This window comes from Muscardinus avellanarius (genome assembly GCF_963383645.1).
Source record: "Muscardinus avellanarius genome assembly, chromosome: 4".
Lineage (NCBI taxonomy): Eukaryota > Metazoa > Chordata > Mammalia > Rodentia > Gliridae > Muscardinus > Muscardinus avellanarius.
In genome coordinates this window covers 116285012-116386586 of record NC_137789.1, presented here as the reverse complement: position 1 = coordinate 116386586, position 101575 = coordinate 116285012, and the positions used below count along the sequence as shown (strand labels likewise).

Sequence of the window (101575 nt, the reverse complement as noted above, 5' to 3'; positions counted from 1 at the left end):
TGTATGTTCCCCGTTCCCACCACTTTCCCAGTTTGCACAATACTGTGCAGAAAATGCAATTTGATCCATGATTTTTTTTGGGGGGGGGTCACTGGAGATTGAATTCAGGGGGCATTCTACTTCTGAGCTACATCTCCAGCCCTATTTCATTTTTTTTTAATTTGGAAACAGAGTCTCACTAAATAGCTGAGAGTCTAAGTTACTAAGACTGGTCTCAAACCTGTGATCTTCCTGTCTCAGCCTCCCAAGTACCGACCCGGATTACAGGCCTGTGCCACCGTGCCCGGCCTCGATCAGTGCTCTTAAAGCAGCTCACAGCGATTGAAGACCGCTCCTTCTGCAGCCACTGCTCTTGTGTGAAGAGCCAACACTCTCCCATTTGCCTCCACGTTTGGGCCTATTTCTTCCTTATTCCCTCCTCTACCTGGAGACTGGGGGAGAGGCAGGGCACGTTGAGTGACATTTTATGGGCAAATGGTGATGACTCTTGTGTATTTTGCAAGTGGTGAAAGAAGCTAGTTTTTATTTATTTTGCGGTACTGGGGGTGGTACCAGGGGCATTCTACCTCCAAGCTCCTATTTTTTAGTCTTTATTTTTGAAACAGGGTCTCGCTAAGTTGCTGAGGCTGGCCGCAAACCGCGATCTCCCTGTCTCATCCTCCCAAGCGCGGGGATTACGAGCGTGCACCACCACGCCCGGCTTAAGCTAGCGGTTTTTAAAGTGATCCCGCAGAAGATCTTTTTCCTGATTGGTTTAACAAGCCTCTAGGTCTAGAGTCTAGAGATACATAAAGTGAGAAAGAAAGATTAAGAAAAAAAACCAGTTAGCATCCAAAAGAAAATGGCACAGACCAGCCGAGGGGGTCCTGTTTGGGCCACAGAGTAAGTGCACCGCGCCACGCCTGGTGTTCGGGTGAGACTGAATGTTTGCTGCACGCTCTGCTGTCTTATTACGTGGCTCAGTATCCCTGGGATGTGCACGTCAAAAGTGTCTCACCACGTGTGTGCTGCACAGCACGATGCTAAGTGGAAACTGGTTTAATCAAGTCACCAAACTTCTGCTGTGGATGTCATCTATGAAAGGTGATGGTGACTTTCCCACTGATTTTCGTTTTTGGGTGGTGTGTGTGTGTGTGTATTTATATATATTCCTGTGTCTAAGATTAATTCATTCAACAAATCTTTATTGCATGTCTACCTTGTGCTGGGCATTCTGCTAAGCACTAGGGAGGTCACTGTGAACTCAAGTCTAACAATCCCTCTGAGCGGCAGGTTTTGAACAGGTAGATTAGATGGAGATGTTATGTTCCCCGTTTCCACCACTTTCCCAGTTTGCACACTACTGTGCAGAAAATGCAATTTGATCCATGATTTTTTGGGGGGTTCCTGGAGAAAATACATACATACATATATATATATATATATATATATATATATATATATATATATATATGTATGTATGTATGTATTATTTGTGGTGCTGGGGGTTGAACCCAGGGGAGTTCTACCTCTGAGCTATACCCCATCCCTATTTTTTTTTATTTTGAAACAGAGTCTCATGGAGTTGCTGAGGACCTCACTAAATTGCGGAGGCTGGCTCAAACCTGTAATCCTCCTGCCTCAGCCTCCCAAGTACTGGGATTACAGGTGTGCGCCACCACGCCTGGCTTGGGTAAGTTGGTTGTACCTAAGGTCACTGCTGTCTAACTTGTCCCAGGCATATGGCTGCTAACTGCTCCTAGTAAGGCCTTAACTTTCCTAACACGACAGGGCCGGGGCGGGGGCAGGGAGCATGCCTACTTTCTCCCAGGGTAGTAGATGGCAGCGGTGTGACTTCTTTGGTTCATCTGTTCTGTCTGCTCACATTTCTGTTGGAATCTTTAAGAGACACGGCCTTACGGCTGTCCCTCGGCCAAGACTGACAGAGTCCCCAGCCAGCTTATTCAAAGCGCCTCTTGCCACAGGTTCGGCGGCGTGGGAACTCACTCACATCCAGTTGCTGGGAAACTGCTGTGTCTGCCCCCCCCCCCACGGTCTGCCCCCGTACACAGCAGGCACCCAGGGCTCCTTAAAGTTCGTCACTTTCCACTACGCTCCGAGAGGCGCACGAATACACCATGGTGCTTTCCACAGAGGAGAAGGCAGAGAAGATGTCAAGTCCTTTACTGGTGAGAGACCCGTAGCGACTGCCGCTGGGCCGGATGGACATGGGCGGTGGGATCTGCTGGTGCCACTGAGCTGGAAGATGGACCAGAGTGTGTTACGGTCAAAGGGACAGTCTGGCGGGCACGCCGCCGGTGTCTACATATATGTTGGCCTGCAATACCTCATTTGTAAAAGGAAGCAAATCCTTCCCTGCCAAGGATGGGAAAGCCGGGCTAGTGATCTCTGCATGCGTGTGTGTGTGTGTGTGGGGTACTAGGAATTGAACCTAAGAGCGTTCTACCTCCAAGCTACGACCTCAGACCTACTTTTTTAAAAACAGGGACTCACTAGGTTGTTGAGGGTCTTGCTAAGTTGAGCAAGCTGAGCCGCTGAGACCAGCTGAGGCTGGTCCCAAATGTACTGTCTCCCTGTCTCAGCCTCCCAGGTACTGGGATTACAGGTGTATACCACCACACCCAGCTCGGGCTAGTGATCCTAATAAGCCCCTAATAAAAAATCTGTAATTATAACTCATAAAGAGAATCCTCCCCTCTCTTTTCTGGTGCTAGGGATCTAACCCAGGGGCATTGGACTTCCAAGCTACACCCTCAGCCCTATTTTATTCTTTTTATTTTGAAAGAATGTCTCAATAAGTTGCCGAGAGTCTCCCTAAGTTGCTGAGGCAAAGGAGAATTTGTTAAGTGTCCATGTTCACCAAGCACCGTTCAAAGGAGGCCTTGATGTCGGCAGACACGGTTCTTAGTTTTGAACACTTGTCTCCAATTCAGAGTTACCAAGCCATCTCCCGGCTCAGTTTCTGAGGATTCTGATGTGGAGAAGGAGGTGCACTGGGTGGGCTCTGGATTCTAGGAAGTTGGGTCCCTGTTTAGCATGCTTTCTGATTTATAAATTGGTCCCTTGTTGATTTTATTATCTTCAATCAGTATTTTTGGAGTCTAAATTCTTCTGAATGAATTTTTTAAAATTTGGGAAGCTAAGCTGGGCGTGGTGGCGCACACTTGTAATCCCCGCGCTTGGGAGGCTGAGACATGAGGATCGCACAGGTTCGAAGCCAGCCTCAGCTACTTAGTGAGGCTCTCAGCAACTTAGTGAGAGTCTGTTTCCAAATAAAATGTAAAAATAGGTCTGGGAGTATAGCCCGGAGGTAGAAAGCCTCTGGGTTCCACCCCCAGTACCACAAAAAAAAAAAAAAAAAAAAAAAAAAATTGGGAAGCTATAATGCATAAGGTAAAACTTCCACCTAAAAAAATGTAGCTTGGAGGTAGAATGTCCCTGGGTTCAATCAGTACCCCCCCAAAAAAGTATACTGAAACTGGGCATGGTGGCACACACTTGTAATCCCAGCATTTGGGAGGCTGAGACTGGAGGATCACAGGTTGAGGATAGCCTCAGCTACTTAGTGAGGGAGGCCCTCTGCAATTCAGTGAGACCCTGTTTCAAAATAAAGAATAAATAGAGATGGGGGTGTAGCTTGGAGGTAGAATGGCCCTGCATTTCAACCCTATTACCACACACACACACACACACACACACACACACACACACACACACACAAACAGAGAGAGAGAGAGAAAACCGCATCCTTTCTCTGCTCTCTCTGACATCTTTTTTAATTTTTATTTTTTGTGGTGCCGGGGATGGAACCCAGGAGCATTCTACCTCTGAGAAACACAGCCCCAGCCTTATATTTTTATTCTTTATTTTGAAACAGGGTCTCACTGAGTTGCAAAGGACCTCACTAAGTAGCTGAGGCTGTCCTCAAACCACGATCCTCCTGTCTCCGCCTCCCAAATTCTGGGATTACAAGCATGAGCCGCCACACCTGGCTACATCTTTTATTTATTTATTTATTTATTTATTTATTTATTTATTTATGGAACTGGGGATTTAACCCAGGAGTATTTTACCTCCAGGTTACACTCCTAGCTCTATTTTTTATCTGTATTTTGAAACAAGGTCTCACTAAGTGGCAGAGGACCTCACTAAGTAGCTGAGGCTGGCTGTGAACCTTCAATCCTCCTGTCTCAGCCTCCCAAGTACTGGGATTACAAGCATGTGCCATCATGCCTGTCTGAAATGACTTTAAAAACCCCCTCTTAAGCACTATAATATATTCAGTTCATTTATAGAAACATACTATGCTTAGGCTTGAAAAATAATTTCAGAGCTGCCTGTCACACACAGCTGTACCATGAAGGCCATTGCACTTACCATAAATATCCAGTCTAGCGGTGCACGATACGATGCCAGCTTCGTTCTTGGCTGACAACGTGTACCAGCCAGCATCTGATTTCTTGGCTGGCTGAATAAGGAGGCAGACATACCCCGTTGTGTCCTGGTGCATACTGGAGAAAAGAAAGAACATACCATTTTTAGATATGTAAAAAAAATTTTTTGTACCTCTGAGCAACATCTCCTCGGCCCTTTTATTTTTTGGTGGTACTGGGGATGGAACCCTTCTACCTCCGGGCTACACTCCCAGACCTATTTTATATTTTTTTATTTGAAAAAAGGGTCTCTTAGCCGGGTGTGGTGGCACACGCTTGTAATCCCAGTAGTAGAGAGGCTGAGACAGGAGGATCACGGTTCGTGGACAGCCTCAGCTACTTAGTGAGGCTTTCTGCAACTCAGTGAGACCCTGTTTCAAAATAAAAAATAAAAAAAAATTGGGCAGGAGGTGTAGCTCGGATGTCAAATGCCTCTGGGTCCCATCCCCAAACCTGTAAAATAAATAAATAAATAAATAAATAAATAAATAAATAAATAGAAAAAAGGGTCTCTTAAGCCAGTGAGGCTGGCTTTGAACCTGCGCGATCCTCCTGTCTCCGCCTCCCAAGCATGGGGATAACAAGCGTGTGCCACCATGCCCAGCAGAATATAATCATATTTTATCCAGGAGTGGGAGCACCTACGTCAAGCTTTGGGGAACTCTGAGAACTTTTTGGCTCTAAAGGGAAGAAAGGAGAGCTAATCAGACAAGGCAAACCCAAAGGTCAAAGAAGTCACAAAAGAGCAGCGAGTGAGCCACACTCCAGAAGGGCCGCCTTCACTCTTCTTGGTTCTGACCTAGCTACTTCTGAGCCTGCCACAGCTCGTGTGCTGGGTCGAGGAACAGCAAGAGCTCCTTGAACTCAAAGAATAAACCAGTGTTTCCCTTTTGTTGAAAGCTATTATCATATGTCCCAGAATTTATAAATAAGAGTAAATAAAGTAATATCAAGCATAACAAGAATAGAGTAAGAAAGCATCCCTCACAACCTTACCAACGAACACACTGGCTACCTTCGCTTTGTTAGGGGCAGGCCCTCGGCCCTTTTCTTCCTCTCTTTTGCTCGCTGGCAATGGCCCACCACTGCCATTCAGCACCCCCACCAGAGGTTAAGAGCAAGGGACCTCTGGTGAAACTGTGAGCCCGAATCAACCTTTTTACTTTATAAGTTGATTACCTCAGGTATTTATTAAAGTGATGGTAACGTGGCTTTTTACTCCAAAGAGCTTTTCTAGCTGGACGTGGTGGCGCACGCTTGTAATCTCAGCGCTTGGGAGGCTGAGACAGGAGGATCGCACGGGTTCAAAGCCAGCCTCAGATACTTAGTGAGGCTCTCAGCAACTTAGTGAGACCCTGTTTCCAAATAAAATATAAAATAGGTCTGGGAGTATAGCCCGGAGGTAGGAAGCCTCTAGGTTCCACCCCCAGTACCACCAAAAAACCCCCCAAAAAACAAAACAAAAAAAAACCCAAAGAGCTTTTCTGGGTAATAATATGACTGAAGACACATGACACAAACATGCAAGATTTTCATAAATTCTTTGTACATATATATATATATATATATATATATATATATATATATATATATATATATTGTGGTACTGGGGGTGGAACCCAGAGGCTTCCTACCTCCGGGCTATACTCCAGCCCTATTTATTTGGAAACAGCGTCTCACTAAGTTGCTGAGAGCCTCACTAAGTAGCTGAGGCTGGCTTCGAACCCGTGCGATCCTCCTGTCTCAGCCTCCCAAGCGTGGGGATTACAAGCGTGCGCCACCACGCCTGGCTCTCTTTGTATATTTTTAAGCTTTCATTTATTTATTTATTTATTTATTTATTTATTTATTTATTTATTATTATTATTTTTGGTGGTACTGGGAGTGGAACCCAGGGGCTTTCTACCTCCGGGTTATAGGGTTATAATCCCAGACCTATTTTATATTTTATTTGAAGGTGTTTTTTTTTTTGTGGGTCTGGGAATGGAACCCAGGGGCATTTGACTTCTGAGCTACATCCCCTGCCCTATTTTTTAATCTTTATTTTGAAACCGGGGCTCACTGAGTTGCAGAGGGCCTCACTAAGTAGCTGAGGCTGTCCGCAAACCGCGATTCTCCGGTCTCAGCCTCTTGAATGCTGGGATTACAAGTGTGTGCCACCATGCCTGGCTATTTTATATTTTATTTGGAAACAGGGTTTCACTAAGTTGTTGAGAGCCTCACTAAGTAGCTGAGGCTGGCTTTGAACCTGTGCAATCCTCTTGTCTTAGCCTCCCAAGCACGGGGATTACAAGCATGTGCCACCACGCCTGGCTTATTTATTTTTTATATTTATTTACATATTTATTTATGGTACTGGGGATGGAACCCAGGGACATTCTACATCCAAGCTATACCACCCATCCCTATTTTTTATTCTTTATTTTGAAACAGGGTCTCACTGAGTTGCAAAGGTCCTCACTAAGTAGCTGAGGCTGTCCTGGAACCACTATCTTCTTGTCTCAGCCTCCTAAATGCTGGGATTACAAGCATGCACCACCATGCCTGGCCCAGCTTTACTTTTAAGTTTTTAAAGTTTTAAAACTCTGAGACAGCCATTCAGTGGACTACCACTCAGCAACAGAAAGGAATACATTCTTGCCGGGTGTGGTGGCACACACTTATAATCCCCGCACTTGGGAGGCAGGGACAGGAAGATCGCACAGGTTCGAAGCCAGCCGCGCTGGTTTAAGAGACCCTGTTTCCAAATAAAAATATAAAATAGGTCTGGGAGCGTAGCCCGGAGGTAGAAGGGTTCCATCCCCAGCACCACAAAAAAAAAAAAAAAAAAAAGAAAAGAAAAGAAAAGAATAAATTCTTGATACACATATTAACACTAACACAGATGAAACTCGAGAGTTTTTCTTAGATGGGGGTGGGAGAACATACCTATAATTCCAGTACTTGGGTGGCTAAGACAGGAGGCTTGCAGATTTGAGGTCAACCTCACAATTTAGTGAGACTCTCACAACCTAGCAAGACTTTGTTTAAAACAAAAAAATGGCTGGGGGTGTAGCTCAGAGGTTGAATGTCCCTGGGTTAAATACCCAGTACAAAGCAAAAAAAGAAAGAAAGGAAGAAGAGCTTCAAGTTAAATAAAAGAAGCCAGACGTGAAATGCTGCAGAGTTCTTTGGGGTCCCCACCAAGCCCCACTAAGAATAAAGCCCCTCTGGCGGTGGGGCCGCGTACCTGACCCTCTCTCTGGTGAAAGGGATGGTCTCGTTGTCCTTCTTCCAGTAGAACACCGGCGGGGGCATGCCGATCACACGGCACTCCAGTCTCACCGGGTGGCCCTCGGGGACGCCGCTGTTCTGCAGTTTCTCCAGGATGACGGGCGCTTTCTTCACCTCTTTGGCTGAACAAGAGAAAGGACTTTCTCGTTAGAGTAGCAGCTGCCTGAGGTTCACGCCTCAAACCCACTCTGTTCTGGGGTTCTGGGATTGAACAGAGTAGACGCGCACCTGCCTCTTAAAGAGAACCTCTGCCCTGATGAAGGTCCGTGAAGAGTTAAAAAAGAAATGGGCCAGCCACCTCTGCACGGCCCAAGCGAGACAGCACTCCAAGACTGAGACCACACAGTGGGGTGGAAACGCTAGGAATGGCGGAATTAAAGGAATTTGTTTTATGGAGAAAGAATAAAATTGACTCTTGTATAATAAAATTGACTCTTTTGTGGTACTAGGGATTGAACTCAGGGGCATTCTACCTCTGCGCTACATCTCCAGCCCTTTTTAATTTTAATTTTTTGGTGTGGTATGGGGGGGGGTGGAACCCAGGGGCTTTTCTACATCTGGGCTATATTACCAGACCTATTTTATACTTTATCTGGAGACAGGGTCTCACTGAGTTGCTGAGAGGCTCACTCAGTAGCTGAGGCTGGCTTTGAACCTGCGCGATCCTCCTGTCTCAGTCGCCCAAGCGCTGGGATTACAAGTGCGCACCACCACACCTAGCTTCTTTTTAATTTTTTTTTTTAAATTTTGAAATAACGTCTTGCTAAGTTGCTGAAGGCCTCACTAAGTTGCTGAGGCTGTCCTGAAACCTGCGACCCTCCTATCTCAGCCCCCGAGTACTGGGATTAGACACATACCACCACACCTGTCTCTTTTTTCCTCTTGTGGAGGCATTTTATTCATAGCAGATATGTAGTTTGTTCTCCAACTTTTTTTGTATAATACTGGGGATGGAACCCAAGGGCATTCCACCTCCAAAATACACCCCCAGCCCTATTTTTGGTTCTTTATTTTGAAACAGGGTCTCACTGAGTTGCAGAGGGCCTCACCAAGTAGTTGAGGCTGTCCGCAAACATGCAATTCTCCTTTCTCAGCCTCCCACGCGCTGGGATTACAAGCGTGCGTAACCACGTCCAGCTAGCAATTATCTTCTGTGAACATCAGTTTCATAATTTCTAAAATGCTTTGTTCAGCTTCCAGTTCCGAGAAAATTAAATTAAATTAAAAAATTAAGAGGGCTGGGGAAAGCCAGGTGTGGTAGTGCATGCTTGTAATCCCAGCATTTGGGAGGCTGAGACGGGAGGATTGCGCAGGTTCGAAGCCAGCCCCAGCTACTTAGTGAGGCCCTTTGCAACTCAGTGAGACCCTGTTTCAAAATAAAGAAAAAAAATAGGGATGGGGTGTAGCTTGGAAGTTTCATACCCAGTATCGCTAAATAAATAAATAAATAAATAAATAAATAATTTTTTAAAAAGGGCTGGGATATAGCTCAGTACTACAATGCTCCTGGGTTCAATTCCCACTATCAAAACAAAACAGTGGGCCTGGGATGTAGCTCAGTGGTAGAGTATTATGCCTAGCACGCACAAAGCCCTAGGTTCAATTCCCAGTACTGCAAAAAAAAAAAAATTTTTATTTCAGCATTCGGGAGGCTGAGACCGGAGGATCGCGGTTCACGGACAGCCTCAGCTACTTAGTGAGGCCCTCTGCAACTCAGTGAGACCCAGTTTCAAAAAAAAGAATAAAAAATAGGGCAGGGGGTGTAGCTCAGAGGTCGAATGCCCCTGGGTTCCACCCCAGACCCACAAAACAAAACAAAACAAAAAACAGCTGGGCAGCTGGGCGTGGTGGCGCATGCTTGTAATCCCAGCGCTTGGGAGGCTGAGACAGGAGGATCGCACAGGTTCGAAGCCAGCCTCAGCTACTTAGTGAGGCTCTCAGCAACCTAGTGAGACCCTGTTTCCAAATAAAATATAAAATAGGTCTGGGCATATAGCCCGGAGGTAGAAAAGCCCCTGGGTTCCTAGAGAGAGCTGGATGCTGATGCCACCGTGACCTTGTTACGGGGCTGCACAGATAGCAAGGAAGGCCCTGGCCCAGCTCTGCGCTAACGTTTAATTGTGGTTGGCGTGCTGTCCCGCAGGCTTGGAACCTTGCAGGTGATGACTTCCTGCCGTCCTCCGCAGGCATCGCAGTGTTTGGTTTACATCACTTTTATGAGATAAGAATTTGTTTGTTCAGTTGCCAATTGGACACCTGTGCCGAGCACCTGCCATGCTCCAGGCACTGAGGTGGACGTCTGGCTGCGGAAACTCTTCACGGGGCAAAGAAGCAAAGTGGCCACAGGAGGCCAAGCGTGCCCACAAGCCCCTCGCTCCCGAGAGCGAGGACACGGGAGGGCAGCAAGGAGCGGCGGTGCCTGGGCGGTGGCGTCTGAGCTAGGCTTTAGAAAACGAACAGGTGGCTACTGGCAAAGGAAGACATTCTGGGCAGGCCGGGCATGGTGGCGCACGCTTGTAGTCCAGGCCTTGGGAGACTGAGACAGGAGGGTCAAAGGTTCACAGGCAGCCTCCGCTACTTTGAGGCCCTTCACAGCTTAGGGAGACCCCGTTTCAAAATAAGGAATAAAAGCGCACGCTTGTAATGCCCGCGCTTGGGAGGCTGAGACAGGAGGATCGCGCAGGTTCGAAGCCAGAAGCCAGCCTCCGCTGGCTTAAGAGACCCTGTTTCCAAATTTAAAAAACTAAATATAAAATAGGTCTGGGAGTGTAGCCCAGAGGTAGAAGGCCCCTGAGGTCCATCCCCAGAACCATCAAAAAAGAAAAAAGAAAAAAAGGAATAAAAAATAGGGCTAGGGTATAGCTCCAAGTAGAATGCCTCTGGTTTAAATCCCCACTACTGAAAGAGAGAGAGAGAGAGACAGACAGACAGACAGACAGCCAGACAGACAGACAGCCTAGGCAGAAGGGTCACTGGTACAAAGGCGTGCCACTTAGGGGTATGATCTGGACAAATGACTGCAATTTAGTGAGGGTCAATAAATCAATTACTTGATTGCCTAATAATCCATTACAATGGTTCTCATTTATTTATGTGTAATATGTACAAGATGCCACATTACATTTTTACATTAATACATGTTTTTGAAAGCGATGTATGTAGCCAGGCAAGGTGGGACATGTCTGTAATCCCAGTATTTGGGAGGCTGCAACAGGAGGATCATGGGTTGGAGGACAGCCTCAGCAACATAGTGAGACTCTTAGCAACCCAGTGACACCCTGTTTCCAGACCAAAAAAAAAAAAAAAAAGGGCTGGGAGGTGTAACGCTGAGGTAGAACACCCCTGGGCTCAGTCCCCAGTACCAACTAAAAAAGAAAAAAGAAAAGAAAAGAAAGAAAAGCAAGCAATGTAGGAAATATGGTCCTTACGACAGTGAAGGGGAAGCCAAGAATGTTGCCTCCAAGCATGAGGGCCTCCCGTCAGAGGCTCTGCGTGTTTGTGCGCTCATTGTGAAGGAGGCCGCGACGAGGGGCGTTAGCAGCAAAACTTACCTACTACAGTGAGCTCCAGACTAAAGGAATTCTGCCCGGTTTTGTTGGTGGCCACGCACGTGTAGGTCCCGGCATCGCGCTGGGTGAGCGGGTCAATGAGCAGAGAGTGGACTCCCGTCTCCCTCACCAGCATCTTGTGGGAGGCGTCTGGGAGCACAGGCCGGCCATTGAGCAGCCACGTCAGCTCAGGGGGCGGCAAGCCACTCACCTATTAGACAACAGGACAGATTGAAGACGGGCAGGCTTGCTGGGTGGCTGAATTCCCCATCGTCGTTTGGTACCAAATGACGCGAACCTCCCCACGGAGGCTTGGAGAAAAGAGGGGGCTGAATGAATGGCTGCAGGAGTTTAAACTGTATGGAATTTTGACCTCACTTTAGGGCATGATTAATTATTCCATTATATTCTAGATGAGAATAAATAAGAAGATAACACAGGCCAGCAACAACGATACCAGAAATGATATATTGTTGACGGACTTAATAATAAACACGAGTTACATAGGAGAAAGTAGGATAGTAAGCCAGCGTTCTCAAATTTTGCTGCATGTTATGGGCCATGTTTAAAAATCCCGATGATGGCCGGGCGTGGTGGCGCACGCTTGTAATCCCCGCGCTTGGGAGGCAGAGACAGGAGAATCGCGCAGGTTCGAAGCCAGTCGCGTGCGCTGGCTTAGGAGACCCTGTTTCCAAATAAAAATGTAAAAATAGGTCTGGGAGTGTAGCCCGGAGGGGTAGAAGGGCTTCCAGAAACCCCAGTACCACCAAAAAAAAAAAAAAAAAAAATCCCGATGATGTACTGGGTGTGGTGGCACATGCCTACCATCCCAGGACCTGAGAGGCTGAGACTTGAGGATTGCAGGCTTGAGGCCGGCCTCCACAACTTAGTGAGGTTCCTCAGCACTTAGTGAGACCCCATTTCCAGAATCACTAAGAGAGATGGAGGGTGAGTGTGAGAAACCACCTTCCGCTCTCGTATATTGCCTCAGCCATCTTTTCACAACTGTGATGTGGAAAGTGCTGTATTCAGAACAGGCGCTCGAAGGATACAAAAACCACACTTTTGGCTTCTTAGCAAGGTTTTTCCAGGCACTAGAGGAAAATGTCTGGATTGTATCATTTCATTGGTTGTCTTCTAAAAACGCAGAGTTAACTTGATATAATAGTAATGTAATTTTTTTTTTTTTTTTTTTGCGGGTCTGGGGATGGAACCCAGGACCTCTGAGCTACACCCCCTGCCCAATTTTTTATTCTTTATTTTGAAACAGGGTCTCACTGAGTTGCGAAGGGCCTCACTAAGTAGCTGAAATTGTCCACGAACCACCATCCTCTGGTGTTAGCCTCCGGAATGCTGCAATTACAAGTGTGCGCCACCACGCCCGGCTATGTAGTTATTATTAAAATATGACACTTTAACATTTTCATGAAGTCGCCGGGCATGGTGGCGCACGCTTGTAATCCCCGCGCTTGGGAGGCTGAGACAGGAGGATCACACAGGTTCGAAGCCAGCCTCAGCTACTTAGTGAGGCTCTCAGCAACTTAGTGAGACCCTGTTTCCAGATAAAATATAAAAAAAGTCTGGGAGTATAGCCTGGAGGTAGAAAGCCCCTGGGTTCTACCCCCAGTACTACCAAAAAAAAAAAAATTGTTATGAAGTCAAAAGCCAGGTGTGGTGGCGCACACTTGTAATCCCAGAGTTTAGGAGGCTGAGACAGGAGGATCACAGGTTCAAAGCCAGCCTCAGATACTTAGTGAGACCCTATTTCCAAATAAAGTATAAAATAGGTTTGGAGTATAGCCCAGAGGTAGAAAAGCCCCTGGTTCTACCCCCAGTAACCCCTCCCCCCCCACACACAAATTTCATGAAATCACTTGTGGCGGCACATGCTTGTAATCCCAGTACTTGGGAGTCTGAGACAGGAGAATTGCAGATTTGCAGGCAACCTCAGCTACTTAGTGAGACCCTCTGCAATTTAGTGAGACTGTTTCAAAATAAAGAAAAAATAGGACTGGGGGTGGAGCTCTGGATTCAATCTTTAGTACCACAAAATTTTTTTTTTTCATGAAATAGTTTTGTCTGCTATTAAATGCTCCAAAAGAGCATATGGGGCGGGGGGAGATATCTCCCTTCCCTAGGAAAAAATCCACAAAACAAATACAAACAAAAATAAATGCAGCTGGACCTGGTGGTGCACACTTATAATCCCAGCGTTCCGGAGGCTGAGACAGGAGGATCGCAGTTCACGGACAGCCTCAGCTACTTAGTGAGGCCTTTTGCAACTCAGTGAGACCCTGTTTCAAAATAAAAAATAAAAAATAGGGCTGGGGGTGTAGCTCAGAGGTAGAATGCCCCTGGGCTCCCTTCACAGTACCACAAAAAATAATAAATAAAAATAAAAAGTAAAAAGTAAATGCAAACAGACAACTCAAAACAAAATCTGAACCAATCTGGAACTGAGGATGGCGCTGAGTTTACCTTACAATCCAGCCGGCAGAGGCGCCCCTCATGCGCCACCATGTCCCCGGGAGCCTGCAGGAAATGTGGCCGGAAGAAGCGTTCCTGGAGGGGCTCTTTGTCTCTTTCTTGCGTTCGGGACCGTCCCCTATAATAAGCATGTTCAGGTGTCAAACACAGGAGCTGATTTACAACTTAAAACAACAGACATTGAGGCATGGCTACAGGGATACACAAGAAACAGATTTTTGGGGTGTGGGGAGAGGAGGAAGGCTTGCTGGACCAAAGCCCAAATAATAATGATGATGATGAAGAAGAAGAAGAAGAAGAAGAAGAAGAAGAAGAAGAAGAAGAAGAAGCAATAGTGTTGAGCTAATTTAAAAAAAAAAAAATTGAGCCGGGCGTGGTGGCGCACACTTGTAAGCCCCGCGCTAGAGAGGCTGAGACAGGAGGATCGCACGGGTTCGAAGCCAGCCTCAGCTGGCTTAAGAGACCCCGTTTCCAAATAAAGTATAAAATGGGTCTGGGAGTGTAGCCTGGAGGTAGAAGGGCCCCGGGTTCCATCCCCAGTACCACCAATAAATAAATAAATAAATATTAAAAAAATAGAGGCCAGGTCTGGTGGTGCACGCTTGTAATCCCAGCATTCAGGAGGCTGAGACAGGAGGATCACGGTTTGAAGACAGTCTCAGCTACTTAGTGAGGATCTTTGCAACTCAGTGAGACCCCGTTTCAAAATAAAGAATAAAAAAATAGGGCTGGGGGTATAGCTCGGAAGTAGAATGCCCCTGGGTTCCATCCCCAGTACTGAAAATAAAAAATAGAGTGGTAAATGTTTCATGCACTGTAGGATTATTGCATGAGCTCTCTAATCAAATAAAGACGCTTTAGTTTTTTTCTCTCTGGAGTCATTCTGGGTTAAGTGACTCTGTTCCCCTTGCTGTCGGCTTGGCCAGTTGTTCAAAAGTTATCAAAATAAATCAGTATTTAATCTGACCTTCAAATGAGAGCCAAAGGAAAAGTCCTGTTTATTATCCAGAACAGGGCAACTGCGATCACTGTGCTTTTTGAATAATAAAATTTAATCTGGCTATAAATGATGGCAGACTGTTAAAGACAACTAGGAACTTAGTTAAGACTGACCAACAGTAACAGCTGTGTTTAAGAGGGGAAAACATGAAGAAAATATAGTTGCAAGGGTGGTGAAATACTGTACCTGAAACACGGGAGACTATTTTTATTCCTTTGGTAAGTCACACTTAATTCACATGGGTCAGCAACTATGGAATGCTTGCTAAGACTTTGTGACACCATCGACTCAGGGGGAATTCAAGCTCTTTTAGTGATTGGGAAAATTAGAGAGGGGAAGAACAACCGAATTGTTTTAGTTGAGATAACAGAGATAACATGAAAACATTCATTCTATGTGCATATAATCATTACAGGTTTCTGTTTTACTATAGAAAAGATGGTGATTTGATTCCCAAAGCCTCATTTATATATTATAAGCACAGATGCTACTGATGGCTACAAAAATTTGAACCATTAATAGTATGCCAAGCCGGGCGTGGTGGCGCATGCTTGTAATCCCAGCATTTGGGAGGCTAAGACAGGAGGATCAGGGTTCACGGACAGCCTCAGCTACTTAGTGAGGCCCTTTGCAACCCAGTGAGATCCTGTTTCAAAGTAAAGAATAGCCGGGCGTGGTGGCCCAAGCTTGTAATCCCCATGCTTGGGAGGCTGAGATAGGAGGATCACACAAGTTAGAAGCCAGTCTCAGCTACTTAGTGAGGCTCTTAGCAACTTAGTGAGACCCTGTTTCCAAATAAAAATATAAAATAGGGCTGGGAGTATAGCCCGGAGGTAGAAAGCCTCTGGGTTCCACCCCCAGTACCACACACACACACAAAAAAAATAAAAAATAGGGCTGAGGGTGGAGCTTAAAGGTAGAATGCCCCTGGGGTCCATCCCAGTATATATATATATATATATATATATATATATATATATATATATATATATATATATATTATGCCAAAATCTTTCTCAACTGTTATCACTTGGGGATTTTGTCAAAATGCAGGTGCTGCTGGCGTGGTGCACCCCTGCCAAGCCCAGTACATGAGAACTTGAGACAGGAGGATCGCAGATTTGCAGCCAGCCTCAGCAACTCAGTGAGCCCATTTCAAACTAAAAAATGAAACAGGGCTCGGAGTGTAGCTCAGAGGTACAATGCCCCTGGGTTCAATCTCTAGTACCAAGAAAAACAAATGCAGGTTATGATTCAGTAGAACTGTGGTGGGCTGCAATTCTGCGTTTCCAACAAGTTTCCAGGTAATAGTGGTGCTGCAGGCAGAGAAATACTTTTTTTTTTTTTTTTTTGTACTGGGGATTGAACCCAGAGGCATTCCACCTCCAAGCTACACTCCCATCCCAGCCTGATTTTCCTTTTTTCAGTACTAGGGATGGAACCCAGGGGCGTTCTACCTCTGTGCTACATCTTCAGCCCTATTTTTTATTCTTTATTTTGAAACAGAGTCTCACTGAGTTGCAAAGGGCCTCACTAAGTAGTTGAGGCTGTCTGCAAACCATGATCCTCCTGTCTCAGCCTCCCAGATGTGTGTGCTACCACATCTGGCTTCTGATTTTATTTCTTATTTGGAAAAAGGGCCTCACTAAGTTGCTGAGAGCTTCACCAAATGGCCAAGGCTGGCTTTGAATCTGCAATCTTCCTATCTCAGCCTCCTAAGTACTGACCTTACAAATGTTCACCAGCACACCAGTCTGGAAGACTACCTTGAAACATCAGTTTGCATTGAAACAATTCTGGTGCTCACCAAGGTGGGCAAAAACCTGGTGGGCAGGCAAGTGGGATGGACGGGGAGAAGGTCTTTACCTGTGAGACTGGCCGGCAGGGGAGAGGCGATTGCGTAAGGGCAGACTCTGTACCATCAAGTGTCCTGAACAGCTGATTCTCCCCTGAGAAACAAAATAAACAAGATTAATGAAAGAATCCAGCTGGGCATGGAGACACAGGTTGAGGCAGGGGGCGCGCAAGTTCCAGGTCAGCTTGGGCAACTTAGCAAGGCACTGTCTCGACAATAAAGTGAAAAGGGATGAGGAAGCTGGGCGTGGTGGCGCACACCCGTAATCCCAGCATTCGGGAGGCTGAGACCAGAGGATCACGGTTCACAGACAGCCTCAGCTACTTCGTGAGGCCCTCTTCAACTCAGCGAGACCCTATTTCAAAATAAAGAATAAAAGGTAGGGCTGGGGGTGTAGCTTGGAGGTTGAATGTCCCTGGGTTCCATTCCCAGACCTACAAAATAAATAAATAAGTAAATGAAAAATAAAAAAGAGATGAGAGTGTAACTTAAAAGTAGGGTGCTCAAGTGTGAGGGCCTCGGTTCAATTCCAAGTATCAAAAGAAAAAGAAATCCACATTTTTCAATTTACATAACTGTTTTCTGTACCAGAACATTAGAACATGTTAGCTAGTAAACGTGTTTCTTTGGGGGAAAGGAATTAAAGCAATATAATATCATTTCTTTAATCATTGTTAATATTCCAGGGAGAGCTGAGAACTTTTTAAGAATATTATAATGAGTTTCATTTTTAACCTGACAAACAGAACAAATGTAAAAAAAAAAGGTTTTATTTTTATTTATTTATTTATTTATTTATTTATTTTTTTTATTTTTTTGGTGGTACTGGGGGTGGTACAGATGCTTTCTACCTCCGGGCTATACTCCCAGACCTTTTTTTTAATATTTTATTTGGAAACAGGGTCTCACTAAGTTTCTGGAAGCCTCACTGAGTAGCTGAGGCTGGCTTCAAACCCATGCGATCCTCCTGTCTCAGCCTCCCAAGCGCGGAGATTACAAACGTGCGCCACCACGCCCAGCAAAAAAAAGGTTTTAAAATTCTTGTGTGCCGCCGGGCGTGGTGGCGCACGCTTGTAATCCCTGCGCTTGGGAGGCAGAGACAGGAGGATCGCGCAGGTTCGAAGCCAGCCACGCGCGCTGGCTTAGGAGACCCTGTTTCCAAATGAAAATGTAAAATAGGTCTGGGAGTGTAGCCCGGAGGTAGAAGGGCTTCCAGGAACCCCAGTACCACCAAAAAAAAAAAAAAAAAAAAAAAAAAATTCTTGTGTGGTGGTAGCTCACACCTGTCATCCTACTACTTGGGAGGCTGAGACAGGAGGATCACAGGTTTGTGGCCAGCCTCAGCAATTTAGCCGAGGCCCTCGACAACTTAGTGAGACCCTGTTCCAAAATAAAGAATGAAAGGAGATGGGGACATATCTCAGAGGCAAGAATGCCCCAGGATTCAGTCCCCAGTACCACACACACACACACACACACACACACACACACACACACGAATGTAATGCTATTTATAGCCACAATGCAGAAAGCACAGCCAAATATTGTTATTTGTTATTACTTTTCTTCATCAAAATTGACATTTTGCAGGGCGCATTAGTGTCCACCTATAATCCCAGTACTTGGGAGGCTCAGACAGGCAGAATGTAGATTCAAGAACAGCCTAAGCAATGTAGTGCAGCCCTTAGCGATCTAGCAAGACCCTGTTTCAAAACAAAAATAAAAAGGGCCGGGGATGTAGACTGGAGATAGAATGCCCGTGGGTTCAATCCCCAAAACAGAAACAAAACAAAAAACTTGAAACTGACATTTCAATAAAAAGAGTGGAGGAGAGAAGAAATCATAGTTCTGTACTTTCTATTTGAATAGTAATTGAAGATATTTATTCTGCCCTATCCTTCAGGGGAATTTTAAGATTTGTGCTCATTCAAAAAAGGAAAGTGAAGCTGTGCATGGTGGTGCATGCTTGTAATTCCAGTGTTGGGAGGCTGAGACAAGAGGATGGCAGGTTTGCAGCCAGCCTCAGATACTTAGTAGGCCCTCCGCAATTTAGTGAGGCCGTGTTTCAAAATAAAGAACACAAGCCAGGTGTGGTGGTGAGCGCTTGTAATCCCAGCATTCGGGAGGCTAAAACAGGAGGATCTCGGTTTGTGGACAGCCTCAGCTAGTACTTAGTGAGGTCCTTTGCAACTCAGTGAGATCTGGTTTCAAAATAAAGACTAAAAAATAGGGGTGTGGGTGTGGCTTGGAGATAAAACACCCCTGGGTCCATCCCTAGTTCTGCAAAAAAAAAAAAAAAAAAAGGGTGGAGGTATAGCTCAGAGGTAGAATGCCTATGGGTTCAATCCCCGGTATCTCACACTGTACACACAACGGAAAGTAAAAAGATTATGACTTTCTAACTTTGGTTTTCTTTTGGTGGTACTGGGGGTGGAACCCAGGGGCTTTTCTACCTCTGGGCTGTACTCCCAGACCTATTTTACACTTTATTTTGAAACAGGATCTCACTAAGTTGCTGAGAGCCTCACTAAGTAGCTGAGGCTGGCTTCAAACCTGTGCGATCCTCCTGTCTCAGCCTCCCAAGTGCTGGGATTACAAGCGTGCGCCACCACGCCTGGCTAATTTTCTTTCTTTCTTTTTTTTTTTTTGGTGGTACTGGGGTTCCTGGAAGCCCTTCTATCTCCGGCCTACACTCCCAGACCTATTTTATATTTTATTTGGAAACAGGGTCTCTTAAGCCAGTGAGGCTGGCTTCGAACCTGCGCGATCCTCCTGTCTCCGCCTCCCAAGCGCGGGGATTACAAGAGTGCACCACCATGCCCGGCTCTAACTTTTAACAAAAGAAAAAAAAGATAAACAGTATTATGACTTTGATAGGCAATTAAAGCTTTTTTGAAACAATTTGCCTATTCCCTAAAGAACAAAAATGACAATATTTGGTGGAATGATCAACCCAATGACTTCGTGACTCCTTTTTTTTTTTTTGTAGTATTGGGCCACCACTCCCGGCTACTTATTGACTCTTTGAGAGAGCTAATGAGTTGGCTAACACCAGATTTCGCAGGATAGGTCTGGGAGGTTTCGAAAGAGACAGTGCTGCTCTCCTTCAGCCATGGCTGAAGGGCCAAGTGGCCCCTTGGTGTCTGACCAGTCTCTTCACTGAGTTCCTGGCTCTAGTTATACAATCCCAACGCTCCTATTCACTTCCTCCCATGCCTTGTAACTCGCTCTTCTCAAGGCCTCATGCACAACCGCATCGCCCCGCCCTTCGTGCGTGGCCAGTGGACCCGACCCGTGTCCCCACCTGGGGGTTGGCGGCCATGATGGTGTAGTTGCCGTCATCCTCGCCGGTGGTGGATTCGATGTGCAGAGAACACGTCCCGTCGCCTTCTCGCCTCATTTTGCAGTGCTCGTTTTTCTTAGAAATCTGCTTCCCATCTTTGAACCAGTAAACCTGAAGTGGAACATAAACGAGAAGAATATATATGCCCCGTTCCTAACATCTTTAGAGGATAAAGAACGAGGGAAGCCGGGCATGGTGGTGCACACCTGTAATTCCAGTATTTGGGGACCAGAGACGGGGAGCGCAGATTCGAGGGCAACCTCAGCAATTTAGCAAGACCCTCTGCAACTTAGCAAGACCCTGTTTAAAAAAAATGAATAAAGCCGGGTGTGGTGGTGCACGCTTGTAATCCCCGCGCTTGGGAGGCTGAGACAGGAGGATTGCATGGGTTTGAAGCCAGCCTCAGCTACTTAGTGAGGCTCTCAGCAACTTAGTGAAACCCTGTTTCTAATAAAATATAAAATAGGTCTGGGAGTGTAGCCCAGAGGTAGAATGTCTCTGGGTTCCACCCCCAGTACCACTAAAAAAAAACACAAAAAGAATAAGGGCTTAGAGTATAGCCAAGAGGTAGAATCTCCTGGGTCCAATCCCTAGTACAAAAAAAAAAAAAAAAAAAAAAATGGAACTAGGGGAGGGATGAGGAAGGGATGATTACCATCTTTACACGTCAGTCATCCTTTTTTTAAACAGTAGAATGACATATGATTTATTCATATAATCAACATGAGATATTCAAAATTCATTAAGTAAGCAATTACCCTAAGTTCAAGTCTCCTACAGTTGCGGATCTCAGCACCTCACCTTGCATGAAAGGACAGTATGGTTTATTATTCAAAGTAGAATAAGGCTAGATTAATTCACTAAATTTCTCATCTAGCCAACATTTATTTATTTATTTATTTATTTATTTAGTTAGTTAGTTAGTTAGTTATGGGTACTGGGGATGGAACCCCAAGGCATTCAATCTCCATATTATACCACCAACCTGATTTTATGTCTTATTTGGAAACAGTGTCTCACTAAATTGCATAAGGCCTCACTTAGTTGCCAAGGCTGGCTTCAAACCTGTGATCCTCCTGTCTCAGCCTTCCAAGTACCGGGATTACAAGCGTGCACCACCACACCTGGCTCCAACATTGAAATGTGTTCATTTTCATGGTAAATGATGCATGTGTCAAGGAGTTAGCTCAGAGATACAGCGCTGGCTACAGCACCTTCCTCAAGATGTCCTGGTACCTAGTCACACACGCTTACACCATGCCCATGTTCGTGACAGCAGAGAGATCCCTGCCGCAGCCGCACCACACGTAAACCCTTCTCTCAGCTGACTGGCCAAAGAATCTGCTGACTCATAAGATTCTTCAGTGGCTGGTGCTAGCAGTATGACATTTTGAGCATTTACCAACTTCATAGTAAGGGTACAAATGTAGCCCACTTTGTTCAACAAGCAGGCGGTGGACAGCCAACAGGTATTATATAGAACGAAAAATATCAGTTTAACCAATTTGATGCCTAAGAGAATCCATGGTCCAAAATAATATAGTATCATGACTAAGGAATTTATCTTCAATTTCAGTCTCATTTCTTATTAGCTTCTTTTTAGTCAAATTATCTGAGGTTTTTTTTTTTTGTTTGTTTTGTTTTTTTGTTTTTGTGGTACTGAGGGTAGAACCCAGGAGCTTTTCTACCTCCAGGCTATACTACCATACCTATTTTATTTATTTATTTATTTAATTTATTTTGCGGGTCTGGGGATGGAACCCAGGGGCTTTTCTACCTCCAGGCTATACTCCCATACCTATTTTATTTATTTATTTTATTTATTTATTTTGCAGGTCTGGGGATGGAACCCAGGGGCATTCGACATCTGAGCTACACCCCCTGCCCTATTTTTTATTCTGTATTTTGAAACAGGGTCTCACTATGTAGCTGAGGCTGTCCGCAAACTGCGATCCTCCAGTCTCAGCCTCCCAAATGCTGGGATGACAAGCGTGCACCACCACACCTGGATCCCAGACCTGTTTTATACATTATTTGGAAACAGGGTCTCACTAAGTTGCTGAGAGCCTCACTAAGTAGCTGAGGCTGGCTTCGAACCTGTGCGATCCTCCGGTCTCAGTCTCCCAAGTGCGGGGATTACAAGTGTGTGCCACCACACTCAGCTAAATTATCTGAGTTTTGCTAATTTATTTGCCTTTTTTCTGTCTCTCTCCTTTTTTTCTTTTCTTCTTCTTTTTTTTTTTTTTTTTTGGCGGGTCTGGGGATGGAACCAAGGGGCATTTGACCTCCGAGCTACACCCCCTGCCCAATTTTTTATTCTTTATTTTGAAACCGGGTCTCACTGAGTTGCAGAGGGCCTCACTAAGTAGCTGAGGCTGTCCGCGAACCGCGATCCTCCAGGTCTCAGCCTTCCGAATGCTGGGATTACAAGCGTGCGCCACCACGCCCGGCCTCTTCTTCTTTTTTTAATCTGAGGATTGAATCCAGGGGCGTTCTACCTCTGAGCTACACCCCCAGCTCTTTGTATTTTGTGTTTTGAAAGAGGGTCTCTCTAAGGTGCTGAGGCTGGATTCAACTCAGGGACATTCTACCTCTGAGCTACACTCCCAGCCCTATTTTATTTTTTATTGTGAAACATCTAAGTTGCTGAGGGTTTGCTAAATTGCCGAGGCTGGCCTGCGACCCGCAATCCTCCTGTCTCGGCCTCCCAAGTATTGGGAATACAGGTATGTGGCATCAGGCCTGGCACGGGTTTTGCTAATCTCACGGCATGGTACTGGGTGTCATTCCCTCCTAGACACCTCACTAGTATAGTAAGACTTACTGGAAGACACTACTGTTCTGGGCTATTGGTTGGTCAACTGGCCGTTCATCTTCCCCTACCTTTGGTACAGGTATGCCAACAATTTTGCAGGTGAACGTGACTGGGGAGCCTTCTGTAACCCGGAAGTGCTTGAGCCTTTTGTCAAAGATGGGAGCAATACACTTGCCCGTGGGGATCTCTTCGTGATGGATTTCGTCATCAGATTCGTCAACAGGTGTACGTTCCAAGCGAAATTCAATTTCATTCATCAGCCTCTGTTCAAAGCTTGAAATTTTGTACTCCTGTCAAAATGACACATCTGTTCAAATTTCAATTTCAACAGCAAGGTAAAAATATACATCAGTATAATAGAGGATACAGCTTTTTAAGATACAGATGTTAGATTTATACCATGAAATCTTCATCAACCTGGCATATTCCAGTTTTAGTTCCTCACCATGGAACACTAAAGAAAATTGCAGTGTTTCCACTAAAATCCCAGGCTGCCTTGGGGTGTGTGTGTGTGTGTGTGTGTGTGTCTGCATTAGTTACTGAAGATTGAACCTAAGGGCATTCTACCTCCTTGAAACCCTTCTACCTTCGGGCTACACTCCCAGACCTATTTTATATATATATATATATTTTTTATTTGGAAACAGGGTCTCTTAAGCCAGTGAGGCTGACTTCAAACCTGAGCAATCCTCCTGTCTCCACCTCCCTTGCATGGGGATTATAAGCGTGCGGCACCATGCCCAACTGAAACAATCTTATTTGGTCGCTGAGGGCCTTGCTGACCTCGAACCTGTGCCTCAGCCTTTCAAATCCTGAGATTACAGAATATGCCACTATGCCTAGCTTGCCTTCGTGAATTCTGATTCCTCCTGCCCTAGAGCACAGAGCTCCAGGAGACAGGAGGATCATAGGTTCACAGCCAGACTCAGCTACTTAGTGAGGTCTTCTGCAACTTAGTGAGGCCCTGTTTCAAAACAAAGAATAAAAAATAGAGCTTAGAGGTAGGATGTCCCTGGGTTGATTTCCAGTACCACAAAAATAAATAAATAAATATGCAAAACTGCCTATGGAGTTGTTTTGGCAAAGCCATTATGCTCTGCATCCTGATACGTGCCTGCATCACCAACTTCCAGTTTCTTCTGGACATTTCCATCTGTAAACTCGAGGAAAACCTGTCTTGAAGCAATCTCTTAACCCATCATGTCTGCCTTCACTGTGTCTTCTGTTCCTTGAGCAACAAAACTATTGGATATAACTCCGGGGCTAGAGGTGGAGCTTGGTAGCAGAGCGCTTTCCTAGCATGGCCCAGGCTTTGATGTCCAGCACTGTCACCACCCCACAACAGAAAGAAATAACTCTCTTGTTCCAGAACCAGTTCCTTACCACCTGTCCTCTTGCTGGCCTCCTCCAATTATGCTCCTATTCTGTTCACTTGAAATTGCTGCTGTCAAGGTCTCCAGATTTGTCACATCGAATTATCACCTCTGTGTTCTAACCTCACTCAACCTCTCAGTAGCACTGATCAGAGAGGACTCTTCCTCCTCCTCTTTTATTTATTTATTTATTTATTTATTTATTTATTTATTTATTTATTTGTGGTGCTGGGGATTGAATCCAGGGACATTCTACCTATGAGCTACATCCCCTATTTTATTTCTTACTTTGAAACAGGCCCTCCCTAAATTGCAGAGAGCCTCACTAAGTAGCTGAGGCTGGCTACAAACCTGTGATCTTTCTGTCTCAGCCTCCCGAATACAGCATCACCATGCCCAGCTGTAGTTAACTTTCATCTCTCTCTCTCTCTCTCTCTCTCTCTCTCTCTCTCTCTCTCTCCTCCTCCTCCTCCTCCTCCTCCTTTGTCGTCGTCTTCTTCTTCTTCTTCTTCTTCTTCTTCTTCTTCTTCTTCTTCTTCTTCTTCTTCTTCTTCTTTTCTCTCTCTCTCTCTCTCTCTCTCTCTCTCTCTTTCTTCTTCTCTCTCTCTCTCTTTTTCTTTTTGGGTCTGGGGATAGAACCCAGGGACTTTCTACCTCCGAGCTACACCCCCTGCCCTATTTTTTATTCTTTATTTTGAAACCGGTCTCACTGAGTTGCAGAGGGCCTCACTAAGTAGCTGAGGCTGTTTTCGAACTGCGATCCTCTGGTCTCAGCCTCCGGAATGCTGGAATTATAAGCGTGCACCACCACGCCCTGCTCTTTTTTTTTTTTTTTTTTTTTTTTTGCAGTACCAGGGATTGAACCCAGGGGCATGCTACCTCCGAGTTACATCCCCAGCCCTATTTTTTATTCTTTATTTTGAAACAGGGTCTTGAGTCAGGCGTGGTGGCACACACTTGTAATTCCAGCATTTGGAAGGCTGAGACAGGAGGATTGTGATATATCTGAGCTACAACCCCAGCCCTCGTTTTTAGTCTTTTTATTATTGAAACAGGGTGTCACTGCGTTGCAAAACGGCCTCACTAAGTGGCTGAGGCTGTCTGCGAACCGCGATCCCCGTCTCAGCCTCCCAAATGCTGGGATTACAAGCGTGCGCCACCATGTCCGGGTTGAAAGAGTTATTAATGCCTGTGTGTCTCCTGCTTCCACCCCCAGGCCCAGGAAACCCAGGGTGCACCCCAACTCTAGTGGACTGCAGCTGATGTAGTGAACCCAACTGGAGAGCTTGCTTTGCGCTCCCCTATGGTTAGAAGGGCACAGTAGAGCCAGGCATGGTGGTGCACACCTGTAATTCAGTACTTGGGAGGCTGAGACAGGAGGATTGCAGGTTCAAAGCCAGCCTCACTAACTTAGTGAGACTCTGTTTCAAAAAAAAAAAAAAAAAGAAAGAAAGAAAGAAAGAAAAAAGAAAAGAAATATAGCCAGGCGTGGTGGCACACTCTTGTAATCCCAGCATTCGGGAGGCTGAGACCAGAGGATCGTGGTTCGAGGACAGCCTCAGCTACTTATTGAGGCCCTCTGCAACTCAGTGAGACCCTGTTTCAAAATAAAGAATAAAAAATTGAGCTGAGAGTATAGCTCACAGGTAGACTGGCCCCGGGTTATATCCCTAGTACCGCAAAAAAAAAAAAAAAAAAATATTTCCAGTATCACACACACACTAAAAAAGGACATGGGGTTGGTGTCTGACTCCTGCTAAGAGGGAAGAGGGGGCTGTGCTGTGGCATCACACCTGGAGCATGGCGGGGCAGCCATGGGCATGCAAGACAGCCCTGTGGGGCCGGCTTAGGTCCTTCCATGAGTGAGAAAGAAAGAAATCAGGAACAGAAGTTAGTGAAGTGGGAGGAGAGAACGCATAAAAAAGAGAGACTGCTCACACTTCCCCTCTATCCTTAGGTTTGCCACGCGGAGCCATCTCTAGGGTATGAGGTGGGGCTGGAATGTTTCTATGTCTTTTTTTAAGTACTTAATTTTTGGTACTGGGGATTGAACCCGGAGGTATCCTTCCTCTGAGATACATACACTCTAGCCCTATTTTATTTTAATTTTGAAACATGGTCTCACTAGGCTGCTGCGAATCTCACTACTTGCTGAGGCTGTCCTTCATTCAACCTGCAGTCCTCCGGTCTCAACCTCCCAAGTACTGGACTTACAGGCGTGCGCCACCAAGCGCAGCCGAATTGATGGTGTTTTGAAGAGCTTTGCTCTATTCAAGGATAGTTAACCCTTCTACATATAAATCCAAGTTGTCATTATAAGTCATAACCAACGTGGCTTCAATTTCATAGGGAAATCTGCAAACGCAGGCAATATGTTTAAGTTAAATTTAAAGACATTTTCTGCTCTGTTCTGCATAAAAATTGCACTGCCAAGCCACTGTCGGTGGACGTGCTTTTAAGCTTGAAGCACTAGATTTATGCTGCGTTCTCCACTTTCTCTTGCCTCATCCTCTTTGTGAGTAAAAGCAGGAGTTTCTGTGTCAGCTGCTCATGGGTGACATCTGTGCTCAAAGGAGAGAGAGTGTGGGTGTGTACACACACCTGGCCAGTAGGGAAATCATATCAGTGATAAATAACCCATCTTTTCTAGGCTCATGAATTGCATAGCATTACTGTTGCTCTAGGAAAGAAAAAAAAAGCTAAAAATTTTAATTTCAGAAGACTATGACCATTGAAAATCTAACCTCATATTTTTCTTTAGATATAATCCTATTAAAGATAATTTGACAACTTGAAACATTACATTTCAGGAACGCATCTGCAAGAGCTTCTTTAAATTGGCAGAACGGTGGAGAGAACTTTCCTTGTGTTGAGAACCACAGTATAATGACAAGTTTCAATCAGACGCAAACACTGCCAAGGAGAGCCCGCGTCCCATCTGGTACCCCAGAGAGCCTGCACCCTCTGCCGGCTTCCTCTATTTTCTAACCTGAGTTTGGGCTTCATGGGCAAATATTTAAATAGAATAAAAGCTTGAGAGAGGTTTCTCAAACAGAATCTATTGTTCCCAGTCGGGCGTGGTGGCGCACGCTTGTAATCCCCGCGCTTGGGAGGCTAAGACAGGAGGATTGCACGGGTTTGAAGCCAGCCTCAGCTACTTAGTGAGGTTTTCAGCAACTTAGTGAGACCCTGTTTCCAAGTAAATAGGTCTGGGAGTATAGCCCGGAGGTAGAAAGCCTCTGGGTTCCACCCCCAGTACCACCAAAAAAAAATCTATTGTTCCCAATAAATTCTGCATATGAAATGCACACATACACATGCACACTCCTAAGAATAAAACCCACTCGTAATCCCAGCGCTTGGGAGGCTGAGATAGGAGGATCTCACAGGTTTGCAGCCAGCCTCAGCTACTGAGTGAGGCTCTCAGCAACTAAGTGAGACTATGTTTCCAAATAAGATATAAAATAGGTCTGGGAGTGTAACCCAGAGGTAGAAAGCTCCTAGGATCCTCAGTATCACCAAAAAGAAAAAAGAAAAAAGAAAAGAAAGAAAGAAATTAAGAAAAAAGAAAAGAAATAAAATTGGTCTTGGGGTATAGCTGGAAGGTAGAATGCCTCTGAGTTTAATCTCCACACATAAAAATAAGATATAAGCCAGGCGTGTTGGTGCACGCTTGTAGTCCCCCCGCCTGGGAGGCAGAGACAGGAGGATTGCACAGGTTCGAAGCCAGCCTCTCTGGCTTAAGAGACCCTGTTTCCAAATAAAAAAATATAAAAATGGGCCTGGGAGTGCAGCCCGGAGGTAGAAGGGTTCCATCCCCAGTACCACAAAAAGAAAGAAAAAAACAAGATACAAAGCCGGGTGTGGTGGCACATGCTTAAATCCCAGCATTTAGGAGACTGAGACAGGAAGATCATGGTTTGTGGACAGCCTCAGCTACTTAGTGAGGAGGCCCTCTGCAACTCAGTGAGACTCTATTTAAAAATAAATAATAAAAAATAGGGCTGGGTTGTAGCTCGGAGATTGGATGCCCCAGAGTTCCACCCCCAGTACTGAAAAAATAAAAAATAAAAAAAGATTTGAGCTGGGCGTGATGGCGCACGCTTGTAATCCCCGCGCTTGGGAGGCAGAGACAGGAGGATCGCGCAGGTTCGAAGCCAGCCACGCGCGCTGGCTTAGGAGACCCTGTTTCCAAATAAAAAAAAAATGTAAAAATAGGTCTGGAAGTGTAGCCCGGAGGTAGAAGGGCTTCCAGGAACCCCAGTACCACACACACACACACAAAAAATTTTGATTATCCAAAGAACAAATGAAAGTCTCAGTTAAGCAAGTAGCCTGTCTTTTTTTTTTGTTTTCCTGATGCTCACACTGGATTTCCTTCTTCCATAGACAGCTTCAACAGGAAGCAAGGAGCCACACAAGTGATACGAAGGAGGTTGCTGGATATATTCAGCCTAACGCGAAGATTCCAAGCACAGGCCAGCGGACCTCCAGGGGCCCAAGGCCGGAGGACTTCACAACAGACAGCTTATCACCCCCAGCTCCTTCAAGTTCCAGGGATCTCAAAGCTCAGATATCAAAATATCTCAAAGAGGCTATGGTGGCTGCCTAAATAAAATTGAGATTGCTGGAAGGGACAACAGACTAATTCATTGTCCTTATCTGTAATTTTACTTTCCACAGTTTTTTATGGCTAACTGCGGTCCCAAACTATTACATAGAAAATTCCCTAAATAAACTATATATTTATTTATTGGTACTGGTGATTGAATGCAGAGACATTCTACCTCCAAGCCACACTTCTGGCTCTATTTTATTTTTTATTTGGAAACAGGGTCTCACTAAGTTGCTTATAGCCTCACTAAGTTGCTAAGGCTGGCTTTGAACCTGTAATCCTCCTGTCTCAGCCTCCCAAGTACTGGCATCCACAGCAGATTCCCACTTACCTCCTGCAGGTAAGGGGAGGGGGGGGACTACTGCAGATTCTAGTCAAGCTACTCACATATAAACAAGTAAAGGGATCAACTACTGGGCTAGTCAGATCTGCAGATCACCAGGGCCGCGCTTTCTGCATGAGGCTTAGCCTCCACTCTACCTCGGAAGCTGTAGCATCAATTCACAGAGGCAGGCAACCCGAGGATCCGAGGACCGAGCTCGGCAAACGCGTCTTCCTCACCATGCGATTCTGCCGGGCTATCTTACCTGCTGGTTTGATCTGACGTCACTGAAGCTCATTTTCTTTCCCAAGTCTAGAATCACCGAATTCTTAGTCTCACGAATGTAGTCGTCGCTCACTGGTTGAGGAGACTTCGTGTTTCTCTTCATTAGTCCCTGGGACGGTCTGTAAAATAAGTTCACACGCAACACACACATGAAAAACACTAGTCAGTACAAGGGCCTAGAAATCAGAGCAGTTGCAGTGACAACCAGACACCAGCCAGCCGTCATGAAGCCCTTAGAGGACTGAGCACTGGACAGAGCGTCTGTGCTTGTAAAAGTCTATATATATATACTAGAGATTAATCCCAGAGCCATTTTACCTCTGAACAACAACCCAGGCCCTATTTTAATTTTTATCCTGAAACAGGAGCTTACTAAGTTGTACAGGGTGTCACCAATTTGCTGAGGTTGTCCTCAAACCTGTGATCCCCCATCTCAATTTCCCAAGTCCTGACATTACAGGCATGTCACACTGGCTTTGTCTTTTTTTTGGGTGGGGGGGGACTGGGGATTAAACCCAGGGGCATTTTACCTCTGAACTAAATCCCCAGCCTTATTTTTTAATTTTGAATCAGGGTCTAAGTTGCTGAAGGTCTTGCTATATTGCAGAGAATGGCCTCGAACCTGCTATCATCCTCTCAAGTACTGGTATTACAGACATGTACCAACACCTCTGGCCTGGCTTTGTATTTTATTTTATTTATTTATTTTTTGTGGGACTGGGGATGGAACCCAGGAGTATTCTATCTCTGAGCTGCACTATCAGCCCTTTTATTCTTTATTCTGAAACAGGGTCTCACTAAGTTGCAGAAGGACCTAAGTAGCTGAGGCTGTCCACAAACCATGATCCCCTCTCTCTAAGGAACGATGGCCTTTGGTTCACCAATAGCCCGGTCCCCGGCCAAGCCACTGTACGCCTGTCTCCTACTAACCAGCGTCCCTTAGAGCAGGGACCTCGAGACACTCACACGGAGGGCGCGCTCCTGGGCAGTCCCATGGCGTTGGTGGGCGGGATGGCAGGGAGAGAGGGCAGAACGGAACTGAGGAACGCCACTGGATTCTGAATCCGGCTGGTGGGAGAGACGGGAGTCGGGGACACACAGCGGGGCTGAAACTGGGTAGCGCCGGGCAGGGAAAGGCCGAGGGTCGGTGGTGCAGGCTCCTCTGGGCCCGGGGCGGGCGGCTCGCTCTGCGTGGAAACCGTGCCCAGAGATCTGGGCTGCGCGCTGGGGTGAGCAGTTAGGAGGTTCTCTTTGCTCACTGTCCTCTGCATGGTCTGGGGAGCGCTGCTCAGGGTGGACACCGGAGAGCTGGCCGGGGACACGGTGGCCGCGGGGGCGCTGGTGGAGGGGAAGAAGTGCTTCGGCCGGGCCAGAGTGAAGGTCTGCGCCGGGGCCTTCGCCTGCCTGCCGGACCCGCTGGCCGCGGGGGAAGCCGCAGAGCTCAGGGCGCCCGCGTTGAAAGGAAACTCCTTGGGCGACGAAGGAGACGGGTTCTGCAACTGCTGCTGCTCCAGCAGGACCTGGTTGTGAAGCTGCTGTAGCTGAGTGGAGTCGCTGTGCGGAGAGAGGAAGGCGCGTCACCCCCGGCTCTGCCTTCAGAGCGCTGGCAACCAGCGCTGATTACAAGGGTCAGGCCGAGCGGCAAGTCAGGGAATCCACCACCGATGGGTTTGTCTTTCCTTATTTCTCATGGAATCATAAATATTATATTCTTTGTGTGTGTGTGTGTGTGGTACTGGGGATGGAACTTGGGGCATTTTACCCCTGAGCTAGACCCCCAGACCTATTTTTTATTTTTATTATTATTTTTTAGACTGGGGTTGGAACCCAGGGGCATTTGACCACTGAGTTACACCCCCAGCCCTATTTTTTTATTCTTTATTCTGAAACAGGGTCTCACTAATTTGCAGAGGGCCTCACTAAGTAGCTGAGGCTGTCAGTGAACTGCCATCCTCCAGTTTTAGCCTCCCAAATGCCGGGATTACAAGCATGGGCCATCACTGGGATTACAAGCGTGCGCCAACACCCCTGGCGCGCATGCGCAATCTCTCTCTCTCTCTCTCTCTCTCTCTCTCTCTCTCTCTCTCTTTCTCTCTCTCCCTCCCTCTCTCTCTCCCTCTCTCTTTTGGTACTGGTGATTGAAATCAGGGGCATTCTACCTCTGAGCTTAGCTGCAGCTATTTATTTATTTATTTATTTGTTTATTTATGATGCTGGGGATTGAAACCAGGGTCATTCTACCTCTGAGCTATACTCTCAGCCCTATTTTATTTTTATTTTGAAACAGGGTCTCACTAGGTTGATGGGTCTCACTAATTGCTGAGGCTGTCCTTGAACCTGTGATCCTCCTGTCTCAGCCTCCCTGCTGGGATTACAAGTGTGTGTCACCATGCCCAGCTGATTTTTTTTTTTTTGAAACAGGGTCTCACCAAGTTGCTGTAAGGTTGGGGCAGGGCCGGAAGCTAGGAGGCGGAGCCCTGCGATTCCGGGGACCAGGCCTCCCGCCCCGGAAGAGAGAGTTCAGAAAGGAGCCCGAGAGGGAGGGAGGCATTCTCTCCCCCGCCACCGGCCCCCGCGGCCACGCGGGGGCTGGAGGCCGATTTCCCACGAATAAAGCCTCTCTTAACTTATCATGGCTCTCGGCGTGTCTCTATGCTGCTGGGGGACACACCGCGCCTCTTTAATCTTACATTTTGGTGTCGAAACTCGTACCGGACTTTGGGACCTGGCTTGGATCTGCGCTTACTGGACTCCTGCACGCCCGCCTGCCTGCCGGCTTCTGCAAAGAGCTCAAAACACTGGACCGTGACACACCCGCCCCGAGCCGCGTCCCGGCCGGACCCGCCGCGCCGCGCGCCAGGACAACACCACGCCTGGGCGGGCCTCTGCCGTCCCGCCCCAGCCCGTGCCGCCCGCTGCCCCGAGCCGCCACCACCTGGAGGGGCCTGCGACCGCGCCGCCGATGCTGCCTAAAGGGGCCTTGCCCTCCCGCGCGGCGCCCGAGGACCCCACGCCACGCTGGACTGTCCCGCGCGCCTGTGCTTTCTCTGGGCCTGAGCTGCCGGCGCGCACGCCGCTCCTATCACCGGGACAGGCCCGCGGCCCCGCGGATTGCTGCGCCCGTCCCATGACCCCGCCGGGCCAGACTGTGCTGCTCAGCGCAGACACTCTGCTAAACGGCGCCACTCTCCACCGACCTGCCAAGTCCAGCCTGTGCCGTACATGCCTTCTCTGCGCCTGGCGTGCTTAGAACCGCCCGCCCCTGCCTGCCAGATGGCGCAGGCCCCTGCGCCCGCTCCCTGCTGATCTCCCGCGCTCCTGCCGATTCCTTCACCCTATACCCGCCCACCCCCGCTGCCCGGACCCGGCCATTTCGGTAAGCACCCACAGGGCATCACTGTGGGGGGGAGGCCCGCCATCTTTGGCCCACGTGTAATCACTGGAGAGCCGCCATGTTTCTTTAACCCCTCCCACCTCATGGCCTCGCTGGAGGCCCGCCATATTTGACCCCTCCCCCCTCATGGCCTCGCTGGAGGGCCGCCATATTTGACCCCTCCCACCTCGGCCTCACTGGAGGCCCCGCCATCTTTATTCCCGCCCACTTTCCATTCCTAACCAATCCTAGGAGTCGGCGGCCATTTTTAAAAAACTTTTCGCAGCCATCTCCAGGCCAGATCTCCACAGCACCATCTCTCAGCGGTAAGCTTCCTCTTAAGGAACTAAGTGGGTTCCGCCTAACTCGGAGGGTTCTGACTGACTGACTGCTGTAAAATCCGGTATACCGGTATCCTCCAGTTCTCCAATCGTCCAGGACGATTGCGAGGTGTGTAAAAGAGACAAAGAGACGTCTTTTCTCGGTCACACCTACTCTATACCGAACTAGGCAGGGCCCTGGGACGCTGGAGTTTCCTGCCTTTGTTCTCGCCCACTTACGACTCATGGGAGGAAGTCAGCCATCTAAGATTGAGATCGATTCTCAATCCCCACTGGGCCGTGTGTTATATAATCTGCAGGCTCTTGGATTCTCAGGGGAACTGTCCCCAGAGAGACTTATTTCTCTTTGTACTAAGATCTGGCCGACATATGAGTTAACCAATAATCTTCGATGGCCTGCGATGGGTACGCTAAATCCTAGGACGCTGATGGCTCTCAGTGAGTTTTGCACGTGCTCAGCAAAATGGTCTGACCTGTTATATTTACAGCCCTTCTGGCGGCTGCATTTCCTGTTTTCTCCCTCTACCGGCTCTACTGCTGCCCAGGGCATGCTGGCTGAAGTATCCCGCCAGCCACAGCCGCCATCTTGGACACCACGTGGCAACTCACAGGCGCCACCTGGTGGCCATTCTGGGTCACAGGCTTACAATTCTGCGGACCCACAGCAGCCATCTTACAATAAAACATGGGGGCCGGGGTCTGATCCAGCTGGGTTACAAGCCCCATCTTCCTCTCTCCTGGCCCCACTTCGCGAAGTGGCTGGAGCAGAAGGGGTGGTCCGGGTCCATGTTCCTTTTTCCCTTCCTGACCTCACTCAACTAGAAAAGAGATTGGGGTCCTTTTCTTCCAATCCTTCTGGCTTTATCAAGGAATTCCAGCATATTGTGCAGGCATATGATCTAACTTGGCGGGATTTGCATGTCATTCTAACCTCTTCTCTAACTCCAGACAAACGTGATCGGATCCTGAAGGCAGCCAGAGAGAGGGCTGACCAGAGTCATTTAACAGATCCAGGGCTTCCTATTGGTACGGCTGCAATTCCATCTGAGGAGCCCCATTGGAATTATAATGTAAAGGAGGGAATAGAAATGAGAAATTATATGATACAATGTCTTCTTGATGGTATGCGAGATGCTTCTCATAAGGCGGTTAATTATGATAAGCTTAGGGAAATCACCCAGGGTCCAAATGAAAACCCAGCAGTTTTTCTTAACCGGTTGCGAGAGGCCCTTACACACTATACCCGTCTAGATCCATCCTCTGAGGCAGGCTCGATCATATTGGCCACTTATTTTATTGGGCAATCAGCTCCTGACATTTGGAAAAAACTAAAGAAAGTTGAGGATGGCCCACAGACTCCTATTCGAGACTTGATGAACATGGCATTTAAAGTCTTTAATTCCAGAGAGGAACAGGCCGAAGCGGAGCGTACTCTCCATCTTCGTCAGATGGCGGACTTACAGTCCCAGGCCCTGATTGCAGCCCTGAGGCCGGAGGAGGAAGGCCAGCCCTCTGGGTGGCAAGCGCCACCCAGGAGAGGATGACAGTAAAGACAACCACCTCCAGGAGTCTGTTTCAGGTGTAGAGTATATGGCCATTGGGAAGGCAAGTGTCCTTTAAAAAAGCGGTGGACCTCAGGTACCTCACTACAGGGGGTCTACCCTTCTGGACAAGGACCCGCCGCTGGCCCTATTTGGTCTGACCAAGGACTGACAGCTCCTGGAATCCCTCGTCCTCCTTCCTCCATCTTCCTTGCGGGCCCAGGGTAATTGCAGGTACAGGGTAAGCCAGTTTCCTCTTTGGTGGCCTGCTCGATCTTTCAGGCCTTAGTTTCCTTCTCAAGTCTCGGTTCAGGATGATGAGGCAAGCCCTCCAGCCTCTGCCCACAGCTTAGGCCATATCTAAAAGGGCTCTGTTACAACAGCTCCAGGACAAATTCTCTTGTACGGTTTTGGGATCCACTAAACTTTGTTTCTCTCGACATAACTCTCTTTGATGTTTATATTTTAGCAGGTCCACTTGTTTACATACTATGGTGCTCTCCCTCCTCGGATGCCAAATTGCCTAAGTATTAAGAGTGGTGTGGGGTCTGCTTCGGGAGTTGCTGCTATTATTAACTCTGGTCTAATAAAAAACTGCTAAAGGGGCGATAGACGTTCTCCTCAGAAAAATGTTGCTATTTAAGTTAGTAGATCTAGTGACTGCCTTGTGTCTAAAAGGGCTTCTGCCCAGCCTCGGTTCTGCTCTCACAATTTTCTTTTTCTTTAATAGCACCTTGCCTTTTAGTCTCCTCAAAGCAAACCAGTCACCGAGCTCTCCAGGGTAAACTCCAACTCTCGCTGCGACCACAGCCACCTGCTCCCTTCCAGCGCCTCCGATTTCTCCCGACCTGGGGCCTTTGACTGGGGCCCTTGACTGACGTCGCCCAGTCTCAGCATGAAGCCGCTAGATGAGCAAAAACTCCGTCCTTCTGCACCCCTTAGTCAAAGCCCTTCTGCACCCCTGAGTCAAAGAGGTCGGAATGTAAGGTTGGGGCAGGGCCGGAAGCTAGGAGGCGGAGCCCTGCGATTCCGGGGACCAGGCCTCCCGCCCCGGAAGAGAGAGTTCAGAAAGGAGCCCGAGAGGGAGGGAGGCATTCTCTCCCCCGCCACCGGCCCCCGCGGCCACGCGGGGGCGGGAGGCCGATTTCCCACGAATAAAGCCTCTCTTAACTTATCATGGATCTTGGCGTGTCTCTATGCTGCTGGGGGACACACTGCCCCTCTTTAATCTTACAGTTGCCATGGCTGGCTTTGAACTTTTGATTTTCCAGTCTTAGCCTCCCAAGTACTGGGAATACAGGCATGAGCCACCACACCCAGCAGGTCAGCTGTTCTGAATCTTTAGCTGGTCTTAGGATCTCGGGTGGGGCTGGTTACAACACTGCCTCCTGAGGCCACCTGGGAAGGTGTAGGTTCTTCTAGGTCTGGGAGGGGCCTGAGAGCGGTGCTGCTGGTCCAGCTACCACAGGGCCCCAGGGTCTATGACCTGCAGCCAGGACTCAGAGCCACTGCTCTAAACAAACACTTGCTCCCAGAGCAGAGCTTTCCCAGTATATTCTGATTTTTGTCTGACAATTTACTCACTTAAAAAATTTTTGGGGGGTTGGGAATTGGGTAAGATCTAAATGAGTGATGTGTACATATATGCCTTTACCATCTTGTACTCCATTAAGATGTATGACTACAATGCACCAATAAAAATTAAAAGAAAATAGCCGGGCGTGGTGACACACACTTGTAATCTCGGCATTTGGGAGGCTGAGATAGGAGAGTTGCTGCTCGTGGCCAGCCTCAGCTACTTGGTGCGGCCCTTTACAACTCAGTGAGACCCTGTTTCAAAATAAAGGAAAAAAATAGGGCTGAGGGTGTAGCTTGGATGTAGAATGCCTCTGGGTTCCATCCCTGATACCACAATTTTTTTTTAATTAGAAAAATAAATAACATTAATAGCCAGGCGTGGTGGCGCACGCTTATAATCCCTGTGCTTGGGAGGCGGAGACAGGAGGATCGCGCAGGTTCAAAGCCAGCCGCGCTGGCTTAAGAGACCCTGTTTCCAAATAAAAATATAAAATAGGTCTGGGAGTGTAGCCCAGAGAAGGGCTTCCAGGAACCCCAGTACCACAAAATAAATAAATAAACAAATAAATAAATAACATTAATAAGTGCTGAAAAAAATTTTTTTGTAGTACCAAGGATTGAACCTAGAGGTATTCTACCTCTGAGCCCTAACTACCGACCACACCAGAAAAAAAGAAAAGAAAAAAAGAGAAGACTTAAGGAAGGCAAAGAATACTACAGACATCAATAGTGCTGAGGACTGGATTTTTAGAGGGTATCACTGTGTAACTTAGCAAAAAGAATATCTTTATTAATTGGTAGTCTTATAAGGCAGACCTTGTCATCTACTTAATTCTCCCTTTGGTAAAGATTTTATTACTGGTGGCTGTGTGCACAGCTATAGACACCTCCCAGCCTCCTTTGCACTCTAGAATACCACGTGATGAAAACTTTTGGCCAATGGGATATTAGAAGATTTTTGGGTAAGACCTTTAAGAAGTTTCCTTAAAAGGGCTTCTGGCATCGAGAATGCGGCGTGGGCCCATTTGCCCTTCCTGCTGCCTGCAATCCAGATGCGATGACTGGGCAACCTACAGCCTTCTTGGACCACAGGCGTCCTGGAGAAGAAGCCCGTTTCACAGATGGCAAAACAGAAGGATGGAAGGAGACTGGGTTCTTTTTTTGGTGTGTGGTACTAGAGATTGAACCCAGGCACATTCTACCTCAAACAATACCCCTAGCTTTACTTATTTATTTATTTATTATTTTATTTTGCAGTAGGGACAATTGAACCCAGGGGCATTTTACCTTCAAACTACACTTCCAGCCCTATTTTTTATTATTTTGAAACAAGGTCCCACTAAGTTTCAGAGGGACTAAGTAGCTGAGGTTGGCTGCGAACCACAATCCTCCCATCTCAGTCTCCCAAGTACTGGGATCACAAGCGTGGGTCAGCATGCCCAGCTTATTTTTTATTTAAAACAGGGCCTCGCCGGGCGTGGTGGCACACGCTTGTAATCCCCGCACTTGGGAGGCTGAGACAGGAGGATCGCACAGGTTCGAAGCCAGCCTCAGCTATTTAGTGAGGCTCTTAGCAACTTAGTGAGACCCTGTTTCCAAATAAAATATAAAAAAATAGGTCTGGGAGTATAGCCGGGAGGTAGAAAGCCTCTGGGTTCTACCCCCAGTACCACAAAAAAATAAATGAATAAAAATAAAAAATAAAACAGGGTCTCACTAAATTGCTGAGAGCCTTGGTAAATTGCTGTGGCTGACCTCGAGCCCATAATCCTCCAGTCTCAGCCTCCCAAGTCCTGGGATTACAGGTGTGTTCCAAGCCCAAGGAAACTGGGCTTACTTTATTTCTTCCTTTCCTTTCTTTTCCTTTTTCTTTCTTTGTTTTTTCTTTTTTTCTTTTTTGGTACTGAAGGTTGAACCCAGGAGCATTCTATCTCCAAGCTACACCACCAGCCCAATTTTTATTTTTTGTTTTGAGTCAGGGTCTTGCTAGGTTGCTGAGAGTCTCACTACTTGCTGATGCTGTCCTCAAACCTGGGGTCCTCCTGTCTCAGCCTCCAGAGTACTGAGATTACAGGCATGCGCCACCATGGGTAGATGAGACTGGGTTCTTTTTTTTTTTTTTTTTTTTTTGGTGGTACTGGGGTTCCTGGAAGCCCTTCTACCTCCGGGCTACACTCCCAGCCCTATTTTATATTTTTATTTGGAAACAGGGTCTCTTAAGCCAGCAAGGCTGACTACGAACCTATGCGATCCTCCTGTCTCCACCTCCCAAGCGCAGGGATTACAAGCGTGCGCCACCACGCCGGCGGCAAGACTGGGTTCTTAATGACCATGTAACCAGCAAACACAGTCCAAATTCCCTGGCTACTTCTTCTGTGTGAGAGAAAATAAACCCTTCTATGTTGACTTTGGGCTTTCTGTAACATGAAGCTCAACTTAAACCCAAGTGGCATAACGAATAGTCCCTGACATCGTCCCTGAGTAAGAGAAATTCCTGGCAATCCCCAGGAAGGCTGTCTGTTCCTCTGACCCCCTTCTTTGAGACCTTTTACCCACAGTGCACAATTGGATCCCTGTGACCCCCCCTTCCTTCCACACACAAACGCCCTGCACAGCTGAGTTGGGGGGCGGGTGGCCACCCGATCAGGCTGGACCAATTGGAACTGGGAATCAAGTTGCTGAGAACAACTAGCTGAGCAGTGGTGTTTGACAGAGATCATGGTGTAGAAAGAAACAGGGCCAGGACAAGCCACAAAACCGATGAGTCTGCAAAGGGAGACAAAGGGAGGCTCAGCCGGAGGGCGAGGCAGCCTGGGGCCTCAGTGGACAGGGCTCGCACCGCGGCCCAGCTCTTCTCCTACCCAGCCTGGCTGAGTTTGGGCTCCCATCCCTCCTGGACCCCCGTGGCGATCTCCAGCCCTCTTTTTCCTTTCAGTGATTCTGTTTTCCTGCGACAGGCAGAACTTTGAGGGGACTGACACATTTCTGGACGTGACTTGCTTAGACACATGTTTCATTAAATTGAATTTTATGCCCAGAATTTTGCCTTGCATGGTGAGAATATAAATCGGAAACAGGGAATCCCTGAATAAACCAGCTTTCTTAGTTCCCAGGTGAACCTGTTGGGCTTCACCTGTTCCTAGTTGCTTGTTTCTATTTGGACACAGGTAACGCCTCTGGCTTGTGGATCCTAGTGGTCACATGTGATGAAGTTTGATCCAATCACCTGTCAGGACACCTCAGCCCATAAACATCCCCGAACCCTATCCTCAGGGTAGGGGGCAGATTGGAGACTTGATCTTCCTTCTCCACACGGGGCTACCTTGTGAATAAACTCTCTTTTGCAAAACTCAGCACTTCAGCAGTTGGCACATTGAGTGGTGGACAACACGGGCCTGGCTCAGCGTCAAAACTAAACAATGTGAACTGTGTCCAATGGACACCCACACCAGTGGGTGTGCTGCTGTTCTAGATTTTCTTGTTGATGTTTAAAGGGTTATCTAATTGCAAACGTAGTTTCTCTCGTTTTGATCTGTGGATGAAACAATATAATAGTAGTGTGCTCTGTGTTTGCACTAACCATTGCAACGTGGCTCTGGCAAAGGCTTTCTTTTTTTCTGGTACTGGGGATGGAACCCAGGGCATTCTGCCTTCAAGCTACATCTCCAGCCCTGTTTTATTTTTTATTTTGAGACAGGGTCTTGCTAAATTGCTGAGACTGGTTTCGAATCTGTGATCCTGCTGTCTCAGCCTCTCAAATACTGGGATTACAGATGTGTGCCACCATGCCTGGCTTCTGGAAAAGGCTTTTTAGAGAGTTAGGGTGATACCCACTGAAAGATCCTTGATGGAGTCAGAAAACCTTGACTCCTTTTATCTGTATACATATACATATATATACACACATATATACATATGTATATGTATACTGATAAATATATTATATAAATATATATATCATATATATATATATACTATGTTCACTACACTGTATCCAGTTATATCAAAGAACTATCTAAAAAAAAATACGAAATAGCTTTCTTTCCATCATGACCACAAAAGCTTAAGTTGAAATGAAATGGGACAACATAAGAATGAAATTATAAACTATAAATGTTATTAAACATGAGAAAGGGCTTTATAAGAAGAACACAGAAATGCTTTACTTCTGACATTAGACAAATGTTGTTCTGAATTGGCTTGGGTGCAGCCTGCCTGGAGGCCGACTGAACAATGAGTGCAGAGAGGGGCGCTCACACCAGGGGGAGGTGCCGCCGTGCACTTGACGTGCAGTATGCCATTTGGTAATTTCCTTCTTCAACTCTATCATGTATTACCTCCCCTGCCCCTCTTTCTTCATTTCTTTCTTGGTGCTGGGTATTGAACCCCTCCAAGCTACACCCCAGCCCCTATTTTATTATTTATTTATTTATGAATTATTTAGTGTGTGTGGGGGGACTGGGGATGGAACCCAGGAGCATTTTACCTCTGAGCTATATCCCCAGCCCTATTTTTTATTCTTTATTTGGAAACAGGTTCTCACTAAGTTGTAGAGGACCTCACTGAGTAGCTGAGGCTGACCACAAACCTGAGATCTCCCTGTCTCAGCCTCCCAAGTACTGGGATTACAAGCATGGGTCACCACACCCAGCTTTACTTTTTAGTTCGAAACAGGGTCTCACTAAGCTGTTGAGGGTCTCACTAAGTAGCTGAGGCTGGTCTGGAACCTGTGATCCTGCTGTCTCAGCCTCTCAAGTAATGGGATCACAGGCATGCACCACCACACCCAGCTCAACACCATCATTTTCTTTTTTGGTGGTAGTGGTGTTCCTGGAAACCCATCTACCTCCGGGCTACACTCCCAGCCCTATTTTATATTTTTATTTGGAAACAGGGTCTCTTAAGCCAGCGAGGCTGGCTTCGAACCTGTCTCTGCCTCCCAAGCGGGGATTACAAGCGTGTGCCACCACGCCCGGCTAACACCATCATTTTCAATAAGGTCAGATTCAAGAGAGGCTCACAGGCATTCTTGGTGACTCGTTCTAAGTTTCTACTCACAGTTTGGGTTTGGCCAGAACTGGTGGGGGCTCTTTGATGGGCGAGGAGGGCTCTGGGAGTTTTGTTGCCTGCCCGTTGAACCTCTCTGGGAAGGAGCTGGGCCTGGGCTGGCTGGCGGCGGCCCCTGCGCCCTCGGAGGAGGCTTCGCTTCCTTTGTCATCTTCAGGCAGGTTGAAGTGCACACGGAGCCCGGTCCTGGAGCTGGCCCGGGGCTCGTTGTGGTTCACCAGGACCCCTTCGAGTTTGGGCTTGGGGGGCTGCTCCACGGGAGGCTCTGGGTTGGGCGGAGATGGCCGCTGCTCGGTGACGGCCAGGCTGGTGGTGGAGTTGGTGGGGTGAAGAGACCCATTATTGCTGAGGTCTTCATTTCCTGAAAGGACAATTGTGGGACCTGGGCTGTCAGCCTTGCCCAACAAGACAGAGTGGACACTGTAACTTCAACGTGGGGCCTGTGTACGGATGAGCGAGCCGTCACAACAAGGGAGCGTAAGAACAGAAGGATGCTGGTCAAAAGCAGACTGGAATCTGGGGCACCAAGAAGGTGAGAAGTGGGGCGTGGTGGAGCACACCTGTAATACCTGTACTTGGGAGGCTGACACAGGAGGATTGAAGGTTTGAGGCCAGCCTCAGCAACTTAGTGAGACCCTCTGCAATTTAGGAGACCTTATTCTATTTTTTTTTTTTCTGTGTTAGGAATGGAACCCAGGGGCATTCTACTTCTGAGCTACATCTCCAGCCCTATTTTTACATTCTTTATTTTGAAACAGGGTCTCACTGAGTTGCAAAGGGCCTCACTAAGTAGCTGAGGCTGTCTATGAACCCGGATCCTCCCGTCTCAGCCTCCCAAATGCTGGGATTACAAGCGTGAACCACCATGCCGGGATCCACCTTGTTTCAATTGTAAAAGAGGGCTGGGCGTGTAGTTCAAAAGTAAAATACCCCTGGGTTTCATTTCTAGTAAAACACACATAGACACACACACACACAAATTTTTTTTAATCTAAGTACTGTGTCTATAGTTCAGAAGTAGAATATGTGTGCTTAGTACACAAGAGGCCGTGGGTTTGACCCCTAGCACAACCAAAAAGCCTCTAAAATAACCAAAAACAAAAACAAAAACCAAGCCAAGTAGGGTTGGGGATGTACTCAGTGGTAGAATGCCTGCTGGCATGAGTGGGGAGGCCTGGGTTCAACCCCCAGCCCCACAGAAGAAGAAGGGTAGGGGATGACAGAGAGGTTTTCTTAGGAAGAAAGCATAAAAGGGACAGCAGGTCTGCGTGCAGTGGCGCGCACTTGTAATCCCAGAATTTGGGAGGCTCAGAAAGGACGATCATAAATTCCAGGCCAGTCTCAGCAACTTAACAAGACTTGTTTAAAAAAAAAATAAAAAAAATAAAAAGGGCTGGAGGTATAGCTCAGAGGTAGAACAACCCTAGTTGAAACCCCAGTACCAGTAAAATAAATAAAATAAAATAGGATTGGGGGTGTAGCTCGGAGGTAGAAAGCCCCTGGGTTCAAGCCGGGCGTGGTGGCGCACGCTTGTAATCCCTGCGCTTGGGAGGCAGAGACAGGAGGATCGCGCAGGTTCGAAGCCAGCCGCGCTGGCTTAAGAGACCCTGTTTCCAAAAATAAAATAGGTCTGGGAGTGTAGCCCGGAGATAGACGGGCTTCCAGGAACCCCAGTACCACCAAAAAAGAAAAAAAAAAAAAAGAAAGCCCCTGGGTTCAATCCCACCCATAACAAAAGAAAAAAAAAAAAAAAGGACAAGCAGGATAACTGGCGATAGTGGCCGTGGCTCTCTGTGCAATAAGAAATTGAAAATCGGACATTGTTCAAGAAGATTTTTCTTAAAAATTCAACCCTTTGGGCTCAGCTGTGAAGCACTGTGCAAGCCGCCCCGGAGCGCGCACCTCTCACCGCCAGCTGCGCGATGCTCGACACGGTGCCATACTTGTTGCTCGCGGTGCAGGTGAAGCAGCCCGAGTCCTCCGCGAACACCTCGGCGATGACCAGCGTGCAGATCTCCTCTGTGGGCCCGGGAGACAGAACGAACGTTCACTTCATCATGAGAGCGAAATTATGGGATTTTCTGATACCGTGGGATTCTACAAAAGTCAACCCAAGAAGCTGACTTGACTCACTCTTTGGAAACAATTGGGCGAAACAAGGATTTGGTCAAATTGGCTGATGAGTGGCCGCAGTGAGGTGCGGGATGTAGACCCAGGAATTCCAGGCAGGTAGGCTGTACTGACAAGGGGATTTTATAATAATGTATTACATAAAAGGGAGACTTGGATCATTCTCAATTTTTACATCAGTAGTCCACATGGCAAAAATGGAACTAAGAATAAACTTAAAGCACAAAACTAACTTAAGAGTGAAAGAAAAAGAAGTGTGTGTGTGAAAAATAAAAGTCATAAAACACTTTTACGTTGTGCATGGCGGTGAATGCCTGTGATCCCAGCTACTCAGGAGGCTGAAATAGGAGGATGGTAAGTTCAAGGCCAGCCGGAGCAACTTAGTAAGACCCTGTCTCAAAATAAAATAAAAAGGGCTGAAGCCGAGGCATAGTAGTGCACTCTTATAATCCCAGTACTTGGGAAGCTGAAACAGGAGGATCACAGGTTCAAAGCCAGCCTCAGCAACTTATCGAAGCTCTCAGCAACCTAGTGAGACCCTGTGTCCCATTAAGAAATAAAAAAATCAGAAGCTGGGCGTGGTGGTGCACACTTGTAATCCCAGTACTTGGAAGGCTAAGGCAAGAAGATTGCAGGTTCAAGGACAGACTCAGCAGTGAGACTGTTTCCAAACAAAAATAAAAAGGGCTGGGGGTGCAGCTTGAAGGTAGAATGCCCCTGGGTTCAAGCCCCAGCACCACAAAAAAAGGAGGATTGCAAGTTTGTGGCCAGTCTCAGCTACTTAGGTGAGGCTGTCTGTAACTTAGTGAGACCCTGTTTCAAAATAAAAAATAAAAATACAAAAAGCAGGGCGTGGTGGCACTCGCTTGTAATCCTTGCACTTGGGAGGCGGAGACAGGAGGATCACACAGGTTCGAAGCCAGCCGTGCTGGCTTAAGAGACCCTGTTTCCAAATAAAAAGTATAAAATAGGTCTGAGAGTGTAGCCCGGAGGTAGAAGGGCTTCCAGGAACCCCAGTACCACTTGAAAAAAAAAAAAAAAAAGAAGAAGAAAGAAAAGAATAAAAATAGTTCTGGGAATGTAGCTTGGAGGCAGAATGCCCCTCGGTTCAATACCACACAGACACACACAAAAGAAAAGTTCTACTTCCCTATAAGCAATGAAAAAGTAAGACCACCTCTTGTGTTTGTTAGATATCCCTAAGGCTTACTGTAGAGCTGTACAAAATGGATGTTCAATGTCTTCTTGAATGGAATGCCTCTCCATTCTGTTGTCAGAAGAAAGAATTATAGAAATGAAATTTCAGTACTGCCAGGCATGGAGGTACACACCCGTCATCCCAGTACTTAAAAGGCTGAGACTGGAGGATAACAGCAACTTAGCAAGGCCTTCAGCCACTTAGTGAGACTCTGTTTCAAAATAAAAAGTAAAAAGGGATGGGAGTGTAGCTCAGAAGTAGAATGCTCTTGTGTTCAGTTCCCAGTATCAAAAAAAGAAAAAGAAAACTTTAAAACCCTCTTTCTCACTCAGGGTTACAAATACAATCTAATTTTTCAAGGTGGTGATAGAAAAGGCATTCAGATGTTTATGACCTGGTTTGTGAATTCCTTGGATTTTCTACTGGTAAGAGCTTCATCTACCAGTCACTTCTCTCTATCTTTTTTAACATTTTCTCACCCAATTCTAATATCATAACAGATGTTTAATTGAATCTCCTTACATTTCAAAATCTGATGCATAAAATTTGAGACACATAGATAATGGAACAAGAATTGAGCTGGCATCATAAAAATTGTCCTCCCCAGTTTGGAGAGGGTTTAAATGGGACCTAAAGCCAGAGAGAAAATATTCCTATGAAATACTCCTTAATAATCAAGCACTATAGCCAGGAGTGGTGGTGTATGCCTGTAATCCCAGTACTTGGGAGGCTAAGACAGGAGGATCAAAGGTTTGAGACCAGCCTCATCAACTTAGCAACACACTGTTTCAAAATAAAATATAAGATCTACCTGCGAGTGTAGCTCAGAGATAGAATGCCCCTAGTTCAAATCCCCAGTGCCACAAAAAAGGAGGAAGAGGAAGAGGAGGAGGAGGAGGAAAGAAAAGAAAAGAAAAGAAAAATATCTAGAACTGCAGCAGGTATTGAATGCATATATATTTTTTTCACATTCTTCTACCCTCTCCTTTTTTTCTTACAGTAATAGCTAGGATTTCATTTGGATCGCTTTTTACAAAGCTTTATTGTATTTCTTTCTTTCTTTCTGTCTTTCCTTTTATTTTTTATTTTATTTTTTTTGCGGATCTAGGGATGGAACCCAGGGGCATTCGACCTCCAAGCTACACTCCCTGCCCTATTTTTTATTCTTTATTTTGAAACAGGGCCTCACTAAGTAGCCGAGGCTGTCTGCGAACCGCATTGGGTCTCAGCCTCCTGAATGCTGGGATTACAAGCGTGCGCCACCATGCCGGCTTCACTTTTTCCACTCATCAAGTATTTTTGTTTCTGTATTTGTTTTTGGTACTGGGTATTGACCCCAGGGGCCTTCCAGCCCTTTGTGTGTGTGTGTGTGTGTGTGTGTGTGTGTGTGTGTGTGTGTGTGTGTGGTACTGGGTGTGGAACCCAGGGTCTTTCTACCTCCGGGCTATATGCCCAGACCTATTTTATACTTTATTTGGAAACAGGGCCTCACTAAGTAGCTGAGGCTGGCTTCGAACCTGTGTGATCCTCTTGTCTCAGCCTCCCAAGCGCTGGGATTACAAGCGTGCGCCACCACGCCCCGCAGCTTTTATTTATGTTTTGAAACAGGGTCTTGCTAGGTTTCTGCGTTTTTACCGCATTGCTGAGGCTGACCTTGAACCTGAAATCCTCCAGTTTCCACCTCCCAAGTACATGATTACAGGCGTGCCCCACCACTCATCACGTATTAATAAATTAAATTTGTGATGTTCATTACCTGGTTCTGCCATGGATCGAGGTTCTGAAAGAAGGAAAGAAAAGATTCTGAGCATTTTTTTTTTTTTTTACTAAGAAGCCACATTTTCAACAGAAGCTTCCTATAGAGATTTGATAAGCTTAACCTATCAATGTTAAGTATAATGACCTGCACACCCAAGTCTTAAGCAGGGACACAGAAAGGCGGGAAGAGCGCTGCTGAGTAATGTTGCTTTGGCTTCCAACACACCTGGGTCTGCTTGGGGAAATAGACCTTTGGCAAGGAAAACTGCCCAAGTTAGGTTACAGGTGGTTTTCATTTTAGGTCTGACTTTTTAGTTAGTTGTAAGCATAAAACATATAGTCAAGTTACAAAATAAATGATCAGAAATACTTTTCTAGCATCAACTTACTTTTCTGTAAAATCCTAAAATCTGGAGAATCTTCTATCAAGGTCCCTTCTCTGTACCACTCGACTTTGGGGGATGGAGCTCCTTTGACTCTGCATTCAAAGACAACCAGCTGACCTTCAGAGGCTGACAAATTTTGTAGCATCTAAAATGAGAAGAATTGTTAGAACAAAAAATAAATAAATAAATAAACATTTTAAAAATGTAGTTCCAGCTGGGCATGGTGGCGCACGCTTGTAATCCCCACGCTTGGTAGGCGGAGACAGGAGGATCACTCAGGTTCAAAGACAGCCTCGCTGGCTTAAGAGACTCTGTTTCCAAGTAAAAAATATAAAATAGTTCTGGGAGTGTAGCCCAGAGGTAGAAGGGTTCCATTCCCAGTACCACCACACACACACACAAAAAAAGTAGTTCCAATGCTAAATTTTAGAAAAAGATACCATCTCCTCCATATCTGGATTTACTCCCCACCAAATCTTCTACATCTCCCCCAGTTTTAATTCTGTGGACATGCAGCGAGTCCATGTTTGGGGACTGAACCACCTAATGCCAGCTTCTCTCATTATTTATATCTCCCTTTATTCCTGTTTCAGTGCTAAGTTTATTAAATATTAGGTGAAACATTTTGAGTAAAGAGCTAATTTTTGGTAAAGTACTTCTGTTCTTAAAGGTCCAAGTAGATTTTGGTTTCAAAACATAATACTTAGCCGGGCGTGGTGGCGCACGCTTTTAATCCCAGTACTTGGGAGGCTGAGACAGGAGGATCGCGGTTCACCGACAGCCTCAGCTACCTAATGAGGTCCTTTGCAACTCGGTGAGACCCTGTTTCAAAATAAAGAATAAAAATAGTGCTGGGGGCATGGCTTGGAGGTAGAATGCTCCTCTGTTCAATCCCCAGCACCACAAAATAAAATAAAATCTGCGGTTAGCTAGACATGGTGGTACATGCTTGGGAGTCTGAGACAGGAGGATCGCAGGCTTGCAGCCAGCCTCAGCTACTTAGTGAGGCCTTCTGCATGTTAGGGAGATGCTGTTTCAAAATAAAGAATAAAAAATAGGGCTGGGGCTAGCTCAGAGGTAGAATGTACCTGGGTTGAATTCCCAGTTCTGCAATAAAACAAAACAAAAACAAAAATACTGCAGTGAACTGAAGTGAATGTCTTAGACATGGGAGTAATGACTATTATACAAAGAAAAGGAAAGAGGCTGTTCATGATGTGTAGCAGCTCTGCGATATTCCAAGGTTTTGTCCTGGAAATTAATCTATATCTTGCGGTTTTGTTTTCCTTATAAAAGTATTTATTTATTTATTATTTATTTATTTAGTGAAACTGGGGATTGAATCCAAGGGCATTCTATCTCTGAGCTATACCTCCAGCCCTACTTTTTATTCTTTATATTTGCAACAGGGCCTAAGTAGGTGAGGCTGGCCATGAACATGTAATCCTCCTGTCTCAGCCTCCAGGTACCAGAATTACAGGTATGGGCCACCACGCCTGGATTATTTATTTATTTATTGTGGTACTGGGGATTGAGCCCAGGGGCATTCAACCTCCAAGCTGGACCTCCAGTCCTATTTTATTTTAATTTTGAAGCAGAGTCTCGCTAGGTTGGTGAGAGTCTCACTCCTTCCTGAGGTTGTCCTTAAACCTGGGATCTTCCTGTCTCAGCCTACCAAGTACTGGAATGACAGCTGAGCACCTCAATGTCCCACTCTCCCCAACTTTTAAAATTTACTTATTTGTACTTTGAGACAGGGTCTCACTAAGTTGCTCAGGCTGGCCTTGAACCTGCACTTCTTCTCCCTCAGCCTCCTGAGTGGCTGGGATTATAGGTGTCCTACCACGCCTGGCAATTTGTGACTTTCTTTTTTACATTTCTTGTCTGAAAAACTTACAATTTGCACACAACCTATCACATTGCTAACATTTGTGTAAGGAATATGAGGATGGGGAGAACCACAAGGCTTGAGCTGACTTTCACCTTAGGGGTGTGTGTGTGTGTGTGTGTGTGTACACACACACACACACACACACACACACACACACACACACACACACACAAGACTGTGACCGCCAGGGGGCACTGTAGCTCAATGTTAACCTTATGTTCTCACATCCTCAAGCTTTGCTAGTTGAAATAATTTAGGGTAGGATTAAGAGAGTGGTTTCTGAGTTACTAAAGGGCTATTTTGTTGAAAGTCTGGTTACTCCTCGTATACTCAAAACATCTCCTAGTGACAAGAATGGAGTGCTGGAAGCTTCAGCCAGCCTTGGAGAGCACGCCAGGCCTCCTGTGCTTCCGCTCTGACCCATGAGCAAATTCTGCTAAAATGGGAGCTTTGAGGACTATAGAACACTTCACCAGAGTTGGGTATAGTAGTGCACACCTGTAATCCAGTACTTGGAAGGCTGAGACAGGAGTATTATAGGTTTGAGGCCAGCCTCAGTAGCTTAGGACATTCATGAACTTGGTGAGACCCTGTTTCAAAGTAAAAAAAAAAAAAAAAAAGAAAAAAAAAGAAAAAGAAACAGAAAGCAGAAAGAAAGAAAGAAGGAAAGAAAAAAGAAAAGAAAGGAAATGGACTGGGAGTATAGTTCAGAGATAAAATGCCCTGGGTTCAGTCCCCAGTACCAAAAAAAAAAAAAAAAAGAAAAAAAAAAGAAAAAAAGAAGAAAGAAAGAAAGAAAAAGAGCCAGCAGTGGTGGCTCATGCTTGTAATTCCAGCATTTGGGAGGCTGAGGCAGGAGGATCGCAGGTCGCCAACAGCCTCAGCTATTTTGTGAGGCCTTTCTTTACTTTGAAACAGTGAGACCCTGTTTCAAAGTAAAGAATAAGAAATAGGGCAGGGGTTGTAGCTCGGAGGTAGAATATCCCTGAGTTCCACTCCCAGTACTGAAAAAAAAAAAAAAAAAAAAAAAGAAAGAAAGAAAGAAGAGAAAAAGAAAATGAAAAAGAAAAGAAAAAAAAGAAATTCATACACAATATGCATAATGAAGTTTTCATCCCTTCTTGAGGCAAACAAATTAGAAAACCAACCTCACACACACACACACACACACACACACACACACACACATTAAAAGGAAGAAAGAAAGGTAGTGACAGAAGGGATTGAATAAATTAAATATGACCCATTTTCAAAATGGATATAAGCAGAATGAGGTCAATCGATATTCTCTGACATAGCTTGCAGTTCAGGTATGCAAGTCAATTCTCAATTTGCAGAGGAGACACCAAAACCTTGGTTGCAAGGGACTTTTTTTTTTTTTTTTTTTTTCGGTTCTGGGGAAGGAACCCAGAGGCATTTGACCTCCGAGCTACACCCCTGCCCAATTTTTTTTATTCTTTATTTTGAAACAGGGTCTCACTAAGTTGCAGAGGGCCTCACTAAGTAGCTGAGGCTGCCCGCGCACCACAATCCTCCTGTCTCAGCCTCCCGAATTCTGGGATTACAAGCGTGTGCCACCACGCCCGGCTTTCAAGAGACCTCCTTGAGAGACTGCCTGGCTCACAATTTAGAACAACACTGGTGGGTTGCTATCATTCATCTGACACTGAAAAACAAGACCTGGGCTAGAGGTGTAGCTCAGTGTTAGATGCTTGCCTAGCAAGCATGGCGCCTTGGGTTCAACCTCTAGTAACACACACACACACACACACACACACACACACACACACAGTAAGAAAGAAAAATATATTACATATTACTGCTGGGTGTTATGGCACATGCCTTTGATCCCAGTACTGAGACTGAGGTAGGAGGATCACAGGTTTGAGGATAGCCTCAGCAATTTAGCGAGGCCCTCAGAAACTTAGTGAGATCCTGTCAAAAAATAAAATATGCCGGCTGTGGTGGCACACACTTGTAATCCCAGTACTTGGGAGGCTGAGACAGGAGGATTGCAGATTCACAGCCAGCCTCAGCTACTTAGTGAGGCCCTCTGCAATTTAGTGTTTCAAAAATAAAGAATAAAAAATAGGGCTGGGGGTTTAACTCAGAGATAGAATACCCCTGGGTTCCATCCCCAGTACCAAAAAACAACAACAACAAATAAATAAAAATCAGACTGGGGGTTTTCTTGGAGGTAGAACACCCTTGTGTTCAAATTCCTGGTAACACACACACACACACACACACAAACACACACACGAAAGAACAAAAGAAAAACAAGACGTGTGTTCTGTTTGAGAGGCCAGCCAAGACAGCTGGTACTACTGTGTATGGACCAGCCCCACTCATGTCCACTGATAGAGGCAGCAGCTCACTCCAGTGTGAATCCATATGCAGTAGAGGAGGTGCCGAAGGACATCCCACAAGCCACTCGGAGAAAGCTGTTCAAAGTCATAATTATAAGGACAACGATCGTTGTGATTGCTGGAAACTTCTTTTCTGCAGTCTCATAAGAAAGAGCTGGCTTATGTTGCTACATTTCAGGGTCCAAAGCAGTTACACCATTAAGACATAATGTAATGATGTCGTGTTCACCACGGCAGCAGGGCTCAGGCTATTTCTATTGGAGTGATGTTGGATATGGTTCAAGTATTCCCATAAAAACTCATGTCTTAGAAGCTTGTTCCCAGGCTGGTGATATTAGGAGACACTGGGACCTTTAAGAGGTGGGTCCTAAAACCGGGCATTTGGGACGCTGAGACAGGAGGATCACAGTTTACAGCCAGCCTCAGCTACTTAGTGAGGACCTCTGCAACTTAGTGACACCCTGTTTCTAAATAAAGAATAAAGAATAAAAAATAGGGTCGGGTGTGGTGGCGCATGCTTATAATCCCAGCATTTGGGAGGCTGAGACCGGAGGATCCCAGTTTGCGGACAGCCTCCGCAACTTAGTGAGACCCTGTTTCAAACTAAAGAATAAAAAAATAGGCCGGGCGTGGTGGTGCATGATTGTAATCCCCGTATTTGGGAAGTGGAGACAGGAGGATCGCGTAGGTTCGAAGCCAGCCTTGCTGGTTTAAGAGACCCTGTTTCCAAATAAAAATATAAAATAGGTCTGGGAGTGTAGCCTGGAGGTAGAAGGGTTTCCACGAATCCCAGTACCACCAAAAAAAGAAAAAAAAAAATATATATATATATAGGGCAGGGGGTGTACCTCAGTGGTCGAATGCCCCTGGGTTCCATCCCCAGACCCGGAAAAAAAATAGGGCTGGGGCTGTAGCTTGGAGGTAGAATGTCCCTGGGTTCCATCCCCAGTACCGCAAAATAAATATGTAAATAAGAAAGGAGGAAAGAAAGAAATAATAAAAAGTCAGACAGGGGGTATAGGTCAGAGGTAGAATGTCCCTGGGTTCTATCCCCAGTATTGCAAAAATAAATAAATAAATAAATAAATAAAGTATAAAAAATCAGACTGGAGGTGTAGCTTAGAGGTAGAATGCTCCTGGGTTCATTCCTCAGCACTACAAAATAAATAGATAAATAAATAAATCTAGTTGATATTTTTGCCCCTTGGGACTGGATGCAAGTAAATGGGTATATATGGCTTTAGGCTGGATATAAATCCGGGCACTTTACAAATAAAAGCGTTCGTTGAAGGCCCTTTGCTCTTGATCGGCACAGGTTTCCCACATGTGACAGTCGAGTCAGAAAATTCTCTGAAATTAACATGTTGGGGAAAGAAGCTCACAAAATCTCCCGAAAACCCGGATCCGGCTACTGGCCCAATTATTTCAGAGTTTCCTGCCTCTGCTATTATATAATGAAGTGCTCTTCAAATTCTCACTTCCCCTGCCCCCTCGTAGTCTTCAAATTACTGCTGAAGCAGCTGGAGCCAGGGCCGCTGCAGCTTGAGAGCCCGGAGCAGCTGCTGTGGGGGGAGCCAGAGGAGGGCCTAGAGCTAATTTGGTCACCTCCCCCCCCCACACCCCTCAGCAGAGCCAAAGTATTTTTTGATATGCATAGAAAAGGGAGGGTAGTTTATCTTCCACCACAGTTAAAAGTATTTAAATCTCCCCCCCAGGTGGGCCGGGGTGTGGCTGGGTAGTAGGGGCCAAGCCTAGTAAGAGGCCCTGGGTTGGATTCCCCAGCACCATAAACAAATAAACAGAGGTGTTATCTATGATCAAATATTAGACCGGTGAACTAGTAGATAGAATCCTATAGTCTTTTAAATTCCTCCACTGTTTTTCTCAGCAACTCTCCTTTTCATTTTAACCTTTAAAAAGATAAGCAGCTGGCTTCAGTGGCGCACACCTGTAATACCAGTACTTGGAAGTCTAAGACGTGAGGATGGCAAGTTTGAGGCCAGTCTCAGCTTAGACTCTTAGCAACTTAGTGAAACCATGTTTCAAAATAAAAAATAAAATGGGGCTCGGGGTAGGGGGTGAGGGGTGTCTAACTCAGAGGTAGAATGCCTCTGGGTTCAATCCCCAGTACCAAAAAAAAAAAAAAAAAAAAAGAAGAAACACAGGAAAAAGATAAGTACTTCTTTATCATCAAAGGAGTTAAATAAAACCCTGCTCTCTAATTGTTGCTTTAAAACTCAAAATGGCTTCTTGCCATAAGGCAAAGAAAGGCTTTGTCAGGCATTGTAGAACTGAGTCATGGGGCTGGAAAGCCAGAGTCCCTGAAGAAGTAAATAGGGCAGGAATAACCTGAACCAACATATGCAAATGCTGTTACCCTCGCTCACGGCCACGGGAACCACGTGGGCTCTGACTCAGAAACGTGCTAATGACTCTGGCAGTGACTATGACTTCAATCTTGCCCTCACTGACGGAACTAACTAACGCAAGCACGCCCTTGCTGATAAGTCTCTCTGGAATTTGAGCCGCGGCCTCTCCTGGTGCCCTACGTCTGTACCATCCTGATGCCATTTATGGAGGCAAAAGCATGCATCTAGAAGGTGGAGAAAGCCTTCTCGGAATTTGGGTCTGTGTACTAGGGCTATTTTCCCACCATGAAGCCAATGCTTTGGAGATTTTACTTAACAGACACCTTTTCTAGTGAGGAATTCTCCTTTCCTCCCTCCTTCCTTCTTTTGTGCCTGGGGGCATTCTATCTCTGATCTATACCCTCAGCCCTTTTTAAAAAATTGCGTGTGAATGTGTGTGTGTGTGTGTGTGTGTGTGTGTGTGTGTGTGTGTGTATGCGTGTGTGGTATCAGAGATTGAACCTAATGTTTCAATCAGTGGTGTTCTACCTCCAAGCTATACCTCCAGTTCTATTTTATTTCTATTTTTGAAACAGGGTCTCACCTAGATTGATGAGAGTCTCACTACTTAATGAGACTGTTCTCAAACCTGCGATCTTCCTGTCTTAGCTTGCCAAATACTGGGATTACGGGTGTGCTCCATCATACCCGGCTCAATTTTTTGTTTTGAAAGAGGGTCTCACTAGGTTGCTGCGAATCTCGCTACATTGCTGAGGCTGGCCTCAAACCTACGATCCTCCTGTCTCAGTCTCTCATATGCCTTTAATAAGTAGAAAGTGAGGAAGTCCAGCTTGGTGGCCCTCGCCTGTAATCACAGTACTTGGGAGGCTGAGACAGGAGGATTACAGATTTGAGGACAGCTGCAGCAACTTAGTGAGACCCTGTTTCTAAATAAAAATAATATAGGAGCTGAGTGTGTGGCACACGCTTGTAATCCCAGTATGTGGGAGGCTGAGACAGGAGGATCCGGGTTCGTGGCCAGCCTCAGCTACTTAGTGAGGCCCTCCACAACTTAATGAGACCCTGTTTCAAAATAAAGAATAAAAACTTGGGCTGGGAGTGTAGCTCAGAGGCAGAATGCCCCTTGGTTCAATCCCCAGCACCACAGAAAAAGATAAAATAGGGCTGGGGGAGCGTAGGTTAGAGGTAGAGGGCTCTGGGGTTCAATCTCCAGTACCAAAACTTAATTAATTAATAAATAATAATAATAGCTTTGGATCTAGTGTTACCTTATGAACTCGTATCTGTTTTTCACAGATAGCTTTCAAGGTGGTTGGAAAAGAGAGAAAAGGAAGCAGATTTGATCTGTGACAAGTGTACCAGACGCATATGCTCAGGGTGGTGCTAACGCACGGAACACGGAATGCTTAAGATGTGAAATTGAGTGGGGAGAGGGCACCTGTCTGGTGTCGCCTCTCTGGCTGGGAAAAGAGGGGATTTTATTGGGAGGAGGTATCGACTATTTAGTGGTTTAGCTGCCACTGAAGAGTCAGCACTGTGTCTAAGGTGTGACAAATTAAAGAAAGTGTCCTGATTTTTTCCAGCACCTATGCTGTGTCTGACAGCTATGTGACTTAAGCGGTGACAACAGAGATGATAAGAAATAGCTCCGTTCACTCTGTTGCACTCCCACCGCACACACGGCCACCTCGAGTTCCTCCCCAGAGTCCTACATCGGCCCAATCACGACGTGCTGCTTGCTTACTTCGAGTCTGCAAACAGTGAAGCCAAAACCTCAGATGTGAGTTACAGGAAACGAACCTGAAAGATCGAGAGGCATGTTTCATGTAAAATGCGCCTAACTGCTACAGATACAGGCAACCGTGGCTCACACTAGACTCCAGGATGGTTTTTATGTTTATTTTATTTTACTTGGGTTTTGCTGGGAGTTGAACCCAGAGGCGTTCTACCTCTGAGCTACACCTCCAGCTCTTGTTATTTTTTTGTTTTGAAACAGGGTCTCTCTGGGTTGCTGGGAGTCTTGCTAAATTGCTGAGGCTAGCCTTGAACCTGCAATCCTTTTATCTCAGCCTCCCAAGTATTTGGATTAAAGGCATGCATCACACATGCCGCGCTTGGCAAACCTGCTGGGTTTTGAAAACTATCTTGGATGAGCTCATGTGATACGGCAAGACTTCCTTGAAATGGATGTTTTTGAGCCAGGCGTGGTGGCGCACACTCGAATTCCCAGTGCCTGGGAGACTGGAATGGGAGGATTGTAGGTTCATGACCAGCTTCAGCTTTTTAGCGAAGCCTTCCTCAACTTAGTGAGACCCTGTTTCAAATAAAATAAGATAATGAAATAGGGCTGGGAGTGTAGCTCAGAGATAAGAACATCCCTGGTTTAGATCTCCAGTAACACACACACACACACACACACACACACACACACACACACAAAATGCATGCTTATGTGGGTGTATTTAGTTCTTTTTTTTTTTTTTTGGTGGTACTGGGGGTGGAACCCAGAGGCTTTCTACCTCTGGGCTATACTCTCAGACCTATTTTATATTTTATTTGGAAACAGGGTCTCACTAAGTTGCCGAGAGCCTCACTAAGTAGCTGAGGCTGGCTTTGAACCCGTGCGATCCTCCCGTCTCAGCCTCCCAAGCGTGGGGATTACAAGCGTGCGCCACCACGCCCGGCAGATTTAGTTCTTTTAAGCATTAGTACTCACTGGAAAAGACCGTGTTTTCCATTTTGCTCCCTCAACTTCAACACTACTGAGAGTTTGATCTGGATAGTTCTTTGTTGAGGCTGTTATTGCATATAATGTTTAGCAGCATCACTAGGTGCCAGCGCAGAACCCTCCAGCGTGACAACCAAGTGTGACAAACATGGCCCCAGACATTCTAGTGGGCCCCTTAGAGAGCTGAAGTAACCAGACTTGCTAGTCACTTCTCTAAAATCTAATCAGCCAAGTGTGTTGGCCCACGTGCCTGTAATCCCAGTACTTGGGAGGCCGAGACAGGAAGATCACAGGTTCAAGACCAGCCAAAGCAATGTAGCAAGACTCTCAGCAACCTAGTGAGAACCTGTTTAAAACGGAAGAGTAAAAAGGAAAAGGGAGGGGGGGTTGAGTATGTAGCTTGAAAGTAGAATGCCTCTAGCTTGATCCCTAGTACCACAGACAAGTAAGCAAGCAAAAGCACCAAACCAAAATGAAACAACAACAAAACAAACAAACGATAACAAAAATACCACCACCAACAAAACCCTAAACATATTTCTTAGAGAATAAAATTTGGGGGCCTAAATTTGGTATTTATACAAACAATAAACAAATCCAGGCATAGATTTCACCCATTTGGCCTTCACAATACTAAAAGTTCCAATTGGACTCCGTGTTTTCACCCTGGAGCTTTCTGTGTCGGGTCACATCCAGACCTGGTGTATGTCACATAAAGGAAAGAACTTTAGCGTAAGAAGCGGGAGAACTTGTTTCTTGTCCTAATTCTGCCCCTAAGGAGCCTGGTGACTTTGGCTTAAATCCTTCAATCTCTCTGGCCCTCCCTTGACTTTTTTCATTTGCAAATAAAAGTGCTCTGTTGAAATTTTCCAGTTCGAAATACAAAGACATTGTGACTTGAGTTCCATGACACCACTGTGGCTGATACCCTGACACAGAAAGAGAAAGCTGTTTGTTCTTGAGTGAGGCTTTAAGTCAAACCTCCAGAGAGCATTTAACTCCATTTCTTTGAGCACCAAAGACAGCTGCCTGCAGCTATATTCTGCTGAAAGTCCAGTAGTGAGCAGCTAAAATCTTATCGCTTGCTCTTTAGGTGTGGCTTACTACCAACTCTAGGTCAAGATTGGCGTGACAGGTGGGGAAGATATGTCTCTCATCACAAAAACTCTTACTAGACATCTAGTACTTTTTCTTTTCTTTTCTTTTTTTGCGGATCTAGGGATGGAATGGAACCCAGGGGCTTCTACCTCTGAGCTACACTCCTTCCCCTATTTTTTATTCTTTATTTTGAAACCAGGTCTCACTGAGTTGCAGAGGGCCTCACTAAGTAGCTGAGGCTGTCTGCGAACCGTGATCCTCTGGTCTCAGCCTCCCAAATGCTGGGATTACAAGCGTGCGCCACCACGCCCGGCTTGACATCTAGTACTTTAAGTGATCCTTTTCTCAAGAACATGAAACCCAAACACCCCTAAACCCTACATTGTACTTATAAAAGACCAAAATCCTGAGGTAAATTCAATAAATTTTGTTAGGCACTTGTAATCCCAGTGACTCAGGAGGCTGAGGAAGGAGGATTGAAACTTTAAGGCCAGCCTGGACAACACAGTGAGACCCTATCTTTTTTTTTTTTTTTTTTTAAATGGGTCTGGAGATGGAACCCAAGGGCATTCGACCTCTGAGCTATACCCCCTGACTTTTTTATTCTTTATTTTGAAACAGGGTCTCACTAAGTTGCAGAGGGCCTCACTAAGAAGCTGAGGCTGTCCACGAACTGTGATCCTCTGGTCTCAGCTTCCTGAATACTGGGATTACAAGCCTGTGCCACCACACCTGCTGTAGACCCTATCTTAAAAAAAAATTAAAAATTGTTTTAAAGGGCTGGTGGTGGAGCTCAGTGTAAAACTACCCCTGGGTTCAGTCCCCAGTAACACACACATTCACAGAAAGGCAGCAAATCTTGGATCCTATAACTTATTTTACATGCTGTGGTGTTTTTGTTGTTGATTTTGGTGGTACTGGGGGTGGAACCCAGGGGTTTTTCTACCTCTGGGCTATACTCCCAGACCTATTTTATATTTTATTTGGAAACACTAAGTTGCTGAGAGCCTCACTAAGTAGCTGAGGCTGGCTTCGAACCTGCAAGATCCTCCTGTCTCAGCCTCCCAAGCACTGGGATTACAAGCGTGGGCTACCACGCCCGGCTTATTTTTTGTTTTGTGTGTGTGATGATGAAACCCAGGGGGCATTCTACCTCCAAGTAACGCCCCCAGCCCTATTTTTTATTCTTTATTTTGAAATAGTGTCTCATTAAGTTGTGGCGGGCCTCACTAAGTAGCTGAGGTTGGCCGCGAACCCGGATCCTCCTGTCTCCCAAGTACTAGCATTACAAGCATGCACTATCATGCCCAACTTGCTGTGGTGTTTTTATTAATTAATTAATTAATTTATTTATTGGTACTGGGGATGGAAGCCAGGAGCATTCTTCCTTTTAGATATACCTCCCCCAGCCCTTTTTATCTTTTTATTTTGAAACAGGGTTTCACTAAGTTGCTGAAGCTGGCCTTGAACCTATGCTCTCCTGTCTCAGCCTCCAACTACTGGGATAGAGGCATATACTACCACACCCTGCTTTGATATGGTGGATTTTTTTTTTTGTTTTTTTTGTTTTGTTTTTTTGGTGGTACTGGGGTGGAACCCAGAGGCTTTCTACCTCCAGGCTATACTTCCAGACCTATTTTTTATATTTTTCTTTGGAAACAGGGTCTCACTAGGTTGCTGAGAGCCTCACTAAGTAGCTGAGGCTGGCTTCAAACCCGTGCGATCCTCCTGTCTCAGCCTCCCAAGCACGGGGATTACAAGTGTTTTAAAGGCACAGCAGACGAAAAAATCAGACCTGTTCAGGGTGATATGGCCGTACACAAAAGTCGTGAGAGAAGAAAGCCATAGTTTGATTACCTTGGTGAACACAGGGGCTGCGATGATAGGTTTTCCATCCAATCCTTGCAGATAGTTGGTAGGACTCTGGCACTGGTAGGAGGGAACCAACATTAGATCCATTGTCACAAAAACTATTAAATGGAGAGATAACAGAACAAACACATCTCCAGATTTTGATGTATAAAATTAATCCCAAATGAAAAGACTGGTGTTTTCTAAGTCTCTGAGTCACACATTTCAGAGTTTATTCTGAACTGATTGCATTTTTTTCTAGGTTGGCGGCTGTCCACTTCCATCCTTTATTCACTTATGGATCCTTACAGTCAGAACCCGGGGCCTGAGGAGTCAAAGAATAGCCCTGTGATTTGGAGCTGCCAATTACAGTTTGAAAACCAATGGATTAGAACTAAACCTTGATCCCCTCTGCATTACAAAGTGGGATAAAAAAGTAATTCTGAATCGTTTTTTAAGGTTGCAAAATAATACATTTAAATATAGTTGTCATCGATCAATACATAGATCCTTATATTTTACCAGTATATGTATGTATGTATGTATGTATGTATGTATGTATGTATGTATGTATTTTGCGTGTCTGGGGATGGAACCCAGGGGCATCCGACCTCTGAGCCACACCCTCTGCCCTATTTTTTATTCTTTATTTTGAAACTGGGTCTCACTGAGTTGCAGAGGGCCTCACTAAGTAGCTGAGGCTGTCTGTGAACCACGATCCTCCGGTCTCAGCCTCCCAAATGCTGGGATTATAAGCGTGCGCCACCACGCCTGGCTCTACCAGTGTATTTAGATAGTGTGTTTACATATTTTTAAAGTACACTCATACATGATATTCTTATATGTGCATAGAAAAAAGCCTGGAACTGACTGCTAGAAACTAACAGAGGTGCCTCTGAGAAGAGGTAGAACCTTGACTGAAGTTTTTGTTTAATATACATCTGTGCTTCTTGAATGTTTTTACAACAAGCATATATTATTCCTATTCTTATTATTAACTTGAAATGAGGGAGCTTCCTATGTTCTCTGTCTTAGAAAGTATAATTCTGTGAAACTCTGTGAAATTGAGCTTTATTATTATTTTTGTTTGTCCTGGCAGCTCACGGTGTATGTCATCACTACTCTATATGATGCTGGAATGTCAGAGAGTAACTTGTCAAGTGTATCTTTCCTATGACATTTGCCCATGAAACTAAAGAATAAGTTCCCATAGTAAAAGAAAACCACTGATCTCCTATGTTGGAAGTACAAAATGATTATCATACAATTTTCTTTTTATTTATTTATTTTTGTGGTATTGGGGATTGAACCCAAGGATATTCTACCTCCAAGCTATACCCCCAGCCCTATTTTTTATATTTTATGTTGAAACAGGGTCTTACCAGGTTGATGGGAGTCTCAGTACTTGCTGAGGCTGTCCTTGAATCTACCATTCTGATCCTCTTGCCTCAGCCTCCCAAATACTGGGATGATAGGCACGCGACACCACACCCAGCAAATTTTATTTTTAAATTAAACCAAGCCGGGCGTGGTGGCGCAAGCTTGTAATCCCAGTACTTGGGAGGCTGAGACAGGAGGTTTGAAGTCAGCCTCAACTACTTAGTGAGGCTCTTGGCAACTTAGACCCTGTTTCCAAATAAAATATAAAATAGGTCTGGGAGTGTAGTAGCCCAGAGACAGAAGGCCCCTGGGTTCCATCCCCACTACCATACATACACATATACAAAAATAAAAACAGAATCTCTTTCCCTTGCTGGGGATTAAACCCAGGACCCTGTGCCTGCTAGGCAATTGATCTACCACTGAGCTAACCCTCCTCCCTTATCCTGAGGTAACTCTCCTGCTTGATGAAGCTGCAAGAGTGGAGAGCATGACCATGCTATACTTGATGGGCATGGCCATAGTGTGTGTCCGTCACAGCTCATGACACTTGTGTTTCACCCGGATTCTTGTACCTGCTGGGTGGTTGGCACTCTGGGCTGGGTTACCAGAGGCTGGGCTTGGGGCACCGCTGGAGGAATGGCTGCAGAGGGTGTGGGAGATGACAACGCCTCATTTGGCTTCTGGATTCTGAGAAATTATTAAAATATAGATTATAAAACAGAACTCTGTGTGTGAAAAGTCAGCAAAAGTTGTAATGCCACCGCGCATTAGAGTTGTACTTAATAAAAATTGTTGGCAATATGCTACAAATAGTTACTAAGCAGAGCTAGATGTCGTGGCACACGGGTGTAGCCCCAGCATTTGGGAGGCTGAGATAGGAGGATCACGGTTTGAGGACAGCCTCAGCTACTTAGGCCCTTTGCAACTCAGTGAGACCTGGTTTCAAAAAATAAAGAATAAAAAATAGGGTTGGGACGGTGTAGTGGCGCATGGTTGTAAACCCAGCACTTAGGAGGCTGAAACAGGAGGATCAGGCAGGTTCGAAGCCAGCCTCAGCTACTTACTGAGGCTCTCAGCAGCTTAGTGAGACCCTCTTTCAAAATAAAATGTAAACTGGGCGTGGTGGCGCATGCTTGTAATCCCAGCATTTGGGAGGCTGAGACCAGAGGATCGCTGTTTGTGGACAGCCTCAGCTACTTATGAGGCCCTCCACACTGTTTCAAAATAAAGAATAAAAAACAGGGCAGGAGGTGTAGCTCGGAGGTTAAATGCCCCTGGGTTCCATCCCCAGAGTCCCCCCCCCCCACACACATAAAAGTAAAATAGGTCTGGGGGTGTAGCTTGGAGGTAGAAAGCTCCTGGGTTCCATTCCCAGTACCACACGCACACACACACACGTACACACACACGCACACACACACGCACACAGTTACTAAGCGCTTCATTTCTCTACTTTGTTAGACAATGCAGATATGAAGATGACTATGACACCACTGTCCTTGGTCATTTGCTGTTCAGCATGGCCGGCGAGTCAAACGTACTAGAAACTGCCTGAGCTCCAGGACAAGTGCGGCCACAGCGGCTTGTGCAGAGGATGCAGGTGTGAGGTCGGCTTGGGTGTCCTTCCCGTATTTTCTCCCTCCTCTTCCATTTTGAGGAGGAGGCCAGACCTCAGTAAACTCTTCAAATCTCCATCAATTAAAGAGATGATTGGAAGGGCAAGAGAACCAGGGAGTTTTCAAGAGGAGGCTGTGGTAGGAGATGAGTTTTGTGGGGAAGAGAGAAAGGGAGGCCTGTGGATCTGGCCAGAAAACCTGATGCAAGGGAGACCTTAACTCTAGAGGGGAAGGCAGCCGGACCTAAACATATCAGGAAGCATCACGCCCTATACTTAAAGGGCCTTGGGGTCCGGCACCTGGGCCTCTCCCCTCTAACTCGTGGGGCTGGGTGACCTTTGACCAAGGGCTTCCCTTCCTTGGATCCGAATATTACCTCTCTCTGTCTTAGCTTCCTCATCTCCAAAATGAAGAAATAATAATTTCTACTTTGGAAGGTTTCTGTGAGGTTAAATGAGATCATTCAGGTCAGACGCTTTGAATGGTGCTTGCTTCACAAACTGCCCAAGCTTGATCCCAGGAATCCGTACAACTGGGAAAGGGGAAAGGGACACCCAATAATGACAGGGTGAATTTTTTCCCAACCAGGCAGAATGGGGGCCGAAGAAGCAGAATTAATGGTGATGCAAAGCCTGTTGTTTCCAGAGCATCTGTTTTCTTTCTACAATAATAAAGCCCTGATTTCTTTACATGGCTACCCCCAAATAGACTACATTTCCCAATCTTCATTGCAGCTGGGTGTGGCCACATTGCTACTTCCTGGTTATAGAATAAGAAGGATAATGTCATATGGGATTTAAGAGAGGTAATCTTCCAAGGGGAACGGGCATATCCTTTATTCTTTTCCGTGTGTGTGTTCCGTGCGGTTCCATCCCCAGACCCGCAAAAAAAAAAAAGAAAAAAAGAAGGACTGCACCTTAGCATGAGACTAAGCAGGAAAAATTTGGAGATGGCAAACTAGAACTTTATGGGCTGCAAAGCCATTTCACCTTTCAAATCCTGATTTCTGATTTTTATGTAAATGAGAAATACCCGTCTCATTTAAGTCACAGTTATTCTGGGCTCTATTATACACAATCCCAGCTAAATGCTAACTAATACATGTAGATTTATTTATTTTGGTGGTACTAGGAATTGAACCCATAGGCATTCTACCCCTAAGCTACACTCCCAGCCCAATTTTATTTATTTGGAAACAAGGTCTCGCTCGGTTACTGAGAGCCGCGCTAAATTGGTAGAGGCTGGCTATGAATCTGTGATCCTACTGTCTCAACCTCTCAAGTACTAGGATTACAGTGTGCACCACCGTGCCCGGCATACAAGTAGATTCAAAGAAAATAAATGAATGGATATTTGTTCCATAATTAAGTTTATGTATCAAACGTTATACCCAGCTGGGCTTGGTGGTACATGTCTGTAATCCCAGTATTTGGGAGGCTGAGACATAAGGCTTGCAGATTTAAGACCAGCCTGAGCAACCTAGCAAGAACAAAAAACAAAACAAAAAATAAACAAAAAGGGCCGGGAGTGCAGCAAGTATGTGCAATAGAGAAGGAGGTTATTACAGAACCAGAAAAGGGAAAACATTTAGAATGGGTTGTAAAGGATAACTAGGAGTTTGCCAGGCAGAAAAGGAGGTAGAAGCCAGGCATGGTGGCACAGGCTTGTAATACCCGCGCTTGGGAGGCTGAGACAGGAGGATCGCACAGGTTCGAAGCCAGCCTCAGCTACTTAGTGAGGCTCTCAGCAACTTAGTGAAACCCTGTTTCCAAATAAAATATAATATAAAATAGGTCTGGGAGGAGAGCCCGGAGGTAGAAGGCCCCTGGGTTCCACTCCTAGTACCACCAAAAAAAAAAAAAAAAAAGAAAAAAGAAAAAAAAAAAGGAGGTAGAGTATTTCTACCAAAGTGAACAGCTTGAATAAAAAGGTAAAAATGAGCTGGGCATGGTGGCACACGCTTGTAATCCCAGCATTCCAGAGGCTGAAACAGGCAGGAGGATCGCTGTTGGCGGAGAGCCTCAACTCCTTAGTGAGGCCCTCCGCAACTCAGTGAGACCCTGTTTCAAAATAAAGAATAAGCCGGGCGTGGTGGCGCAAGCTTGTAATCCCTGTGCTTGGGAGGCGGAGACAGGAGGATCGCGCAGGTTCGAAGCCAGCCATGCTGGCTTTAAGAGACCCTGTTTGCAAATAAAAAGTATAAAATAGGTCTGGGAGTGTAGCCCAGAGGTAGAAGGGCTTCCAGGAACCCCAGTACCACCAAAAAAAGAATAAGAAATAGGGCAGGGGCCGGGCGTGGTGGCACACGCTAGTAATCCCCGCGTTTGGGAGGCTGAGACAGGAGGATCGCACGGGTTCGAAGCCAGCCTCAGCTACTTATGAGGCTCTCAGCAACTTAGTGAGACCCTGTTTCCAAATAAAATATAAAATGGGTCTGGGAGTATACCTCGGAGGTAGAAAGCCTCTGGGTTCCACCCCCAGTACCGCAAAAAAAAAAATAAATAAATAAATAAATAAAATAAATAAATAGGGCAGGGGATATAGCTCGGAGGTTGAATGGGGTTCCATCCCCAGACCCCCTGAGCTACAGCCCTATCATTTATTTATTGCGGTGCTGGGGATGGAACTCAGGGGCATTCTACCTCCAAGCAACATCCCCAGCCCTATATTTTATTCTTTATTTTGAAACAGGGTCTCACTGAGTTGCAGAAGGCCTAAGTGGCTGAGGCTGTCCTCAAACCGCAATCCTCCATCTCAGCCTTCTAAATGCTGGGATTACAAGCATGTGCCACCACGCCCGGCTATTTCTTATTCTTTATTTTGAAACACAGTCTCACTGAGTTGCAAAGGGCCTCACTAAGTAGCTGAGGCTGTCCATGAACCATGATCCTCCTGTCTCAGCCTCCCGAACGCTGGGATTACAAGTGTGCGCCATCACACCCGGCTAAGATTTATAAATAATGTGTTTCTATTGTTGTAGTCCTGGGGACTGAACTTAGGCATGCTCTACCACTGAGCTACATCTCTGCCCTTTTTATTTTAAAACAGGGACTTGCTAAGTTGCCCAGGCTGGCCTTGAACTTGCAATCCTCCTGTCTCAGACTTCAGAGTTACTGGGGTTACAGTTGTGTGCTACCATGCCTGGCCAAAAAATAAAAATTAAAAATTAAGAAAATAAATAAATAAAAAGGTATTTATGCTTGACTTTTGTTTTCCTATAGATAATAATCTAAAGTCAGGAAAATGTTAGGATATGTCTGATCTTTTCAAAAATAATTGGTAGTGCTTTGGAGACCAAAAGAGAGAAAGGCTGGAGTGTATAGAAGAACTGTGTGCAAGTGATGGGCACGAAGGCAGGCAGGAAGGAGGAAGCCAATCAAGACCATGAGGGTTTAAGGAGGGGGGTTAAGTGAGGAATCCTTTACTGTGCTTCTGAATGCTCATATCTGCACACGACCCCAAAGCAGATGATCGAGGTAGCACCCGTGAAGGGTTTTGAAGAGTAAAACATTATTTCTGAGCCAAGCATGGTACCACATGCTTGTAATTCCAGTACTTAGGAGGCTGAGACAGGAGGATCACAGGTATGAGGACAGCCTCAGCAAATAGTGAGACTCGTTAACCAAGTGAGACCCTGTTTCAAAATAAAAATAAAAAAGGGTTGAAGGTGTAGCTCAGAGGAAGAATACCCCTGAGTTCAATCCCCAGCACCACAAAAGATAAAATTAAATTAAAACATGATTTCTGCCCATAGGAGCTTACCTGCTGAAGGGGAGGGCAGAATATGCAAACAGTTTCCATCCATCCATCTATCCATCCATCCATCTATCTATTTATTTATTTATTTATTTATTTTGGTGGTACTGGGGGTGGAACCCAAGGGTTTCTACCTCCGGGCTATACTCCCAGACCTATTTTCTATTTTATTTGGAAACAGGGTCTCACTGAGTTGCTGAGAGCCTCACTAAGTAGCTGAGGCTGGCTTCGAACCTGTGCGATCCTCCTGTCTCAGCCTCCCAAGCGCGGGGATTACAAGCATGCGCCATCACGCCCGGCTGTTTCCATCTCTTTAAACAGTCTTCCAAACACTGCTATTTGTTCCAGGCAATTTCAAAGAATGCTGCTGTGTTCTTTTCTGCTTTGCACGGCTTCTGCTTGCGGTGTCCCTTCCTTCCTCCCTCCCTTGTTTGAGGGTGGCTTTCTACTGTTCTTGGAAGAATCCGCTTAAGGTCACCCACTCTGGGAAGCCTTCCTTGATCACTTTCCCTCCCCAACCAATGAGTAGTATACTGTCTTTGTGCCAAGCCCTGTCCCGCTCTTGGTCACCACAGCCTATTGAACTTTATTATTCCTACTATCTATATGCTTGGCAGACCTTTCTCCTAAACAGTGATGCTCTACTAGAACCTCTTTTTTTTTTTTTTGGTGGTGGTACTGGGGGTAGAACCCAGAGGCTTTCTACCTCTGGGCTATACTCCCAGCCCTATTTTATATTTTATTTGGACACAGGGTCTCATTAAGTTGCTGAGAGCCTCACTGAGTAGCTGAGGCTGGCTTTGAACCTGTGCGATCCTCCTGTCTCAGCCTCCCAAGCACAGGGATTACAAGCGTGCGCCACCACGCCCGGCTACTAGAACCTCTTGAAGGTAGAAGCACCCGCGTGTTCTCAGCATCCCTGCAGTGAATGAAGTGCGTGGGCAGCACACACGCTTAGTCAATGGCTGTGGAAACTAACAAATGGATGGCACAACTTTATTCACTATTGAGTACAACTGTTTAGCAAAAAGGTTTTGACTTGTCCAGACCACTGATTTAAATATCTGCTAAGTACTAAATACTAAAAACTTCTAGCCGGGCGTGGTGGCACAAGCTTGTAATCCCAGCATTCGGGAGGCTGAAACCGGAGGATCGTGGTTCACGGACAGCCTCAGCTACTTAGTGAGGCCCTCTGCAACTTAGTGAGACCCTGTTTCAAAATCAAGAATAAAAATAGGGCAGGGGGTGTGGCTCGGAGGTCAAATGCCCCTGGTTTCCATCCCCAGACCCACAAAAACAAAAACAAAAAAAACTTCTAAATAACATATAAAGTTAAATGAATTGTGTATATATACATAATTTAGAATCACCACGTTTTGTGTTCTTGTACTGTTTGTTTGTTTGTGCAGTACTGGGGATTGACCCAGGGGCATTCTACACCTCCAGCCCTATTTTATTTTTATTTGAAAATAGGGTCTCGCTAGGTTGATGAGAGTCTCACTACTTGCTAAGGCTGTCCTCAAACCTGCAATCCTCCTGTCCTAGCTTCCCATGTATTGGGATTACAAGTGTGTACCACCATGCCCAGCTGTGCGATGGTATTTCCTGGGTGGCACTTTATTTTAAATGAGTGTTCAAATTTATCTTCTAAGCAAGACTTAAGCAAAAGAAGTAGATTTGTCTCCAGTCTGCCACCCTCTTCATGTTCTAGTAAGCATTTTGGGCCCATTTCTTGGGATCTGAGGATGCTGAGGTTGTAAGATAGAAAATGAGAATTACCGATTCATCTGTTCCTTGTTGGGGTCCCCTTCTGAATCAGAAGAAGAAACGCCTGGAGAAAGAACAGCAAAATGTGAGAGGTGTTTGTTTGTTTGTTTTGTGGTTTTAGAGATTGCATTCAGAGGCTTTCTACCTCTAAGCTATACCTCCAGCCCTGTTTTATTTTTTGTTTGGAAACAAGAGCCTCTCTAAGTTGCTAAGGGTCTCCCTAGATTGCTGAGGCTGGCCTTGAACATGCGATCTCAGCCTCTCAAGTACTGGGATTACTGGTGTGTGCCATCATACCCAGCTAGGACCTGAGATTGTGTGTGTGTGTGGTACTGGGGATGGAACCCAGGGGCATTGTACCTCTGAGCTACACCCCTGCCCTATTTTGTAGTCCTTTTTATTTTTCAAACAGGGTCTCACTAGTTGCAAAGTACCTCGCTAAGTAGCTAAGGCTGTCTGCGAACCACAGTCCTCCAGTTTCTGCCTCCCAAATGCTGGGATTACAAGCGTGCACCATCCTGCCTGGCAGGTTTTGAGATTTTTAAGATGTATAATCAATGCTAGGTATTTGAATAATCTAAGGGATGAACTCAGTGATTTCCCTACATTGACATCCAATTTGACAAAAGAGAAAATAGAGGCTGTGCCTGGAGGCACATTCTTGTAATCCCAGTGCTTGGGAGGCTGAGACAGGAGGATCGCAGGTTCACAGCCTGCTCTGCAATTTAGTGAGATCCTCTGCAACTTAGTGAGACCCTGTTTCAAAATAAAGAATAAACCAGGTATGGTGGCTCATGCTTGTAATCCCTGCATTTGTGAGACTGAGACAGGAGGATCACGGGTTCATGGCCAGCCTCAGCTACTTAGTGAGGCTTTCCACTATTTAGTGAGACCCTGTTTCAAAATAAATAATAAAAAATAGGGCTGGGGGTGTGGCTTGGAGGTAGAATGCCCCTGAGAAACTGAGTGGGTAGCTCAAGGTCATCTAGCTAGTTAGCAATAGAGTTCAAGCTAACTGACATCTAAGTGTGGTCATGCATACAACACCTGCCAAGTTCCTTTATCCCAGCAGTCTTTGCAGATGGTCTCGTGTTCATAAATCTTCCTGCTCTCAGCCTACACAGATTGACTATAAGGAGGGATTACAGTGGATTCCGAACATTGTAGGGGTAGGTGGCAGCTCTTCCGTCCTGTTCTAATATTAACAAGCCATATTTCATCTTGGGAGTGGAGGTGTTTGAAGTCCTGTTGCCACAAAGATAAAACCTAGCAATCCAATCTCGGCAGTGTTAGCAGAACCTTGATCCGGATTTACTTCTCTAGATAGTGAATTCCAGGAAGACATCACAGAGCTAAATCTGGAGGTATTTATTGTACTCTGAAAATTCGAGGATGAAAACAGAAACACATTCCCGCTTGTGTATTTATTCAGTAAATGTTTATCAAATATTTACTGCGTACTTGGTAGTCCTATTTAAGATATTGAAGAGAAAAATAAAGAAAAATAAGGGTGTCCTTGCCTTACAATCCAGTTAGCAAATGGGCATTTATACCATATTCATACAATATGTTAACAGCTACAACCAAGGCAGAATAAGGCATTAGAGGTGAAAAGCATGCTAAAGAAGGTCCCTAGAAAACTCAGAGGATGAGATAAATTAGAAACAAATCTTTAGGTAGACATATGAGGAACATAAATTGATTTCTTTTCTAAAATTAGTCATATAAGTTTAGTGCTGACATGAATGAATTTCCAACTTTCCCAAACGGTCTATAGGCTGCTACCCTTGACTCTCCTTCCTCCCCTCCTTCCTTCCTTTCCTCCTCCTCTCCATCCTCCTCCTCTTCTTCTTTTTCTTCTTTGGGGCACTAGGGGTTGAAACCAGGGGAGTTCTACAACTTCAGCCCTTTCATTTTTTATTTTGAAACAGGGTCTTGCTAAGTTACTGCACTAGTTTTGAACTTGTAATCCTATCTCAGCCTCTCGAGTACCTGCAGTGTTTTTTTTTTCTTTTCTTTCTTTCTTTTTTTTTTTTTTGTGGTACTGGGGATTCAACCCAGGGTCATTCTGTCTCCAAATTATACTCCCAGTCCTATTTTTTATTCTTTATTTTGTTTTATTTTTATTTATTTATTTTTGGTACTGAGAATGAAACCCAGGGGCATTCTACCTCCGAGCTACACCCCCATCCATATTCTTGATAATTTGAAACAGGGTCTCACTGAGTTGCAGTCTCACTCAGCTGAGGCTGGCTGTGAACCTGCAATCCTCCTGTCTCAGCCTCCCAAGTACTGGGATTACAAGTGTAGAGTGCACCACCACGCCCGGCTCCCACAGTGTATTCTTAAACGGCAGCCAAAGTTAACTTTAAGAATTAAATCAGATCTTGCCATGTCTCTGCTTAAAGCCTTCCACAACTTTCTATCTCCCTCAGGGTAAGAGCCAATGTCCTTGCAATGACCTACAAAGATTTATATGCTGTGCTCACTGGCTTCCTTCCACCTCAGCTACCTCGTGAACTTCAGACCTTTATCTCCAATTCATTCTTTCTTTCTTTCTTTCTTTCTTTCTTTCTTTCTTTCTTTCTTTCTTTCTTTCTTTCTTTCTTTCTTTTTTGCAGTACTGGGGATTGAATTCAAGGCCTTGTACATGCTAGGCAAGTGCTCTACCACTGAGCTATACCCCTAGCCCTGTTTTTTGTTTTGTTTTGAGACAAGCTCTCACTAAGTTGCCTGGGCTGGTTTCAAACTCGGGATCCTGTTGCCTCAGCCTCCTGAGTAGCTCTCCCCTTACTTCCTCCCTCCCTCCTTCCCTCCCTCCCTCCCTCCCTTCCTTCTTTCCTTCCTTCCTTCCTACCTCCTCCCTCCCTCCTTCTCTCTCTCTCTCTCTCTCTCTCTCTCTCTCTCTCTCTCTCTCTCTCTCTTCCTTTCTTCCTTTCTGTATTGGGGATTGAATCCAGAAGCATTCTACATCTGAGCTACACCCCCAGCCCGAATTTTTATTCTTTGTTTTGAAGCAGAGTCTAAGTGCGCCACCACACCCGCTTCTCCTCTTCCTTTCTTCCTTGCTCCCTCTCACCTGGCCATACTGTCTCATCCCTACTTAGATGGTCACACCCCAGCTCAGGGACATGGCACTTGTCAACTCCTCTACCTGGAATGATTTCTCTTGAATATCTTGGTGGCTCACTAACTCGTCCAAGTCTTAATTCAAATGCCATCCGGTAACCAGCTCTGGTGGCACATGCTTGTAATCCCAGTACTTAGAAGGCTGAAACAGGAGGATCATAGGTTCAAAGCCAGCCCCAGATACTTAGTGAAGACCTCTGCAAGTTAGTGAGACCCTGTTTCAAAAAAAATAAAGACTAAAAAGTAGGGCTGGGGGTGTAGTTCGGAAGTAGAATGCCCCTGGGTTCAATCCTCAGTACTGAAAAAAAAAAAAAAAAGTCACCTGGTTAGTTAGGTCTTCACTGACCACCTTATCTAAAATTACAGCCAGTAGCCAGGTTGGTGGCTCACACCTGTAATCCCAGTACTTGGGAGGCTGAAATAGGAGGATCACAAGTTTGCAGCCAGCCTCAGCAACTTAGTGAGACCCTCTGCAATTTAGTGAGCCCTGTTTTAAAATAAAAAAAAAATAAATAAAATAGGGTTGGGGATGTAGCTCAGAGGTAGAAAGTCCTGGGTTCAATCCCCAGAACCAAAACAAAACATGACAAAAGATATTAAAAAAATAAATTAACAGGGCTGGGGATGTCACGCAGGGGTACAATGTTCCTAGGACCAACCCTCAATACAAAAAATAAAAAAAAATTATAGCCAACACACACACACACACACACATTCACAAATCCATATATATGGGATATACATAAATAGTAATAAGAAGATATGTATTATGGAATAATACAATTTCTATCCATTTCTGGTTGCTAGTTGTTCTGTAGTGTTACATATACCTATTGGATGATATATTTTACTTATTTTCTTCATTTGTTTTCTGTCTCTCCCATTGAATTCCCCCAGTAAATTCATCAGTACATTAGGCTGGGGATTTTGGTCTACTCGGTTCATTGCTGTAACCCATTGCCCGGAAGAGTGTGTGGTAGCGTAGGCCCTTGATGACTGTTATAACTATGTATTTTACTAGCATGCATCTGTCAGGCTTCCAGGCATTTGGCTTTACCTTCTATGTAGATCTCAGCAGAAGTTGAGTCTGTCCCATAGATATTGGAAGCAAAGCAGGAGTAGCGTCCCGTGTCCTCTTCAAAGGCTTCGGCAATGGTCAGCGAGTGCAGATTTCCTGCATGGACGATGTGAACATCTGGCGAGTTTTCAAGCTCTTTGCCTTCACAGTACCACCTGCAAGGAAGGGGGTATGGCCATTGGACACAACTCAAAAATGAGACTTAGACCATAGATGGCTCCAAGTATTTCCTAAGAAAAACATGACAAGCCGGGTGTGGTGGCGCACGCTTGTAATCCCAGCATTCGGGAGGTTGAGACCTGGAGGATCGCGGTTCGCAGACAGCCTCAGCTACTTAGTGAGGCCCTCTGCAACTCAGTGAGACCAGGTTTCAAAATAAAGAATAAAAAATAGGGCAGGGGGTGTAGCTCAGAGGTCAAATGCCCCTGGGTTCCATCCCCAGACCCGCAAAAAAAAAAAAAAAAAAAAAACATGACAAACTTAGAACATTGGAAAACCTATAGGGGCTGGGCATGGTGGCACATGCTTGTAATCCCCGTGCTTGGGAGGCTGATACAGGAGGATGGCACAGGTTCAAAGCCAGCCTCAGCTACTTAGTAAGGCTCTCAGCAACTCAGTGAGACCCTGTTTCCAAATAAAATATAAAATAGGTCTGGAGTGTAGCCCAGAGATAGAAGCCCCTGGATTCCATTTCTGTTACCACACACACACAAAAAAAAAAAAAAAAGAAAGAAAGAAAAGAAAGAAAGAAAGAAAGAAAGAAAGAAAGAAAGAAAAAAGAAAAAAGAAAAAAGAAAAAAGAAAAACCTATCGTTATGGTATTATTTTTCATTTTTCTTAGATTTAATTTGTCATTATAAGGTTTTTATATATAATCACTATGTGTTGTGTTGTAACAGTTTTATTAAAAGTCAATCAAGCTTGGCATGGTGGCACACGCTTGTAATCCTTGCACTTGGGAGGCAGAGACAGGAGGATCACGCAAGTTCAAAGCCAGCCTCTTTGGCTTAAGAGACCCTGTTTCCAAATAAAAATATAAAATAGGTCTGGGAGTATAGCCCGGAGGTAGAAGGGTTTCCAGGAACCCAATACCACCAAAAAAAAAAAAAAAAGTCAATTAAGCTTATCTAAAATGTTAACCTGGCTGCATAGCACATTTGACATTATTGCTCACATGCAAAAGAAAAACAAATAGATTTGCAATAACTTTTGGCTGATTTGAATTCTGAGTGTTTATATATCTACTTTTTTATTTTATTTTATTTTTTTGCATTACTGGGGATGGAACCCAGGGACATTTTACCTTCAAACTACACCCCCAGTCCTTTTTTTAATTCTTTATTTTAAAACAGGGTCTCACTGAGTTGCAAAGGGCCTCACTAAGTAGCTGGGGCTGTCCTCAAACCCCAATCCTCCTGTATCAACCTCCCAAATGCTGCTATTACAAGTGTGAGCCACCACACCTGACTACCATTTCTAGTCTTTTATTTTATTTTATTTTTTTGTGGGTCTGGAGATGGAACCCAGGGGCATTCGACCTCCGAGCTACACCCCCTGCCCTATTTTTCATTCTTTATTTTGAAACCAGGTCTCACTGAGTTGCAGAGGGCCTCACTAAGTAGGTGAGGCTGTCTGCGAACTGCGATCCTCCAGTCTCAGCCTCCCGAATGCTGGGATTACAAGCGTGCGCCACCACGCCCGGCTTTTTTTTTTTTTTTTTTTTTTTTTTTTAAATTTTTTGGTTGCACTGGGGTTCCTGGAAGCCCTTCTACCTTCGGGCTACACTCCCAGACCTATTTTTACATTTTTTAAATTTGGAAACAGGGTCTCCTAAGCCAGTGCGCGCAGCTGGCTTCGAACCTACGTGATCTTCCTGTCTCTGCCTCACAAGCGCGGGGATTACAAGCGTGTGCCACCACGCCCGGCTTCGGCTACCATTTCTTATATAACAAATTGGCAAAAGGCGAAAAGTTTGATCACAGCTGGGCTTGGCAGCTTATAATCCTAGTACCTGGTAGGCTGAGACACGGAGGATCACAGGTTTGTAGCCAGCCTCAACTACTTAGTGAGGTCCTCCGTAACTTAGTGAGACCTGGCTCAAAATAAAGATAAATAATAGGGCTGGGGGTCTAGCGCAGAGGTAGAATGTCCTTGGTTCAATCTCCAGTATTGAAAGAAAAAAAAAAGAGAAAGGTTTGAGTACTCTCATACATCATCAGTAGGAATGTAAAATGGCATAAACCCTATGAAAAGAATTTTGCAATACTACCAAAATTTTAGATGCATTTTTTTGGACCCAACAATCCTACCTGTTGGAATCTATCGTACAGATAGAATATCATACATACAAAATGGTTCATGTCCAGGCTACTCATTCAAATAGCAAAAGATTGGAAATATCATACATACAAAATGGTTCATGTCCAGGCTACTCATTCAAATAGCAAAAGATTGGAAACAAGCCAAGTAGTCTGTCACTGGGGAACTGACTCAATAAACCATGATACATCCACACAGTGGAACTCTGCAGTAATCCAAAGAAAATGAGAACGAACACTGTCTTTTGGTAAGAAAAAACTCCAAGGTAGATAGTTAAATTTGAATAGCGAGGTACAAAATAATACATATGAGAGGTGCTAGTTAAAAAAATGAATGGGTCGTGGTAGGAATACATTCCTGTAATCTCAGCAACTCAGGAAGCTGAGGCAGGAGGATCGCAATTTAGCCAGATCGTGTCTCAAAATAAAAAAAAATAAGCCAGGCGTGGTGGCACATGCTTGTAATTCCAGCATTCGGGAGGCTGAGACTGGAGGATGGCAGTTCGCGGACAGCCTCAGCTACTTAGTGAGGCCCTCTGCAACTCAGTGAGACCCGGTTTCAAAATAAAGAATAAAAAATAGGGCGGGGGGGTGTAGCTCGGAGGCCAAATGCCCCTGGGTTCCATCCCCAGACCCGCAATAAATAAATAAATAAATAAATAAATAAATAAATAAAATAAAAAGGGCTGGAGATGTAGTTGAGTGATGGGACATTTGCGTAGCGTGGGCTCTGGGTTTGTAAGAAAATTATGGGGTTTAATTATGTACCCCCAAAAGATAGTTGAAGTTTTAAACCCCTAGACTTGAGAATACGACCTTATTTGGAAATAGCATTTACAGGTGTAATTGAGATAAAGCGAGGTCATTAAGACTAATGAGGTCTAATAAGACTGGAATCCTTATAAGTAGACGAAAACCTCACATGAAAATGGAGGTGCACGGGGTCGCACATGTGAGCACAGGCAGCGGTTGGAGTGACGCCGCTGGAAGCCATGGAACACCAGGGTTGATGGCCACCGCCAGGTGCTAGGAAAAGGCGAGGGAGGTTTCTACCCGGCGCCTCAGACAGAACACAGCCCTGATGACATTTTGATTCCGGGCTTCCAGCCTTTTGAATGATGACAGAATACATTTCCATTGTTTTAAGTTATCCAATCTGCGGTTGTTTGCTATGGCAGCACAAGGAAACAGATGTATGGGGCGCAAAAAAATAAGATCTATTCATGTTGATTGCATTTGCATAAAGAAAACTAGAAAGGATCAAATGAAAGTTAACAGTGGCTGGTGAGTAGGGGTGAAGGAAACACAATGAATGAGGAGAGATGAGGCGAGACACCTCCGTGGACCCTTCGATGTTGTTTACATTTTTGAGTGAGTCATTATGAACCAAGCAAGGCGTGGTGGTACACGTCTGCAATCCCGGTACTTGGGAGGCTTGGAAGGAGGATCACAGGTGTGAGGCCAGCCTCAGCTACTGAGTGAGACTCTGTTTCAGAATGAAAAACTAAAAAGAGGGCTGGGGTGTAGCTGAGAGGTAGAATGCCCAAGTACAATTCCAAGTACCAAAAATATAAAAAATAAATAAAAATAAAAATTATTCCACATAGCAGGCGGCAATTAGGTGAAGAGGTATTATAACTATTCAGTGTAGAAAAAAAAAAATTCAGAGCCGGGCGTGGTGGCGCACACTTGTAATCCCAGCATTCGGGAGGCTGAGACAGGAGGATCACGGTTCATGGACAGCCTCAGCTCCTTAGTGAGGCCTTCCACAACTTAGTGAGACCCTGGTTCAAAATAAAGAATAAGAAATAGGGGTGGGGGCATAGCTCGGAGGTAGGATGCCCCTGGGTTCTATCCCTAGTACCAAAAAAAAAAAAAAAAAAAATCAGGAAATCTGGTAGTTACTAGTTTTAACTGTCATTTCAGACCTAACCACTGGATGCTTTAATTCCTCCCCTCTATCATTTATAGAGCAAAATTCTAAAGCACATAAAACCCCACCTATTTGACCACTCTAAAGTCAAGCTATTCTCTACTGTTCCATAAATGTGTCACGGTCACCCCTATCTTCAAGACTCCACTCATGTTTTCCTATCTGAGATTCTCTTCCTCTGCCTTTCAGCAGCTGCAGATATAATTCATGCATGAAAATTCCTACACAAAACTACATTTCACCACCAATTTTCAATGATGATCATGTTTTCTAACTTCACCTTAAAACAAACCCCAAAGTTCTCCATCTGTACTGTATCATAAAAGACTTCATGATAGACTGTCTTCTATTTCTCTGTTTTGAGAATTTCTCTTGTCTCTGATCAGTTTTATTGACCACAACAATCCCAACATCTACAACAGTGCCCTGGCACAGGGCAGGGTTTCAGAAAATAAGTGTTGAATCGACTTGTCAAAAGACCAGATGAGCCGGGTTTTGTGGTGCATGCTTGTAATCCCAGCATTTGGGAAGCTGAGCCCAGAGGATCACGGTTCTCACACAGTATCAGCTGCTTAGTGAGGCCCTTCGCAACTCAGTAAGACTCTGTTTCAACAATAAAAAAAAAAGACTAAAAAATAGGGCTGAGGGTATAGCTTGGAGGTACAATGCCCCTGGGTTCAGTCCCCAGTACCCAAGACCAGATGAGCTGGGCGTGGGAGCTGAGCATGGTGGTGAACACTTGTAAGTTCAGTAATTAGGAGGCAGAGACAGGAGGATTGCAGGTTTTCAGCCAGCCTATGCTCCTCCGGTCTCAGTCTCCCAAGTACTGGGGATACTGGTGTGTACCACTACACCCGGTATAATTTTTATTTTTGTTCTTATGGTACTAGAGATTAAACCCAGGGGTCTTCTACCTCTAAGCTATACCCCCAGCCCTATTTTATTCTTTTATTTTTGAAACAGGATCTCACTAAGTTGCGGAGGGCCTCTTTAAGTAGCTGATGCTGGCTGCGAACCTGCGATCCTCCTGTCTCAGCCTCCCAAATTGGAGAATAACTTTTAAAAAATACATTTCGGGCGTGGTGGCGTGCGCTTGTAATCCCAGCATTCGGGAGGCTGAGACCGGAGGATCGCGGTTCACAGACAGCCTCAGCTACTTAGTGAGGCCCTCTGCAACTCAGTGAGACCCCGTTTCAAAATAAAGAATAAAAAATTGGGCAGGGGGTGTAGCTCGGAGGTCGAATGCCTCCATTTCCAGACTCGCAAAAAATAAAATAAGTAAAAAAATACAAAATACAAAACCATGAAGGCAAAAAGAACAGCAGGGTAGACAATAGCAGACCTGAGGCCTCGGAAACGCCTGGAAGCTGGAAAGCAGATCGGGCAGCCGGGAGAGCTGAGAAATGTGGAAACCGAGGGCCTTGCTGCGGAGCCAAGGGAGTAAGGAGCAGGGGGTGCGGCAGAATCCCGGGAAGTCTGGGGGTTGGGAGACTGGAGGGGAGGAGGCATGGAGCTGAAATCGGGGACACTGGTTGCGAGTTTGGAGAATATGAGTGTTTAGACTTGCACAGCAGGTCACCTTCCCTCATCTGAGCCCACGGGGAATGTCCCAAGAAGAAGGCCGGGTCGCGGAAGAGCGAGCAGCTGATCCCCAATGGAAAAGCAGAAAGAGGCTTCGAGAGACTTCTCTAGGGAAAAACAAACGGCCTGTGGGGCACCGGAGGCTTAACTGCATGCAAGAGAATATTCAGAAGTTCCACAAATTGATCGGAGAACCCAGACAGACGTGTGATAGGACCACAGAACCGAGCACATGAAAACAAACACCAAGAACCAAGACAAAGATCAACTCTAGGTCAAGATAAAAAGTGACACCCGTGACCCTCCTGATCCACGGGTTCCTCATGTTTGGATTCAGCCAACCATGGACCAGAAGCATTCGGAAAAATACTGTGTCTGCACTGAATGTGTACAGACTGTTTGGGTCATTGTTCTTTCGATAACACAGTGTAACAACTATTAGTGTAGCATTTACCTTGCGTTAAGTAGTACAAGTGATCCGGCCTTCTATGGGAAGGACTGGAGATGTAGCTCAGTGGTAGAGTGCTTGTCGGGCATGTTGGAGGCCCCTGGACTCAATTCCTAGCAACACACACACACACACACACACACACATACACACTCACACACACACATACACACACACACACCTCGCATATGGGGAGATGTGCATAGGCTATATGCAAATAATAAATAAATGGCTGTATATAAGGAACTTGAGTATCCTTGAGTATCTGCAGATTTGGGTATCTACAGGGCAGTCCTGAAGCCAGTCCCCTGAGGACACCAAGGGGTGACTGTATAAGCAATTCTTACATCTTACCCTATTAGGCTTGGTAGTGAACAACATTTACATGTTAACAAGAAAATAAACATTAAATACTTTTTAAGACAACATCGTGCAAGGCATGGTGGTGCACGCCTTTAATCCCAGTACTTGGGATGCTAAGACAGGAGGATCACAGGTTTGAGACCAAACTCAGCAATTTATTTTATTTTATTTATTTATTTTTTTGGTGGTACTGGGGGTGGAACCCAGAGGCTTTCTACCACCGGGCTATACTCCCAGACCTATTTATTTTATTTTATTTTTTTTGGAAACAGGGTCTCACTAAGTTGCCGAGAGCCTCACTAAGTAGCTGAGGCTGGCTTCGAACCTGTGCAATCCTCCTGTCTCAGCCTCCCAAGCGCGGGGATTACAAGAGTGCGCCACCACGCCTGGCTTCAACCTCAGCAATTTAGCAAGACCCTCAGCAACACAGTGAGAATCTGTTTCAGAATAAAAAATAAAAAGGACTGGGGTGCAGCTCAGAGGGAGAATGATCTTGAGTGAAGAAAACAGCTCAAATAATGCTATGCACATATACAAAATTATCAATACCAATCTCAACAACATGTACAGGGAGGGAGAGGGATCTGCGTGACACCCTGAGGGAACCACCAAATGCGGTGTGTACATATGTTTCTATCACTCTGAACCTTGTTATGATGCATAATTACAATGTACCAATAAATTGCTTGTTTGTTAGTTTATTGAGGGCTTGGGGATTGAACCAGGAACATTCTACCTCTGAGACCCTGTTTCAAAATAAAAAATAAAAATGGGTCTGGGAGCCGGGTGTGGTGGCACACACTTGTGATCCCAGCATTCGGGAGGCTGAGACTGGAGGATTGCAGTTCACGGCCAGCCTCAGCTACTTAGTGAGGCCCTCCGCAATTTAGTGGGACCCTGTTTCAAAATAAAGAATAGACCGGCGGCGGCAGCAGTGAATTCACTACAGCTCCATCAGCGCTCTCAACAACAGGCTGAGACTCTGTGATACAACCCAGTAAAGGAGTAGTGGGGACTGAGATACCACAGACTCGAGATCCAGAGCACCTTAAATGAAGTCGTAGTGACCCAAGGGAAGAACCCAGAGAAGGCACAAACTTCTGAAATCATGGGAAAGAGGAATAACAATGGAGCAATGAATGCCCACAACCCCACAACATCAGAACCCGATAAAACAGAAATTCAGAGATTTCTAGATCAAATCAGGAAAATAACTGTAGAAATAATAGAGGTGTTTCGAAAAGAATTCAGAGAGAGCCAAAGAGAGATAAAGGATGCAATTAATGAAGTAAAGACCTCAATTCAAAGTACAAACAACCGATTAGACCACATGGAGAATAGAATCTCGCTCCTAGAAGATGATTATTCAAAAAATGAACGCATAGTTTCTAATTTAGAAAAAAAAATCCAACAGCAGGAATCTGACATTGAAGAAATATGGGCCCATTTTAAGAGAGCTAACCTAAGAATAATTGGAATAGAGGAGGGAAAAGAAGGTGAAACCAAAGGGATCAACAATCTCTTCAAGGAAGTAATAGCAGAAAATTTTCCAAACATAGAGCAAGAGGTCGATACACAGGTCCAGGAAACTCCCTTCAGAGAGGATCAGAGAAGAGGATCCCTACGCTAAATAATTGTCAAAATGACCAATGTGGAAGCCAAGCAGAGAATCTTAAAGGCAACAAAAACAAAGGGCCAAGTGACATTCAGAGGCAAACCAATTAGAATCACTCCAGACTTCCCAAACCAAGTCATGAGAGCCAGAAGGGCTTAGAGTAACATATTCCAAACTCTGAAAGAAAACAACTTCCAGCCAAAAATTTCCTACCCAGCAAAACTTTCTATCAAATTAGATGGAGAAATAAGAAGCTTCCATGACAAACAGAAACTGAAGGAATTTATGTCTTCAAATCCAGCGCTAAAAAAAATACTCAAAGAGATTAACTACAAAGAAGAAATAGGTAACACACACCAGAACCAGAGAAACAAGATTTTCCATCCAACAGACAACTAAGATTGGTTATCTGTGGAGATTCATTATTTATGTTAGTCTTTTACCTATCTCTAAATTGTATTGTTTGCTTTTATTGTTGCTAATTTTTAGGATTTCTATTTGGAATATTAATATACCTTCAGATATAGCATTTGGAAATATTTTATCCCATTCTATCAGTAACTTAACTCTGTTTACATTGTCTTTGGATATACAATTTTTTTTTATTTTTTAGGGAGTTTGTTTACCCTTCTGTTGCCTGTGCCATTGAAATCATATCCAAGAAATCACTGCCAATTTCAGTGTTGTGAGGTTTTATGACCCAGATTTTCTTCTAAAAGTTTATAGTCTTAAGATTTATATTTAGGTCTTTTATCTATTTTGAATTAATATTTGTCTATGGTGTCAGGTAAGGGTCCAATTTTATTTTCTTTCATGTAATTATTATTTTTCAACAATATTTAGTTAAAAGATTATTATTTCCTCCACCAAATGTTTGTGGAAACCTTGTCAAAAATAACTTGACAATATATGGAAGAATTAATCTCTAGGCTTTTATTTAACTCCAATGGTTTATATATCTGCCTTTAGAACAGTACTACACTCTTTCAATTATTGTAGCTTTATATGGTTTGAAATCCGAAAATATACATCTTCTAGCTTTGTTCTTTTTCGAGATCGTTTTGGGTATCTAGAGTCCATTTTCCATATTAGGATAGATTTTTTTCTGAAAAATAAATAAATAAATGTATGATAGTTTCACACACACAAAAAAAAGAAAAAATGTTCTCTGGTAAGAAAGAAAACAAAAAGAAATACTGAAATGTTATCCCTAAGTCATCAAAAGCTTGGTATCAGACAAATGAAACTGTTATGTGAGATTATCATTTTTAATTTTGGATAAATTGCTATAATATTAGATGTCAACCACTAAGCCAAACATGGGAAGGAGGGATGGGGAGGGAACGGGGTGGGGATCGGGTAGGGGCTAACTGGGCGATGTGTGCATGTATGTCTACAAAAGTTTTTTTTTTTTTATCCCATTATGATGTATGAATACAGTGCACCAATAAAAATAAATAAATAAAGAATAAAGAATAGGGTAGGGGTGTAGCTCAGAGGTTGAATGCCCTTGGGTTCCATCCCCAGACCTGCAAAAAAAAAAAAAAATAGGGCTGGGGGTGTAGCTCGAGGTAGAATGCCCCTGGGTTCCATGCCCAGTATGCCAAAATAACAACAACAACAACAATGAGAAAGGGCTGAAGCGTAGCTTGGAGGTGGAATACTCCTGGGTTCAATCCCCAGTACTAATAAATAAATAAAAACTAAAAAGGGCTAGGGGTATATGTAGATCAAAGATAGAATGCCCCTGAGTTCCATCCCCATTGCAAAAAAGGAAAACAAACCAAAATCCCAACTGAAACCCCAAAACAACAACGTGGTACAATTATGTTGAAAAACAGGGGTGCTGGCTTAATGTAGGGATGCTAATCCTCCATTGGGCAGCACAGCCCTGGGACCGGCTTACAGTAGCAGGAGCAGCAGGAGCGCGGCCCGGCTCTCCAAGTGCCCTTTGCTTCTGTGAGAATGGCGGGAGTTAGCCAGGGTGGGTGGCCCTTCACTGCTGACATTTACACTGCGGTGCAAGAGCCACAGTGAGCGAAGTTGCTGGTGCTTCAGCAACACATACCCACTGTGGTTTTCGTGTTCACCACCATGCTCACGGTGAAAGAAAATACAAAACAAAACAAAAAAATAATGTCAAGGAAAAATGTCCTTCACCAAAGCAATCAAAATCACTACTTGTATTTTTGTTTGTTTGTTTTTTTGAAGTACTGGGGATGGAATCCGGGATCATTCTATCTCTGAGCTACACCCCCAGCCCTATTTTTATTCCTGTGTGTGTGTGTGTGTGTGTGTGTGTGTGTGTGTGTTACTGTGGTGGAATTCAGGGGCTTTTCTACCTCCAGGTTATACTCCCACACCTATTTTATACTTTATTTGGAAACTGGGTCTCACTAAGTTGCTGAGAGCCTCTCACTAAGTGGCTGAGGCTGGCTTCAAACTGTGCGATCCTCCTGTCTCAGCCTCCCAAGCCCTGGGATTACAAGCGTGTGCCACCACGCCCAGCTTTTTATTCTTTATTTTGAAACAAGGTCTCACTAAGTTATGAAGGGCCCTACTAAGTAACTGAGGCTGGCCTCGAACCTGCAACCCTCCTGCCTCAGCCTCTCTAGTACTGGGATTACAAGTGAGTGCCACCACGCCCGGCTCATTACTTGTATTAAATGATTGCTTGTTTTTAATCCTCTGGGTGGTGGGACGGGAAGTAGTAGGAAGCGCCTTTGTTGCACATGGAAGAAGGCTTGGGTAATACTTGGGTTGAGGGTTAAACCAGCAGCTTCAGGCATGAAACAGTGTCTTAACTTGAAGGAATGATTGATGGTTATTCAGATGTGGGTATTCCACAGACATTTTCTCAACATTAAGGGAAGGCCAGGTATGGAGGTACATACCTATAATCCCAGTGATTTAGGAGGCTGGGCAGGAGAATCACAGGTTCAAGGTCAGTCTGAGCAACGTAGGGAGACCCTTACTCAAAATAAAAACTTAAGCCAGGCGTGGTGGCGCACGCTTGTAATGCCAGCATTTGGGAGGTTGAGACCGGAGGATCGCGGTTCGTGGACAGCCTCAGCTACTTAGTGAGGCCCTTTGCAACTCAGTGAGACCCTGTTTTAGGAAGAAAGAATAAAAAATAGAGCTGGGGATGTCGCTTGGAGGTAGAATGCCCCTGGGTTCAATCCCCAGTACCGCAAAAATAAATAGGTAAATAAATAAATAAATCTAACATAAAAAGTAAAAAGGGTTGGCGATGTTCTTCAGTGCTAGAGTGAAGAAACCAAGGAAGCAAGCCTGTTGTATATTAAGTGAAAATAACTGATATCAGCTGTTTCCAGTGATAGATTTGGGCTTTCCAGGAAAAATTAGAAATCTTGTTCTCCCCAGAGTGATTTTAGGGATTCTAGTTCTTAAGGACTTTTGCTTAAAGTCAGTGATATTAACAAATGTGATTTTTTTTTTTTTTTGCAGTACTAGGGAGGGAACCCAGGGGCATTCTACCTTAGAGCTACACTCCTAGCCCCATTTTTTAGTCTTTTATTTATTTATTTATTTGTTTACTTTTGTGGTACTAGGGGGTGGAACCCAGGGGCTTTCTACCTCCCGGCTATACCCCCAGGCCTATTTTATATACATTATTTGGAAACAGGGTCTCACTAAGTTACTGAGAGCCTCACTAAGTAACTGAGGCTGGCTTCGAACCTGTGCGATCCTCCTGTCTCAGCCTCCCAAATGCTGAGATTACAAGTGTGTGCCACTATGCCTGGCCAATTTTTTTCAGTTTTTGGCGGTACTGAGGATTAAATGTCAGGGCATTCTGCCTCCAACCTATACCCCAGTCCTATATTTTTTATTCTTTATTTTGAAACAGAGTCTCACTAAGTTGTAGAGGCCTCACTAGCTGAGGCTGACTGCAAACCTGCGATCCTCCTGTCTCAGCCTCCCCAGTACTGGGATTACAATCATATGCTACCACATTGGGCCCTCGACAGTTTTTAAAGAGGGCCTGAGAACAGTTTGAAAATCATTGGCAAGAGGGAAACCATCAGGTAATTGCAAAAAGAGTTGAAGGTGGTCTTCTTTAATAATATTTTACTTTTTAAGCAGTACAGCTGTTTATTTGATAAAACACATATAAATAGCCATTTCAAAATGGAAATACAAGCCGGGCATGACGGCACACACTTGTAATCCCAGCATTTGGAAGGCTGAGGCAGGAGGATCCAGATTCACGGACAGCCTCAGCTACGTAGTGAGGCCCTCTGCAACTCAGTGAGACCCTGTTTCAAAATAAAGAATAAAAAATAGGGCCGGGAGTATAGTTCGGAGGTTGAATGCCCCTGGGTTCAATCTCCAGTATCTACCGTAAAGAAAAAACAAAAAACAAAAAAACACAGAAATACATTCTTCTACAATATAGGATTATCTCCGTTCTTCCGATAAGACTCCAGTGCTCACTAAGAAGAAAGTAGAATCTCAGCTAGAGGAAGATAAGCACAATGATTCAAATGCCTGGACTCTCTATCAGAACTGTTTTCATTCTTACTCAAACGGACATGCTGGCTTTAACCAGTCCCAAAGAACAACCAGTAACCCTGCCTCTCACTTTAACACCTTGACCCACTCAGAAATAACACACTTGTGCGGCTGCCTTCTGCAAGGGAATTAAATCTACCCGGTTGCCTCAAAGACTCTTGAGGTAGGAGGAATGCATACACATTAAAGCTTCAAAGTCCATGTTAGGGCACGCTTTCACAGAAATGCCCTTACCGGTGCATGCTTTTAGCACGCCAAGCGCTCGCGGCCTTTACAGCAGGGCAGCAGGTGCCAGAGGTGATTCATGGCACAGCAGAAATGAGTCAGTGGTCTGGGGAGACGGGGTGGCTCCAACTGACAGAGACCAGCCCACCTTTGCTGCCCTGGGCTAGCCCGGCAGATCTGCTCATTGGGCAGGCTACCGAGCTGGGGACAGAAGACACTGAAAAGACACATTTGTCAGATTTGACTTTTTGGCTGTGTCTCCCTGTTCTGCAGTGAGGCTACTGTTTCATCTAAAATTATGACTCAGTGCTGTAGCACATTAGCAACTTCTAAATGCAATCTGAATGCGTTACTCTGACTCACCAGTAATAACGCTTGTTACCAGAATGATTGATCGAGTCCTCTTTTAACCTTGCCCCCGCCCTTCCAAAGACCCTTCCCACCTGTTACTCTTTCTCCTGATACACTGTTCTTCTCCTTTATAGAGCCTATATATCATTTATAGTTATATACTTATTTATAGGTTTATTTGCTTTCTTTCTCTCTCACTTTATGGACAATAAACACCAAAAAAGGGCTAAAGAGGACTCAAAGTTATTGTTGAGTTTTGTGGCCCAACTTGATATGTTCTATTTGCTACTAAGTTCATAAATTTAAGTTTTCGTATCCAATAGCTACATTCCAGTCATGAGGGGGGGGGGAGGCCTAAGCAGGAGGATATGTACATGCTTTAAGTTTATTGAGATTTTCAGGTGGAATTTTCTTGGTAATTTAGGAAAAGCTTAATAAATAAGCAATTGTTCAATATGAAGACATCAAGACTGCCACTTACTACATAGTTAATTTAGATATAACAAAAGAGAGGATGAATTAATTTGAAGATGAAAACAATTCCTAAAATATTTCTCTTTTTCTTTCTTCTTTCATTCTTTTTTTTTTTTTTTTTTTTTTTTTTTTTTGGTTCTAGGGGTTGAACCTACGGACATTTCTATCCAAGTACCCAGAATAGTTTCTGACTCAGTGAGGCTGGATGAATTGTTATTGAATGAATGAAGAAACTAATTTTCTAGTTTAGTTGTCATTAATTTGATGTACTTGAATCTTTCTGTTACATATATTAAAGTATAATTTATTCCTTTCTCCTGTTTTCTCCATTATATTTTTCTTTCAAGAAGAAATTCTAATGTGTGTGTGTGTGTGTGTGTGTGTGTGTGTGTGTGTGTGTGTTACTGGGGATTAAACCTACCTTCATTAAAAATTGGGATGAGCAGGGCGTGGTGGCGCACACTTGAAATCCCAGCATTTGGGAGGCTGAGACCAGAGGATCGCGGTTCACAGACAGCCTCAGCTACTTAGCAAGGCCCTCAGCAACTTAGTGAGACCCTGTTTCAAAATAAAGAATAAAAAAATAGGGCAGCAGATGTAGCTTGGAGGTTGAATGCCCCTGGGTTCCATCCCCAGACCTGCAAAAAAAAAAAAAAAAAGAGGGAAAGAGATGAAACAGGGTCTCATTTAATTACTAAGGGTCTCGCTAAGTTGCTGAGGTTTTCCTCAAACTTGTGATCCTCCTATCTCAGCCTCCCGAGTACTGGGATTACAGGCATACACTCAAGAATAAATTCTTTTATTTGCGGAGTGGAGTTTTCCCTAGCTCTTTGAACACCTCTGATGACAGGCGGTGGTTCCTGGAGACTGTCTGGGAGAGGCAGACCATGACTCAGTGGACATGCACTGTGTATGGGTAGGGCCCAGTCTCCTGGCTATGGTCAGCTACCGGGACACCGCCCTGGCTCTCAGGGCAGCGGCTGCTCTGGCTTTCTTTTAAAGGGCACAAGTGAGGGAGGCGGCGGCACGACTGCACGGCTGCTCTGAGCACAGTCCCAGCGTGGTCCCGGACGGCTGGGCCTCTCTGCGCACCGTTTTTCTTTTCCCCAAGTCTGGAGCAGCACAGAGGAGTTCTAACTCCATGGTCTTTTCTAGGCTATGATGTGGAGTTTAGATTTCCTTCTCAACCGGGTTCCTTCTGCTCAGAAGCAGATTTGCCCTGAAACTTAAGGTTTCTCACCTGCACGCCTCCCTTCCCAGGCCCTGTGCCTACCTGTGTATCCACAGTCGTGCATTGTTTATCTTGGAGAGGACCTCCCAAATTGCACATGCTTCCAGGCCCACAAAGCTTGGATCTGTCCTCTTTCTATGTTATTTCTACCTTTGGGGAATTTCTAAAAGCTTCACATTTAGGGGTGGCGTTTAATGTCGTTTTCCAGTTAGGTTCTGGGGTGTTATAGGGGAAGGTGGGCCCTGCGCTCAGGCTGCCATTTTGATATGATTCCCTTTACACAATTAAATCTCCTCTGGCTGGCCCTTTTTGTTTTTAATTTTTAAATTTTGAGACAGTCTTCTTAGTTGCCTGGGCTGGACTTGGACTTGTGATCCTCCTACTTCAGCTTTCAGGGTCTCTGGGATCAGAGGCGGGTGCCACCTTGCCTGGTCTCACGGCTAACTTATGCCTCATCTTCCTCCTGCAGCCAGCACCTCTCAGATTTGCTCTTACTTAGGTCACCGATGGCCTCTGTGTTCTTAAATTAAATGGTACTTTCAAAAAAAAAAATATATATATATATATATATATATATATTTTTTTTTTTGCAGGTCTGGGGATAGAACCCAGGGGCATTCGACCTCCAAGCTACACCCCTGTCTTTTTTTTTTTTAATTCTTTATTTTGAAGCAGGGTCTTACTAAGTTGCGGAGGGCCTCACTATGTAGCTGAGGCCTCACTAGGCAGCCGAGGCTGTCGGCGAATCACAATCCTCTGGTCTCAGCCTCCCGAATGCTGGGGTTAATCTCAATAAATCACAAAAGATGTTTGATAAAATTCGGTGTTATTCATGATTTTTTAAATTCAATCTTTCTAAATGAAAGGACTTACAACAAAATTCTATGTTGTGTGTGTGTGTGTGTGTGTGTGTGTGTGTGTGTGTGTGTTACTGGGGATTAAACCCAGGGCATTCTACTTTCGAGCTACACCCCCAGCCCTATTTTTTATTCTTTATTTTGAAAAAGGGTCTCACGAAGTTGCAGAGGGCCTCACTAAGTAGCTGAGGCTGGTCGTGAACTTTGACCGTCTTACCTCAGCCTTTCCAAGTACTGGGATTATAGGCATGTGCCACCATTCCCAGCTCAGAGACATTCTACTTTTGAGCTACACCCCTAGCCTGATTTTGTTCTTATTTGGAAATAGGGTCTCCCTAGGTTCATGAGTCTCACTACTTGCTGAAGCTGTCTTTGAACCTGCGATCCTCCTGTCTCAGCCTCCCAAGTACAGGGATTACAAGTGTGTGCTACCATATGCAGCTGTGTAATGTTTAAAATGGAAAATTTTCCTGTAAGATAAGAAAAACAACAGGCATGGTGACTCATGCCTGTAATCTCAGTACTTGGGAGTCTGAGACAGGAGGATCACGAGTTTGAGGGCAGTCTCGGCAACAGAACAAGACTCTCAGTAACCTAATGAGACCTTGTTTTCCAACAAAAAAAATAAAAAGGGCTGGGGTGTACCTTGGGGGTAGAATGCTCCTGGGTTCAATCCCCAGTAACCCCCACAAATGTGCGCGCGCACACACACACACACACACACACACACACACACACACACACACACAAGATAATGAGACTAGAGCACCTCGTATCACCATTTCTGTTCAGTTTTACTCAAGGACTTGGCCAGCTCAGAAAGGTAAGAGCAGTTGGGTGCTGTGACACACGCCTGTGCTATCAGTTCTGGGGAGGCTGAGACTGAAGGATCACAGGTTTGAGGGCAATGCATGGTCATTTAGACCCTGTTTCTTTCTTTTTTTTTCTTTTTTCTGTGATACTGGGGAGGGAACCCAGAGACATTTTACCACCGAGCTGCACCTCCCCCCAGCCCTGTTTTTTATTCTTTATTTTGAAATAGGGTCTCACTAAGCTGCGGAGGGCTTCACTAAGTAGCTGAGGCTAGCTTCGAACCTGTGATCCTCCCGTCTCAGTCTCTCAAGTACTGGGATTACAAGTGTGCACTACCATGCCCAGCTTTAGACCCTGTTTTGAAATAAAAAAAAATAAGATAGGGCTGCAGGTATAGCTCAAAGGCAGAACACCCCTAGGTTCAAACCTCAGTACCATAAAAATTAAAAAATAAAATAAAAAGTAAGAGAATGAAGTATTAGAGGATTGGAGAGGAAATTTTATTTTTTTATTTTTTATTTATTTATTTATTTATTTATTTTGGTGGTACTGGGGGTGGAACCTAGAGGCTTTCTACCTCCGTGCTATACTCCAAGACCTATTTTTGGAAACAGGGTCTCACTAAGTTACTGAGAGCCTCACTAAGTAGCTGAGGCTGGCTTCGAACTTGTGTGATCCTCCTGTCTCAGCCTCCCAAAGGAAATATTTTTTAAAAAACCTATTCAATGAATTTTCATTAAATTAGCAGTTGTTGAATGAGAAAAAATTCCCAAGGAGAACTGCTTTATGAATTTAGCAAGATTCTAAAAGTCAATTGCACAGCCGGGCGTGGTAGCACACGCTTGCAATCCCAGCACTCGGGAGGCTGAGACAGGAGGATCGCACAGGTTTGAAGCCAGCCTCAGCTACTTAGTGAGGCTCTCAGCAACTTAGTGAGACCCTTTTTCCAAATAAAATATAAAATAGGTCTGGGAGTGTAGCCTGGAGGTAGAAAGCCTTTGGGTTCCACCCCCAGTACCACCAAAAAATTAAAAAAAATAAAAGTCAATTGCATTTCTATTTATAACAAATATAGAATATAGTTTTTTTTAAAGTACCATTTATAATAGCATAAAAATGAGGTACCTATGAATAAAGTTAACCAAAGATTAGTAAGAACAAGAGAAACAATTATAAATCTCTATTGAAAGATATTAAAGACACCTGAAGAAATTGAAAAATATATACCAGGCTCTTCAATATTTTAAAGATGTCTAATCTCTCCTAAATCTTATTTGATTTTTAAAGATTTAGTGGAATTTGTTATGCTGACTGTAAAATTTATATTGTAGAACAAGAGACCAAAATAATCTAAAATTCTTTGTGTGTGCTTGTATGATACTGGGGACTGAACCCTGGGGTGCTCTTTCACTGAGCTACACTTTAGTCCTATTTTTATTATTATTATTATTATTATTATTATTATTATTATTATTATTATGCAGTACTGGGGATGGAACCTGGAGGCATTCTACCTCTGAGCAACACCCCTATTCCTATTTTTCTTTTATTCTTATTTTTGAAACAGGGTCTCACTGAGTTGCAAAGGGCCTCACTAGGTAGCTGAGGCTGACTTCGAACCTGCGCGATCCTCCTGTCTCAGCCTCCCAAGCGCGGGGATTACAAGCGTGTGCCACCATGCCCGGCTCTTTTTTTTTTTTTTCAGTACTGGGGATTGAACCCAGGGGCATTTTACCTCTGAGCAACATTCCCAGTCCTATTTTTTTATTTTTTATTTTGAAACAGGGTCTCATTAAGTTGTAGAGGACCTCACTAAGTAGCTGAGGCTAGCCTCGAACCTGCGATCCTCCTGTCTCAGTTTCTCAAGTACTGGGATTAAAATTTTGTACTACCACACCTGGCAGGAAGAATTTCTTAAGCTAGACGCAAACTACAAAAACCAAAGTCATAGAAGAAAAATCAATTTTAAATTAATTGAGAATTCTAAAATTAATATCTGTCAGATGTGGAGACACATGCCTATAATTTCAATACTTGGGAGGCTGAGGCAGGAGTATTGCAGGTTTGAGGACAGCCACAGTGAGTAGTGATACTCGTCAACCTAGTGAGACTCTGATTCAAAATAAAAATAAAATAAGGGCTTGGCGGAGGGCTTGGAGGTAGGATTTCCCGGGTTCAATCTCCAGTACCACACATACACACATACAAAAAAAAAAAAAAATTAGGAGCTGGGCGTGGTGGCACACGCTTGTAATCCTAGCATTCAGGAGGCTGAGAACAGATGACTGCCATATGAGGACATCATCAGCTACTTACCGAGGCCCTTTGCAACTCAGTGAGACCCTGTTTCAAAAGTAAACAGGCTAAAAACTAGGGCTGGGGTTGTAGGATGGAGGTACAATGCCCCTGGGTTCCATCCCCAATACAAAAAAAAAAAAAAAATTAGAAACAGCTAATTATCAAAAGATAAATCAAGCTGGGCGTGGTGGCGCACGCTTGTAATCCCCATGCTTGGGAGGTGGAGAAAGGAGGATCGCGCAGGTTCAAAGCCAGCAGTGCTGGCTTAAGAGACCCTGTTTCCAAATAAAATATAAAAATAGGTCTGGGAGTGTAGCCCGAGGTAGAAGGCCCCTGGGTTCCATCCACAGTACCACCAAAAAAAAAAAAAAAGATAAATCAAACTAGGAGAGGATATTTTGTGGTTGTTATTGTATTGGGTGTTGAATCCAGGGGCCTTCTACCTCTAAGCTACTCCTTCAGCCCTTTTTATTTTTTATTTTGAAGCAGGTTCTATGTTGCTAATAGTCTCGCTATGTTGTTGAGGTCCTCCTTGAACCTGTGATCCTCCTGTTTCAGCCTCTCAAGTACTAGGACTACAGTCATGCACCACCCGTGCCTGGCTGAACAGGATAATGTGTGTGTGTGTGTGTGTGTGTGTGTGTGTGTGTGTGTGTGTGTGTGTGTGTTGGTTATGATTCTGGGGATTGAACCCAGAGGCATTCTATCTCAAAGCTATAACCCCCAGCCCAATTTAAAAACATTTTTTAAGTTTAGGAACAAGGCCTCACTAAGTTGCTGAGGCTGGCTTCAAACCTGTGGCCCTCCTGTCTCAACTCTCAAGTACTGGGATTATAGGTTTGTACCACCATGCCTGACTAGACAGGATATTTTTAAAACACAAATGTCATATTATTAGTAGCTGAAATATTTTTAAAATTCTCCAAATCAATAAGAAAAGCATAGGAAGCTGGGCGTGGTGGTGCACGCTTGTAATCCCAGCATTTGGGAGGCTGAGACTGGAGGATCACGGTTCGTGGATAGCCTCAGCTACTTAGTGAGGCCCTCTGCAACTTAGTGACACCCTGTTTCAAAATAAAGAATTAAAAAAAAAAAAAAAAAAAACAGGGCAGGGGGTGTAGCTCGGAGGTCAAATGCCCCTGGGTTCCATCGCCAAACCTACAAAAAAAAAAAAAAAAGAAAAGAAAAGAAAAGAAAAGCATAGGACTGAGATGTAGGTCAGTAGTAGTGCACCTACCTCGCACACATGAAGCTCTGAGTTTAATATTCAGTACTTCTCTGCCAAAAAAATTAATAAAAGAGCAAACAGTTCAGTAGAAAAGTGAGGCAATGATGTAAATTAGGCCCTTCATAGAAAATAAACCCTGGGCTTGATGGTGCATGCCTGTAATCTCAGTACTTGAGAGGCTGGACAGGAGGCTCACAGGTTTGTGGCTAGCCTCAGCATCTTAGCAAGGCTCTCAACAACCTAGCAAGACCCAATTTCAAAAAATAAATACATAAGCTGGGTGTGGTGGCTAAAGCTTGCAAGCCTAGCATTTGGGAGGCTGAGACGGGAAGATCACGGTTCAGGGACAGCCTCAGCTACTACTTAGCCCCTTGCAACTCAGTGTGACCTTGTTTCAAAATAAAAAATAAAAAATAGGGCTAGGGATGTAGCTTTGAGGTAGAATGCCCCTGGGTTCCATCCCCAGTACTACATACATGCATACATACATACATACATACATACATACATACAGTAGGATATACAGGTAGAACCCCCTCATCTCCATTCTCATTACCACAGCAAAGAAATGAACCCTGAATGCTTTTTCATAAACATGAAAATATTCACCACCCACAACCTCAGTACTAGCTATGGTAATGAAGATTAAAATCATATGAGTTTTCCGCCGGGCGTGGAGGCGCACGCTTGTAATCCCCGGGCTTGGGAGGCTGAGACAGGAGGATTGTACAGGTTGGAAGCCAGCCTCAGCTACTTAGTGAGGCTCTCAGCAACTTAGTGAGACCCTGTTTCCAAATAAAATATAAAATGGGTCTGGGAGTATAGCCCGGAGGTAGAAAGCCTCTGGGTTCCACCTCCAGTACCACCAAAAAAATTAAAAAAATAAATCATACAAGTTTTACCGTAATAACTTTATATCCACTACACTGGCAAAACTTAAAAATCTGGTGATGTCAATATTTGCAATGATGAGCATCCAAAATCGTCCAGCATTTCCATTCTTAGATTCACTCAGGCACAAGGAAAAACTCTTTCACCGGGAAAATATATTAGAAAAATTACAATATCATAGCCAGGTGTGGTGGTGCAAGCTTGTAATCCCAGCATTTGGGAGGCCAAGACAGAAGGATTGTGCAGGTTCGAAGCCAGCCTCAGCTACGTAGTGAGGCCCTTTGCAACTCATCGAGACCCTGTTTCAAAATAAAGAATAAAAAATAGGGCTGTGGGTGTAGCTTGGAGGTAGAATACCCCTGGGTTCCGTCCCCAGTATTGTAAAAATAATAATAATAATAATATCATTATTCCTGATGATAAAAACCAGAAGCAACTGAAATGTGTTTCAATAATATAATTCTCTAGCCATACAGTAAAATACTATGTAGCAATGAAAATGAGTGTATTAGATTTAAATGTACATTTTAGGGAAATAGTAGCAGAATATTACAAAAAAAATTTTAAGTCACATAAACTTACTAATATTTTTTGAAAAATAATGCCAGGCATGGTGATGCACGTTTGTAATCCCTGCACTTGGGAGGCTGAGACAGGAGGATCACACAGGTTCGAAGCCAGCTTCAGCTACTTAGTAAGGCTCTCAGCAACTTAGTGAGACCCTGTTTCCAAATAAAATATAAAATAGGTCTGGGAGTATAGCCCGGAGGTAGAAAGCCTATGGGTTCTACCCCCAGTACCACCAAAAAATAAATAAATAAATAAAAAGAAAAATATTTTTATCCAGCTATATCACTCCTGGTATCTTTCTAAAGGAACTGATCTCGGAGAACTACAGTCATATATGCATATCCATGTTCATAGCAGCACAATTCACAGTAGCCAGAGCACGAAACCAACCCAGGTGTCCATCAACAGATGAATGGATTACAAAATTATGGCATATCCATACAATGGAATTCTACTCAGCAATAAAGAAAAACAAAATTATGCCATTTTCAGGAAAATGGGAGGGCCCGGAGAACATTATGTGAAGTGAGATTAGCCAAGCACGGAAAGCAAAGGGTCGTATGTTTTCTCTAATAGGTACAAGCTAGGGAGTAATCGGGATGCCAGAGGGACTCCAGGTAAGGGAGGAGAAACAGTGGCGCCAGGGAGGTGGTCCAGGAAGGGAGGGGAAAAGAGCGAGGATCACTGAAGGAATTGCTGCCATCGGCTATGTGTACCTATGCGAAGCGTTATCAGCCAGTCTCGGAAAGACAAGAAGCATGTTTTTTCTTGTATGTGAAGCTAGAGAGAAAAATAGAAAACAAGACAGATTTCAGATAAATGAGGAGAGAGACCAGTAGACGAGTGGAAGAGGATTCAGGGAAGAATGTGGAGAGAGAATAAAGAAGGTTTGATGAGGGGAACAGTTCGAATAATGTAGGTTCATGTAAGATGGTGTCAGTACCAATGTCACTGACATGTATGGGATGGGGGGAGAGCAGAAAGAACCAATCAAGTACGATGTATATTTATATCTGTATCACATAGAACCTGACTATGATGTGTAATTACAATATGCCAATAAATGTATATTGAAGAAAGAAAAATAAAATCTGAGAAAGGGAGAAACTTTTATATTCTGGAAACTTTCAAACATACACAGAGAGTTTGTTGTTTGTTTGTTTGTTTGTTTTTGCAGTACTGGGGATGGAACTCGGGGGCATTCTACCTCCAAGCTCTACCCCCAGCCCTATTTTTTATTCTTTATTTTGGAACACAGTGTCACTAAGTTGCAGAGGGCCTCAATAAGTAGCTGAGGCTGTCTAGAAACCATTATCCTTCGGTCTCAGCCTACCACATGCTGGGATTACAAGCACTGCGCCACCATGCCCGGCTCCACAGAGAGATTTGTACAATAAACCTCTACGGCCACATCACTTAACCTCAACAGATTATCAACAGTGTGTGTGTGTGCATGTGCGCGTGCCTGCACAGGTGTGTGTGTGTGTGTGTGTGTGTGTATTGCTGAAGATTGAATCCAGGGGTATTCTTCCTCTGAGCTATACCCTCCAGATAGATCTTCTTATTTTTATTTTTATTTTTATTTTTATTTTTATTTTTATTTTTATTTTTTGGTGGTACTGGGGTTCCTGGAAGCCCTTCTACCTCCGGGCTACACTCCCAGACCTCTTTTTACATTTTTTATATTTGGAAACAGGGTCTCCTAAGCCAGCGCGCGCGGCTGGCTTCGAACCTGCGCGATCCTCCTGTCTCTGCCTCCCAAGCGCGGGGATTACAAGCGTGCGCCACCACGCCCGGCTAGATCTTCTTATTTTTAAACAAGGTCTCACTGGGTTGCTGAGTCTCACTACTTGCTGAGGCTGTTCTCCAACCTGGGATCTTCCTTGTCCCAGTCTCCAAAGTACTGGGCTTACAGGCACATGCCACCATGCCCAGCAGCAGTTTGTTTAAACACAGGTGACTGGCTTTACCCGAGAGGTCCTGACTCAGTAGGTCCAAAGAGCTTCCTGAGAATCGGGGCCCGTCCAGGTCCCAGAGGCTGCTCACGTCCCTGGTGGCCCAGGGACCCACTTTGCCCATCTTAGGAGGTGCTCATAATGGGACCTCTAACTCCTTTTTTCTACCTCAGATCATTTCTTCCCACTCTTTATCAAAGTTTGTTCCGCCTACATCTGCTCGTTCAGTTCCTTAAACGTCACTGCCGTGCTGCCTGCAGGGTTCCACACTCGCTCTCCCTTCCGCCTAAAACACCCTACCTTTCCCATGAGACTCCTAGCCATCTCTTATGTTTCAGTGTTAACACTACTTTTCACAAAAACCTTCTCCAACCTACTCACCAGGTTTGGTCTCCTTGCCATACGCTTCCTCTTTCAAACATTTCTCACAATTGAAATTATATAATCATTTGTAAAATGTCTGCTATCTGTCGTCTGGTTCCTTGCTCGTCTCTAAGCCTCACGGAGGCAGGGGATTTGCCTGTCCGACTCGCTGCCCGCCCTCCCTCATCCCATGCTGGGGTTCCTTGTGCATGCCAAGCAACTGCTCCGCTACTGAGCCATATCCCCAATCCTTTTGCTAATTTGTATTGTGAGACAGAGTCTGGGTAAGGTGCCCAGGCTGGTCTTGAATTTGTGACCCTCCTGTCTTGGCCTCCTGAGGGGCTGGGATTACTGTGTGCACGGCTATGCCCAGCACGCTCGCTGCTTACACTTAGTGCCTGCAATGGCACACGGCACATAAGTAAACTCTGGATATTTGTTGGATAAATGAATGAATCTAGATGTTCCCAAAAGATAGAAGAAAAAGCCCCTAAGTAACAAAATATGAAATCCCCCTATAGCACTTAAGGTATCTTTTAATAAAAAATTCCCCTATAGGCCGGGCGTGGTGGCGCACGCTTGTAATCCCAGCATTCAGGAGGCTAAGACTGGAGGATCTCAGTTCACAGCCAGCCTCAGCTACCTAGTGAGGCCCTCTGCAACTCAGTGAGACCCTGTTTCAAATTAAAGAATAAAAAAAAAATAGGGCAGGGGGTGTAGCTAGGAGGCAGAATGTCCCTGGGTTCCATCCCCAGACCTGCAAAAAAAAAAAAAAAAAAAAAAAAAAATCCCCTATAGCATTTTTTTTTTTTTTTACCAGTACTGGGGATGGAACCCAGGGGCATTCTACCTCCAAGCTACACCCCCAGGCCTATTTTTTATTCTTTATTTTGAAATTGGGTCTCAGTGAGTTGCAAAGTGCCTCGCTAAGTAGTAGCTGAGGCTGTCCTCAAAACCATGATCCTCCTGTCTCAGCCTCCCGAATGCTGGGATTACAAGGGTGCACTACCATGCCTGGCTCCCTATAGTGTGTATGTGTATATATATATATATATATATTTGGCAACACTGGGAACAGAACCCAGGGACTTTCTACCTCTGAGCTATTTTTTTATTCTTTACTTTGAAACAAGGTCTCACTAAGTTGCAGAAGACCTTACTGAGTAGCTGAGGCTGGCTTTGAACCCATGATCCTCCTGTTTCAGCCTCCCAAATACTGGGATTACAAGCGTGCGCCACCACGTCCAGCAAGACAATCTTTTTCTTTACAATCCTTTTGTTTCCTTTTTATTTCCTCAGCACTTTGCTGGTAGGTGAGTGTTCAGAAGTAGCAAGGACAAAGTGTAGCAGCCATGGCAGCCACCGCCGGTATCTATAAAAAGGTAGATTGCGTTGCCTCAGAAGGCCATGTCCCAGCACACGAGAGACCCAGCTGTACATTCCTGGGGAAAGAATTTGGAGTCAGGATACAAAAAGGGATCAGGGCCATTTGCTATGAATTCCTGCAGACTGTTTCATCTGCGGGTCGGTCATGCATAGATGTATTTCATTTTCTAAGACAATACCGCCAACGAAACTATGTTCGAGATCAACAAGCTTTCAAAAATGCTAGCTTCAGTCACTTAGGACCCAATTTTTACTTAAAAACAATTTCTATCCAATTAGCTTTGAAATCAACATATGCGAAAGTGATTCTTCACCTTGCTGAACTAGGGTTCCAGGATCTTGGGTAAATTAAGTAAAATGAGTACATGGGTAGTTGACCAGTATACTTATTAAATTTTCTTGCACAGCTGGGCATGGCGGCGCTCGCTTATAATTCCAGCATTCGGGAGGCTGAGACAGGAGGATCGCGGTTTGCGATAGCCTCAGCTACTTAGTGAGGCCCTTTGCGACTCAGTGAGACCCTGTTCCAAAATAAAGAATAAAAAATGGGGCTAGGGGTGGAGCTGGGAGGTAGGATGGCCCTGGGTTCCATCACCAGTACTGCAAAAAAAAAAAAAAAAAAAAATCTTCCTAAAAGGTTACTTTTCTTATTGATTGTCAAGTTCTTATTTAGCAAACTGAAAGGACTTGCTATTTTATTGCTTTAATGTATTTCTTATTTGGGTACTGGGGATTGAACCCAGGGACATTCAACTTCTGAGCTACAACTCCAGCTCTTTTTATTTGTCTCAGCCTCCCAAATCCTGGGATTACAGGTATGCACCACCACTCCCAGCTCAAGTTCATTCTTGTGAGAAATGGGGAGGATGAGTCCTTCAGCCATCTGCTGTGACCTGAGTCCCCGGAAGCACCATCAGGCACCCTTCCCCACATCTTGGGCCAATGGTCTCACTCCTGAATTAGAGCTAAATTGAGGGTATTTTTTCCCTACTATCTTTTCTCTTTTCAGTTATTTATTTATTTTGGGGTGTGTGTGTGTGTGTGAGTTCTACTGGAGATTGAACTCTATGGTACTCTACCATTAAGCTACATCCCCAGCCCTTTTTATTTTTTATTTTTTTGCAACAGGGTCTTGCTAAACTGCTCAGGCTGACCTTGAATTTGCAATCCTCAGGTCTCAGTCTCCCAAGTACAAGCATGCAACACTGTACCAACTCCCCCTCCTCCTCTCCCTCCCAGCTTCCTCCTCCTCCTCCCAGCTGGTATCCTCCCCTTCACTCTCCCTAGAAGCAAGCCCATCATGGGCAGTAAGCAGCAGCTGCACTGAAGCCGCACCAGGGGCCTACTTTACACTCAGGAGAGGACTGCTGAGTTCTTTAATGGTTTCTCACATTCGGAGAGGCGTCTCCAGTACTGAACTGCAGACATGATCCCTGCAAGTAAAGCCCTTTTTTGCGTTTCTCTGTCCATTAGTTCACCCCGCCTTGCTGAGCGACTAAAATGAGCCAGAAGCTGCCCTTGGTGCTCCAGATTCAAAGACAAAAGCAAAAGAATTCTGCCCTTAAGGAAGTCAGTTGGATAACCTGAGAGTAAAATGTCTCTGCCACTGTAGAAATAATTTGCTATGTCTTATGTTGCCTTTCAGAGAAGAATAGAGAGACCCTGTTTCAAAACAAAAACAATAAAATTGGGCTGGGCATGTAGCTCAGAGGTAGAACGCCTCTGAGTTCAATCCCCAGTACCCCCCCCCCAACACACACACAGGCACAAAGACAAAATACAACGTGCTTATGTGAATATATATATATATATATATATATATATATATATATATATATATATATATGTCTTTGGACCAGAATCCCTTTAGTAAATACACATTTAGAAAGAAAAATACCATTATTATGTAGAAAAAGATGAGGCCTTGTACACATATAGAGGATAAATGGGAAGTAGAAAGGAGTCATATTCTAGTAGTAATTAGGTGGTTAGAAGAGTCACTGTTATAGGACTCTAAATATCAATGATTCTCTATAAAAGTTATATGCTTCAGCCATATTATTCCCATATCATTACATTATAATATGAGAGGTAGCAAATGTCACCCTGGGAGCTAAGGCTGGTTCCAAGTTTTGTGGGACCATAAACATGGAAGAGATCCTTAAAAATATAAAATAAAATTAGAACATAAAACTAGGTATAGCCTGTGCAAGTCAGGAGCCCTGAAGCTCAGACTTTGTTCGCCTCCCAGCAGAGCTGACCATGGTAGGTTTATAAAAGGTGAATATCCTTTCCATTCATCAGTAATACTAGGGGAAGACTTGGGAATGAAGGAGAATAGTGTTCATTAAAGCTGACAATTGAAAGTTTATAATCAATTTGATACATGCAAAATGAGTTTTATTTATTTATTGTGGTACTGGATATGGATGATGCATGCTTATAATCCTAGTACTTGGGAGGCTGAGACCGGAGGATCACAGGTTCACAGTCAGGCTCAGCTACTTAGTGAGGCCTTCTGCAACTTAGTGAGACTTCATTTTTAAAGTGAGATATTATCTTTATTATCTTTACTTATAAGGTGAGATATTATCTTTATTTTTGTTCCAAAATAAAGAATAAAAAATAGGGCTAGGGTGTAGTGTGGAGGTAGAATGCCCCTGAGTTCAATCCTCAGTACCAATACACAAGAAAGAAATTAAGTTATTTGTGGCAGTGCTGGGGATTGAACCCAGGACCTCATGCATGCTGGGTAAATGCTCTACTGCAGTGCTACATTCTCTACCCTAGAAAAAATTAAACTACCAGGCACAGCGGCAACTGCCTGTAATCCCAGTACTTGGGAGGCTTAGACAGGAGCATTCTAAGTTCAAGGTCAGCCAGAGCAACTTAATAAAAAACAAAAAGCACTGGGTATGTAGCTCAGTCGTAGGACATCCATGGGCTCAATGCCCAATATCACATACACACACATATATATACACACACAATTACATATATAGGTCAATATTTCTTTTGAACAGACACTGGCTGGTTTTCTCAATGGAAACATCTATATATAGTTTTTGAAACCAAACTTAAAAGATTAATACCAAGGAGATCAAGGTGGACGCAAAGCAATCAGCAATCATCACAGCTGGGGCACGTTTACCTTACTTGAGGTGGTGGGATCCCTACCACTATGCAATCCAGCTGTACTCGGCTTCCTTCGGGAACTTCTCGGCTCCGTAACTTTTGAGTAAACCGGGGCGGCTGCCCTAGAGGTTCTTCGTAGTACAGAGATGAAGGGGAAGACCCGGGGGTGGTGTCTCCAGCTGCAGCCTCGCTGGCAGCCAGCTCGGCTTCGTGCCTCCTGGCTGCCTGCTGTTCGAGGGCATGGTTCACTTCATTATCCCTGGTATCTGCAGGGATAGGGATGGGAACAGAAGACCTTTCTCTTCTTTCAGACAGATCTGAGAAACTGGGGCTGTTTTCCTGCGTAGCTTTGTTTTGAGATTCCAGTTTACTTTTGTGGTTCTTGCAGGCACGAGGTCTAATCCTTTTGGAACTATTGGCCTTGAAAAGGGAGGAAAGCTCTTCAATGAAGTCGGCTGCCTTATTTAGGAAAACTTTTTTGGACTGGGTTTCAGAACTGTACTGCGGCCTCCTCGCCTCCGGGGGGCTCTCTTTAGGACTTCGAGGGTTATCCTGGAAGAAGTTAGGCTCAAAACTTGATTTGGGTGCGTGTTTCATCTGATCAGAAGTTAGACGTTTTCTAGTTTGGGCTTCGTCTGTTTTCTCCAGAGGGTCGTGATTGATTGCCAGCCTTGCCAGATTGACGCTCTCATCTAATTCTTCCTGGCTCAGAAAGGCGGAGAGATCTGGAAGGTCTTCTTGGCCTCCTCCCCCCTCGGCAGCCCCAGAAGGACTGCCGAAATGGAAAGGGTTGGAGGAAGGCTCTGCTCGGCTCCTCTCATTGTTCCCCCGGTGTCTGGTCTCAGCTAAATAGCTTTCTCTTAGAAGCTGAGAGATGGAAGTAGAAGCTTCTACGCTGTCGTCTTGCATGCTGTCACGAAATAGCAACAACAACAAAAAGTTTGGATCATGTCCAGGAAATAACCAGTCTTCTATATATTGTGGTATTGGGGACTAAACCCAAGGGAATCTACCTCCAAGCTACCCCTCAACCCTATTTTTTTTTTTTTTTAACTTTGAAACAGGGTGTCACTAAGTTGCTGGGGCTGGCGGTGAACCTGCAATCCTCCTGTCTCAGGCTCCAAAGTACTGGGGTTATAGGCATGTACCACCGTGCCTGTTGGTCTATATTTACTACAGCATAGTGGATTCTTAAGAACCTAGAACTTGAAACAATTGACTCATTTAATATGTATGCAAAATTAGACGGGC

At 44.9% G+C, this 101575-nt stretch overlaps 1 protein-coding gene across 1 annotated transcript; it reads right to left on the bottom strand.

The window, feature by feature from the left end:
- Window positions 1-2068: 2068 nt before the first annotated feature.
- Window positions 2069-101233, bottom strand: MYPN (myopalladin; the record flags this gene model as incomplete). The annotated part of the gene is made up of 19 exons (XM_080693886.1): window positions 2069-2238; window positions 4378-4511; window positions 7663-7828; window positions 11258-11465; window positions 13733-13859; window positions 16608-16690; window positions 19901-20050; window positions 22823-23044; window positions 29330-29468; window positions 30316-30903; window positions 41241-41610; window positions 43152-43268; window positions 46334-46357; window positions 46725-46866; window positions 59034-59105; window positions 60983-61097; window positions 67562-67613; window positions 71736-71911; window positions 100341-101233. 19 exons carry the CDS (start codon window positions 101231-101233, stop codon window positions 2069-2071), a joined length of 3948 nt encoding a protein of 1315 aa, XP_080550012.1.
- Window positions 101234-101575: the final 342 nt, after the last annotated feature.